The sequence below is a fragment of the Schistocerca piceifrons genome, unplaced genomic scaffold (genome assembly GCF_021461385.2).
Source record: "Schistocerca piceifrons isolate TAMUIC-IGC-003096 unplaced genomic scaffold, iqSchPice1.1 HiC_scaffold_551, whole genome shotgun sequence".
NCBI lineage: Eukaryota > Metazoa > Arthropoda > Insecta > Orthoptera > Acrididae > Schistocerca > Schistocerca piceifrons.
In genome coordinates, this window is record NW_025728790.1 from 1 (window position 1) to 122974 (window position 122974).

The following is a 122974-nucleotide window of genomic DNA, read 5'->3' on the forward strand; positions in this document are numbered from 1 at the left end:
CCAATTCCCTTCGCACCCCCAATCCTCCCATCATCCACAAGAACCAGCTACAAAAGAGTGCCGCCTTTGTCCCCCAGCAGTACCCTAGTCTGGAACACTGTAACCACAACCTTTGTCAGGGCTTTAATTACCTATCAACATGCCCTGAAACAATGAACAGTCTCCCAAGATCCATCCCTCCGAAATTAGTGTTCTGTCACCCACCCAACTACCACAACATCCTAGTCCATCCTTATTCCATTCGCAATCCCAACTTCTTGCCACAGGGATCAAGACAAAGGAGACCACCTTATGGCACAACATACAGCTGAACATAACATGCTCGATTCCAATGGGTGCTTCACTACACAATCTCTATCACCAGCTTCCCTGAACTGCACAGATGGGAGTTATCCTTACAACACATTCTCTGCTCTCTAAATTACCCTGACCTCAACCTACGGTAACCTACTGTCCAAAACACTTCATCCAATCCAACAGTTTCCACGCCATATGTCCTACACCTCCACCCTATTCTCATCTCCAATTTTCTTCGTGTGGTGTCCTCTGCCAACATACCTGCCCATCTTTCCCACCTAACCCCCCCCCCCCCCCCCACTCCTCTCCTTTTTCACTCCTCATTTCCCTCCACTCTCCCCAACCTCCCTGCACCATAGCCTCCCCACACCCCACACTGTGCCTGTTGGCACTCCATTCCCCGAATGCTCTGCCAGATTGTGCTCTTCTCTGCCCCTACCTGTACCCTGCTATCCCTTCCCACTTCATATTGCTGCTTCTGTTCTATGTGACAACTGCATTCTGGTCTGAGCCTACAGAGATGGCCATCATGTGTGTGTGAGGCGTGCCTGATTGTGTGAATGAATGTGTGCGTGTTTTCTTTTCTGATGAAGGCTATGGCCGAGAGCTAATGTGCAAGTGTCTTTTCATTCTGTCTGTCTGCAACTCAATGTGTCATCTTTACAGTGAATAGCAATCTATCTTTTCCTTATACTGGTAATATTATGTCAGCCACACACTAAGTATTAGAGACAACGTACAAGCTCGGATAGGGGAAGGTAACTGTCAATTCACTTTCAAATGAACCACCCTCACCTTGAACTTTAAGTGACTGATGGAAAACCTGGAAACCTAAATCTGGATGGCCGGATAGGGATAAGAACTTACTTCGTCAGTGTTTAGCTATTTCTGCTTATTGACCCAGTATTTATGTTTGGATAGTAACAAAAAGGTGATGTCTTCAGCAGAGGGTACTCATTATAAAAGAAACATATAAAACATGTAGAATATTTAAGCTCAGATGACAGAACTATGTCAGGATTTGAAAATACAATACAATGACATCTACTGTTATTTTTAATTGTACACTAGAAGGGAAACAAAAAAATGGTCTATTTACTGCTCACTTTTGTTTAGTGTTTGTTGCTACACTTCATCACACTAGAGGATTCTTTCTCTATAACACACTTTTTCAGAATTGCAGGGGAAGTCATCTCAGCCCTGACATTTCATATGTTTCTTGGCAGTGGTTATATTAATTTGATAGAGTATTGAGCTTCATTTTCAAAAACATTTAACCTATCTATGAAATATTTAAAATAGGCCTAGTTATATGTTTTCACGTTATGGGGATGAGTTGTGTCACTGGTCTCTACGTTTGTGAGGTCTTGTAGTGCTCTTACAAACAGTTCGAATTTATACATTTCCCAATTCCTCTTACAGACTTGTAGGGATTGGAGAGGGGATTACATCCACACCTCCAGATTTCAGACACTCAGATCGGCACAAAATGTTGTGTGTCGATAAAGTATCAATCGAAACACTGATTTAGTTCGTGCTGTGCGTTTTTGTCCAGTAAAAGATGCTTAAATGATAATTAAAATTAACACCAGAACAACAGAGTATAAAGAAACTATCTGAGAACCGCAAATGTGGAAATATATGGTAGGTGAGTTGGTAGAGCATCAGATCATCATACTAAAGATCTGGAGTTTGAAACCCATTGATGGCAATTTTTTTTAACAGTTGATGTGTAAAATTGTTATTTGTGAGAACAGTTTTCTGAAATGCAAAAGGACGTTTTGGAGTTTGTAGCAATGTTCTTTTGGCAGTCTGCTTTAGCTTCGTTAGCTGAAAGTGGCAAACCTGTATCATGCATTTATATAGATAACACACCCATCTATACAAATGTACTCTACAAGTTTGCTACTTTCAACTAATGAAGTGAAAGCAGACTATCAAAAGAACATTGCTACAAACTCTGAAACATCTTTTTACATGTCAGAAAAATGTTCTCCCCTATAACAAGTTCACACGTTAACTGGTAAAAAGAAAAATTGCAGTTAGTGGGTTTCAAACTCAGGACCTTCAGCACGACAATCTGACGCCCTACCAACTCACCTACCACAGGTCTCCAAAGTTGCACCTCATTGATATGCTTTTTCTATACTACATAGTTCTGGTGTTACTTTTAATTACCATTTATACTTGTCCTAATGGACAACAGCACACAGCACAAACTAAATTGGTGTTTTGGTTGATACTCTATCAACACACAATGTTTGATACTGATCTGAGTGTCTTGATATCTGGAGGTTTGGATGTTAGTAGATGAAGTTTTGACAAGGAACACATGACTGGAAATGCACATCTGGGTAAGTTTGAAGATCAGATCACTTGCAAATCTCTTGCTTTCCAGTACACACACAAACTGAGAAGAGGGCACCATTGTGAGTCCCTGTTGTAATTATGACGTAATATACCATTTTTGTCTACCTATAACAAAGGCTGGGAGAAACTGGTACGTTCACAACTACGAAGGCTGACTGTGGTGCTTCACAAACATGCTGCACACTCAACTTTGAAGAGAACATCCTTCATCATCTAGATGAGAAGCTGGCAAGAAACACCTGAAACATTGCCCTTTGCCATGAGTTCTTGTAGAGCATGCATGTTAAAGCTCATTGTCTCCACTGTGTGCGTATCTTTAAGTGGGAGATTTGAAAGTCATCCTATCTTTAATCTTATTTTAGCCTACATCCAAACAATACATTTCTGGGCATGGGTTTCTTATCAAAACTTTATCTCCTAAGTTCCCTCCATAACCCCTAGGAGTATGTAACAGGAATTGCGAAACACCCCGTAAAGTGACTGAAAGAATACAATATTGAAATCCTTAAAATTAATAAACAATTGTTTTTGACACTTTTTCAACATAATTCAAATGGACATTTTTAAAGCAATTATACTTTTCATACCTATGATTATAAATTCATCTGTACTGTGATTCTGCGATTTACAGTGTACAGATTGTTATATGCACACAGTCGTTCCATTATAAATACTGCTGAGCTTAATTTATTGGAAAAAGTATTAATCTATTGTTTCCATTTTAGCTCATAGTTTAACATTATATCTAGAAATTTAATTGAAACTTTTTATTCTTCTTTTGGAAGTTTCAAACCATGTTAACTACAGTCAAATTTATTTTATTTTATTGTTTATTTTCTGCAGCCACATACTTAATGCTTTTGTTGTACTTCAAATCACTTTAAATCATAAAAGCAATAACTTTATATCCACTGTATTAATGTTTCGGTTAATTGCTTTCTCATTTTTATCATCTTGAGAGTGTTAAAATATTAATGTGGTATTCCTGACACGTGTTATCTTCTTTTAACCATTTATATTTATGTTCACACAATTAATGGGGTAAGTCTGAAAGAAAGTCTGTGGGAATTCTTTCACAGTATCCAGGCTAAACATTTATCACTGCCAGCTGTCCTTTGGTTGTTCCTTGCAGTAGTCTTCAGTCTTATTATCGAGGCAGATGGCGATCTGTTCATTCTAGTGCATCCTATGCAGGTCTCTCGCATTTCTATCTAGCTACTGCAACTTTTGTTGTGCGTTCAAAGCCTTGATTTCTTCCTACAATTTTTAGTATCCTCATTACCTCTATCACCAAATTATTTTTTTTAGTGCTCCAGAATGTGTCCTTTCATCGAAATTGTGCCACTAAGGTCTTTTCTCCATCTAATCTGCTACATACTTCTGAAGCACAGACATTTAAAAAAGATATGAAAGAGTAAGAAAGATTCCACAAACCTTTCCTGTTCTTTTTGTTCCCGTTGTTGGGTGATCTTTTTCATTTCTTTTTCTGTAAGATTAATTCTTTCATTGACTTCCTTTTCAAGATCTGTAAGCTTCTTGTCTTTTGCCAGATTTAATTCCTCCTGCTCTTTACTTTTGTACAATTCTAATTCATTGCGTAGTGATTGGTTTTCCAATTCCTGTAAAGTATGTGTCATTTAGTTCATGCAAGCTGTCATTCTAGATTTCTACAAATAATCATAACACATAAATGAAACAAATCAAAACTGAGTCAAGATGAGGCAATGAGTGCAAAATATCATACTACTTGCAGCTCAAATCCCCACCCCGCCACCCCAACACCTCTCACCCCAGAAACAGAAAATAAATATTGACATTATGTGCTCCATGGGCTATGCTTACCTGAACAAGCACAAAAATGAGAGTAGCTGCCATTATTGCACGTACAATAACTTACTTACTTACTTACTTACTTACTTACTTACTTACTGTCAAGCATCATAACAACACTACTGATAAGTGAGGGCAGGTAGTATGCACATATAAAATGTACTGACCAACTGATCACCACTCATACCTCAGTTTTAACAGCTGCCACTACTTCGGCCTATTCTGCAGCATTAGGGGGAGAGAGTAGCAAGTTTGAAAGCTGAGATAGCGTGTCCAACATTTCCATTTTGCTATCTATCTGCAGTTTAAAAAAATGGCTCTGAGCACTATGGGACTTAACATCTGTGGTCATCAGTCCCCTAGAACTTAGAACTACTTAAACCTAACTAACCTAAGGACAGCACACACATCCATGCCCGAGGCAGGATTCGAACCTGCGACCGTAGCAATCGCGCGGTTCCGGACTGAGTGCCTAGAACCGCGAGACCACCGCGGCCGGCTATCTGCAGTTTAGAGCCTAGTTTAAGCATTATGTGGTTGCCTTCCCTCATGCCATTGTTTAGTTAGTAAGTACTACACAACTGACACCATTGAAAAACAAAGAAAGAAAAGACTGAAGAGCTTATCAGTTCACAACAACAAAGTATGTGTTATGTTTAAAAAGTAATGGATTTTTTTTTTTTTTTTTTTTTTTTTTTTTTTTTTTTTTTTTTTTTGTTGCATGCTGTATTACTCTCATTCATGCGATTATTTTGTTTTTGTTCTATTAAACATTGCTGATACATACCTCTACAGTGTTAACCATGCTTGATATTTAGTCTGTTGTCAGATGTCAAAATTGACATATGTTTTGATAGTAACAGCAATAATTTATTCTGTATAAAAGTTGATGAGAAAACTTTTATTAAGTTTTGTTGTAAGAACACAAACAATGAACAAAGCTTTAGAAATATTGAACATTGCTTTTGGTGAGTCTACTACAAGTAAAACAATGGTTTACATGTGGTACAAACAGTTCGAAGAAGGCCTTCAAGATGTTGAAAATGACTAATACTCTGGACACAACAAAATATTGCCAACCAATGAAATCATGGAAAAAAGTGAAAGAAATTATCACGAACAACCGCCGAATCACAATCAGAAAATTTGCTGATGATTTTGCCACACTCCACTCACGCCACCAAAATTTTTCAGATGTTTTGAATACGAAATGTGTGATACCAAAATTAGTTCAAAAATAGTTGAATTTCGAACAAAAACAACAATGAATGCAAGTTATTCAGGAGTCTCTAGATAAAAATCAACAATAGTGCTGAATCATGTCATAATAGGTGATGAAAAGTGGGTTTACAGATATTATGTTGAAACTAATGCTTGATCATACCAATGGGAGCATTATGGATTGCCACAACCAATTAAAATTTGACAAGTGCAGTCAAACATACAGGTTACACTCCTTGTGTTCTTTTATTTTAACAGTGTAGTGCAACATGAGTTCTTGTTACAGGGTTTAACATTCAGTAACAAGCGCTACTTCCAAGAAGTTTAGTTTATGTGAAGTCATGAGGGGGAGGGGGGGTTGGGGGCGATAGCCCAGAAGATGATGAAACAATCCACAGCTTCTGCAACATGATAACGCAGCTGTGCACACTTCTGTGCTTGGTTTTGGACAAAAACAATAGTGTAATGGTCGGGCAGGCAGGTAAGAAAATTTAAATGGGAAATGAATAGGTTAAAGTTAGATGTAGTGGGAATTAGTGAAGTTCGGTTTCAGGAGGAACAATATTTCTGGTCAGGTGAATATAGGGTTATAAATACAAAATCTGATATAGGTGATGCAGGAGTAGGTTTAATATTGAATTAAAAAAATGGGAGCATGGGTAAGTTACTACAAACAGCATAGTGAACGTATTATTGTAGCCAAGATAGACACGAAGCCCATGCCTAACCAGTAGCAAAACTTTATGTGCTAACTAGCTTTGCAGATGACAAAGAGATTGAAGAAACATATGATGAGATAAAAGAAATTATTCAGATAGTGAAAGGAGATGAAAATTTAATAGTCATGGGGGACTGGAATTCAATAGTAGGAAAAGGAAGAGAAGGAAAAGTACTAGGTGAATATGGAATGGGGGTAAGGAAAGAAAGAGCAAGCTGCCAGGTAGAATTTTGCACAGAGCATAAGTTACTCATAGGCTGTATACGTAGAAGAGACCTGGAGACACTGGGAGGTTTGAGATTGATTATATAATGGTACGAGAGAGATTTAGGAACTAGGTTTTAAATTGCAACACATTTCCAGGGCCAGATGTGGGCTCTGACCACTATCTACTGGTTATGAACAGTAGATTAAAACTGAAGACACTGCAGAAAGGAGATTGACCATGGATAAACTGAAAGAACCAGAGGTTGTAGAGAGTTTCAGAGAGAGAGCGTTATGGAACAATTGACAAGAAAAGGGGAAAGAAATACAATAGAAGAAGAATGGGTAGCTTTGAGAGATGAAATAGTGAAGGCAGCAGAGAATCAAGTAGGTAAAAAGACGAGGGCTAGTAGAAATCCATGGGTAACAGAAGATGAAAGGAGAAAATATAAAAACGCAGTAAATAAAGAAGCCAAAAAGGAACACAAATGTCTCAAAAATGAGATCGACAGGAAGCGCAAAATGGCTAAGCGGAGATGGCTAGAGGACAAATGTAGGGACGTACAGGTATATGTCACTAAGGATAAGATTGATACTGCCTACAGGAAAATTAAAGAGACCTTTGGAGAAAAGAGAACTAAAACCAAACTCAACTACTCCCGAACAGGCCATGAAGGCCCAAAGGTACCGACCAGCCGCTGTGTCATCATCAGCCAAAAGGCGTCACTGGATGCAGATATGGAGGGGCATGTGGTTAGCACACCGCTCTCCCGGCCGTATGTCAGTTTCCGAATCCGGAGCCACTACTTCCTAATCAAGTAGCGCCTCAGTTTGCCTCACAAGGGCTGAGTGCACCCCACTTGCCAACAGCGCTCGGCAGACCGGATGTTCACCCATCCAAGAGCTAGCCCAGCCCGACAGTGCTTAACTTCGGTGATCTGACGGGAACTGGTGTTACCACTGTGGCAAGGCCATTGGCAGAAAAGAGAACTACTTGTGTGAAGATAAAGAGCTCAGATGGAAAACCAGTTCTAAGCAAATAAGGGAAAGCAGAAAGGTGGAATATGTATATAGAGGATCTATACGAGGGTAATGTACTTGAGGGCAATATTAAGGAAATGGAAGAGGATGTAGATGAAGATGAAATGGGAGATATGATACTGCATGAAGAATTTGACAGAGCACTGAAAGACCTAAGTTGAAACAAGGCCCCGGGAGTAGACAACATTCCATTAGAACTACTGATGGCCATGGGACAGCCAGCCCTGTCAATACTCTTCCCCTGGTGAGCAAGATGTACGAGACAGGTGAAGTACCCTTGGACTTCAAGAAGAATGTAATAATTCCAATCCCAAAGAAAGCAGGTGTTGACAAGTGTGAAAATTACCGAACTATCAGTTTAATAAATCACGGCTGCAAAATACTAACACGAATTCATTACAGACGATTGAAATAATTGTAGAAGCTGACCTTCGGGAGGATCATTTGGATTCCATAGAAATGTTGAAAAACATGAGGCAATACTGACCCTCGACGTATGTTAGAAGATAGATTAAGGAAAGGCAAATCTACGTTTCTGGCATTTGTAGACTGTAAGAAGGCTTTTGTCAATGTTGACTGGAATACTCTCAAATTTTGAAGGTGCCAGGGGTCAAATACAGGGAGCAAAAGGCTATTTACAATTTGTACAGAAACCAAATGGCAGTTACGACAGTCAAGGGGCATGAAAGGGAAGCAGTGGTTGGGAAGGGAGTGAGACAGGGTTGTGGCCTATCCCCGAGGTTATTCAATATGGGCATTGAGCATGCAGTAAAGGGAACAAAAGAAAAGTTTGGAGTAGGAATTAAAACCCATGCAGAAGAAATAAAAGCTTTGAGGTTTGTCGACAACATTATAATTCTGTTAGAGACAGCGAAGGTGCTGGATGAGCAGTTGAACGGAATGGACAGTGTCTTGAAAGGAGGGTATATGATGAACATCACCAAAAGAAAAAAAGGCTAATGGAATATAGTCAAATTAAATCAGGTGATGCTGAGGGAATTAGATTAGGAAATGAGACACTTAAAGTAGTAAAGGAGTTTTGCTATTTAGGGAGTAAAATAACTGATGATGGTCGAAGTAGAGAAGATATAAAATGTAGACTGGCAATGGCAAGGAAAGCGTTTCTGAAGAAGAGAAATTTGTTAACATCAAGTATAGATTTAAGTGTCAGCAAGACGTTTCTGAAAGTATTTGTATGGAGTGTAGCCATGTATGGCAGTGAAACATGGACGATAACTAGTTTAGACAAGAAGAGAATAGAAGTTTTTAAAAAGTGGTGCTATAGAAGAATGCTGAATGGGTAGATCACGTAACTAATGAGGAGGTACTGAACAGAACTGGGGAGAAGAGAAATTTATGGCACAACTTGACTAGAAGAAGTGATCGCTTGGTAGGACATGTTCTGAGGCCTCAAGCGATCACCAATTTAGTACTGGAGGCACCATGGAGGGCAAAACTCATAAAGGGAGACCAAGACATGAATACACTACGCAGATTCAGAAGGATGTAGGTTGCAGTAGTTCCTTGGAGATGAAAAAGCGTGTGCAGGACAGAGTAGCATGGAGGACTGCATCAAACCAGTCTCTGGACTGAAGACCACAACAACAACAACAACAACAACAACGATGAAGTCTCAGCCTCTGTATTCAGCAGACATGGCATCACATGGCTTTTTCTGTCCCCAAACACAAAAAGCTTACAGGGTCACTATTTTACAAACATAGATGAAATTAGAGTGCTGAGAGATCTAATGACTATACAGAAGTGCTTTGGGGTTTGTAAAGAGCACGGTCATAAGTGTATAATTTCTAGTGTGGACTATCTTGGAAAGAGTAATAGTAATGTTGATAAACGAGAAGGAAAGAATTGTAGAAAGATGGAAAGAATACTTCTCCGAACTGTGGAATCGCCCAGACCAAGGTGGGATATTACCTGCAAACACTACGGAGGAAAGGAAAGATGAAGAAGAATGGGAAGTTAGCGAAGAAGACGTGAAAATCATAATCAAAGACTAAGAAACAACGAAGCCCCAGGTGAGGACGGAACAACATCAGAATTATTCAAGGAGGGAGGTGAGAGCTTACACTTAGAGATATATAAACTGATCCAGTTGATATGGGAGAAGGAGACACTGCCAGAAGAATGGAAATTGGCTATAATATGCCCCAATATACAAGAAGGGAAGCAGAATGGAATGTGGTAACTACAGAGGAATCAGCTTGTTGAATGTAACGTATAAGGAGCTGTCCATCATTATCCTCAGAAAATTGCAACCATTCATAGAGAACAACATACACGAGTACCAAGCTGGCTTTTGACCAAACTGATCGACAATACATCACATTTTCACACTAAGACAATTGTTCGAAAAACATTGGAAATATGATGAAGATATCTACAGCCTGTTCATCGATTTTCAATGTGCATATGACAGCATCCACAGGAATAGCCTACACAATGCAATGCGGGACTTCAGAATCCCTGAGAAGCTAGTGAGAATGGTGCAAGCTTGTGTGGAAGGGTCAAAGGCAGCTGTACATTTCCGAGGAGCCACATCAGAAACATTTGAGATTGAGACAGGCCTTAGACAAGGGGATGGTCTCTCATGTGTTCTGTTCAATGTCGTCTTAGAGAAAGTAATAAAAAAGTGGAGCCAAAAGGAGTGGGCTGGAATGGAGATGGACGGTAACTTCAATTGTCTCGCATATGCAGATGACGTAGTACTATTACGTGAATTGAAGCACGAGTTGAAAGAAATGTACCTGAAAATGGACAATTATGCACAGAAGGTATGGCTCAAAGTCAATCGAGACAAAACAGAGTTCACGCAATTAGGAATAAGACAAGAGCAGGTATAATTTCTTGAGATAGATGGCAAGAGGTTCAAGAGAGTAGACCAGTTCAAATACTTGGGATCTTGGTTCACCACGGACAACAACATAAAAATGGACATCAAGGAAAGAATAGCAGTAGGAACGAAATGCATGCATTCCCTCAGAGAAATGCTTGGCTCTAAATCTATCTCAGTGAACACTAAGATGAAAATCTACGACACAGTGATATGCTCAGCAGTAATGTACGGTTCAGAAACATGGAGCATGACTAAGCGAGAAAGGGAAAAACTATTAACATTTGAAAGAAGAGTAATGAGGAAGATATGGGGACCAGTTTTAGATAATGGAGAATGGAGGAGGAGGAAAAACAAGGAAATCCACCTTCTGATGCGACAACCAACTATCCTACAGAAGATAAAGAGCAAAGGAATACAATGGATGGGCCATGTAGCCCGTATGCCAGATGGAAGAAAGGCGAAGATAGCACTAGTGGGGAAACCAAACACCAAATGCCCCATTGGACGACCAAGGCAGCGCTGGATGGACAACCTGGCGAAGGACCTAGCAGCCCTGGGAATTGAAGACACCTGGAGAGGCACAAAACACAAAACAGCAAGGAATGGAGGCAGTTTGTGGAAGCAACGCCTGGTCTGCAGGGCCTGTGTTTGCTGAATATCTATCTATCTATCTATCTATCTAACAATTATGTAGACAAACAAAAGAAATTCTTTCCAGAAAACCAAAATTCACATTAGTTTTTCTTTAACATACCATCACACATGTATTTTCTAGTACAGCTGCAACTTGATTTAAATAACTTGCCTTCTCCTTTCGTTCCTTTTCTAAGTTCCTTATATTTTTTAGCAGTTCTTCCTCCTTCTGCTGAAGCTGCATTCTCAGCTCCTCTTCTGCTTCCTTCTCTTTACGTAGTCTAATTTGCTCCCACTCTTCTTCTGCTTTAAGCCGGTTTTTTTCCAAATTCAGTGTGCTATTTGCCAATGTCTCTCGCTTTTCTAGAAGGCTGGCTAAAGCACGACTTCTTTCCTCATACAATTGAAGAGCTGCTGCCTTAGATGAACGATCAAAGGCTGGCTTGTTGTGTGGTGTAAAACTCACATTATCATGTTGCACTGATGGAGCATCCGAAACAACACTGCCACCACCAGCATCAGCGTCACTTGGGGCTGTACTATTACTGTTAGTTGGTCCAGCTATAGCAACATGTGCTGGTTTGGATGAACGATCCACTTTTGGCAGTGATGGTGCAGTATTTGTGACTGAGTCATTTATATCAGGGTATTCTATTGTATCTGAAATAAAGACAAAATAACACATAAAAAAGAAAAACTTGTTTTACAAGTACCAAGCTGGCCAATAGAACGAATACTACAACTCAGTGAAAAGGAAAGTAGATAACAAAATAATCAACATATAAAATGTTGCAATACAAATATATAAACTACTAAAAAGTGATAGTTTAAATTCTTCTCTTCGGAAGGAGATTAAGAAGGAATTCCCCACACCACTGCAGCAATCACAGAATGTTTCCAATTTTTATTTATTTTATCTGAAAGGAAAATTGGGCTAAATTATAGCTAAATGAGAAAATATCACAGTTTTTAAGTATTTTAGCCGGCAACTACATGCCATCACATATGTCTCCATCCAGGATACATTTTCCCTGGAGGCTTGCCTTTACACTTCTATAAATGAAAATCAAATAGTGCTCTATGCTTTACAAGGCACACACACTTGCAATGAAATTACCCTGATAATGCCAGTAACATGTTGTCTTTCATTGTGTAAAGAAAAGTAGATGACTGCTTGTGTTGAGTAAAAAGAACAATACAGAAACTCATTCCAGTTCACCTGGAAACATCTTTCAACTTACATTCTTTATCTATATCCTTCGAGGCATAGTATAATTTGTGACACACACGTTAGACTCTAGGTAATCAGGTCATTCATTTCACATATGGGTGTTGGATTAGTGGAAGTGCTGGATTATTGAGAGTGTCCGAAATTTATTTTAAAAAATGTGGGGGATGTACTTTATTAAATCCAAAGATATAATTCTAAAAACATAGAGGATGTGCTTCACTAAATCCGAACAGACAATTTTAAAAATATAGGAGGATATACTTTATTAAATTCAATGATATATTCATTTCCAAAGGCAACTTTGTCAATGAGTGCGTACATAATTATACAGTAGTATCACACATTATGAAACATGTTCCAAATTTTTAATTGTCCGAATGACAATATGCGATGGCAGCACGCTTTGTCACACAACTAGTTTATTATCATTACATTGGTACTGCAAGTATCTGGTTGCGGCATAATGTACTCCAGGAAGATGTCTGTAGTGTGAGAAATCTTCATGCTCACTCCTTCTCTGTCCCCTTTTTCATCACTTTGAACACTTTCCTGCTTGCTTTTGCTTTTGATTATTTTTTCATCTGTAAAAGTTTGGTCTGTATCACAGGTTTCCTCTTTCAACCACTTAGCAACATCTTCATCATCAATTTCTTCTCCTCCTGGAAGCTTGTGGAACATGTCAGTGTACAAGGTATCAGCAACTGATGACTCTGAATTGGGTGGCTCATCGCTGTCACTCAGTTCTGGATCTAACTCTGCTTCAATGGATGGCAACACTTTTCTCCAGCCTTTTATCATCATAGTGCTTTCCACTTTATCCCACGCTTCAGCTTCTTGGAGAACATCAAGTAAGTTCATTGCTTCGACACCTTCAGCGTTGTCTTGGAAGAGTCATTTTCACATTCATTCAGCAAGGAGGCCAGGTGTGCATGTCGATAATGACATTTAATTGATTCCAAAATTCCCTGGTCCATGAGCTGAATCAGGGCTGTCACAATACATGGAAGAAAAAGTGCTTGTAAACCCCTGGGCTTCAGGGCCACATTGGAAGAATGATTGGGAGCACTTCAGTAATAAGAACAGCTTACAGTCGAAGCTGCTTCTTCTTCTTCTTCTTCTTCTTCAGATCTTTTCTCACTGCTGGTACAAATGTTTCATGGAACCACCGAGAGAATATTTTTCTGTACAGCCACGCTTTCTTCTGAGTGCAATGTTGCACTAGTAGTGTATTTATGTCACTCTGTCGAAAACAAAGTGGATGTTGGTATTTCCCAATCACCGTGAGCAGTAGCTTATGACTTGCATTTGCGTTACAACATTCCATTTATGTTACGCACTGTTTCTCTTGCTTGTACCCACAAGTCTCCTTCTCATGCTTGGCAACTAATGTTTCTGAAGGAAGGATCTTGTAAAAGAGTGCACTTTCATCAGCACTGTATAAGGCATCAGCAGTTTTATCTTCCTTCTTTATTACCTTCCTTAACTTGTTTACAAACTCGTCTGCATATTGTCCATCAGCTGAGTGACTTTCCCCGGCGGCTGTCAGATACTGAACGCCACGTAATTTTTTCCAATAGCCAACCCTCACTTGCTGCAAACAAGTTACTACCACCAAGTTGTTTGTTAAATGCAGCTCCTTTTTCTTTTATTATGGGACCACTATCTGGACTTCCCTTACTGCACTGTTGTATGAACCATCTACAAACATCTACGTCCAGTTCCTCATTCTAACTTTTTCCCATAACCTTCTGTTTTCCCAGCTCACTATCCATTCGGGTTGCATAATGTTGAATAAAATAGTCTTACTTTTTGACATCATAAATAGTTGCTTGTCCAACACTGTACTCAGCAGCAGTGGCTTTCACCTTCCCTAAAATTCTGAATTTCTGCTTGAGCTCTAGCATAACATGTTTCCTTTTAGAAGACATGATACTGAACTGTAAAGATTCCCACAATTTCAAATGTGTGTAGCATTCTTTAACATTGTAATTCACTAACGACACTGTTGCACCTGATGGTTCATTCTTGTGTGTCATTTCGAATGCAAGCTGAATTGTTGAGAGGCCAAACTAGTAAAGGCTGGTTTGGTGAGAGTTTGATGTAGTTTACCAATATTATTCCTTTTCTTCTGCCTTTATCTTGTTCTATAAAGGAATATTACTGATCTGGTTACTATGGGAAATGTACATGGGAGAAAAATAAAATGTTGGTTGCTCAATCTTGTAATGTTCATTCATTGAACTGGACACCACGTCTGTCGTGTAGATTCTCCCTGTGTAATATGTAGGACATTTCAATAAGGCTCTCAACTTGAGTGAACGAAATCATAACAAATCACACAACTTGTCTTAAAAATTTATTATTCGATTAATTCAAGGGTAAGGGTCCCACACTGACAATTTTAGATTCAGCCTGACAAAAGTTTTGTAAACATCTTTTTTGTGGATACTTACACTTCCTTAGTTTTCTGCCAATGAGAATCAGTCTGTTTCCTGGCTTCCCTGCAATTGAATTTATGTGGACATTCCATGTTAAATCATTCTGCATGGTTACCCAATGTATTTGACATACTGACAGGGAGAGATGCCCAGGGGTGGGATTGATAGTTTGAAATGTTTAATGCAATTTATGAAAAATAATTTCCTGTAATGCTTTAGAGACTTAATAGTAGTAGTATTACACAGAACGATTGCTGAGCTTAGTGGTTAAGACATATTCCTGGCATACAGAAAGTTGTGGGTTCAAATCTCAACAAGTGGTTTGATGTTTTTTTATTATTAAGTCTTTATGACTTCGATTATTATTTTTATTTGATTGACTGATTATAATATTTTTTATTTCTTTGTTGCATCATTTCTGTCATCATTTAAATTTTTCATTTGCTTTCATTTTTTCTTCTTATCACTTTTTCTTTCACTTGGAATCTTTGTCCATATGATTTTAATTATTTTTAGTGATTAACTTTAGAGTGATTAACTTTGATTAGAACTTACATGGGGAGAACTGGAAGAGGCATTGGGCAAGATGAAGGGAGGGAAGTCACCAGCTAAGTGTAGAGATGATGAGAGCAGCAGGAGAGGTAGGGATACAATGGCTATATTGAGTAATGAAAATTGTGTGGAGACAGAAGATGATCCCAGATGACCAGAAGAAGAGAATAATTGTCTGATCTTTAACAAGGGAAATAGAAAAGAGTGCAAGGGGATAACATTGATGAGCCATTGTGCAAAGATTTTTGAGAAAATTTTGGAAGGACAAATTCGGGGAAAATTAGAAGGAAGAATGAGAGAAGAGCAACATGGCTTCAGAACAGGAAGGTCCACAGTGGATCTAATTTTTGCTGTAAGACATCTGCAGGAACAGCACTATGAATATGGAATAGGTCTACTAATGACCTTCCTGGACACTGAAAAAAAAAGAGTATGATAGTGTACTTAGAAGCAAAGTGTGGAAAGCCCTGGAGAACAGAGGAGTAGCAAAACAGATTATTTGGAGGATAAGGGAAATGTACCATGGAAGTGTGAGCTGTGTGAAAGTGGAAGGAGAGAGATCAGCTTGGATTAAACAGAAGAATGGCTTGAGGCAGGGAAGTGCACTTTCACCATTACTCTTCATTGTAGTGATGGATGATGTAATGAGTACAGTAGCACAAGTAATTTGTGAAAGGAATATGAAAGCTATGGTGTTTGCAGATGATCTGATGATTTGGGGGAATGAGGAGGAGGAAGTACAAGAGCAGGTGGACATATGGGAATGAACACTACAAGAATATGGGATGAAATTTAGTATATGTAAGAGTGAGATGATTACCACAACAAGAAAGGAGGAGAGAGGATCAATGGCAATAATAATTGGTGGGGAATGATTGAGGAGAGTAGAGAGTTTCAAGTACCTAGGGAGCCTGACACAGGAAGATGGGCGACAGAGAAATAAATGAGCGGGGAGAAAAGCAGAAGCATTTTGGAAGAGTGTCAGAAGCCTGATATGGAGCAAGGATGTACCCCAATTCAGTAAAAAGGTTTTATACCAGTCGTACTATGTCCTGATCCTGACATATTCATAAAAAACCTGGTTTATGAAAGGAACAGAGAAAAGCTATGGAGATGAAATTCTTGAGAAACAGTATTGGAGTAATAAACATAGACAGGTTAAGAAATGATAGGATCAGAGAGTTAATGAAGGTGGAACCATACAGGAGGAGATAGAGAAATCAAAGCTGAGATGGTATGGACACGTTAAGAGAATGGATGAGAAGAGGATACTCGGGAGGATACACGAGATGAAACTGGAAGGAAAGAGACCAAGAGGAAGACCGAGAGACAGACAGCTTTCAGAGGAATGCCTCCAGAAGAAAGGGGAAGACCAGACCAAGGTGAAGACGGAGAGATGGTGGCAAGACAGAAGACGATGGAGAGGCCTATGTTCCATACAGACCTGGCCAGAGAATGGAAATTGAGGAGAGTAGAGAGTTTCAAGTACCTAGGAAGCCTGACACAGGAAGACGGACGATAGATAAATAAATTTTCATCCATGTTATTGCATTCATTACTTCTATTCCTCAGTCTGCTTAAAATTCGTTTTATTTATAATCCCTTCTCTCGTTTAAATCTTCATCTGCTTTATTTTGCCCACAGTGCAACAAGAATTTACGTTTTAAATGTTTGTATGGCGATTACCACAAAAAATGTACAGCTTGTAATGAAAAATAAATTACTGATGCAATTGCATGGCCTATATGATTGATTTATTATCTTATCCTTTTTTTGCACAAATATTCCAAATGAATAAAGAATGATAGGAAGAAAAAATACGAGCAAAGAGAAGGGTCAATACTATGATACTGTGAAATATTAGAAATAAAAAATTACATTTAAACCAATTAAATGAATAAAAATAATTTTGATAAGCATTTAAAATAAAAAAATTCATGGCATGTGACAACATTCGAACTCACAACCTTCTGCACATTAGGAATATATCTTCACCATTAGACTACAGCCATCATTCTGCATAATACTACATATTTAAGCCCCTAGAGCATCTTGGAAAATTTTTTCATTGATTACTTGCAAATGAGAGTCCAATTTCAGGAATGGATCCAGGATGTGATACCTTGGACCATAACCTACACTACCATATAGATGATTTCTTGAAGTTCTTCCCACCCTTTCTTCTCCTTGTGAGCCCACAGACTGATTAGTTGGTTGGTTGATTTGGGAGGAGGGACCACACAGCAAGGTCATCGGTCCCATCAGATGAGGGAAGGAAATTGGCCGTGATCTTCCAAAGGAACAATCCTGGCATTTGCCTAAAGCAATTTACAGAAATTACAGAAAACCTAAATAAGGATGGCAGGACACGGGTTTGAACAGTCATCCTCCTGAATGCGAGTCCTGTATGCTAACCACTGCGCCACCTCAACTGGTGATTGATTAGTGATTGTTCAAACCTAGCCTTTTCATCTATTACATAAACTTTCTGATTGTGGCAGACAACTGACAGTCCCTGCATCAAATGTCAATCACAGGGAAATAATAATGTGGCTTGAAACTTACTTGTAGATTAAAACTGTGTACAGGACAGAGACTTGAACTCAGATCCTGAGTTCGAGTCGCGGTCCAGCACACAGTTTAAATCTGCCAGGAAGTTTCATACCAGTGTACATTCCACTGCGGAGTGAAAATTTCATTCTAATATAGTGGTTTCATTGTATAGAAGTGTATTGTCAGCAAATAATATCAGAGAAATACCAATTTTTATCTACCATGACGAGGAGTATAAAGCGTGTTATTGTCACACAACTTTTCAAATGCATCATAGTTTTGGCATGAAGATGTAGGAGTACAAAATCAGCTGTAGTAGAATTAACAAAAGTAGTACTCGATGCTCATAACAAGGATGAGTGTGTCGCAGAGCATATTCTTAGAACTGTCTGAGGTACCGGGTGATCAAAAAGTCAGTATAAATTTGAAAACTTAGTAAACCACGGAATAATGTAGACAGAGAGGTAAAAATTGACACACATGCTTGGAATGACACGGGGTTTTATTAGAAAAAAAAAAAAACCACCCCATATTGCTAGACGCGTGAAAGATCACTTGCGTGCGTCGTTTGGTGGTGATCAAGTGCTCAGCCACAAGTTTCGTCATGCTTGGCCTCCCAGGTCCCCAAACCTCAGTCCGTGCGATTATTGGCTTTGGGGTTACCTGAAGTCGCAAGTGTATCGTGATCAACCGACATCTCTAGGGATGCTGAAAGACAACACTGACGCCAATGCCTCACCATAACTCTGGACATGCTTTACAGTGCTGTTCACAACATTATTCCTCGACTACAGCTATTGTTGAGGAATGATGGTGGACATATTGAGCATTTCCTGTAAAGAACATCATCTTTGCTTTGTCTTATTTTGTTACGCTAATTATTGCTATTATGATCAGATGAAGCGCCATCTGTCGGACATTTTTTGAACATTTGTGTTTTTTTTGTTCTAATAAAACCCCATGTCATTCCAAGCATGTGTGTCAATTTGTACCTCTCTACATTATTCCGTGATTTATTCAGTTTTCAAATTTATACTGACTTTTTTATCACCTGGTACATGATTGTACTACATAAGCTAGTGTCATCTGGAATAAGAGATGCAGCTAATGGCTGATTCTGATCATACATAGCAATTAGGGTACAAAAAGTGGAGATAACAAAAACCTCAAATAAGGCTAAACTGTGAGTGAAGCACTTATCAGATCCAAACTACATCAATACAGGAGTTCCTACATTACTGTTCCTGATATACTTCACTAAATTACCCAATATTGTTAGTCATGGAAAAAAATCTCTTTACTGATGACACCAATATTTTAGTAAGATAAAAAACAAGGGAGCTACCTGCAGAGAAAGAAAATGAAACCCTAAGGGAAGACTATAATTTGTCTGTATGCAGTAAAGTTAAACTGAACATGAAGAAAATAGATTCATTAATTTTACTTTGAAAAGTGGAAAAAAAGACAGTACCTCTACAGGGTGTTACAAAAAGGTACAGCCAAACTTTCAGGAAACATTCCTCACACACAAAGAAAGAAAATATGTTATGTGGACATGTGTCCGGAAACGCTTACTTTCCATGTTAGAGCTCATTTTATTACTTCTCTTCAAATCACATTAATCATGGAATGGAAACACACAGCAACAGAACGTACCAGCGTGACTTCAAACACTTTGTTACAGGAAATGTTCAAAATGTCCTCCGTTAGCGAGGATACATGCATCCACCCTCCGTCGCATGGAATCCCTGATACGCTGATGCAGCCCTGGAGAATGGCGTATTGTATCACAGCTGTCCACAATACGAGCACGAAGAGTCTCTACATTTGGTACCGGGGTTGCGTAGACAAGAGCTTTCAAATGCCCCCATAAATGAAAGTCAAGAGGGTTGAGGTCAGGAGAGCGTGGAGGCCATGGAATTGGTCCGCCTCTACCAATCCATCGGTCACCGAAACCGTTGTTGAGAAGCGTACGAACACTTCGACTGAAATGTGCAGGAGCTCCATCGCACATGAACCACATGTTGTGTCGTACTTGTAAAGGCACATGTTCTAGCAGCACAGGTAGAGTATCCTGTATGAAATCATGATAACGTGCTCCATTGAGCGCAGGTGGACGAAACTAAAATGAGCTCTAACATGGAAATCAAGCATTTCCGGACACATGTCCACATAACGTCTTTTCTTTATTTGTGTGTGAGGAATGTTTCCCGAAAGTTTGGCCATACCTTTTTGTAACACCCTGTATATTAGGTAGCAAACACAATGTTTTTAGAAAAGAATACCGATTCTCAGTTTAAGTGGTATGAACACTCAAAATGCTTGCAAAGAGAATATCACCAGCATACTATGCTCTTAGAGCCTTTTAGTTACATACTGCTCATGTGTACACTCAGTTCGTAGCTATGGAATTCTTTCCTGGGGAACAAATGAATAAATGTGGTTCAAATGGCTCTAAGCACTATGGGACTTAATATCTGAGGTCATCAGTCCACTACACTTGGAACTACGTAAACCTAACTAACCTAAGGACATCACACACATCCATGTCCGAGGCAAGATTCGAACTTGCGACCATAGCAGCCACGTGGTTCCAGACTGATGCGCCTAGAACTGCTCGACCACAGTGGCCGGCAACAAATGAATAAAATATGAACATAGTTTCTTCAGGACCACAAGCATAATAATAACCACAAATAGTAATCACTCTGGTTTAACAATCTGCTCAAAATATTGAAGATTCTAAATTCGTTATGCAAGTACATTTACAATCAGTTATACACTTAATAAATAACCTTGATAATTACTGCAAAACCAGCTATGCCCATGACAATGGAACAGTGTAAACTCTTACTTATATTTATATATAAAAACAAAGATGAGGTGACTTACTGAACGAAAGCGCTGGCAGGTCGATAGACACACAAACAAACACAAACATACACACAAAATTCAAGCTTTCGCAACAAACTGTTGCCTCATCAGGAAAGAGGGAAGGAGAGGGGAAGACAAAAGGAAGTGGGTTTTAAGGGAGAGGGTAAGGAGTCATTCCAATCCCGGGAGCGGAAAGACTTACCTTAGGGGGAAAAAAGGACAGGTATACACTCGCACACATGCACATATCCATCCACACATACAGACACAAGCAGACATACTTATATTTACAAAGAATTACTAAACAGGAACCTCAACTAGCATTTTCTACCAAGGAAATAAATTTTTATGGATGACAGACTTTATGTTTTCAAATGATAATTGTTAAGAGAGATCACAAAAGCAAACTTATTTAAAAAGACTATTAAAAAATAAATATGTGGTGAAGGATTACTTAGATAATATAGAGTAGGATCTTGGTAAAAAGTGTAACACAAGTAATTAATAACAACACACCCCTGTAAATTTCACAACACACTTTCACATTTTGCAGTAGCTAACACTATTGTCTTATCCTCTTTCTGAACTCAACATCTCATTATGGAGACTCAGCATCTCTGCTATATGGTGAGTAGCTACTTTCCTTCTCATAATATTGTTGAATTCCATCCTGGATTTTCCATTGTTGGATTATTGTATATATGATTTTTTTACTAATACTAGGACATATCCAACACCCTTGTAAAAACCATCCACCACTGAATAATACAACACCAACTATGAAATCAAGTAGCAAATGGTATTCTCTATCAAATTTCTTGTTTTATAAATATTATGGATAAGTTCTGATAGAACGTAAATAATTTAGAAGTAAAGGAGACCATTCACTTACAGCCGAAGTGTTGAGTCATCAACACACAGAGGAGAAAGAAAACCTACTAGCTTCCAAAATAATTGCAGTTCAGCAGTTAGAACAGACTGGGTACAGGATGTGTAGGTGCAGTTGCAGGTTAGAAATATGGGAGGGAGAGGTGGCAGGTGCATCAGCTAGGCACGTGATGCGTGAGTGTGGGAGCCGGTGTGGAGTGGGGCACAATGAAGGCAGCATGAAGTCGTGAATTGGGAGGGGGTGAAAGGAAAGACGAACGGAAATTTACAATTAAGTGATACTGGGTGGCAAAAGGGGCACTTCTTTGTAGCTGATTCATGGGGGGAGGGGGATTAGGGATGTGTGAGAATATAGCCCATGAAATCTGTTTGTGAACTAAGTTTGGGGGATAGTGCCGACCTATGAAGACCCTCATAAGTTCTTCTGCATACTGAGAGGGGGGGGGGGGGGGGTTGTTACTGCAGATACAGTGTCCACGGGTGGTCTGGCTGTATGGGAGAACTTTTTGATGTGAAAGGAATGACACCCGTCAAAATGCAGCTATTGTTGGTGGTTAATGTGTTTAATATGGACATAGGTGCAGATGGAGCCATCTGTGAGATTTCAACATCCAGGAAGATGGCACACTGGGGTGAGGGGGAACCAGGTGAGGTGGAAGGAAGTCCTGGCACTCAATCCAGTTCATCAAGATAACACAATGAATCTGAACTAGACAAGTGGTTTATGGTTTTGGGAGGCTAGGAGAGTGCCATGCAGGTGCCCATAGCTGTGCAAAGGATTTGTTTATATACCCTCCCCTCAAAGGAGAAGTACTTGTAAGTTACGATACACTTAGTAAGGTGTAGGAGCAATGAGTTGGTATGTTTGGAGTCTGAAGGACGTTGGGAGAGGTGGTGTTCAATAGTAGAAAGGCCATGGGCATCAGGATGTTAATGTACAGAGAGCTGGCACCCCGTCCAGCAACATTAATAATGCTCTCCAAAATCTATAAACCCAGTAATCCTCGACACTCCACTGGTACTGGTTATTGAGCTCCTACTGAAAGAATTTCCGCCCTTGTTGATCAGTACCTCCAACCAATTGCCTGAAACCTAGCCTCTTGCATCAAATATACTAACCACTTCCTTCAACAACTCTCCACCATTCTCCCCCTTTCACCTCCCGCATCCCTATTCACTACTGTTGATGCCACTTCACATACCCCATCATCGCACCACACCCCTCTCGGGTACAAAGGAGCACCCTCCTCAGCACCCAATATCATCCTGGACTGGAACAACTGAACCATATCCTTCGCCATGGCTTTGATTGGCTACCATCATGCCCTGAAATGAAGGACATCCTACCCAAGATCTTACTCATCCATTCTAAAGTGGTATTCTGTCACCCATCCAACCTACACAACATCCTAGTCCACCCCTATGCAACTCACACTCCCAAACCCTTAACCACAGCACACAGTTCACCTGCCGAAATGCAATGCTGGGACTGTGCATCCTGTCAGAATTACGTGGTCCAGCTTGAGAAAGGATTTATTTTGAAATCTCTTGCTTTGTGTAGCACACAATTAAGAAAATAATTAATATGAAATGTTTTCATTTACAGAAGAAAGCAAAGGAAATACGCTGCAATCAGAACAGACGGTAGTGCATGGAAGTTAAACCCTCTAGTTGTTAGTTACATGGTGTATTTTGTTTACACAGTACAGCACAGCACAGAAACACAGGTGGTAATTAAGTTAATAATGGAATGAAGGGAAATGAAAATTTTCATATATAATGTGCTAAATACTGAATTTTCACGACTTCTCACTTCAATACGATGAACAGAAACCACATGGTTCCAAACACAAATTCTGCAGAAAATTTAACAATTATATAAACTTTTTTGACTGTGCCCCTTCCTTGTGGTACATCCCTTGTAACAATGTGGCTTAGCGACTCAGCAAGGAAGTATCAGACCAGAAATCCAAAAGTCTGGGGCCAAATGCCAGTAGGTTCAAGGAGTTTTCTGACACTCATTGCTCCTCTCACCTCCAAAATAACTTGTGCGTGTTCAAAAATGATATAATGGACTGTGATTCATAGTCTATGTTAAACTGTAGTTCCCTTACAAGTTGCTGGATAAGTCAGTTTAAAGGTAGGTGAAGAGAAGAGCCATACTTGCTAAAATAAGGTGGGGTATTTACTTGCACAAATTGTGTATTTTTTTCTTATAGTCAAATCAACAACTGTCAACATGAGGGACCATAATCCCTTTGATCAATGAATATGGTCTACTTTAAAAACAGAGTTTTGCAGGAGTATGGTGAAAAAACTGAATAAGTACATTAATCTCCGAAGTTGACATCTTGTTTATTCCTACTATTAATGCAGTATTTGGTATTTTAGGTCTGAAGTTCGTCCTTGGAGCACAAGTGATAGTGAATGGTAAGCTGAAGGAAACAGAACATAATACCTGCTAAGGTGGACACATGCATTTAATTAAAACTTTCATTTCAAATTTACTCATGCACGACATCAATGTTAGTTTCTGCCACAAAGTTCCATGGAACACTTAGTCCAATATTTAACTGTTTACATGCTTGATGTCTTCAACAGTATTGATCAATTTTTACTATACTGTGTTTAAATGAAGCCACATATCCACATTTCTGTAAGTGTGGTCCTATCACTGCACTGCTGTGCCTTCTGTTATGTGTGTATCGAAGGTAAGGCTTGCACTTTTCATTCTGCCTCTAATCTAACCTAATCTAATCCAATCCAATCTGCCTCTACTATTGTACTTTATTTTCGTTCTTTAAGGGTTTTCTTACTACTTCATATATATAGGTAATACCCCTCCCGTTTAGCACAGCCTTGACGCATGCTTATTCTACAGTATAACAATAAACATAACCTTTCTTTCTAATGGTTTGTAGATGCTTCTTTAATATTTTTATTTCAAGCTATGCACGACATGACCACAATTGCAACCAGCACTTTATTTTTAAAAAATAAGGTTCCGGTATAGAGACCTTCTGGAGGTGTGTTTCTGAAATTTGAACTTCTTAAAATGTTATTGTAACACCTTTCTGTGCATTTTAAAAGTGTGAAAACAACATTTGTATTGATAAAAAAATTAATTTCTATTTTACCACATCTCAAAATCTGCAGTTATGATTTTTCTACTGTCAGAGGTATCAGTACGGAATACTGGTGCATACCATCACAAATCAAGCACTGCCTGTGATTATTTATTTTATCCTTTCTTGTTCATTTGTAGAAATTCTGATGATGTCCTAAGACGAAACACATCATTAAACAATAATTACTGCAACCAAGACTGTTTTTCTTCAAAATAGTATTTATATGTTTGCTGTACCAGGCAACCTGAAGGAGAGGGAAAAGTTTTATAAGTTTCGTAAGAACCCTCCATGAATAGTCGTTGCTGCTTCCCTCTCATGCAAAAATCTGTAGTAAGATTCAGCTGCTGTCATATTCAAATTACATAGACACAATATTTGAGTGGCTTGTTAAAAATTTGTATTTTAAAGTTGCTTGAATAAACAACTATTCATTAAAATATTTTGTACCATGGGATGGACTTGATCAGCCAAAATGGTCAAATAAATTTGAAACAGTGTGAAACAAGACTCATCCGACCAAATGAATTTCTTCCAATGGTCCATAGCCCACGTTTTTCGGCTTTGGCACCAATTTTTCTTTTATGACATCTGCACAACTCACGAGTGGTTTTGGAATTCCAACTAGCCTTGCAATTGTTTGCTCATGAAGCTCCCTTAATGTCGCTTTTATGCTGACAAGCTTCATGAGAGCAGCGTTCAGCTCTACAGTGATTTTTGCAGCTGCCGTCCTCTTATTTCTCATCACAATCCTCTTCAATGAACGACTCTCACAAAAACTTGGCACACGCTTTCATCCACATTGTGACTTAGCAGACGATACTTTTCTGCTTTCCCTGTATGCGACATAGATCTTCACTATGGTGTCTGCTGAAACACCGAACACTTCAGCTTCCTTGGTTACAGTAGCACCAACCACGTGAGCACCAAAAATTTTTTCACATTTGAATTCACTTAGCTCTCACATAATGCACTCACTACTACACAAACACTGTTCTGACCATGATTCCACTTGCAACTTATTAAGGACATTGCACAGGAGTCATTCATGGGCAAATACAACAGTGCAACCTGCAGTCTTGGCTAGATGTGCATTTATGTTCAAGTATGCATTTCTCGTGATATTTCTATATTTTTGTCTAGCCCCTTTATCTGTTGGACAGGTGTAAATGTAATGAATATTACACAAGCTGTTACCAGAGAAATTTGCTTAGTCAAGGAAAAGGAATGTTTTTGTGGAATGAGTAATAATTAATACAAACTTTCAGAGTCCTTCTGCAGAAGAAAAAAATTTTTGTTTTCAGGAAAAAGATAGATGAATTTTTATTATTGTTATCATTTTATAGATAAACTATTAAAATTTCTGTTATCTTACGTCATGATTTCCTTCTTACTGTGAAGTGACAATGCACACAGGGTTTAAGCCATGAGTGAACTGAACATAAATGTGTGACTTCAGTGAAGTGTTAGTATGTTCAGAATTTTTATAACTCTTCCTCCTGTATGTAGTCTTCTTTTAATCAAATTACCTGGTTGATGATCACCTTCCAATACTACATAATACAAAAGAATGTGTCTTCCTTAATATATGGCTAACAGCACAAAAGTTCCTAGAATATGGAAGTATCCTACTGGGACATTTCTCTCTGTACACACAATATGCTTCTTCAGCTTTGACCCTTTGCCATATCATGGTTTGTTTTACATGTCAGTGGAGCTAACTAAATACAAGAATATGTTATGCTCACACAGAAGTGTAAGAATGTCATGTTAACTCACTGACAATCACTGAACAGTATTCCCCTATTCCCAAAGTTATAAATCTATTCTGCCCTCTTTCGCAACTGAAACCTGAAGTATATTTTGTAATTAGTTTTTTTGTTTTAGGAAAAAGGATGGATTATCTGTTATTAGTGTTATTATTTCACACATAAATTATTCATATTTCCCTTATCCTATCTTGTCACTCGTAAATTTATCGACAATGTGCAGGAGGTTTTAAGCTGAACAATCAGAAGAAGTCAAAACATTCATCTATACGCCCATAAACTAAAAATATAGCTTTACTGTTAACTAAAAACAAAATAATAACCAAAATACTGTCAGTGTGAAAGAGTACAGGTTTGTGTATATGCGACACCAAAATCTGCTGTCTCACCCATACTCTACTGCTTCACCCTGTGCATTGTAAAATGCTTGTAACCTTGCTGGTATTCTGTCTACAAGGTGGGTGAGATATTGCCACTATTTTATAATGGACTTCCTGAGGTCATCTGGTGCGCAAGGTGGATTCCTGCAATGTTGCAATGCAAGTTGCAACTGGTCCCAAGTATGCTAATGGAGTTAATGTCAACAAATGCCACAAACCATTCTTTTCAGTTGATTCCTGTCTCATGGAGAACATCGTTCATGAGGTGCGCATGTGCATCATTGTCATCCACAAAGATGAACCCACACCAAAATGTTGAGTGTAGTGCTGGAAAATACTTCGGGGGATCATACTCTAATATATCACAGTCCTCAAATTACCTTTAACAGAGGTTTCTGACATCAGTAACAGGTACTTGTCCAAAACAGAACTGATTCAAGCAGGTACAGACAAATCCTGCATTCAGCCAGTGTAGACGACATGACTTCACTGACCTAGAATCCATTCCAGGTGTTCTCCTGTTCATCTCTTTCATTCATCATGGTGCTTGGAAAGGGGGGGGGGGGGGGGGGGTGTTAATACTGTTGTTTGTAATGAATACCGAAAGTACAAACTGAACAATGGAAATTCCGGGTAGGAATACTAACAATTTAGGAAAAGACAGATTGCTACTTAATGTAAAGAAGAAATATCAAGTTGCAGACAGACACAACTGAAAGACACTTACATGAAGCTTTCGACTACAGCCTTCTTCAGTAAAAGAGAGACACACACCATTCACACACACATAAGCAAGCACACCTCACACACACATGACCACCAACTCCAGCGTCTTGGGCCACAATGCAACTGTCACATGGGATGCAAGCAGCAATCTGGAGGGAGTGGGAAAGGGGAAGAGATAGTAGTGTACAGGTGGGGAGAGAGATGAACGCTCTCTGGTGGAGTGTGCAGGGACTAGACTGCCAACAGGCAGAGCGTCAAGAGGTTGTGGGGCAGGGAGTGGGGAAAAAAGGAGAGGAGTGGGGAAAGACGGGCGGATGCATTGGCAGAGGGCTGCAAATAAAGAGGGTGGGAGGTGATAATGGGGAGGAGATGACAGGACAGAGGTGTTGGAAACTGTTGGATGCAGAATGAGGTAGATTGAGACCGGGATAATTACAGGATAACTCATATCGGTGCAGTTCAGAAAAAGCTGGGAGTGCAGGGAACGATCCATTTGGCTCGGGTAGTGATGAAGCCACTGAAATTAAGTGCATTATGTTCCGTTGCATGTTGTGCCACAGGATGGCCTACGATGCTCTTGGTCACAGTTTGGCACTAGCTGTTCACCCTGGGTGACATCTGGTTGGTAGTCATACAAAGGCCACTGTCAAACTGTGGGCAAGAGCAAAATAGATCACCCTGTGGCACAACAGGCCGCTGAACATAACATACTTGATATCAATGGCAGCTTCACTACCCAAGCCATTTGGATCCTTCCCTCCAACACCAACTTTTCTCAACTGCACAGATGGGTGTTATCCTTACAACACATTCTCTGCTCCCATAATTATCCCAGCTTGAACCTACAGTAACATAACACCCCCACACCGTCCACCCAACAGTTTCCATCCCCTCTGCCCTATTATCTCCTCCCCATTCTCATTTCCTACTCTGTTGATTTGCAGCCCTCTGCCAATACATCTGTCCATCTTTGCCCATTCCTCCCCTTTTTTGCTCCTTTTTCCCCCACCTCCCTGACCCACAACCTCCTGACGCTGTGCCTGTTGGCTGTCTAGACCCTGCACATTCCACCAGACAGTGTTCGTCTCTCTTCCCACCAATACACTACTAACCCTTCCCCTCCCCTCTCTGGCCCCTCCAGACTGCTCCTTGCATCCCACGTGATAGCTGCATTGCGACCCAAGATGCTACAGTTGGAGGTCATGTGTGCGTGAGGCATGTTTTCTTGTGTGTGTGAATGGTGATGAAGGGTGTGGCCAAAAGCTTTATGTATGTGTCTTTTAATTGTGCCTGTCTGCAACTTGATGTGTCTCCTTTATGGTAAGTAGCAATCTGCCTTTCCTAAATTGTCGAAAGTTCAAACTGATTGTATGGAGACAGTTGCATATTGTTTGGGTCAATACAGACCTCCCAGCAGTTTGCAAAAAGGCAGTATGCATTTCTGTAGAATTCTCCTTACAGTACCCAATTTGTAGGCTGCAGTGAACAGCTGGCATTGTTGAACAGAGGTGACCACTATGAGGCAAATGTTAAATGGTATGTGTTACAGAGTAGTAGTTGAATGTTTGAATAATGTTACTGCAGTGCACCCTAATATGGCAGGCAAGTTCCCATGTTGGCAACTCTTCTTATTGTGAAGTGGCAGCGTGCATGTGGTCTAAACTTGAAATGACCTTTCAAGGCCCGTCGACAAACTGAACAGTGTACGCAAGCCGGGACAGTGTGCACTGCCGAAATGCACTGCATTACAGAGGTGGATGCACATAGTGATTTCCTGTCATCATGTCATTTCTGCACTAACGAAATGAATAAAAGCTGGCACTGTAGCTGTGATGGAAGGACAGAAGACTGAAATTAATATTTTGGCCTTCACTATAACATTTTCTGTGTCAAAGGCAGTATGATCTAGAAGTGACTGAATACATGATTTTGGTCTGGTAGGTGACTTTACAAGGAATCAAAATATCCCAGCTTTTTTAAATATTCTTAAAAATTCAACAAATGCTGCTCACATAATTGCCCTTTTGGTTATTTTAACTTCAGTCAGCTTTTGTATTATGACTTCCTACAAGTTAGATTCTTTTGCTTTTGTAGCAACTTTTAATCATGGTGGATCCTCTCCACGCTTCATTATCTGCACAAAACATACTCTTTCTGTGTGCCTCACAATAGTCTTAACTTCAGCTAGCAGTTCTGATATGCTTGCTGCTAGAGGTTCTAAGATATTAGTATTGCAAATGGAATGCTTAACTGTTCAAAATACTTTTTATTCAATAATTCCGTACAATATCACTTGAAGCATCACTGTTCTTTCCAAGTGGATTAAATTCATGTCCCTTTCAGTTCACTGCTAGCAAACTGAAATCACCTACTGAAATCAGCTATTGTTACAGTATTACGGGGGAAGTTGTTGAATCTTTCTCAGAAGCATTTGTCCTTGTCAGTACATTAAGCTGAAATTATTTTTAAAAAAACTTTGTAAAAACATCTAGCAGGTTCACAATTTTAACAAACTGCCACTAAAAATATACGAGACACATTTGCAGATTTTTAAAATATTATGTTTTCAAACTAGAGATAAGTTACCTTACCCAATAGTTCAAACAAATCATTGGGATTAGCAGACACTGGTGCAACAACATGGCTGTTTGTTGTATACATAGGATATCTGTCCAACCAGTCACTGTATCCTCCTTCCAGTATGACAGGTTCATGTTTGTACTTTGTATCTGGATCCCACTAAATAAAAAAAATTAAACAAGAACTCAGCAGATACTTATTTTTCATTCACATGAACAAATAGTATTTATGGATAAAAATAAGTATAAATAAGTCATGCTGAAGCTTCTATACCCCAAAGCTAACTACTTCAAGGAGTTGTGGTAACATTTCAATAATAGCCTCCCATCAGATGCAATAAGCTCAACTCCACATGTACAAGTATGAGTCATTGAAGAGAAACCTCTTTCTTGCCCACAGGGCAATTTTCATATCATATATTCTTTCTCCCCCTCCTCTTGTTTAAATGATGACATCCAGATATCGAACAGACTCCTCACAATATTTTGATTTCTACTTTGCAGTAAGTTTTTAACTGTACTGTGATACACACAGTCACAATTCAAGACACAAAAATAATTTCCACGTAGACTTATCCTTGTCCAGGGTTCAGAATGGAATTATGTACTCTGGTGGTAAGCTGTCCAACAAGCTCCCGTCTAACATAAAGCAAGAAATGGGAATCCCTATCAGTTCAAAAGAAAATTGAAAAAATATCTCATTAAATACTCTTTCTACAAATTATCTGAGTATCCTGAGTCAAGGATTTATAATTTCTGTTATTTTCATACCAAGTAACAGTGTCTGTTATAAAGCTGTATGAGATGTAATAATGTAATGTAAATAGGATTCAGTATTTATAGATGCAAAAATATTTTCCCCACAAAATACCATTGTAATCTAGTAGATATTAAGCTACTAATAGCAGTTAAATTGAACCTATAAGAAAAACTGAGGAGGGTGCAGGTTTTTTCATAGTAGTACCTTTCTTACCAATTTACTCGATTAAATTTAGATGGTAGAAAAGTTGCAGTGACCGAGCTTCAGTTCTCTAGCAGAGTAGTGCAGTGTGGTGTCAAGTTGTCATATGTCCATGAATGTATATGCACAAAAATCATTATGGCATAGCTGTCAATTGGCTTTCTGTGTCAGCTGCCAGGGGTGCTGGTATCAAAGGTGGATTATTCCAAGCTGTCAGAGTGTTTTTATGATTTTTATACGTGTTCTTGTATTGTTATTTTTCTTATCAACAAGAAACAGTCTTAGTTCAGATACATTTTATCTACACTAACATTGTGTGTCATCAAGCCACGAGCTTGTTATTTCCTTGTAAAGAGTTGTGAACATAGTAAAGAGAAGGTTCGCATACACAGTTATGTCGTTTCACACACCTACAGGCTAGATAATGAATCAGTTGACGATGAATCTAGCAGTACAATCACAGTGGTGACGCCAATTTGATCTAGCCTGTGACACAGGAGGTGCGACCACACCAGATCTGATATGGAAGATTCATCGGAAGTGAGAATTCTGTCAGTTTCACAATTAGCAGTGCATTTGCCTCAATTCTGGCCACACAACCCAGTGCTATGGTTCACGCAGGTGGAAGCCAGTTTGCTCTATGCGGGTATTATGGCAGACTCCACTAAATTGACAAAGGTCATGTGTCAGCTGAAGCATCATTACACTGCTAAAGTGGAAGACATGATCATCGCACCACCCGGAGCCCATGCGTGTGAAAAGTTAAAATCAGAATTGATACGTCAGATTTCCATGTCACAAGAAGAATGCCTCCAGCAAGTGTAAACACAAGAGGATATAGGAGACTGAAAACCTTCACAACTTTTATGGCAATTGCGAAGCACACTGGATCCAAGCCAGACAACCTTTTGTGAACGTTATGGAGCAGCTGCTTGGCACCACGGTTGAAAGCCACAATAGCATCACATACAAAGATGCCTTTGAATGCAGTGGCCAACTAGGCCAACAGGATAGTGCCCACTACAGTTCCTGCATCAACTGGTGCATCAGTCGCTATGTATAACAAGGTGCCAACAATGTCAAATAATCCAGTACCGTCAACTATGTTCTCCACCCTGTATGGTTCACCACCTGTGACATATCAAGGCCTATGATATCTGGTAGCTGAGGTCAAGGACCTCACTAAGCAGATCAACAAGCTGCTATCTCGGTGAACAGCAGCAGCAATAGAGACCGATACAGCAGGGTGTCTGGAAGTTGTTCTTCCACTACCTTGTCGACATCCAGACAAGAACAGCTCTCAGTCTGCTGGTATGACAGATGATTTAGTGACCAGGCACACAAGCTCTTATCACCATGCACGTACCCAAATGCTGGTGGCTTCAGACGTAGGTGCTGCCTCTGACTGCCAAGTGCCATTTCAGCTCCTTTTTATCAATGATGGGAAGTTGGGCAACAAATATCTAGTGGATACTGGCTCAATTTTATATTTTTTCCTGGAGACTCCTATGTTGTCATAGACCAGAAACCTTATTCCGTCTGTCCTCAGTGAACGGCCCAGTGACTTTGGGCTTCCATTGCTGCGCAGTGGTGCACTCACCCAAAGTTGTGCATGTGAATGTTGGGGAGTACGCATGTCTACTACAATGGTTCCCAGCCTTGACATGACCCCCAGGAGCACTGAAAGCGGTATGTCATGATTCTGTACATCATATCAAGACCACAGAGAGCCCGCCAGTTTCTTGCTGACCACAATGTACAGTCCCAGACTGGTTAATGATCAGGCAGAATTTAACATCATGCAGAGAGAGAATTATATGGACATCCAAGAGTCCATGGTTCTCTCCATTGTATCTTGAGCCAAAGAAAGATAGTCCATGGTGTTTGTGTGGGCATTACAGTGCCCTAAGTGCTCAGCTGGTTCCAGATCAGTATTCTGTTCCTCTACTGTGGAATTAGACTATGTCTTATGCGCTGTGACAATTTTTAGTGTACTGGAGAGTGCTACGGTGATACCTGTAGTGGAGAAAAACAATCCAAAAACCACAATCACCACCCTATTTTGATTGTTCGAGAGTCTGTATACCGTATTTACTCGAATCTAAGCCGCACTCGAATCTAAGCTGCACCTGAAAAATGAGACTCAAAATCAAGGAAAAAAAATTTTCCCGAATCTAAGCCGTAACTGAAATTTGAGACTCTAAATTCAAGGGGAGAGAAAAGTTTTAGGCCGCATCTCCAAATCGAAACAAAGTTGGTCCATTGTAATATGAGACACAATTTAGGTCGAATGAATGACAATACAGCTACAGTAGTTTGGTTCGAGTCGTAATCTTAGCAGTTAAACTTTACCAGGTAGCCACTGCTATGCGTCAGGCGCTCCGCCCGTATTTATGCGGGTACCCTCCCTTTTTCACGTGCTTCGTCTGGTTTGAATTGATTGCTTATTTTTCTTTGATCTGATAAGCGCCGTTTTCTTTGTTATATGTGTTTACGTCACTCTTAAGCTGAAAATGCATTACTGTACTGTGTCATGCATTGTTTGTCGCATTCTGATAGTGCGTGTTTACAGCATGTCGCCGCTCGTGGCATGGCAAAAAAAAAAAAAGGAGAGAAGAACCATCTCATTAGCGAAACAATGGCAAGAGACTGCTATTTGTTGTTACTTACACTGCTGTTTTCTTTGATAAGATCAACAAGAACCAAATAATACACTGCATATGATAGAAGATGTTCTGAACGAGAGTTTAGCGAAAATTTTTCTCCATTTGAAAATCTTTGCAGGCGCCTCTTTAGTACATTACATTCTGCACAGAAATTAGAGTCATCTTAGATTTAAAAATCTAGTCAATTGCTGTGCTTCATTTCTGACTGTATCACTATTAGGCATAAGAATAATACGAATATAAACATGACATGACATGTATATTCTTCCGCGTTTGCTGTTGTCTCACTCTAGTTTCGTAGTTTATTAGGCAGACAGGATTTAAATGAGATAGCAGCAAACACGTAACAATACATGGCAAAATGTTTATATTCGTATTATTCTTATGGTGAAGAAAATACTGCATGTGATTCACAATTCATATAAGTTCCTATTAGCAACCATCTCTTCTCACAGGTAGGAAAAAATTCAGAACGTAGAGTTGGCCATGTTGACAAACATCCCAAACAGTCTTGCCAGTCGGATTTTCGTAGTACCTTGAAATGCTGCTACATTCGAAGATGAACAATACGGAATTTATATTTACTTCATTGTATAATGTATGAAAATGCAGTGGTCGAAACTCGAGGCAGAGAGAAAAGCTCGTCTTCCACCTTTTTTTAAATTTATTTACTGACGCAGAGGATTTGGTGCCAGTATTTATCTTTGTGCCTACAAAGCATGCCTGTGTAGCGCTACATATATTCGACGGCAGAAGTTAGTTGTGGTGGCACCCACCAACATTTTTCAGAACTTCCGCTTGGTTTGCACTCGATTCTAAGACGCAGGCGGTTTTTTGGATTAGAAAAACCGGAAAAAAAGTGCGGCTTAGATTCGAGTAAATACGGTATATCATTTGGCTTGTGAAATGCCGCACAAACATGGCAGCAGTTTACTGTTGATGTGCTGCTACAGGGCTACCCTTCTGTTTCGCATACTGAAGACGACATTCTCATCTTCTTGTCAACTGTAGAGCAACATGAGCAACACCTGATACAAGTCCTGGAACAGTTAAACAAATATGGCATGGTACTGAACACAGCCAAGTGTGTTTTTTGGACAACCACAGATCGATTTTTTAAGGGTACCAAGTTTCATACTAGGGCTCACTTCCCCCACCTGAAAAGGTAGAAGCCATTTGGCAGATCATGCCCCCGTGCACAGTACATGTGTTACAACTTTTTCTCAGCATGATGAATTTCTACTGCCGACACGTGCCACACTCAGTGGCATAACAAGAACATCTTACAACAGCACTCACCACAGTGAAAACCAAGGACACTTCACCCATTCAGTGGACTTATGCCACGAGTTCAGCCTTTGAAGCAGCGAAGTGTAGCACAGCAGAATGCAGCACTCCTGACTCATCCAGAATTAGAAGCACCCCTTGCACTGGTGGTCGATGGATGTCAAACAAAAATCAGGGTCGCTCTACAGCAGTTATATGAGGGCAAGTGTGAATCTTCAGTCTTCTACTTCCATAAGCTGTTGTCATCTCAGCAGCAGTTGAGCATTTATGATTGGGAACCCCTCACACTATATGAGGCAATAAAATACTTACGCCCACAACTGGAAGCTAGGAAGTTCATAATTTTTACAGACCACAATTCACTGACATATGCATTCCAGCAGAACAAATAACTGCTCACCTCACCAGAATGACAACTCAGTTTCATAACGCTATTAAAACAGGTGTTAGATGGAAGTCGGGTATTGAAAATGCGGTGACCGATTGCCTGTCTCACATCTATAGAATTCTGAACAGCTCAAGCACTATGGATTTCGTCCGACTCACTGAGGCACAGAAATCTAATCAAGAGCTTCAAAACTACCTTCTTTCAATGGACAACTATACATCCTTGTCATGGTTGATCATCTTACATGCTAGCCTGAAACAACCATGGTGGACAACATATCCTCAGAAACATTGGCATCTGCCTTCACATCAAGTTGGATTTCTCACTTTGGTTGTCCACTGCACATGACGAACGACCTCGGTCGCCAATTTAAGTCAGACCTGTTCTCCCTACTAACAAAGTTCTGCAGCACAGCGCACTATAGGACCACCAGTTACTACCTAGCCAGTAATGGTCTGATTGAGTATTGGCATCACTCGCTCTATGCAGCAATCATTAACCAACAGTTAGATTGGACGACAGCATTGGTAAATGATATTACTAGGCTTCCGGATGACACATAAACCTGATTTAGATATGTCAACAGCAGAACTTGTTTAGTGCAAAACCCTGCGCCTAGCTCGAGAGGTTGCAGAAGCGCAACCATTGCAGTTACCTGGTCTCTATCACAGTGACTTCATATGCCAACTAAGGGAGCATGTCACCCAATTATGCCCACACCAAGCTTCAAGGCATGGCATCCCTGCTATCCACGTGAATTAGGAGCTACTGAACTGCACTCAAATCATGCTTCTCACAGGCGCCGTCAGACCTTCACTGGCCCCCACAGGGTATTGCAACAAAGCAAACATAAGTTCAAGATATTGGTAAATGACAAGCCTACTACAGCCTCAACAGACCGGGTAAAGCCAGTGTACATTTCACATGATAATCAACAATCCAATGGCCCATGACCACACTTGCCAGTATCAATGCCAGCACCAGCATCAACATCATCTCACCACCCATCACAGAAACACTGTTGACACACACAACAAGATCTGGACGGCGAGTACACTTCCTGGTGTGCTATCGGGATGGTGCAGCAATAGAGCTTCAATTCTCTCGCAGTATAGTGCAGGACAGCATCGAGTTGTGTCTTGTGCGCGAATGTGTACATACAAGTGTTGTTACAGCACAACTGACAGTTGGCTTTCCGTGTCAGCCGCCAAGAGTGCTGGTATCGACAATGAATTATTCCAAACTGACAGAGTGTTTTTGTGATTTTTTCATGCGTTCTTGTGGTTTACTTTTCCTTAGTGACGAGAAATAGTTTTAGTTCAGATATACAAATTAAATTTAATGATTTCTTTGTCTCTTGTTAATACCCTGATTCGTTACACATCCCTAAAGCTTCACCTTCTCGGTAACATTGATGGAACACGATGAATGCATGAATAAATGGTCTTGACTATTCTAAATGATTTCTGTGAATAGGTGTGCTGTCTCAATATATTCTTCTTTTATCTTCAGTTTGACTTTTTATTGTATATGTTTGATAAACCTTACAACATTCATGTGATACAGCTTCTCATGATATGCTGCTCATAATGTCTTTATAATGAGCCACTTCTTAGGAGAGTGACACTATTTTTAGACTAGTTTGAATAATATAACAATGAAGCTCTCCACAGCTGAGTGACAAGTCCAGTGCAGAGCAATATTTCAGTTTTAAGTTACCTATTTCCTCACCATTATACTTCCAGCTCCCTCACTCTTAAGGCAAAGTGCAAATATGCATTTTAGTAAATTTTGGGTTCAAACATACCAGTACAGAATGCATCTTTAAGTTAGAAAACTTCTATTCAAAGATATTTGCATAAGTGTAGGCAGTCATCACACCGAAAGAACTACATAATCACAACAACTGGGTTCCAAGCAATTCACAAATAAATAGAATCCAAGCATGATGAACAAAGTTCAACAACATTCTTTTAAAATCGATTAGCAGGTGTTGTAAATATAAAAATTTGCAATTTTCCTTCTTAATCACCAAAAATTAATGCAACATGAACCACAGACATGGGCTGTATTAATTGGTAACACCCACCCACTATTTTTGGTAGTGCTGTTGTGGCCAGCACATTTAGGGACACATAGTTTCAAGTTAGTCTTGGAAGGATAACTTAGACTGTGTATAATTTTTGTGCCACAAATGTGAATTAGTAAGCATAGATGCTAGGCGTTACACTACACAAGTGGATTCCAGTGATCTACTGAAGTTCATTTTTTGTGTAAAAAATAGAAACATTATGTCAGTTTAAAAATACTGTGCAGACCAGCACCGTCTTCACATAGCAGAGATTCTTTGACGAAGACTGTTCAAACCTCTTATTTGACATATTCAAAGAAGCCAATAACAGCTACACCATTAAATATAATAACCTTCAACCAGACAGACTTTACAGGGTCTTTCTACATTCCATATGGTAGAATGTACAATCTCACTAGTTCTGTGAGTAAGTGAGAGACTGAAACTCCAAATATACAAAAACTCCAGCAAATAATTTCAAAGAGATGTAACCTGTGAAAAAATTTCTATTAATAATGTTGTGGTGTATTTGAGTTGGATGCTACTGGACAATTTTATTGCATAAGAAGCTACGTCACACACCTTCAATCAGGAAATGGAACTGTTTGCAGCACTACAAGTATCTGTACTGAAAGTGTGAAGAAAAATGAAGCACTGTGGACTGTCAGCAGAGCAACCATAACCGCAGATTCTATTGACATGTCCATACAAAGAGGTACGAGGTGTGGCTAGAAAGAAACCGGACTAGTACTGGTGAAACAATAAAACGAATGCAATAAGGCTGAAAGTCGCATAGCCTGTCACGTGACTCTCGCTCCGCCTACTGCTCGAGTTTCATCTGCCTCCTGCACTCAGTCTGCCCGTGGCGTCTGTTTTAAGTAGTTGACGTTTTGTCTGTGCGTCGGAAAATGTTGAGTGTACAGAAAGAACAGCGTGTTAACATCAAATTTTGTTTCAAACTAGGAAAATCTGCAAGTGAAACGTTTGTAATGTTACAACAAGTGTACGGCGATGATTGTTTATCGCGAACACAAGTGTTTGAGTGGTTTAAATGATTTAAAGATGGCCGCGAAGACACCAGTGATGACACTCGCACTGGCAGACCATTGTCAGCAAAAACTGATGCAAACATTGAAAAAATTGGTAAACTTGTTCGACAAGATCGCCGTTTAACAATCAGAGCAGTGCCTGAGTTAACAGGAGTTGACAAGGAACAAGTTTACCAATTTTTTCAATGTTTGCATCAGTTTTTGCTGACAATGGTCGGCCAGTGCGAGTGTCATCACTGGTGTCTTCGTGGCCATCTTTAAATCGTTTAAACCACTCAAACACTTGTGTTCACGATAAACAATCATCGCCGTACACTTGTTGTAACATTACAAACGTTTCACTTGCAGATTTTCCTAGTTTGAAACAAAATTTGATGTTAATACGCTGCTCTTTCTGTACACTCAACATTTTCCGACGCACAGACAAAACGTCAACTACTTAAAACAGACGCCACGGGCAGACTGAGTGCAGGAGGCAGATGAAACTCGAGCAGTAGGCGGAGCGAGAGTCACGTGACAGGCCACGCGACTTTCAGCCTTATTGCATTCGTTTTATTGTTTCACCAGTACTAGTCCGGTTTTTTTCTAGCCACACCTCGTATATCAAGGACGTACCTGGGGAGAACAAATATTCCACGACTGTATGTGATATGGGTCCAGAACAAGTCCTGATGGTACAGGGAACCATTGGGAATACAACATGATTGTGTAGCCATTGGGTATTCAACACGATCATACAGCTGTTAATTTGGACAGCATCATTACATTTCTGACACATTAAGACTGGTGGCTGGTCTCTATCTTTTACAAGTCTTTGACACTATCTTTAAACATGATAAAGCAACACCTCAACTCACTCATGGTGACCTGCCTAACTCACATGGTGTCCTGCCTAACTCAATACAGAGGGTGTTCTATTGCTGCCCTGGCCAGCATGTTATCCAGACTTCTCACCCACTGAAAACATCTGCTCTGCTCTTGTCTTAGCTGAATACTGGCATACCACAAATCGCCAGCTATTAGGATTGATGAGCTTTGGCATAGGGGTTGAAGCAGCATGGAATGACATACCTGTATCATTCAAGCAAGCTCAGTTTGACTCTGGGCTCAGCCATGTTACAATCATTGTTGCTGCCAGAAGTGGCATTTCTGAGTATTAAATTTCGCAGCCTGTACACCCCTGAGTTGCCTGCAAATTTTACCACATATTCTTCCTACTATATTTTACAGGTACAGTAAGTAAAATTTCATTATTTACTATCTTTTTTGGTGTTTCAATATTAATGATTAGCATTTTTCTTTATAGCAGGATGTGACTTTTGTTTGTGGAAAAAATTATGTCTGGTTGGTGGTTCCTCCAATGTCATGCACAATGTTCAGTGGTGCAACAATGGACAGTGTTCTAGTTGTTGAGGCAACTCCTAACAAAACACAGATTTTCTCACAGACCGATGCCACATCCTGCAGTTAATTAAATTACGTGTGGACAAGTAGTACCCATTAAGTCCTTCATAAATGTAATGATTTAAACTTGAAAGGCAAAAGGATATAAAACAAACAAAGTGCAAAGTTTCAACTTTCTCAACTACATAATAAATTTGAGGCAACTGTCACGTCACTTCAGTTTGTATGAGGGTAAGTCAATTATTATCTGCAATTTAGTTATATTTTTGTTTATTTTGGTAGTACTGTCATTTTACTTTGATGATGCATGCTTTGTTTATTTGTTGTTATATCTTTGCAATTTTCAAGCTGCTGGGTTAGTTGGAGGGTATAAGATGAACATCAACAAAAGCAAAACGAGGATAATGGAATGTAGTCGAATTAAGTCAGGTGATGCTGAGGGAATTAGATTAGGAAATGAGACACTTAAAGTAGTAAAGGAGTTTTGCTATTTGGGGAGCAAAACAACTGATGATGGTCGAAGTAGATAGGATATAAAATGTAGACTGGCAACGGCAAGGAAAGCATTTCTGAAGAAGAAAAATTTGTTAACATCGAGTATAGATTTAAATGTCAGGAAGTCGTTTCTGAAAGTATTTGTATGGAGTGTAGCCATGTACGGAAGTGAAATGTGGATGATAAATAGTTTAGACAAGAAGAGAATAGAAGCTTTCGAAATGTGGTGCTACAGCAGAATGCTGAAGATTAGATGGGTAGATCACATAACTAATAAGGAGGTATTGAATAGAATTGGGGAGAAGAGGAGCTTGAGGCACAACTTGACTAGAAGAAGGGATCGGTTGGTAGGACACGTTCTGAGACATCGAGGGACTTTCAGGGCATTTACAGGAGCTGAATGTAAATGATCAGTATTTAAACAAAATATAACTTCAAAGCTAAGATATCTCAACTCTGTATGAGCAAACATTTAAATAAACTTCCCCTTAAGATGAAAACCCTAGCAAAACAAGCAGTTTAACCTTTCCATTAGAAACACTACAGTTGTTTACTCAGTGATACAGAATTTATAGAGCATATAGTTGTGACATAGCATACAGTAACTTCCACACTGTGTTTAAAGCAATGTAACACTGTACCCTTTAACAACACAGATAACTGTAACTTTAATTTTAATTGAATATGGAATGTCGTATCTATGACAGAGGTATGTGCATTTTTTGAGCACTATAATATTCCTATGACAAATATTAATTTGGATCAGTCAGAAAATTTATTTTGATCTCTCTCTCTCTCTCTCTCTCTCTCTCTCTCTCTCTCTCTCTCTCTCTCTCTCTCTCCCCCCCCCCCCCCACACACACACACACACACACAAACACAGATATATATGCACAGCTACACTGTTGCACAATGGTCTTAAAATGAATTTCTAAATTCGGTACAAATAAAGCAAAATAAGTACTTTCTTTCCTGCAGACAGTGTGCTAAAATTTCTATTACAATTTTGTTGAATCATGAATTCATGCAAAAAAGTGACACTGCATAAATTAACATTTTCATACCTTTATCAATGTGTCTTTCAGGATCTTCAACTTACTGTCCTCGTTGAGAGCTGAATGTTTTGACGTCCAATCCATGAGAATTATTAAGTCAACTTTTCCACGTTTTGACCACAATTCTTTAGACTTTGGGGGTAACAACTTTTCCAGTGTAGCTGCACTTTGCCTAAAATACGTAATATAATTTGTAATGAACATAGTAAATTAGGGTCACGCATTAAATCCTGTTCATTAAAATTCATCTATTAACACTGCTATGGAAAACTGAAAGAAAGTAAATGCTTTAGTGCAGGAAGGGATGCAAACTCCACTACACGAAGTGTCTCAAGATATAAAAAGACCACAATATACAAAACTGATGGCTGCTTAAATATTCAATGAAATCAATTAGTTTTTAAATAACTGCCAATCTTATGTAACTAGTTTACATCATCTTCCTGAACAAGGGGCCTTGTCAAGACGGGGTGGCTTTTGTGTATCAATGATATAGATAGCTGTACCAGAGGCACAACCGCAATGGAGGGGTATCTGTGGAGGGGCCAGACCAACTTATGATACTTGAAGAGGGCATCAGCCTTTTCAATGGTTGCAGGGGAAACAGTCTTGATGATTGATCTAACCCATTACTGCCAAGCCATCTAAATAAAAAGCTACTTTTTTTTTTGGTGGCAAAATTATGTTTTCAACAATGCAAGAACAGTCAGTCGAATATGTGAGACAGTAGTGCTAGTACTTGTATTTTAAACATTATTTATCTGAGCCAATTCAACATTTACAATATTTTCCACAGGACCTATACATGCATCAGATTGTTCATGGTCCTTTTTTAGTTCAGTGATCAAATTATTGAGGCCTGTAATCTCTTTTCTCACACAGGTATTAATGGTACTGCAAACAGCTCAATGCAAGGGGAAACTACAGCTGTTATTTTCCCCAATTTTCTCCAATGTCATAATGCTCTGTTGTATGGCTTAGTGATGATGGCAGTCTTTTGGCTACAGTAGGCTGGCTAGGGAATTTAAAAACAGAAATATATAGGCCACTAAATATAGTGGTAATTGGTGAAGGGAAGTGGCAGGATTAAGAGGATTTCTGGTTAGGACAGTGCAGGATTATTAACACAATATCAAATAGGGATGTGTAGGAGTAGGTCTCATAATGAATAAGAGAATAAAAATGAGGGTAAGCTGAGGGTAAGCTGCTACAGATACCATAGTGAACACATTATTGTACCCAAGAAGTCTTGAAGTCAACACCCTCCACAGGAGTAATAGATTATATGTCAAATAGCTCAGCAGGAGATGACAAGATTGAAAGAATGTATGAAATAAAAGAAATTATTTAGATAGCTACCAGAATAGGCCAACTCTTAATGAAAATCACGATTCCTGGACAACTGAACTGTTTGATATCGCTTTGTGATGTATACAAAGTAGGAAAACTCTTGGGCACAAGTAAGAGAACTCTTGGGCACATATTGTAACCATGCTGAGTAGCTGATTTAACTTTTGTCTGCATACTTAAGACATAATTATGGTGATCTGTAATTAAAATGTGGTGAAACATACTATTTTCAAAACTATGCACGGAAAGTGTAAACAAAACTCAAACGTCATATTTATAGAATCTATACACTAAGGCCAGTTAGTAATTACTGTACAATTTAATAAAAATACCTGGGACATATGTTAGCAATAACATCCAATCTGTAACTAAAAAGTTATTAGCTACATTTTGTACATTAAGTATTACTGTAAAAAGGTGTCTTAAATGTTTTGGCGATAACAACTGTTTTATTTTGCATATTTATTATTGTGAAGTAATTTTCATGATTTATAAATCCAAACACTGTAACTCTTTACAGAATACTATTCAACTTTTAATGGTAAAGTATGAAACAAACACTTGTGCTCAGATTTCCATTACTGTAAAGTACATAAGGTCTGGAACCAATATCTGCAGATAGTCAGTGTTCCATCATCATTTAGGCACGAAACTTGTGTAGCTCTGTGATGCGAACAAACAACAATTCTACAGTAATTAATTGTTTGGCCATATCATTTTCTAGAATTGATTAATCAGGACAAGAAGATACTGAAACTACAGTGAACCCAGACTTACTTACAGGTGGAGATACTTGCAGTGAAGACATGCACCCAATCTTCAATATCAAGAATATAAGTTTAGTATTAACATTCATAGACTAACAAAGTGTTTACGTTATACGATGAAAATTTAACTTTGATAAGAGACAGGAATTTGAAAGTAAGAAAAGGAAGAAAAGGGAAGAAGATGCACTTGTCGATCATTCAGTCCATTCATTAACTTATAGTGTTTCAACTCTCAATCTTTGGACAATAGGACATTATTATAACACTTAGATGAATTTATTCACTCATTTGTGAAGGGCCTATTTTTTGATAGTAGACGCACCTTTTTGTCCCCCCTACTGGCATACACTGGAAACAAATCGTGCAAGACTTGTTCGCAAACAAACAGACAGTTTTCATTCATATATTGTGCTTGTCTTTCTTAATATGGTATAGGGAACAAAATCTATATTAATAAATTACTAACCCAGTTGATGGTTCAGAGTCCTAGTTGTAGTTATCCTATCTAAAAGCTCTCAGAGTAACAAAAATTTTAAAAGGTGTAACACAGTGAGAGAAATATTATAGCTAGAAACCGTGTATATGTCTTGAGGCAGCATAACTCACTGCAAGCAAATTAGCCAGAATTCATTCACCCAGTATTTGTGAATGAGTGCATTCAGTAACGTGCAACATACTTTATACACAATTTGAAACCTTTAGAAAACTTTTTCTCACTAACGTGCCCCCCCACCCCCAGAAAAAAAAAAATTACTTACTGCATTTTTGCTGCTCAGGCAATAAAACTGCTCCATTAGGCATGATGTTTTAAATTATTATTCTTTATTACTAAGTCTTAAAGTACTAGATGAGAGTGTCAAAAGTCAAAGTAGTAGATGAGTTTTGCTATTTGGGGAGCAAAATAACTGATGATGGTCAAAGTAGAGAGGATATAAAATGCAGACTGGGGATGGCAAGGAAAGCGTTTTTGAAGAAGAGAAATTTGTTAACACTGATTATAGATTTAAGTGTCAGCAAGTCGTTTCTGAAAGTATTTGTATAGAGTATAACCACATATGGAAGTGAAACAAGAACAAAGAATAGTTTAGACAAGAAGAGAATAGAACCTTTCAAAATGTGGTGCTACAGAAGTATGCTGAAGATTAGATGGGTAGATCATGTAACTAATGAGAAGGTACTGAATAGCATTGGGGAGAAGAGGAATTTGTGGCACAACTTGATTAGAAGGAGGGATCGGTTGGAAGGACATGTTCTGAGGCATCAAGGGATCACCGATTTAGTATTGGAGGGCAGCGTGGAGGGTAAAAATTGTAGAGGGAGACCAAGAGATGAATATACTAAGCAGATTCAGAAAGATGTAGGTTGCAGTAGGTGATAAAGAAGCTTGCACACGATAGATTAGCAAGGAGAGTTGCATCAAACCAGTCTCTGGACTGAAGACCACAACAACAACAACAACAACAACACATTTTGCAGGCTGTATCCACATACAACTGCAAAATTATATCACTGTACAACACACAGTTCATGACATATGACATCATAAACATTGTGATGCATGGAAAACTATCTTTTGCCTAAAACAGAGTGCAAATTATCTCAATATATTCATTGAGCTCTTAATGACTTCCAACAAACTTTAAATACAATTTCAATCCTTTTCCAAACTTTTTCTCGATTACATGCTTAACATCACAGTTTTAACACTTTAGCCCATTTGTAAAGTAATCAGAAGTTTGAAGCTATTTTCTACATGGCAGGTCTATTCTTTAAAGAATACGAGGTTTAGTGGTGATGTACTAATCACGTACTATTCCTCTCATCAGTTTGCTTAACTGTGCTTAATATACATTGTATAATATTCAAAGATTGTATTTTAACCTTATGGGAAAAGGCTGAATTTTTGTACTAGAAGCTGATCGAACAGTAATTAAACCAAGGGTAACTGACACATGCCTACTAAAGGTAATTCCTGAATGTCCGGACCACAATCAGCTTGGATATAACTATGTCGACAAAAAACTTTTTTGTGTGACTTGTTGCTTCAATGAATTTGTTTTTCATAACTTTAATTTAAGCCTACTGTCATCAATGGCATTAGCATGTCACTTACCCCTTGTTAATGATTTCTTCTGGAACATTGGCAATACAGTTTCCGAGTTTTATGTGGGACTTCACAAAACATGTAGTACGACGAGCATCAAATATTACTATTTCCAGTTTGTGGTCCATGAGAAGTTCAAAGAGCTTCTCACTAGTGATACTGGACTCTGAAAAAAGTAAAGTGCCCAAGGTACGAAGTTATAACACTTTGCTAGAGCCATACATAGTTAGTACTAAAATGAACTATAAACAATCACATTAATTAAAGGAATGGCAATGAAGTTACTGTGTTTGTCAATAGCAAATTACCAAGAATCTACTAAACTGCATCTGCTCTATTACAATCTTCCCTATCACAACGTAACAAACAGAAATATCTCACATGGATTACAGAAGAGATTGTATACAATTACTTCTGTACAATCTCTGTGTGTGAATCTATGATTTTTCTGTGAGATGCCAGGCTTTTGGTTGTGAGTACATAATAAACAAATACAGGTTCTTAACTGATTTAAAATTCCTTAACAATAACAGCTGTTTCAGCACAGATTAGAATATCATATAATTTTTACAGTGATAAAATATTTAGTAAGAATGGTCTCCAAAGCATCAGTCCCTTGGAATTAAATATTTAGCAGTAAAAATAACAACTTACTGAGTGTTTGAAAGTCTCATAAACAAGATTGAGAACTTTGTGCCTCCCCTCCCCCCAACTCATACACACCTGTATGGCTATAATGTGCTGGCTGAATACACCATGCTGGAGTGCTGGAACTGCAGTCCTGCCGCTTGACTGGGGTGATGTGTTGTTTTCAGTGGGTTTGGGTGAGGGGAGAAATGATCAGGAACAAGACGGAGGGTTGTGGAAGGATGCCTGACAGCTGGGAAGGAGATGCAGTTGGTGCATGGGAAAGGAATACAGGAGGGAGATGCAGCAGGCACACAAGATATTAATGTGACACAGGCACTAAGATTGGTGAATTCGTGCAGTGTACAGTCACAATAATGAGGAGGAGTAGATTGGGAGGAGGAGACACAACACAGTAATAGGAGACTTCAGGGAAGATAATGGGAGTGCAGTATTAGTGAAATTAAGCTCTTGGGTCAGGGAGGAGTTGGGTGTAGGACAGAGGGTTGGCAGTGAATGAGGCCATAAGGTTTATTACAGCAGAGTTGGTATATGACATGACTGCTTTCACAGGTGACCCCAACTCTGAGGGGATAGGATAAACCTGTGACAGCACTCAAGTCAAATATGGTGTGTGATGTATCTGACAATTCTTACACCTGGGTCTTCCATAGATATTTGACCCAAGTGGCAAGGAGTTGGAAGTGGGTGTCAAAGTACTATCCTGACACCCATTATGCAATATCCAGTCCATCCCTATGCCACACCTACTACCAATTCCTTGCCACTCTAGGATTTATCTGAAAGCTAGAAAGTTCTCATTCTTGTTTATGTGCCTTATCACAACTCAATGCCTTTAATATTCAGAGTTCTTACCATTACTCCTAAATATTTGCACTCCAGCATGACTTTCCAATGCCACATTTTGATATTACACAGTTTTCCTACATCATAGTCCTACATATGGAGCTTTTGACAAACAAGAATGGTTTCATATCACACATGAAATTTACAGCTTAGAATCAAAACTTTGAGAATAGTAAGCCCTCTGTACCTCTATGAGGGACACAGCCTTGTTAAAGACCTAACCGTGTGGGCGGGGAGTTATTCTCATGTGAAGTGGAGAGCTATACAATTGTAGCATGGCCACTGTAAGGGGCGAACAGACCTTAGCAGATGAACCACACATAGAGTGCCCCACAATGCTATATCTCTCCTATATTCACTCCCTAAGTCCTTCCCCAGTTCCCCGGATAGCCAACACAAGGTATGATGCGACCCATGTTGAGGGGTGCATCCTCTGGAATACTGTGCAACATCCCTATGTAATTAGTCTTGCATCGCAAGGGGTTTCACTGTGTCGACTGAATAAATCCCCTATTCTTTGTGGATTGAAATGGAGAACATGGAACAAAACTAAAACTAAAACTAAAGAATGGCTTCCTAAACATAAATAGAGGGAACTAAAAGGTCTTTAACCTGAGACGTCCAAAAAAGTACGTCTCAGAGTGAAGGGGGTACTCAGACCTCTTCTACCTCTAAGACAGGGAACAGAGAACAAGGGAGCAGTCTAATGTTCCCACTTGCCAGGATACATGGATCCATAGAAACCTGAGTAAAAAGAAAAATAGGAGAAACAGGCCTACAGCACAACAGCCTTGGTTTTGAGGATGGTGGTTTTCCAACAGGGATATCATGTGGTCAACATAATCTCGCAACTTGTTCAGATGGCTGTCTTTGAGAAGATTGGGGAGGATGCTAGTCCAGGTCCCAAACTCAGATGGTTCTATCTGGACAAAGGTGCTCTTTGTCAGCAAGGGGATGGGAACAGTACCTTGGATTAGAGAGGTGGTGCCCAAGACATCTCTAAGGTATGAGGCAAAGCTGCTGGTCAAGACAGCAGCTGAGCTCTTCAAGACTGCAAAGATATCAATTTGGGTACTCAAATTCCTCCAGGATACTCCTCCAAAGACTTTGTTTGAGAAAGTACAGGTGCAGAACCAGAACATCTTGACAGGGGACAGGAGGGTAAACAAATGAAAGCTTGTATCAGGCGGGCTCAGAGTTCTCACAAGTTGCCATCGGGATAACCACACGCATCAGAAGTAACTATGGCAGCAAGTTGGATGCTGCAAGTGTTGCAGATAAACCTATGGCACAGTAAAAAGCAACTACCACCCTGAGTCGTCTTCTGGGAAGACAGGAGATTTATGTGCCCCTGATCCAGGAACCCTATCTACATTGCGCAACGGAATTAAAAAATCAGTCTTTCAAAACTATAACTGTCTCCCGTTCCAATGAATCAGTTTGAACCTTGGCTCAAAGGTGCCTAAAACCTTCTTCTGTAATGGTGCAAAAGTGTGGCACCCTGCAACATCACACTTGGCCATGACGATGCTTCAAACAGCAAGGTGTCGACACATGTGAGAACAAGGCCATAACTATAAGTTCATGTTATGTGCAAAGAGGGTTCATAATGCCACATTGGTACCAAATTTCACTACAAATCTGGCTAAAGCCACCATGGAAATGTCACTCAATGGGACGGTCATCATAGACCCTCTTACTAACATTTCAGTCCTTCTCTTGGGACCTCTGCAATGGATGTCAGAACTATGATTCCCAGTGTTAAAATCACAAGGTTTTCTTATGAGTGGCCGAGCAAAACATTTCAGACACACTGCCACTCAGAATCAAAACAAAAAGGCCTCAGAGGATAGCATAAAGGACATACTTGAAATAATCCCTCTCTGTGACATGTTGATTCCCACACAATTCACAGTAAAAAATGACTGTTCGCAGAGTGATGAGCAACAGGAAAACATTTTTGACAACCTCCTGGTCGACTCAACCCTTCTTGACAGACATCACATGGCTGCATCCCCACTGAACATGATTTCACACCTTTGGAGTGTTGTGCAACCACAGTTTTGCTCTGTTGCACAGGTAGTAACCATTTGAGACCATTAAAACCCATCTGATGAAATCTGAACATGATCTGAAACAGCAAAGGGTCCTTATGCCCCTTCTGTCCTACAGTTTCATGCCCTCCTAGGGCAGATGCCAAATTGATGTGTGTGAATAAAATAGCAAGGCGTGCCTATTAGACCCTCACCAGTTTGGCAAATCCCTCTGTGGCACTTACCCAAATTTATTAAGTACTTTAAAACTGTACATTTATAAAGAAAACCCGTGAAATACTCCTAGGCACCCAATGACTAGCAACTGGCCTTGGAGGTGTGTCAAGTGCTTGCCTACCTGCAGGTGCCTCGGGCTACTTTGCAGATTTTCTCTGTAAAGGTACATTTTTAAAATTCTCAATAATGTGGGCAGGTGCCACCAAGGGATGTGCCAAACTGGGGAGGGTCTAACAGGATTCCTTTGCTGTTTTATTCACGCATGTAAATACTGCACACCTCTGTGATAACACCACAGAGGAGCATGAAACTGGAGAACTGAAAAAGTATGAGCCCTTTGCTGCTTCAGATCATGTTCAAATTTTGTCAAATGGTTTTGAATGGTCCTCAGTGATTCCACCCTGTACATCAGAGCATAAATTGTGGTCACACTGCACTCAAAGGGTGAGATCATGTTCAATGTTGTTGTAGCCCCATGATGTCTGTTGAGAAGGGCTGAGTTGTCCAGAAGGTGTCAACAGTGACAAAGGTTGCCCAAAACATCTTCCTGTTGCTTGTTGCATTGTGAACTGTCACTTTCGACTGCAAAATCTGTGGGAATCAATGTCCCAAGGAAAGAGGCAATTTCATTGACGCCCTTTATACCATACCCAGAGGCCTTTCCATTTCGATTCTGAACAGTGGTGTGTCTGAAATATTTTCCTCCGCCATCCATAAGAAAACTGTGTGATTTCAATGCTGGGCATTGCCATTCTGACCTCCATTGCAGAGGTGTCAAACAAAAGGGCGAAATGATTAGAGGGCTGTGGACAACCTTCCCACTGTGTGACACAACCATGGTGGCATTGGGCAGAATTTTGGTGAAATTTGATGCCAATGTGACATCATTAACCCGCTTGACACATCACATGAACTTCTGAGTGCTGGCCCTTTTTATGTGTTGACATCTTGCTGTTTGAAGCGTCGCCGAGCCCGGGGGTGGCATCTCTGGCACCACGCTTTTGTACCATTACAGAGGAAGGTTGTAGACATGCTTGAATCAAATTTCAAACTTGTTAGTCAGAATAGGAGACAATTACAGGATTTTGAAACAGTGATCCTCTGATTCTGTTCCACAATGTATAAAATGGGAGCATTTCAGACCATGGAGGAACTGGAGGTAAGTTGATTTATACCAGAAATCTAAATAAATCCAGAACATGTATTTATGTTAAAAATGGAATTTCATTTATGCCAGAGGTGGACTTCTGTTTGAAGGACTTAGTGACCACCAGGATGAAACAATGTGAGGAACGAAGCACAGGGGAAAATGCATTAGCCTCAGCTTAGCTTCTGTACCAGGACAGTACTACTCCTTCCCAGGAAGTGGGAAGACTGATACACAGGTGTTCACAGCAGAATGGACGACAACTGGTTGGTTATGATGCCAATGCCCGTAACACGGTGTGGGGAAGCAGTGACACCAATAGCAGAGGTCAGCACCTACTCGATTACCTACTAGACAGCAATTTGAAAATCTTGAGTAGGGGTAGGGAACCTACCTTCAAGACCAGAAGAAGGGAAGAACTAATACGTGAAATAAGGGAAAGACAACAAATCACCTGAAGCAGATCAATGCATGAAGCACAGAGACATGTATCAGAAAACAGTAGTCACACTAGGTTTCAAGCACTAGCTCTTTTTCTATCAATAGCACACACATTCGCACACACATTCACAGACACACACACCCCCCACACCCCACAGGCAACCAAATGCACACTCTCATAGCCACAGCAAGACTAATTACTGATACCCGATTATGAGAAGCAGGTGCTTGAGCTGATGGTAGTGGGGAGGGGGTACGGAAGCATGCAAGGAGATGGTAGTAGGAAAGAGGCAGGTCTTTGGCCATATGACTTCACAGCCACATAACACGACAAAAAGAGTACAGAGGATACAGCAGAAATAGATAAATAGATGTGTGTGTGTGTGTGGGGGGGGGGGGGGGGAGGGGGTGGAGATGAAGATGAAGACATAGAAACTGAGGGGAGGGAGAAGGAAGACGTATAAAAGCAGTCATTTTACATGCCAGCTATGCTGCAATTACTATACTGCATTCTATGTAGGCATGATATGTAACCAACATGAATAGCCGTCGCCAAACTGTGTCAAACCACAAACTTGACTAGCACCTAACTGTCAAACATGCGGCACACAACAAATCCTGCACTCTCACAATTCCTCTGCCCTGAAGCTCCGCTAATCCCCCCCTCCCCCGCCCCCCTTTTTCCTTTTTCAACCCACCTTCATTCTCTCTCCCCTTCCTTTCTCCCCCTCCCCGCCCCCCATTTTTTTCCCTGTAACCTCTGTACTCCTTTCATCTTGATGTGTGGCTATGGAATCATCTACCCAAAGACATGCCTCTTTCCTGCTACCACCTTCTTGCATACCTACTTACTCCCTGCCCATTTCCATCAGCTCAGGCAACTGCTTTCAATAATCGTATAGCAATAATTACTCTTGCCATGATATGGGAGTGTGCATTTGGGTGTCATTGAGGTAGTATGTGGGCATGTGTGCGCTATTGCTAGAAAAAGAGCTAGTCCTCAAAAGCTAGTGTGAATGCTGTTTTCTGTTATGTGTCTCTGTGCTCCACGCATTGATCCACTATAGGTGAGCAGTTGCCTTTCTCTTATTTTACGTATTGCTCCATCCAGAAGGGAAGAAGTAGTAATGACATAACTTTTGGGTCCACTCTAAAAACAATGGCATGTGGTGATGGAGCCATTCTTAGCTGACCACATGTATCTTAAGTTTGAGGTTGAAATAGGACTAAACAAACCATGGCCTACAGGAATCCTGGGAAGACAGACTGAGACTCATGTAGGGTATACTTAAGCTCACACTTACCTGAAGTCAGAGCTTTGATAAGCAACACAGTAGATTTTGAGGCAATGCAGTGATATCTGCCATTACCAGATCATATCTAGAAAACAGCAAGTGCAAGTGCACATACAGAAAATGTACCTTCGTGGAATAACAATCAAGAACTGCAAATGAAGCAAATAAGAAGACTGTTAAACCTTGCAAGAAAGAAAGGAATGTGGGCAAAATACTGGGAGGTCCAATGACAGTAAGGAATATATATATTGACAGGCCAATGTCAAAGTACCCAGACTAGTGAACAGGGGTCGACAAGAGGTTCGTGAACTTACATAACTTATTGCCCGAACCGCCTGTTTGTGAGCCAAAACTATCATTTTAGAATGGGAAGAGTTATCCCAAAATACAGGGTGTGCATAAAGTCCAGGAATACTTTCAATTATTTATTGCACAAGAACTAAACATTATACAGATGTCATACATATTGCATTTTGAAGAGAAACTGAAAGTTTTTTTTTACAAACATTTGATATGCGAACCATGAGTGACTCGGAAGATATCAATATGGTAATCGAATTCTTGCCATACCTGTCCCAGCATGGCATTGTCGACTGTGGTAGTCGTTTCCCATATTCTCTCCCAGAGGTCTGCTACATCACGTGGTAGAGGTGGTACAGACACCATATCTTTAGTGTGTCCCTACAGAAAAAAGTCACACGGAGTGAGATCTGATGATTGGGGAGGCCATTTCACGAAAAAGCTGTCCCCTTCTGTACCGTGGCCGATCCATCGATGCGGCAGCTCCCTGTTCAGGTACCCACGAACTTCACGATGAATATGGGGTGGAGCCCAAGAAAGAAGAACGGAGAGTCCAATTGCATTTGAGGCATCAGCCATTGCTGCAACATGACGAAGTAGGAATATCCAGTGACAGTGCTCTTGGCAAAGAAGAATGGCCCGTACAGTTTTTGATATGACAAAGCACAACCAACCCATCGTAACGAATTTGTTGTGCCAGTGGTAAGTGGCCTTACTTGTTGGTGACCTCTTACCGTACTTGGTTCTAAACATCTGCTGAACAGCTGTAGCACACCTGTTTTTGTCTAACTCCAACACACAGCAAGCTCGCTCAGCACCTACACTCACCATGTTTGCGACTAGTGCTGACTATCACCAAATTACCAAACTACGCTGTGGCAGTATACATGAAAAAAAACTTTCAGGGTTTCTCTTCATAATGACATGTGTATGATATCTGTACAATTCTTGGTTCTTGCGCAATAAATAATTGAAAGTGTTCTCAACCTTTACGTACACCATGTATAATACCACACGACATAAGCGAATGAAAATAAGCAAAGTATACTAATTTTCACGTTGAACGGTCACGTACTTCAGATATCATTCGAATAGTAAAAATGGCAGCATTAAGTTTTTGAAGAAGATCCTGAACGTGGGCTTTCCATGACAGTTTATTATCTATCCGAACACCTAGAAATCTGAACTGTTCATTTTTACTAATCATATGTCAATTCTTTGAAATTAAAACATCGTGTTTTGTTGAATTGTGTGCTAGAAACTGTAAAAACTGAGTCTTACTGTTATTTAGTTTTAGTTTATTTTCTACAAGCCATGAACTTGTCATGAACTGCCTTATTTGAAACCATGCCAATGTTGCACACAACAGCCTTAACTACCAAGCTAGTGTCATCAGGAAACAGAAAAACTGTCGCACAAGAAGCTGAGTAGCAATGTGGTGTAGTGGTTATGATACCAAACTGTGGCATGGAGGGTCGTGAGTTCAAAACTCACCTGGACTGTACAATTTTAATTTCTATATTCAGTTCGCGTACATTCTAGAAGTATCCACAAATGTCAAGAATCATTGTACTGGAATGTCCTGTAGCTGTATATATACTACGTGTGTTCTGGCAGGAGGCAGTTTGCTCCGTGCTCTTGTATGTGCAAGTGCAGAATAAACCTTCGTTAAGTGAAGTTAGTGTTCGTCAACCATCTAATTACACTTTCTTCTACATGACATTATTCTGGTGGAGGCACCTGGTATTGGAACTTGTGATAGCGGACATTATCGATGACACAGTGGCTCCCATCAGGCCACGACAGAGCCATCGTTTATGTGGCGAGAAACCCGAGTTCGAACCATATTCACCAGATCGCAATCTATTGGAAACAGAAGAAGAGGAGGACGTTACGATGACAGCAACTGTGTGCCACCACATGAAACATCCTTCCAGGTTCTCTGGTGACGATAGCCAAGATCCAAACAAGTGACTGAAGACATATGACCATATAGCCAAATTTAACAAATAGGATGATACCATGTGTTTCGCTAACGGATTTCTCTACTTGGAGGGCACTGCCAAGCAATGGTATGAGAACAACGAGGAGAAGTTCACAAGCTGGGAAGTATTCCAGGCGGAACTGCGCACGTATTTCAGCGACACACAACGACAAAAGTGCAGGGCTGAAGATAAATTAAAGTACAGGGCACAGCGTCCATGAGAAACTACTGCATCCTACATTCAAGAAGTCTTGGAGCTGTGTAAAATAGTGGATCCTAGAATGAAGGAGGAAGATAAGGTAGCACATCTCATGAAGGGTGTTGCTGAGGACATGTATCAAGCCCTACTCCTAAAGGAGGTTTCAACAGCAGACGACTTCATAAAATGGTGCCAGTATATCGAGACAATGCATCAAAAAAAGAATTACATGCAAGAAGTTTGAACAGCTTCCAAACGGTGTTCATCAGATAGTGAGAGCGGAAATCCAGAAGGCACTTGGATTGCACAGCGAGCAAAAAACCGAGACGCTTCAAGAGGTCATAAGTGAGGAAGTGGAACAGGCACTGAACCCAATACCCCGTCCTTCATTTCCCTTTCAAATGGTGAAAAAGTCGAGACCCAGGTGGAGCTATGTTCCTACAATGCTGCATGAGGAACCTGTCTGCGCACCATGGAAGAGTGACGTCTGGAGGGCCCAGGATAACCAACCAGTATGTTTCCACTGCGGTCAACCAGGACACGTGGTGTGCTATTGTCGAGAAAGGTAGTGGATATTTGTTGACACCGGCGCCAGAAGACAGCAGACTGATCTTAGCCGACACCAACTCCTGGGCAACGAAGATGAACAAGAAGATGTGGATGCAGGACGACACAGGTCACCATCGCTGCAAGCTAGTGCTGGAGAGGATGCTCCCCAACACGCCGATCAAGTTCTCCATCACCGCTTAGAAGCTCCAGCCTATCACCTACCTGCTGCAACCTGGAAAACAAAGGGTGTGACCTTCCTTGGAGGTGAGGCTACCGCCCTCCATCGATCACTACAAAAATGATAGGAAACTACATAGATATCCTCCTGGATGGCCGACCAGCCCAAGCTCTTGTGGACTCTGGAGCAACATATTCAGTCATTTCGGAGAAGTACCGTCGCCAGTTGCAGAAAACCGTATTCATCGACAACAAAACATCTCTGCTGAAGGTGGCTAATGGGAAATATGTAAAACCTACACGAAGATGTACCTTTCTTGTGGGTATAAGTGGCCATACACAGCCCTTAGAATTCATCATGTTACAAGAGTGTAGTCGTGATGTCATTCTCAGATGGAACTTTTTGAAAGCTCCTCAGGCAATTATAGATTGTGGTCACTCGAAGATAAGGGACAGGAAGATGCGAATCCAAGTGTGTGGAGACTGTGTGCTGAATGAAGTGATCATTCCTGCAGTCAGCGCTAGAAAGGTAATTGTCGCATGTCGTGCCATGCATCAACCCATGGATCTTGTAGTGGAATGTAAGAGAAACCACTGAAGAATAACTTTGTCATCCCAGCCTCTGTCATCTCATTTAAGAATGAATTTGGTGAAGTGTGGATAGTTAACTGTCACAGAGAATTGCAGATCCTTCCAAGACACATGTGCATAGTAATTGCTAAGCCATTAATTGAAGAACAGCTGAGCATCATAGAAACCTTCTATGCCAAATCTGTGGGCAAAATTAGTGCTACCACTACGAGACAAGATCTTCTAGCCCGACTATCACCAGATCACACTAAGGAACAACAGAAGAAGCTACTTGTCATTCTTCAAGAGTTCTCTGAATGCTTCAATCCACATGTGAAGAGCCACTTAGACAAATCGGCAGTGAAGCACCGGATTAGCACTGGAGACCATCAACCAGTAAGCCAGAGAGCATGCCGTGTTTCAGCAACAGAATGTCGAATAATTTGCGACAAAGTAGAGAAAATGATGAAGAACGACATCATTCAGCCTTCACAGAGCCCATGGTCGTCACCAGTGGTTCTCGTCAAGAAGAAAGATGGCAGTTGGCACTTATTGTGTTGATTACAGGAAGCTTAATAAGGTAACTAAAAAGTGCATTTACCCTCTTCTATGAATTGATGATACACTAGATTGTCTGAAGGGAGCTAAGTTTTTCTCAACCATGGACATGTTCTTGGGATACTGGCAAATTGAAGTAGATGTGGCTGATCGTGAGAAAACAGCATTCATCACCCCTGTGGGCCTGTATGAGTTTAAAGTAATGTCATTTGGTTGGTGTAATGCATGAGCAACTTTTGAACGGATGATGGATAATCTTCCAAGGCAACTGAAGTAAACAATGTGTCTTTGTTATTTAGATGAGATTATGGAGTTCTCAGAGACATTTGATGAACATATAAAAAGACTGAGGGTCGTTCTTAAGTGTCTCCAACAAGGTGGACTGGAACTTTAAGTGTCTCTTTGGAGCAAAAGAAATCAAAATATTTGGACACCTTGCGTCAAACGAAGGTGTGCGGCCAGACCCAGAAAAGGTGAGATCTATAATGGAACTTCCTTTTCCTAAAAGTATTAGAGATGTGAGAAGCTTCCTCAGATTATGTTCTTATTACAGTCATTTTATCAAAGACTTTTCTATCAAACCCAGGCCATTCCAAGAGATGTTAAAAGCTGATCCTAAATTTGTCTGGGGTGCTGCTCAACAAGATTCTTTCAATGTGCTGCAAAAAGATGACGACTGACCCTGTACTTGGTCTATATGATGAGAGAGCACCTAAAGAACTACACACAGATGGCAGCGGGTATGGGATTGGTGCTATTCTGGCGCAAATTTCGAATGGAAAAGAGAAGGTTATAGCCTATGCTTCTAAGACACTTAGAAAAGCTGAGAGAAACTACTCAACTACAAAAGAGGATATCTTGCTGTGATCTGGGCCATGTGCAGATTTCGACAGTATCTCTATGGAAGGCCATTCAAAGTTGTTACAGACCATCACTCACTTTGTTGGCTGACAGGTCTTAAGGATCCAACAGGACGACTCACCAGGTGGGCACTATGTCTTCAAAAGTATCATATTACCATAGTGTACAAAAGTGGAAGAAAACACCAAGATGCCGACTGTCTCTCAAGAAACCCTGTGCAAGACCATCAAGACTTTGATGAAGATAGTGACTGTCTCGCTGCACTCCAGGATCTCTCTGCTGAGCAGAAGAAGGATGCCAAGATATCTCAAATTATGCTTGCCTTATATCAGTCAAAGGATGTGAAAGGACAATTTAAGATAGTTAATGGATTACTTTGCAAGAAAAACTTTGATCTGTTTAGAAAGAGGTGGCTACCAGTGATTCCTAAACACATGCGCTTAGATGGTCTACAGAAATTCCATGACATACCTGAGGCCGGACATTTAGGATTTATTAAGACATACGATAGGATCCGCTAGAGATTTTTCTGGTCAGGTTTATTTAGAAGTGTCCGTCACCATGCATAGCACTGTCGAGAGTGCCAGAGGAGAAAGGCAGTTCCTCAGAAACCGCCTGGCCGACTCATACCAATCCCAATAGATGAAATGCCTTTCCAGCATGTTGGGATTGACCTCCTCAGATGATTTCCAACATCTTCTAGTGACAATAGATGGATTATTGTTTGCACTGATTATCTGACATGGTATGCCATTACGAAAGCTGTGAAAAGAGCCAAAGCATCCGAGGTAGCCAAATTCATCATGGAAGACATTGTATTGAAACATGGTGCCCCAAGGTCGTTAATTACGGATCGAGGAAAGTTTTTCAATCGAATCTTGTGACAGAGATAAGTCGTTGATGCAACATTACTCATCACATGACGACTGTCTACCATCCACAAACTAACGGGCTTACTGAAAGTCTTAATAAGACCTTGGACGACATGCTATCAATGTTCGTCAATGTTGAGCAGAGCAACTGGGATGAGGTGCTACCTTTTGTGATGTTTGCCTACAACACCGCCAAACAAGACACCACAGGATTTACGCCATTTTTCCTGGTGCATGGCCATGAGGCGACTACGATGATGGATACTGTGTTTCCGTTACATCCTGATGACGTGGATGACGACTACATCAGCCAGGTGTTAACCAGAGCTGAGGAAGCTCGGCAGTTAGCTCAACTCTGCATGCTGCAGGCTCAAGAAATCAATCGCAGAACATATGATACGAGCCACCGCCCTGTTGTCTACCACCTGGGTGGCCTCATCTGGATCTTCACTCCTGTTCGGAAGGTTGGTCTCACTGAGAACCTCCTCAGGCGCTACTTTGGACCTTATAAGGTCGTAAGACAGTTGTCTGATGTTACTTATAAAGTTGAAGATTTTGACACTGACATTAGATGACGAAACATCGGAGATACAGTCCACATCCTTTGAATGAAGCCCTATAAGGATCCTGTAAGCCAGGGTAAATTCAAAACTCCAGCTACAGGCAACAAGCAGAAAGGTGACGAAGAGCGTAGCGACAAAAGAAGTTCTAAGAAAATCATTGCCAGGGCGAGAATCAGTCACCAGGAGTTGGAGTACGCAGGACCGATGACTTGTTCCCGGACTAGGAGACGCTGTTCTCTTAAGGAAGGAGCAATGTCACAGAAGAAGCTGAGTAGCACCGTGGTGTAGTGGTTATGATACTACACTGTTGCATGAAGGGTCGTGAGTTCAAAACTCACCTGGACTGCACAATTTTAATTTCTATATTTGGTTCGAGCACATTTTAGAAGTATCCACAAATGCCAAGAATCATCGTACTGGCATGTTCTGTAGCTGTATATATACCGTATGTGTTCTGGCCAGAGGCAGTTCGCTCCGCGCTCTTGTATGTGTAAGTGCTGAATAAACCTTCATTAAGCAAAGTTAGTGTTCGTCATTCATCTAATTACACCTTCTTCTACGTGACATTATTTCAAGTTACCCGAAATACTAGAGGGCATATCATTTATATAAATAAGAAACAGGAGTGGCCCCAACACTGATCCCTGGGGCAGACACCCTCCCCATTTTACTATTTTACTGTACCCCACTCAGACCCCACATCACAGCCATTCTCAACACTATGAATAATGACGTTTTGCTGTCTGTCGCTAAAGTAAGAGGTGAACCAATTGTGAGCTACTCTCTGTATTCCATAATGGTCCAACTTCTGGAGTAATATTTTGTGATTGACACAATCAAACACCTTAGTTAAATCAAAAAATACGCCTAGCATTTGAAACCTTTTGTTTATCACATGCAGTACCTCGCAGAGAAAAGAGAATATAGCATTTTCAGTCAATTTTTAAAGATGAACTGTATATTTGATAGCAATTTGTGTGATATAAAATGATCAGTTATCCTTACATACACAGCCTTTTCAATAAGTTAAGCAAACATTGATGACACAGAAATAGGTCTGAAATTGTCTACATTATCTCTTTCTCCCTTTTTATAAAGCGGCTTTACTTCTGAGTACTTTAATCATTGAGGAAACTGACCATTCATAAAAGAAAAATTACAAATATGGCTAAATACAGGGCTAACATATGCAGCACAGTACTTTAATATTCTGCTAGGCACTCCATCATATTGATAAGAGTCCTTAGTCTTCAGTGGTTTAATTATTGACTCAATCTCCCCCTTATCTGTATCACAGAGGAGTATTTCAGTTATCAATCTCGGAATGGCATTTGCCAAGAGTGTTATATGATTCCCTGTAGAGACTAAATTTTTATTTAATTCACCAGCAATGCTACTTATACCTTCTGTTAATGCTTCAGGTGCTGAATGTTTATGTCTGAATTCAGGATACAAGAGAACTCAGACAGGATTTCTGCTGGGTGCGATGAATGGCAGCTAGCTCTAAATATAAAAATTAGCAATATTGTGAAAAGGATATCCTTTTCATAATATTATTGATAATATGGCTAATACTGTTGATATTCCAATCTGAACTTCCCGTTATTTGAACAGATAAATTAATGCACAAGAGTGGTAGAAACAGTATTAGTAGTGCGTTGCTTGAGACAGTTATGGCAATTAAATATCTAAGTGTCACAGTGGAAAGCAAAATGAAATGGCCAAGCATGTAAGGTTGGTAGTAGGGAAGGCAAATAATCAGCTTTAAGTTGTTGGGAGAATTCTGGGAAGTGTAGCTCATCTATAAAGGAGATTGCATACAGAACACTGTGTGACACATTCCCAAGTCTCAAATGTTTGATATCACCACCAAGTCAGGTTAAAGGAAGACATCGAAGCAGTTCAGATATGTGCTGCTAAATTTGTTACCAGAAGGTTCAAGCAACATGCAAGTATTATAGAAATTCTCTGTGATCTCATATGGGAATTCATTGATGGAAGATGATGTTCTTTTCATTCTTATAGAAATTCTCTGTGATCTCATATGGGAATCCATGGATGGAAGATGATGTTCTTTTCATGAAACACACTTGAGATAAATTAGAGAAATGGCAATTGTGACTGACTGCAGAGCAATTCTACTGCCACAGACATACATCTCACGCAAGAACTGCGGAGACTAGAAAAAAGAAAATAGGGCTCTTACAGAGGTATACAGTCATTTTTCCCTCACTCCTTTTCTGAGTTGAACATGAAAGGGAAGAACTAAGAGTTGTACAAGATACCCTCAGCCATGTATAATATGGTGGCTTATGGAGTATGTATATAGATGTAGAATATTCTGAATATGATACATGGAAGGAATACATCATGCTTTCCATAAAACAATTGCAGTATGACATCAGTAGTAATTAAGAGAAACCATGAAAAACAACTTCTGTGGATTGAGCATGGAGTATATCAGATGAAAGTTGTACAACTGCCCATTTATTGCCAAAAATAAGCTATAAACAGATGAGTACATAAACGTCTAATTACACTTGCAAAATGTGCTCACTGAATAACAGTCAATATTAAACAAGAACGAAAAATGCTCTTATCATAGCACAAAAAAAGGTGAATATGTCCTGGGCAGAGTTAGGGATGTAAAAGAAGGGAACTAACTTTTTGACTTATCTGGTAACTTCAAAGACATTTAAATCAAAACATCTTGACATATTTGTGCTTTTTTACTTGTTAATATTAGTATCCATGTTATGTTAGTATTAGTATCCATGTGACAAGTAAAGTCACATTGTACATGATGTCATGTAGTATAATGTGACACATTCCACCATGTCATCCAACATGACATCTGTCATGTCTGCAGTATGACACAATATGTCATTAAAGTTTAGGATGCAATCAACCCCCACTCCTGGATACTTTGGATTCTAGAAGCATCCCACTCTCTACCGAGCGAGGTGGCACAGTGGTTAGCACACTGGACCCGCATTTGGGAGGACAATGGTCCAATTCCGCGTCCAGCCATCCTCATTTAGGTTTTCCATGATTTCCTTAAATCGCTTTAGGCAAATGCCAGGATGGTTCCTTTGACAGGGCACTGCCTACTCCCTTCCTCATCTTTTCCTTATCCGATGAGACTGATGACCTTACTGTTTGGTCTCTTCCCCCAAATCAACCCCAACCTAACCCACTCTCTAGCAGCACATTAATCTGTGTCTATTTGTTCTTACACCCCTCACCATACAAGTAACAAGGGGTGGGTTTGGGGAAGAAATGGTCCCCTTAGGAAAAGAATGTACCACCATTCAGAAATCACAAAAAATGTTTTAGTGTCCCCTCCCAGAAAAAGGTTTTTAGATATTTCATATATGCTCTTCAGCCACACATTATATATTTTGTTTTCTAAGGCTGGTGAATCTTCTGGATTTTGGACACAGGATCAGGGACTTTAGTCTGTAAATTGCAAGTCACAGGTGTGCCAACATCTTGCAGATAAGAAATCTCACTGCACTGGGGTACCAGGATTAACTCATAAATGGTGCAACTTTGTCAAGATGTTTTGATTCAAATGTTTTCGAAGTGGCCAAATAAACCGGAAAGCCAGTTCCCTTCTCTACATCTCTAACTCTGCCCAGAACATATTCACCTTTTTTGGATCCTATGACAGAAGCATTTTTCATTCTGGTTCCAACTTTTATTCTACCATAACTTTGACATAGCTTGGCAATTGACTCTAGCGACAACTGATCTGGTACAATTTTTTTTATTTTCTTTCATACCACATTTCTTATATCATGGCAACAGATAAAGCTTTCAAAAACAACAGGATGACCATCAATTATGTATATCCATTGGCTGCTGTTGTGGTCTTCAGTCCTAAGACTGGCTCGATGCAGCTCTTCATACTACTCAATCCTGTGCGAGCCTCTTCATCTCCAAATAACTACTTCAACCTACATCCCAGTGAATCTGCTTACTGTGTTCATGTATTGATCTACCGCTATGATTTTTAACCCACACACTTCCCTCCAATACTAAATTCATGATTCCCTGATGTCTCAAAATGTGTTCTATCAAGTGATCCCTTCTTTTGGTCAAATTGTGCCACAAATTTCTTGTCCCCAAAATTCTTTTCAGAACCTCCTCATTAGTTACACGATATATCCATCTACTCTTCAACATTCTTTGGCAGCACCACATTTCAAACGCTTGTATTCTCTTTTTGTCTAAACTGTTTATTGCCCATGTTTCACTTCCATACATGGCAACACACCAAATACTTTCAGAAAAGGCTTCCTAACACTTAAATCTATACTCTATTTTAACAAATTTCTCTTCTTCATATCTGCTTTCTTGCCATTGCCAGTCTACATTCTATGTCCTCCCTACTTCAACCATCATCAGTTATTTTACTGCCCAAATAGTGAAACTCATCTACTACTTTAAGTGTCTCGTTTCCTCATCTAATTCCCTTAGCATTACCTCACTTAATTTCATTCCATTCCATTATCCTTTTTCAGTTTTTGTTGATATTATCTTCTATCCTCCTTTCAAGGCAATGTCCATTCTGTTCGACTCCTCTTTCAAGTCCATTGTTGTCTCTGACAGACTTACAATGTTATCATTCCCTGAACTTTAATTCCTACTGCAAATTTTTCTTTGGTTTCCTTTACTGTTTGTTCAGTGCACAGATAGAATAACATCAGGGACAGGCTACGATCCTCTCTGAATCCTTCTCTACCAGTGCTTCCCTTTCATGCCCCTCAACTCTTGTAACTGCTGTCCGGTTTCAGTACAAGCTGTAAATAGCCTTTCGCTCCCTTGCTACCTTCAGAATTCCAAAGAGAGTCAGTCTGTCTACCTTCTTACAAAATTTGGACCGATTTGCACAAGTCTGAAACACAGAAATGGTGTGCAAAAGTGTTTTTTGCAAGTGCAAGTGTTACATTTAGATCAACTTTAAACCACCCTATTCGACAATGGAGAAATATTATTGGTTAAAAAAATTTTGTTTTGACTTTATCCATTTATCTACCCTTGTGCATAGTTTGAACCAATTCGTACAAACTCTCAGTATAGAAGTGGCGTTCACCAAAAATCTCCCTGACAATTTTTTTTCCCCTCCACTTAAAATCCAAACAACACAATTTTTTTTTCCAACAGTTAAAACTTATCTTAAACCAAGGTCCAATATACTGGAGGACTAAATGTGTGCCATTAGTCTTGCTCCGGTCTGAAATTATTTAAGGGCGACTGTTTTTACTTTTTTTGCATGTAAAATCTGAACAGTGCACATACAAACAGTGCCATTAGCTGTGTGTTAATTTCAGTCCAATTGAAATCTTTTGCAGAAGGAACAATTTCATCTACTCACCATCAACCAATTCATCACTGGATTTGGAATAACACTACTAACAATAATCCAATGACGACAAGATGTAGTTCATGAGGGAACATACCAAGGACTCCATACAGGATTTGCATCCAATACAAAAGGTGTAACAAATTTAATCTATGAGGGTTATCTGGAAACTAAGGTTACAAGGCATGTAGCTACAGCACTGAATGTCCATGGGGGAAGTTGGCACCACTGCCATGTAGTGGGAAGCCAGAGGAAGATTCAAGCATTCCCAACAATCAATAGCTCATCAATTAGTGTTGTGGTGACTGTTAGAAATGAGCATTCTCACTCCGGCTCCCATCAGATGTGAAGTGCATGCTGTAATTTGCTACCTAAATGCTACGGGCATGAACGCTGCTGCGATGCATCATGAAATTGTTTCAGTTTATGGCGAGGACATAATGTCAATGCAGCTTGTGACAAAATGGATACAGAATTTCAATTTTGGAAGGATTGAAAGTCACAATGACAGAAATGGAAAGCCATCTGTTGTGAATGACGATGTGGTGCAGAAAATTGAAGATCATCATCTCTCTGATCACCGTTCGACATCTGATGACCTGCATGCAGTTCGTCCAAACATTTCACAAACTGTTGCTCATGAAATTATAACTAATCAACTAAATTATCGCTAGTTGTGTGTGCGATGGGTGTCCAAGATGCTTACTGAAGCACACAAAACAAATAAGAGTCAGTGCCGCTCGCGAATTACTTGATTGTTTTGAGAATAAAGGTGAGGCTTTTCTCAACTCTATAATAACAGGAGATGGAACTTTGGCTTATCATCATACTCCAGAGAGCAAACGACAATCAATGCAGTTACGCCATACTCATTCTCCCTCAGCCAAAAAATTCAAAAATCAGTAAACAGTGAGGAAAATCATGGTGATAGTGTTTTAGGACAGAAAAGGGGTTCTGCTCATTGATTTGAGGTGAAACAATAAACGCTGCAAGATACTGTTAGGTCACAAAGAAACTTCACACAGCCATACAAAACAAATGTTGCAGGATGCTGACAGCAGGAGTCTGTCTTCTTCATGACAATGCGAATCCGTATATCGCTCATACAACGCAAGAGTTTCCGACTTCTTTTGGTTGGAATGTTTTAAGCCACCACTCTCACATCCACAATCTTGCACCTGGTGGCTATCATCTGTTCACTAAATTGAAGGAACACCTTCATGGAAAACACTTTTCCGGCGATGACGAGGTGAAAATCGAAATGAAGAACTGGTTGAAAAAGGTGGCAGGAGATGCCTATCACACAGGAATGAAAAAACTCATCCCATGTATGACAAAATGTATTGAGGTAAATGGTGATTATGTGGAAAAGTAACATAAGACCTATACTACAATGCATGTAAATTTTATTAAAATTATTATTATTATTATTTTTTTTTTTTTTTTTAGTTCAAAAAATTCTTGTAACCTTACTTTCTGGATTAGCCTCATACATTAACGAATTTAATTTAATATTTCGTAAGCCACTTACATTACTAGTCTGTTATAATATAAAAAATCAATTCTAAAAAATATACAAAGACAATAAATACAATAAAATTATTTCTATTAAATGATGAAAATGTTGAGGGAAGAAGGATAGATTTACTCCAATAAATATAATTGTGAAATGGATTTTTAATCCTGTACTGTTTACAGTTAAGCCTTTAAATAATTGATTCCCACACTTTTCCTGGGTGTCAACTCTGGTTTGTCATTCAAAACTTGCTTAATATACTGTAATTTAGCTACAGTATGACATGTTCAAATGACTATACAAATAGCTGCTGGTACAGCCTAAACCAAAAACTATTTATCCCATGTTCCCAGCTCAACTGAGTACCAAGACCCCCCACAAACTGCAAAATTCTACACACGGTGATTTTCATACACGTTTGTTACGGTGCTTCTCTGCTGTAACAATACAATATAAGATTATTATGAGTGCGCGTTCAATAAGTACCCGATATCCTGTTTTGTCAATAACTTCTCATCACACATGTACCGCTTCCTGCACAGTGCATCCTTCATTGGGCTAAACAGATGGAAGGTGCGAGATCCGGGCTGTAGGGAGGATGAGGAAGAACAGTCCGATGAGGTTTTGTGAGCTCCCCTCACAGGTGCAGACTTGTGCGAGGCCCTGCATCGTCACAGAGAAAGGGAAGTTCATTTGCATTTTTGTGGCGACAAACACGCTCGAGTCATTTCTTCAATTTCCTGAGAGTAGTACAATACACTTCAGATATGATCGTTGCACCATTAGGGAGGACATCAAACACAATAACTCTTCCAGAGTCCCACAAGACCCCGCTGAAGTCAGTTCTTCAATTTCCTGAGAGTAGCACAATAAACTTCAAGTTTTTCTTTTGAGGTGAGACTTCATGGCGGCACTCCATAGATTTCCATTTCATTTCTGGTTTCAAGTTATGAACCCAGGTTTCACTACCTGTGACGATGTTTGACAAAAACTTGTCACGATCAGCCTTGTAGCATGCAAGTAACTCCACACATATAGTCTTTTATTGCTCTTTATGGTCTTCTGTTAGGTGGTGAGGAGCGAAACGGGCAGACACCACTAAATACCCCAAATGGTGGACGAATGCATCGCACAACCGACAGAGATGTCCCGTTGAGCAGCAAGGTGTTTGACTGCGATCCGTCAGTCACCTCAAATGACACTGTTTGCACATTCCGACACAGCAGGAGTCACTTTGCGCAGCCAGCCAGCATACAAAAGATCGGACAGGTTTGTGCAACCTTGTTGCAATGATGAAAGACATCTCACCCGACGACTCAATGTGCGTTTGTTCACTGCCATGTCTGCAGAGACGTTCTGCAAGCGCCTATGAGCATCTGAGATGCTCTGGTTTTCTGCCTTCTGGCAGCTCTCTGCTCGGAATGTACCTCCGTTACAGAGGCCATTCGTGAAGGCTGTGTACGGTGCTGCCCCCTATCGAAAGTCGTTAAACTAAAATTGCCTGAGAAAAAAAAATATATTGCATTGTTTACTGCATTATTTACTGACAGCATCTCATATATTTTTGATTAAAAAGTGCCTTAAATGGTCATCACTATGATGACGCACAAGCTGTTATTTCCACAGTTAATAAGTGATTAGTGGAACTTAACATGTTTAAGTTTGGTTACACAGATGGCTATTTGCATCACTATTTTCAGTTTATAAAGAATATTTCAATTTTTCTTCACGGATAGCTTCACAGAATTCTTCATAAAATGTTTATGGACTTACTTCTGCAGTATTGTGTGATGTGTCATATTATCAGCACTCGAATAGAGAGATTATGTATTACTGACAGGTACATGTGAGAGATTGGTTTCAATTGAGACTGGGGTGACTTTCACAACTATTAGTTGATAATCAGCATCAGCAGTTTAATTACGTATTTAATTAAGCACCTGTTTGTTCATCTGCAAGACATTTACTAATTAAATATCTTATTAACCGTAAAACTACGGGCTTTGGGTAACATCTGAGTGTAAGACAATCACTATGAGAGAGAAAAAAATAATTCTGTTTTGACTAAGGACACACTTGGTCAGAGACAAGTTAAAGATGACAGCATAACAGTTCATATAAATTTAAGGAGTATATGTAACAACTCACTAGAGAGCTGAGGCACCAACAGGAATGTAAACAAAACTGAGAATGTTTTCAGCCTCAGTGGTATATACGAGGGCTGACTGAAAAGTAACGCCTCCACCTTCGTACTTCTTCAACATTTGGCAGCATATGTATGTGGCAGGTACTGGCTTGTTCCATAGCCTTTTCTCTACAGCTCCAGTTGGTGGGAAGCCTTAGCATTGAACGGTTGTGTTATTACAGTGTAATGTATGGAACCCTGTGCGTACGGTCGGTCAATGTGATTTAAGCAATGTGCAGTCATTGAATTCTTGACAGCAGAAGGTGTCACCCCAAAGGAGATTCATCAGAGAATGAAAGCAGTTTATGGTGATTTTATTGATGTGAGTACTGGGCATCTTCATTCTCGTAACACGAGAGGAGTTCCTGGCAAATTTCAAGCCTGTGCACTTTCACTTCAGGAGTCAGCATCCGGTGTACCCATCGTGCACAGATCTTCCGATAGCCAAGCAAAGCAATAATGTGATCCACACGTCCTTGTGAAATGCCGATTGTGCTTTCAATTTCTCTCTGAGTGATACGACGATCATCCTGAATCAATCTGTCAACATTTTGCTTGTGAAACTCTGTGGTTGCTGTCACAGGACGTCTATCTCTTTGTTTGTCATGCAGGTCAGATGTCCCCCCCAACATCTTTAGACTTACTCACCCTACGATGCACAGTACTACTCACATCAACACAATCACCATAAACTGCTTTCAGTCTCTGATGAATCTCCTTTGGGGTGACACCTTCTGATGTCAAGAATTCAATGGCTGCTCGTTGCTTAAATCGTACTGATCGACCATCTGCGCAGGTTTCCATACTTTACTCTGTAACAACGCAGCCATTCAGTGCTAAGGCCTCTCGTCAACTGGAGCTGTAGAGAAGAGGCTATGGAACAAGCCAGTACCAGCCGCATACCAATGTTGCCAACTGTTGAAGAGTTACGAAGGTGGAAGCATTACTTTTCAGTCAACCCTCGTAGTTCACATACACCATCATGGCTACACACTGTACCATGTGAATACATTGTTTCTTGCACTGAAATCAAGCACAATGTAGTCAGCTGTGACAATATAGTTATACAGTCCTGTTTATGTGCTTATGAGCTCTTCAGTAAGTTGTTCCCTTTACTCCTTAAATTATATATATTCCAAGAAGGAATTTCCAACCAGTTTTACTGTTAATAATTAAATGTAAATATAGCATAAATAAAACATTTTCAAGGTCATGAAAGGTAAGGGATGGATGGACAGAAAAACATACGGCACCTGGTAAGCCATTATAAAATGGTTCTTCCTTCTTTTTAGGCTCATTAATTTTTGGAACTTCCTTCTGTAATTCATCTGATGAGCCTTTTTCTTCAGCCTTTGGCACAATACGTTGCTTTTCTTGGTCTTGTAGAGCCTTGTATCTTTTAAAAGAAGAAAAGAGCATTAAAAAAGTTATGAATGTCTGAAACTAAAACAACAATATGGAAAGGATAAAGGGGGCTTTGAATAAGACAACCACAACAAAAAAGAATGCTAAAAATATTCAGCTTTTGGAGAAGTCCTTCATCAGAAGTAGACAGCTTGCACACAATCACAACTCGTACACACATGGCCACTGTCATCTCCATGGGCTACGCCTTCATTGCCTGTATATATCTTGTGTGACAAGCCCACAATCTACAATATTTCAACTGGGTTTGCTCTTTAGATTCATGGTAATGGCCCTAACTACATTTCAGTAATTACGAATTCTGTCTCCATTTGTTCTGGTCAACTCATCAAACAAGATAACCTTGCATATCTGACTAACATGACCTCCAAAACTAAATTCACTACAATATGGCATACATATAAATTAATGTGACTTTTCCAAGTAGTCTGCTGAATTGTTGTTTCCAACGTACATTATTTTGACAACTGACCCACTCATCTTCTACAGGTGCTGCAAGTTTTGCTGTTGTGTGTGTTCATTGCCTGGACTCCAATCAGGCTATGAACTATGGTTGGTCTCGTGCTGCTATTTATAGTTGAGTTAAGACTGCTGACACCCACTATGCCATTTGATGCCCTTTCGTTTTTCAGAGCTCACACCCACTGATATTCCATGAAACACAAATTCTCTCAGCGTTTTTCACTTCTGGTGGATGTGGTGGCCAGCAATACTTTAATAAAATGAGTGCCGCAACAAGAGTTATTTAAATCGAAACTGCCGTCCCAGTTCATTATGTTTTCTGACATTATTTCATGATTACATTCAAGGCAGTGCTTAGCAATAGTGGAGTTGCTTGATTGTTTTAGTCAAACATGTCACTGATGCTCTTTCATCTCTCCTCAACTGACCTGATAGACTGCTCCATGTAAGACATGCCACGTACCATCAACCACAAAGAAATTCAGTGCTAAAGACTCTGATCCACAGAGCTTGACAACTTTCACACAAGGTGAGCATTGCCAAAGAATTACAGCAGCTACCAACAGTGTTCCAAAGGAGTGAGTATTCAAGATCATGAAACTGAATGGGTGACGCAGTCAAGAGGTTAAGATTGAGACCGAGGATGACATGCAAAAAAATCACTAAACTCGTAGCACCTGAAGAAAGCTGGTCGGTCATCAAAATATTGGGCACAGATGGAAGTAACAACTCAGCAGAGCACCTAGATGCACACAATTTATCAACTCTGCTGAGAAAACCTGAGAGATTACAAGCAAACTGTTGCCACAAAGTAAGTTTCTCAATTAACATGGACTTGCCTACGTTCATATCACCAAATAAATACAGTTGAGGCTTACAAACCTTGCATGAATGAAAGTTTACATTATATCAGTCTATCACCACCTTCCCCCAACCAGAATACAATAAATCACATCTACTTAGGGGTGTAACCTTCCTCATGTGTTGTTGATAGGATCATACACATTTCTCAGTGAAACGTAGACAGTTACAATTGTTAATGAGGAAGAGATCAGTGTAAACCACCTTCATAGTACACTTTACCCACATACATAACATAACAATAAACATAAATTACAATTTAGCTACAATATAGCAGGTCAGCAACTGGAGGCAGTTAATTCCATAAATTATCTGGGAGTACGCATTAGGAGTGATTTAAAATGGAATGATCATATAAAGTTTATCGTCGGTAAGGCAGGTGCCAGACTGAGATTCATTGGAAGAATCCTGAGGAAATGCAATCCGAAAACAAAGGAAGTAGGTTACAGTACGCTTGTTCGCCCACTGCTTGAACACTGCTCAGTAGTGTGGGATCTGTACCAGATAGGGTAGATAGAAGAGATATGGAAGATCCAATGGAGAGCAGCGCACTTCGTTACAGGATCATTTAGTAATCGCAAAAGTGTTATGGAGATGATAGATGAACTCTGGTGGAAGACTCTGCAGGAGAGACGCTCAGTAGCTCGGTACGGGCTTTTTTTCAAGTTTTGAGAACATATCTCCACCGAGGAGTCAAGCAGTATATTGCTCCCTCCTATGTATAGCTCGCGAAGAGACCATGAGCATAAAATCAGAGAGATTAGAGCCCACACAGAGGCATACTGACAATCCTTTCCACGAACAATACGAGACTGGAATAGCAGGGAGAACCGCTAGAGGTACTCAAGGTACCCTCCGCCACACACAGTCAGGTGGCTTGTAAAGTATGGATGTAGATGTAGATGTAGATTTAACTGAGCACTACTCATTGGCAGCAGTGTTCCACACGCCTCCAGAACCACCTGCTCCATGCCAACAGCCCCTACTGTGACAAAAGAAATGCCATCAATTTATTTTATGTTATTTTAGTTCTAAGATTGTATTCACTCCTCAACCACTTACAATATGTAATACTCTTTTTTACAGACTCATTATTCATTCCTCAACCACTTCCAATATGTAATAATCTTGTGTACAGAGTAAAAAATCGTCTGATGACAGTTTGATAAAAGACCGAAACAAGTCATGAAACTAAATATTCTTACAACTTCTGCACCACTTGTTAGCAGCAGACACAATGGCTGCACCAAAGACTGAGACGGCGTGGAGTTTTACAATTATTTATTGAACTTTCTTTACAATTTCTTCCCCGTTGTCGCTGCCCAGGCCTGTGGATCCCTCCGCCTGGCTGCTGCTGTGTAGACTCTCCGACAATGCGCGCAACGTGCGCCGCTGATCGCACTCGGGAGCCTCAGGCCAGCAGTGCTCTGCTGAAGCCAGGATGCCCTGTGGTTGAGATGAACTCGTCGTCACTCAGTGCCCCAGTACGGCACGCCCACAGAATTGTGTCGCTGTGAGGTCAGCTGCCAATGCCTGCTGCACCGGCGGCTGGGAACCAGTCAGTCGCGATGTCCGTGAGGTCCCGTCATGGACGGACCACGCGCCGTGGGGCCGGGTTGCCGTGAAGTCCAGGTGTCAGTCCCCGGCGGTGCCTGTGACCAAGACCGCGCTGTGGCTGGTCCTGCTGGAAGTTCTCACTGTAGTTAGTCAGCCATGGTGCCGACAGAACTCGGGCCGACCTCCAGCGCTGAAGTTGACATCTGGCAGCGAACAGATGACTCCTGTGAGCTGGAACAGACTTCCGGAATCATCACCTACGAAGATTGAAAATTCGGACATGGACCACATCCGTCCTCAGATCCGTACTGCTTCCTAATGGCTTCTGTCTGTTGCTGCCTGCGCTCCACTATTTATATCCGGCAGGAGGACGTTTTTTACCCTCGGTGGTAGCTTTTTGTTATTACTCCCACAGTATATTGCAGCGTAACTTAGCGTGCTGGCCTCACTTCCCCTTACTCAGCACTCTCCAGGCTTCACTCGGCGCTCGGTCTGTGTGCGTCCTTGTATCAGTCTGTTGATAGACTGCTGCTGTCAGCAAGGCTATCTGTGCCTGCCTACTTTGCAACACCTCGGTCGCTGGCGTGCCTCTGTTTTGCCATTCTCCACTCTGCGAAGCAACACTTACTACATGTGGTCGCAACACTGCCTCCTCCTAAAAATTAAATTCGTCCCCAAATTTACCCAATACGTTAACTCTAGTTCTATCCTATATTCTACTTCTTCCCTATACACATCCAGGTTGCCCTGACTCATGCCCTACTGGTAATCCATTCTACAGGAATCTCATGGAGCAGTCTTGGATTAACACGCTGAATTACACCACACCAATAAGTACAATCAACACGGTAATAGTACTGGTTGAAATACCAATGGTCACTATTCTACGATTCCGCCTGGTACCGTACTCTTCCACATGCCTTAATAATTGCTGCATTGAAATTTGAGCTTTCTCCGAATCTACTAGTTTATCTATCGTTTGCAATAGTGTAGCATCCATGGTGTTGTTAATATACGTCAAATTTTCTCCTGCAGTGATGCTGAATGACGCATCTGGCCAGTACAACATCAGATGAGTATCTGTAACCTTGGTGACTCCCGTGACTGTCGCTGAGAAGCTGAAACGATCCACTACTATTTCACAATTTGTCCTGTTGATTAGCAAACTACTGTCCCGTAATTCCATCTCCATGGTTGCTGTCCAATTCCCAGTGTCATAACACTTGGCTGATATCATCTCCCAACCTGCTGAAAATGTGGTGTAGGCTTCACTATTATTCTCCGACACTCTGAAGCTTCTGCTTCTGCCCTAAATAACTGGATCTGACACGACCTCTTGCCCGTGAAAACAACCCGTGATGGAAAAATGGAAACTGACTCCATTAGACATCTACTAAACTCTAAACTCGACACAGTAGCACGACTATCCCCCTCCTCAGAAATTAATAAAACCTCCTGTGTCCTGAACTGTATGCCCTTCCCCATGCGCTCCCATCTGACCAGATAAGGATGCACTGTGTAACAGTGATACTGTCTCCCCACACTAGTTACTGTAAATCTAATCTCTATATACATCTTAACTAGAGCCGTTGTTACCTTAATCCTAGACATCCTTAATCCTAGACATACGATAAAAAAGTGACAAACTCGCTTCAATTAACGGCACTACGTGCTCTACCCCTTCCGGAAACTCTCCCTCTGCCTGCTTCAGACTCGTCTGAATTTTTCTGGTGACATCAACGTCACACTCACCTGCCCGTGCAATGCGTGATGTACTGCCTCTTGCCATTCATCCATCCTCACTGATGCATCACCAATGCTGTTAACCAGTTCCTGCAGCAATTTAGCCATTTCCAGCTTCCTTATATATCCAATCGCGCTTGTACCTATTCCAGATCCGTATTCAATCATTTCTGTGTTTGTTCTATATATGCTCATAACTCTGTAGTCATACCACACACCACGCACGTCACATTCAACAACTCTGTACCTAATCCCCGTATCTCTGTTGTGGTATATCCACTAACTTCCCTATGCTTTCCTCCCTGTCGCGAATAACTGTTAAAGAATTGTTCAAACCTTCAATATCGTCTATCTGCTGTTCCAAAAATTGTTTTCAGTAACTTCCCACCTGCATTCAACCAACCCCCTCTTTACTCTCTTTCTCCTCCCTAGAATCGTGCTCACGACTTGGCGCAGTTGTTCCCTTATCTCCTTACATGACCTATCCAAAGCCTCGTACTCTTCTTGCATGTCCCGTAATATTCCGTTCTTAGATGCAAGTGTTTCCACACTCGATACCACCTCCTGTAGCTGCCGCATCTCGTTCCTTGCCTGCAGGATGCTGAGTGCCAGTCGAAGCGTCCATTCGTGACTCGTGAGGACCACATCCGCTTGTTTCCCGAACAACACCCCACTTCGCAACGGCATATCCTGTACCTGGCCAGCTTGTGTCAGCTGCCTGCGGACTACGCCCCATACTATCCACTTGAACCCCATCCTGCGTCACCTACAGAATGGAGAGAGAAGGAAAAAACTCCCATCACTACCCCTTAATACCAATAAAATAACCCTAGTCCGTGCACAAAAATAATACACACATGATAATTACTGCTAACTATACATCCCTTGAACGCAACTTATACTTAATACCCAGTTTACTGTCTGCTTCTGGCGCTTCTTTTCACTATCTGCCAGAAGAAGTAGTACATATACACGGATCTACTACCCCTGCAACGGCTTAACTCTACTAACGTGAACCACCGTTATCTTGGTAGGCAATTGTAATTTTATACTGACAGGTGATGTCATTTCCACTACCTGGTACAGTCCCTGGAACTTGTTTGTGAACTTCTTGGTTCTCTCTTTTCGAACATACGGATTATCTAGTAGCACCCATTGGCCTACTCTGTACTGTGGTAACTTCCTCATTGTACCTCCCATCCGTTCTTGTCGTTCCAATGCTTTTGTGTTAGCTCGTACAACTCTCTGCCATAGTTCCATAATGGTTTTCGCAAATTGCCTTACATGCTCGCCCTCTGCTCTCAGCCTTGGACAAAGCGTGTCAAAAGGTGATGGCATCTTCCGCCCATACACCACTTCGTACGGCGACAATCCTGTCGACGTACGTACCTTACTATTACATGCACTGGTTACAAATTACAAGTAGACATCCCAGTCAGTGTGTTGACAATTTACGTAGTGACTCAACATCTTAGCGATCATGCGATGAACTCACTCTGTTCGTCCATTTGCTTGCGGATGGAATGGACTAGTCCGTAGTTTCTTTACCTTCAGTAACTTACACAGTTGCTTCATCAGATCAGACGTGAAATTAGTACCTTGATCCAATATTAAGGACTGAGGTATCCCATATCTGAGTAGCCAATTATTAACTAAAGCTTGTGCCACCGTACTTGCTTTCTGATCTGGTAATGCGACCACGTCTAATTACCTACAAAAGTGGTCAATCACTGTTAACACACACTTATTCCCTGCTGCACTCCTATTAAATGGGCCTAATACATCAATTCAGATTTGTTGGAAATGTCTGTCTGCCTCTGGTAATCTTTGAAGCTGAATCTTTTGATGGCACAACTCCGCACGCTGTGCGCATGGCACACAATTCCTGACATACTCGTCCACGTCTTGACGTCATGTTCTCCACCAAAACTTCTCCGCTATCCGCATATCCGTGGCTCTTCTCCCACCATGTCCTGAAAGAAAATGGTCATGCACCTGTTGAAAAACTTCAGATCTTAATGCTGCTGGTACTACAACGCGCGGGCCGCATTTCGTCGACCTGCAAAGTAACCCGTCCTGTACTAAGAACTGCGGTTGCTTTCTGAACAATTGGCAATCACTATCCACGGCTTGTGCCCTTTTCCATTCCTCTTCCGTCACCCCTGTTACTTGTAATACTGCCACTTTCCTGCTCAATGTGTCAGCATTGGCATGTTTCACACCTGGCTTGTGTATTACCTCATAATCGAACTCACTGAGTTTCAGCGCCCATCTCACTAGCCTACTCGCTGGGTCTTTCAGACCTAATAACCATTTCAGCGCTGAATGATCCATCACAACCTCAAAACTTCTACCGTACAGATAAAATTGAAAGTACGAAATCCCGTATATATTACTGCTAACAATTCCTTCTCTGCCATGGAGTAATTTTGTTCCGCCTTGTTAAGTTGACGAGACACGAACACAATCGGATATTATATTCTTTGCCGTCAATGTCTTGACCAAGTACAACCCCATGAGTAAGATTAAATGCATCACATTGTAGTATAAACTCTTTCGAAAAGTCTGCAAACTTCAATACTGGATCTGATGTCACTATCCGTTTAAACTCTTGAAATGCTTTCTCGCATTCTGACGTCCACTGGAAGGTAACACCTTTTCTTAGCAACTTAGTAAGTGGCCTCACTATTTCTGCGAACCCCTGTATGAATTTTCTATAATAGCTCACAAGACCAATGTACGATTGCAGTTGTTTAACCATTTGCGGAACCAGAAAGTCTCGTACTGCAGAAGTGAGATAAGGATCTGTTCGTACCCCATCCTGACTGATAACATTCCCCGGGATAATTTACTTGCGCTTGCACAAAATGGCATTTGTCCAAACTTAATGTTAGCCATGCTGCCTCTAATCTTTTAAATACCACCTCTAACCATTCCACATGCTGCTCTATATCTCTTGAAAAAACTATAATGTCATCCAGATACACCATGCATTTTTTCGGTTTCAACCCATGAAGGACTCCATCCAACAACCTCTTAAATGTTGCTGGAGTGTTTTTTAGTCCAAACAGCATTCTTTTATAATACTTCAATCTGGTGATAACCGCTTCTCAAATCCATAGTGAAGAAAAATTTACACTGCGCTAGGTTGTCTAACGTTTCTGTGATATTCGGAATGGGATATACATCCGCCACTGTCCGTTCATTCAAATGTCTGTAATCGCAACAAAAGCGAAATTTTTTCGACCCGTCCAGTGTCTTCTTCGGAACTAGGACCACACTACTAGACCAAGGACTATTACTGTGCTGGATTATCTCATCTTCCAGTTGTTGCTCTATTAATTGCTCTACTACTGGTTGTAATTGTTTCGGTAGTCTGTATGGCTTAGAATACACCGGAGTGTGATTCCCTGTCGGAATACGATGCTGTGTTATCGGTGTAGCAGGTAACGTACCCTGTGCTTCAGACAATGTTTTATACTTTTGTAATAATGCTTCCATACCCGAACAATCATTTCCTCTCAAATGGTTTACCTTGTCACGAAGTGCAGACGTGCTGACGGTTTGCTTTACATCATAGTCTAGTCTCGAACTATCGATGTCTTCTTCATCCATTAACTCTACTGTGGCTATTACTAATCCCTTCGGCAGATCAACATCATCCTGCCCGAAGTTATCTAAACTCACCGGAACCATAAACTGCCCGTTTATGTCTGTTACCCATGATACACTCCTACGAATAAAGCAATGCTTTTCGTCGAAAACCTCATTACTCAGTAGTGGCTCTACCAAGAATAACCCCTGCTGTGGCACATCGACATCCACTGATACCCAGATCAACTTCCATGTACCTGTTCGTACTTTGTCATATGAAATCACCTTTAATGCACTTGTATGCAGTTTAGTTGGTATCACCTTAGCTATCGGCGCACCTTGAACTCTGAAACATTTGCAACGGCTGTACCCATTGAGAACAAGTTCCCACCGAGTTCCAGCGTATGTTGCGAAAGGTCAATTTTGATGTGATGTTTAATCATAAAGCCCAACCCAAGTATCGCTGACAATCCCTGTCCCACAGTTGACAACACCTCCATTTGCTACCGGAACCACACGTTCCCTATCTTAAACATGAGCTGTGCTGCCCCTAGTGCATCTAATTTTTTATCACCTACTGCGCGCAGTCTGTATCTCGGAACTTCCAATCCTTTCCTGCCCACGAGGTCCACACTGACAACTGATACGTGCGCTCCAGTACCCACAAAAACTCTCGAGACTTATCTTTTATCCAAACCATCAAACTACAATCCGCCTCTTCGTGCACTCTCTGAGTACCTCTTTTTACTGGGAATGCTTCCCAACGGCAGGAACACTCCCTTTTTCATTTAACAGTTTTTTACCTGCTGTATCATTAACCCGTTTCTTGGCTTTACACTGCCGTGCCTTATGCCCTATTTTCTGACAACTGAAACACTGTGGTTCCCGACATTGTCCCTTAAAATGACCTTGCTTCCCACAACGGTAACACTCTTTGGAAGACAAAAAAATTTTCTTGTCATTGTGACTTCTAGTGGCACTATCCACTTCCTCCAAATGTGTAACTACGCGCAATGCTGCTGCTAAGTCACTTGGACTTTCCATCCGTATCCGGCGTCAAAAATCTGGTGAGACTCCTCGCAAAAATGCGTCTAAAGCTCTATTCTCTGCTTCTTTCAATAGAACTTCATTTGCACTTGGATCTTGCGTTAACTCATACGTGTACCCATTCGTTCTCCTAATTCTGTCTGAAAATTCTTCTACCGTTTCACCCATTTTTTGCATCATCCTCCCCAATTTTTCTCTAAAAAATCTGGCACTGTTTTGTTTCCTTAACCTTAGCAATAATCCCTCAGCCAACTCTGTGAACATAGTAGTATCCTTTAACCCTTCGTGGTATGCCACATAAGTCTTTGCGTCACCTACTAACCGTAACATCGCCATTTGCAAACACATTTCATCTGACCAGCCACACAGTCTAGTTGTACTACGTACGTAACCAATGAAAACATTCACATCCTCTGATGTTTTACCCGAGAAGGAAGCTATCAAATTAGCCGCTGAACAATCTGCCACACCGGAAAAGACAGTACCCTTGCATTCTACAATATCGCTTCCCGAGCCTGATTGAGTATTTTGCAACAATTGTTGCTCCATCCTCTGCATGTGCTGCTTTTGCAACTTTTTACTTCAATCAGTTTCTTAACTTGCTCTGTCAACGCGACTACAGCGTCACTTGTCCTGGTTGCACATGTCTCTGGCATTTTCCGTGTGGTATACCTCGCCTCACAAAAATAAAATTGTATTACCCAGAAGCAAGTTAACTCCTAGCATGTCTAATGGCAAGCCATCTAGACTTACCACACTGTCCCGTTACATGACCTTAGAAGCCACACACATCACAAGTGCTTGGTACAAATTTATCGCAAGGAGCAAAGTGACCTGTTAATCCACACACTACGCATTTAGATGGTACTAAGTTAATGTGACTATCATTCCCACAAAACTGTGATATGTCTATAGGACTTCTAGGCCTTTGAAATGACACTCTCACATCCCTTAACGTTACCCTCGACATGTCTAGCTACACAGAAAACATAGAGAGAAGGCAGTTTCTGGACTCACCCTATTCAGTGTTTCTCGGTTGCTCCGCACAGTGCTCATCAAAGTCATGGCGTGGGTGCGCCTGACACCACTTGTTATAACTTCTGCACTGCTTGTTAGCAGCAGACACAGTGGCTGTGCCAAAGACTGAGACGGTGTGGAGTTTTACAATTATTTATTGAACTTTCTTTACAATTTCTCCCCCGTCGTTGCCGCCCAGCCATGCGGATCCCTCCGCCTGACTGCTGCTGTGTAGACTCTCCGACAATGCGCGCAACGTGCGCCGCTAATCGCACTTGGGAGCCTCAGGCCAGCAGTGCTCCGCTGAAGCCAGGACGCCCTTTGGTTGAGATGAACTCGTCGCCGCTCGGTGCCCCAGTATGGCATGCCCACGGAGCTGCGTCACCGTGAAATCAACTGCCGACGCCTGCTGCACCGGCAGCTGGGAAGCCATCAGTCGCGATGTCCGCGAGGTCCTGTCATGGACGGACCACGCGCCGTGAGGCCAGGTTGCCGTGAAGTTCGGGCGTCAGTCCCTGGCGGTGCCTGTGACCAAAACCGCACTGTGGCCGGTCCTGCTAGAAGTTCTCGCTGTAATTAGTCAGCCATGGTGCCGACCGAACTCGGGCCGACCTCCAGAGCTGAAGTTGACATCTGGTGGCGAACGGATGACTTCTGCGAGCTGGAACAGACTTCCGGAATCGTCACCTACGAAGATTGAACATTCACACACAGACCACGTCCGTCCTCAGATCCAAACTGCTTCCTAATGGCTTCTATCTGTTGCTGCCTGCACTCCACTATTTATATCCGGCAGGAGGACTTTTTTACCCTCGGTGGTAGCTTTTTGTTATTACTCCCGCAGTATATTGCAGGATAACTTAGCGAGCTGACCTCACTTCCCAATACTCAGCACTCTCCAGGCTTTGATCGGCACTTGGTCTGCATGCGTCTTTGTGTCAGTCTGTTGATAGACTGCTGCTGTCAGCAAGGCTATCTGTTCCTTCCTACTTCGCAACGCCTCAGTCACCAGTGTGCCTCTGTTTTGCCATTCTCCACTGCGTGAAGCAATGCTTACTACATGTGGCTGCAACAATATACACAACTTACATGTGATCTAGACTGTTTTACTGAAATAATTTTAATATAATTTCAGCAATCACTGTTTTCCTATGGACAATGTTCCAAAAACTTCATCTATGTGGTGGGGAACAATCTATCCTTTCCATAGTTGCTTTCCATCCTGGATTTTTCATTGTTTGAAACTAATGTAAAACTGAAGAGAAACATATCCAAGCTAGCAATTATAGGGGCGGTGAAGATGAATATGGGAATCAAAAAGGAAAAGACAGAAGACAGAAAGAGCAAGTATTTAGATTGTTGGGGGAAGTGGAGGGAGGATCACTCTAAATTCTGAACACAATACAAAGGAAAAAAATTCAAAGTACCATTAACAGATACAGGGGTTGGACAAAACTCCTCCAAACTAATATTAGTAATCAACATATGCATGTATATGAAGGACATAGTCTGTCTTTATAGCACTGTGCACGACAGCATTTATAGCACAACAAGTGCTTGCTTGAACATAAATACAGATGCCAGCCAAGACCGCAGGTTGCACTGTTGTATCTGACCACATATGCCACCTGTGCAATGTCCTTGATATTCTGCACATGTCAGTCACGTTCAGAACAGGGTTCCATGTAGCTGTCAGAGCATTATGTTAGAGTTAAGTGAATTCGAACATGGGAAAATTGTTGGAGCTCATATGGCACCGTGCTTGCATAACCATAGTAGATGAAGTGTTTGGTGTTTCAAGAGGCATCGTATCAAAGATTTATACCAAATACAGGGAATGCAGTAAATCATCATCCACTAAGTAACAACACAACGAAAGTGTATGTTGAGTGATCATGGTTGTCAATGACTAAAAAGGACTGTGACAACAAATAAGAGGATTACAGCAGGAGAACTGAGTGTTGCACTCGTGAACTCTGGCAGCATCAAAACAACACGAAGGAAGCTTCATAAGGAGTGAATCTCAGGGTGAGCTGGAATTCCAAAATCACATATGAGGTATGCAAATGCTCGTAGCAGGAAATGGGGTGCTGAAGCCATAAAACCTGGACTACAGAGCAAAGGAAGAACGTCATTTGGTCAGATGAGTCTTGATTCACACTGTTTCCAATTTCTGGCTGAGTTTATGTCCCATGAGTACATACTGAGGAGTTTGATGATGATTTGGGCTGCCATTTCACGGTATTCCACAAGCCCCATGGTTACTCTACAAGGATTATGTGACCATTTTGGCTGATCAGGTTTATCACGTGGTACAATGTTAGCTCTCAATTGACGCTGTGTTCTGAAATGACAGGGCCCTGTTCACACAGCTTACATCATCCAGAACTGGTTTTCTGAGCACAAGGATGAATTGCCGCATCTCTCATGACCACCACAGTCACCAGATCTAAATATTATCGAGCCACTGTGATCTACTTTGCAGAGAAAGGTGCATGATTGCTATCGGCCTCCAATATGTTTACCTGAACTTACCACTACTTCACAGAAGAATGGTATAAGATTCCCTTGAAAACCATACAGGACCTGTATTTATCCATTCTGAGATGACTGGAAGCTGTTTTGAATGTCGGCAGTTTTCCTACACTATATTAGGAATTGTAATGTATTCTCTTTTTGAAAATTCTATATTTTGAGCCACTATCTCTACGTATTGTTCATTTTAGCTATGATCTGTCTTCCCTTTCTCTTTACGTCGAAGTGTAATTCAGAATAAATTTTCAGTTTGTGTTGACTATTTTGCTGTTCCACTCCAGGTACTCTTCTTCTTTCTCATTAGATAAATGGTCTGTTGCTAATGTATAAATATTGTGAAAACTTGTAACTCGTATCAAATATTTACTGTAAATAAATCCTATTGAGGACAAAAATATTTCACTTCTGTAGAACAGTTAACATTTTGTTAATATCCTGTGCTAGGATAAATTTAATATTTTCGTTGATATAAATTTTAAACGATTTCCAATAAAATGACAACTCAGGTTTTTAAATTTGAAAATGGCTTTAACACTAACTACATGCAACCACACTAATTTGATTAACGATGTATGACCCAAAGCATTATAAAGTATCCTGTCAGCAACTGCTTTGCTACTGTACAACATTTTGACGAATTCCATACGTTTCAACTGTCTTAAGGCTGATGGATAGAACATCAATGACAATGAACATAGCATTCATTAATACATCACAAGACAACTTTGTCAAACGACAAGAGTATGACAGAAATTTTACTCAAATATTATAATACTTGGTTACGAACTGCAGTTAATGATTACAAATAATGTGGAGTAATGGTAATATCTCATAGAACAGTTGCGATGCTGAGTTACCAACAGGCATATAAACAAAACAAGACCTGCTCTTATAGCCACATATGCAGTATGTTACTTCAGGATTTGGGAAGGCATGGCAGCCCTGGATAGAACAAGGGCTGGTGTGTCGATCAGCTCAGATGTTATTTTAGGAGATGGTTCAAATGGCTCTGAGCACTATGGGACTCAACTGCTGAGGTCATTAGTCCCCTAGAACTTAGAACTAGTTAAACCTAACTAACCTAAGGACATCACAAACATCCATGCCCGAGGCAGGATTCGAACCTGCGACCGTAGCGGTCTTGCGGTTCCAGACTGCAGCGCCTTTAACCACACGGCCACTTCGGCCGGCCTATTTTAGGAGAGTTACCACATCTGACTAGGTGACTGCCAGGCTGGTACCCATATCCCATCTCAGTTACACAATTCTCAAACATTTCAGAAATGTTCTCATGCTTCCACATAGGTTAACACTATACATAGACAGATAGGGTACACAAGTTCTGTCCCAGGGGGAAGGAGGGATACGGGAAGGGTGGCAACTGGAAGGGCATCTGCCAGCCATTTACCATTAACATTGGCAATTCCAGATTAACATGCTGAACCTATGAAGAAATGAAATAAGACCAGGAAAAAGCAGGATTTTATATGGCATGACCACCAACCAGCTGTCAACCCAAATGAATGCCCACTGCCAGACAGAGGCCAAGAGCAGAGTTGACCATCTGCTGTCAGAACATGCTGCTGAGCGCAACATGGTCAATCTCAATGGCTGCTTCAGAACCCATGCTATCTGGATAATCTACTATGAATTACATAGATGGGAAATGCCCTTCAATCCCGTAGTTCTCTTGGCCTCGATCTCTGCAAACCCCAGACCCATACTCATCCCCATCTTCTCCTCGGCCCCATCTTCATTCATCCTGCACTCACACGCTTCTTGCTACAGTCTTCTTCTTCTTCTTCTTCTTCTTCCTCCTCCTACCCTCCCCCTCTGTTCTATCCAACCCCACAAATCTAGTCCTCCTCATCACTGGGCACCACACACAGCTCCTCCTGTCTGTGGCCAGAACAAGCTCAAGGATCCCACATTCCTGTCGTAGATGAGATACTGGCAGAAGTAAAGCTGTGAGTATCGGGCATGAGTCGTGCTTCGGTAGCTCAGATGGTAGAGCACTTGCCCGTGAAAGGCAAAGGTCCCGAGTTCGAGTCTCAGTCGGGCACACAGTTTTAATCTGCCAGGAAGTTTCATATCAGCGCACATTCCACTGCAGAGTGAAAATCTCATTCTGGAAACATCCCCCAGGCTGTGGCTAAGCCTTGTCTCCACTGTATCCTTTCTTTCAGGAGTGCTAGTTCTGCTAGGTTCGCAGGAGAGCTTCTGTAAAGTTTGGAAGGTAGGAGACGAGATACTGGCAGAAGTGAGGCTGTGAGTACCGGGCGTGAATTGTGCTTCGGTAGCTCAGATGGTAGAGCACTTGCCCGCGAAAGGCAAAGGTCCCGAATTCGAGTCTCGGTCGGGCACACAGTTTTAATCTGCCAGGAAGTTTCAATTTTATCTAGTATTCTTGGTCTGAATGGTGCCCTGAGATTTAGTCTGGGTAATTGCACTTTACTGAGCAAGTCACTGGCCCATGTACGAGTGCAGCCTTTGCACTACAGCATTCCACTATCATGAAAACTGCTATCATAAACCAGTTTATAACTGAAGATGAACTTCAGCAGCAGAATGGTTTGAGTAAACTGCCGTACAGCATTCATGACAGTCTACACTAGCTTAAAAAAAAAAAATAAATAAAAAAAAAGGACAGATAATGCAATTAAAGTGTGGTACATGACTTGTAAGTGGAGTTAGACTCTTAGTATCATAGAGGACCACCGGATGTGACCACCTACGAGGGTTCAGAATGGTCGAGTGGAGGGGTGTTGGTGAGAACCTGTCACACACCCGAGGCAGTGATGAGACAGCGTTAAATTAACATCCATTTATTGCTGAGAGTTTTAGTGATTCAGTCCACTCGTTGTTGTGATGGTCAGAAGGTAGAAATCCCAACAGTGACATGGAGGACAACCCAAGAAGCGGTCTCAGTGTACAGCCAGTAACGCAGTACACACAAGCCAAGGAGAGGCGGCACCAGGTGCCCCGCTCCCAAGTTGTTCAGCTTATAGTCTGTTGCGTCCTTGCCAATGGATGCAATCGGCACTGGCACTCAGACATTTCCCGACTGGTGCCGTGGGTGGCACTTTGAAATTTGCCACTAACCACAAGCGCAGTCCAATTAGGAATCTCCACACCACCACCAATGAGATGGACTTCCACATTGTGATAAGAGGTGGCCACAGGCAGCAGCATGTTTGACATGGAGGACAACCCAAGAAGCGGTCTCAGTGTACAGCCAGTAACACAGTACACACGAGCCAAGGTGAGGCACCACCAGGTGCCCTGTTCCCATGGTGTTGGCATATGACAGTTCTAGTACGAAGTTCCAGGGTTGCAGTTTGCAGCTACAGCTTGTAGTGCAGAACAGCCTGCGAGACTTAGTCTACAAGTGGAGTCACCTATAGCCTTTGCTTAGGGACAAGTGTTTACTACAGTGATTGAAATGTGGTGGAACAGTCTTGTTGACACTGTATCCAAACTGCACACCTTAACAGGCCTCTGCTAATTGTATCTGTCCGGAAGCACATCCAATGAGTTGCTGTACAACTTAAGTATCGCAGCACAATAAAGTGTACATTTGTGTGTCACTAATGTGTTTGCACTGTCACAGTTCCTCCAGCTATCTCGAAGCACCTAAACTTAATACGACGTGTGTGACCCATTCTACCCAGAATATCCGCACACACCATCTGGCGACGAGGATTCTGAACTCACTGTGCTGCATCATATGTTGTGTTACTCTGCTATTCCTTGGAGGCTTGTTCGGTAACTTTGGTGCTTGTGGAAATTTTCTGTCAAACCCACCAATCCAAATCTCTCATTTGCCTGCCTTACAATTAGCAGTACGACAAATGTAAATGCCTGGGGCACCACTACTCAGTCTAAACCAGTATCTTCAGTTACGGATGCAGTCAATGAACCAGTTTAGGGAACTCGTGAAGGGGTTCATCCAAACACAGATGGCAGCAACTAAAATATGGAATCAGATCGTCATTACCCACTGCACTGCCACAAGCAACACAACCTTCATTGCTGCCTCCATTTCAACAATTTGAAGAAAAAAGGAAGATTAGTCAGAATATTTGCCACAATTTGAAACACACTTGGCTGCTCACCAAATTCAATATACTGTGAAGTGCTCTTTCTTTCTGTCCATTGTTGGTATCTCCATTAACTGCATTTGTGTAAAGTTATTCCCTACAACAAGACCACAACTAGTTAGCTATGATGAGCTTATTCAAGCATCGAACAAATATTACGACGATAAGATCAATGTGGCAGCTGCCAGATCTAAAGTCTTTGGGCTCAAGAAATACCCAGGCCAAATAGGCAATGTGTGACAAATTTGCAGGGACTCACAAGACAGTGCAAATTTAAGTGTTAATGTGGAAAATACTGTAGTGGCTTGATGATTCATGATGCTATTACTCAAAACATGGCAGATAGTAGCATCTATGAACAAATGTTACAATACTCTGACTCCACACTGCAACAAGTTTTGCAGATTATTGAGTTTCAAGATTCATATGCAGTTGATAATTTTCAAGCAGGGAACATTTGTGCCATAGCCCAAAGGGATAACACTGAGCGGCAATGTAAGCAGCCTACTTTAAAGGCAAACACACTGTATCACCACACAGTGTTTTAATTGCTGCACCCACCACGGTTGCCGGTGCCTACTCCACCCACTCAGGCAATGTATAAAGCAAATCAACAAATTTTGTTCAGATTGTACAGCTGATCGAAAACCTGGGAGCATGGCAGTATTGTAAAATCATTAGGTAGATCCATGTTTCTTGTACACGGTTCACGAGGTTTGCAGCATTGGAACTGAGATCAACTTCGCCCTTGTATTTTATGTGATCCTGCCTCCAAGTCTTTGTTTACAGATTTGTTGCCTTCCCAGGCAATGCAGGCTGCACTTCATCCAACTACCTGGGGTCCTGCATTGCCGCTACCAGGCCCTGAACCCATGAACCAGGACCCAATGCCTCAGCCAGCACTGAGTGGACAACAGATATCTTCGGGGATTGTCCACTCCACGCCATGACCAAGAGGCCGCCGTACCAAATCACAGCACCATTGGAGGTCATCACCATGAAGATTGCACTCCATTGTTGGATGCGCGAGTGTGCCTTCCGCCTCGTTTCGCAGCTCCCGTTCTGCGGTGGTCGCAAGGGAAATGCTGGCACACCAGTGGCGGCTCAGCACCAGCTACAAACTTAACTCCCATTCCCTCATCACTTGCTGCATCCTTCACACCTCTCCCTCACCTTTGTAGCAGCAACTGACACTACATGATGACAGTGAGGAGTGTTGTATCCTTGCCAATGGATGCAACCAGAGCTGGCACTCTGAGACAGTTTCAGACTGGTGCCACAGGCAGCGCTCTGAAGTTTGCTGCCCACCACGAGCGCAATCTGTGGACAGTCCATGTTCGGTATTGGCACACGTCAGTTCTAGTATGGAGATCCAGGGTAGCAGTTTGTATATTCGATAATTTTGTAGATCCATACCAAAAAAACCTTCTCCATTTGTGATTTTCCCAACATTCAATATTTCATGTTAAAAAAAAAAAGGTTTAGACTGTGCATCAGGCAAAGAGAATGACCATAACAATGTAGAAGCCTGACAGATTCTGCCCACATCTTTTTCCATGCCGTGTTTGAGTTGTGATGCTCAGGCAGAGCTCTGCTCCTTACATTGTTCAATGCAGTTTTCATGTTTTCTGTTGCAGAAATTATGTTACAAGTTTTCTGAAAGGCACTGCTGTTGTCAGTCTCTCCACTGTACTGTAATCCAATGTGCTTCAGTGTTGGTTAAAGGTACTAATGTTTTACTGGAGAAATTATGCTTCGGTTGAAGGGATGAGTTTAGAAGAAAAAAGTGATCACTCATATTAAATAATTAGGATTAGGTTATGTTTCTGTTTAATGCCTGGTGCTTCACTATCACTTTATGTCATTAGACAAAATGAGCATAAGTACAGATTGAACAAGATCATTTCAAAGTAAGCATCCAGACACCTGCCTTATGCAATTTAGGGAAACCATGGAAACCAAATTTGGAAGGGAAAATCGGGAACTGAACCTCATCCTCCCAAATGCCAGATCAGTGTCTTAACCACTCCACAGTTTGCTTGTTTTCATGATCCAGGAGCAAACAGACCCCACTGTGAGACTCCCTCTGATCTTCATTTCCAACAATCAGATAATAAGCACTTGCTCCACTTTGCAGCCACACTTGCTCTCACACAGTGTTTCTTTTCTCTAGTTTGGACATAATAAAATTTGCAAATAATGTCACAAATACCATTGGTAAGATGTGCATGTAATTATACCTTAATCTTAAATTTGAACTATGGCACACTGTTCAACATTTACAGCAAAAGATGAAAACTGATACAAATTATAGAAACCAAAAATGTTTTGTGTCACCATTTAAAATTTATATTGTCAGTTCATCAGTCACTAAAATCAAATGTGACATTTCTTATGTCTTTACCTATGAACAAAAGGTGTGTATCACCTGATTATGTTTCAAAACCTCCTCAGTGGTATGTAACACACAGCTCTGAATCCTATTTATAAATCTAATCTAATAATAAAAAAAAAAAAACCTTTGTGAGGTATGTTTCTCTCTTACAAAGGAGAAACAAGAGCTACAGGAGGTAAATATAATGTAACCTAAAATGCTCCAAAGTTACATTTAGACATTTACTGTGTCTAATTCCATTCATTCATTGCGGGCTACTGGGGATTCTTTGAAAATACACTCCTGGAAATGGAAAAAAGAACACATTGACACCGGTGTGTCAGACCCACCATACTTGCTCTGGACACTGCGAGAGGGCTGTACAAGCAATGATCACACGCACGGCACAGCGGACACACCAGGAACCGCGGTGTTGGCCGTCGAATGGCGCTAGCTGCGCAGCATTTGTGCACCGCCGCCGTCAGTGTCAGCCAGTTTGCCGTGGCATACGGAGCTCCATCGCAGTCTTTAACACTGGTAGCATGCCGCGACAGCGTGGACGTGAACCGTATGTGCAGTTGACGGACTTTGAGTGAGGGCGTATAGTGGGCATGCGGGAGGCCGGCTGGACCTACCGCCGAATTGCTCAACACGTGGGGCGTGAGATCTCCACAGTACATCGATGTTGTCGCCAGTGGTCGGCGGAAGGTGCACGTGCCCGTCGACCTGGGACCGGACCGCAGCGACGCACGGATGCACGCCAAGACCGTAGGATCCTATGCAGTGCCGTAGGGGACCGCACCGCCACTTCCCAGCAAATGAGGGACACTGTTGCTCCTGGGGTATCGGCGAGGACCATTCGCAACCGTCTCCATGAAGCTGGGCTACGGTCCCGCACACCGTTAGGCCGTCTTCCGCTCACGCCCCAACATCGTGCAGCCCGCCTCCAGTGGTGTCGCGACAGGCGTGAATGGAGGGACGAATGGAGACGTGTCGTCTTCAGCGATGAGAGTCGCTTCTGCCTTGGTGCCAATGATGGTCGTATGCGTGTTTGGCGCCGTGCAGGTGAGCGCCACAATCAGGACTGCATACGACCGAGGCACACAGGACCAACACCCGGCATCATGGTGTGGGGAGCGATCTCCTACACTGGCCGTACACCACTGGTGATCGTCGAGGGGACACTGAATAGTGCACGGTACATCCAAACTGTCATCGAACCCATCGTTCTACCATTCCTAGACTGGCAAGGGAACTTGCTGTTCCAACAGGACAATGCACGTCTGCATGTATCCCGTGCCACCCAACGTGCTCTAGAAGGTGTAAGTCAACTACCCTGGCCAGCAAGATCTCCGGATCTGTCCCCCATTGAGCATGTTTGGGAGTGGATGAAGCGTCATCTCACGCGGTCTGCACGTCCAGCACAAACGCTGGTCCAACTAAGGCGCCAGGTGGAAATGGCATGGCAAGCCGTTCCACAGGACTACATCCAGCATCTCTACGATCGTCTCCATGGGAGAATAGCAGCCTGCATTGCTGCGAAAGGTGGATATACACTGTACTAGTGCCGACATTGTGCATGCTCTGTTGCCTGTGTCTATGTGCGTGTGGTTCTGTCAGTGTGATCATGTGATGTATCTGACCCCAGGAATGTGTCAATAAAGTTTCCCCTTCCTGGGACAATGAATTCATGGTGTTCTTATTTCAATTTCCAGGAGTGTACATGAAGCAAAGCAAATCTAGTTATTATTTAAACCTTTTGCTTAACCAGTAACATGGATCTTATATTTATCACGGCAAAACACTATTCAGTTACAAGAGCTGCAGAATTGTTAGTACTCTGGATACAGGATCTTTCATCCCTTTATCCTCAAACAAGAATGTGGCTGCCAAATTTCATTAATTTTAAAAAGTAATAATAAACCAACGTAAGCACTGAAATGTATTTAACCTTTTACATTTGTCAGTCTCAATGTATCTAAATAAAGTGAGTCTCCAAAGCATGATAGGTAAGATGTCCTGTTAATATAAGCACACAGCTCATCTCACACTCTTTTTATAAGGTTTGGTCTTTTGATTAAAGTACATATTTTGACATCTTAATATAAGGTTGAATCAAATATAAATCAGATTTTTTAAATTTTATTTAGACTTCAGAAAAATTCATAAACAAGAATTTTTCTGCATAGTCTCCTGAATGGGAAACACATTTTTCCCACTGGACAGCCATTTTCTTGATCCCATTTTCATAAAATGCAAGTGGCTGTGACAGCAGCCAGTTGCACACTAGCATTTTAGGTGTGCCATTCTGTCAAGCCTATGTCCTCTGACTGCTTTCTTTAGTGGTCCAAACAAATGAAAATCACAGGATGATAATACTCTGTGTAGGGAGGATGTTCTAGTGTGGTCCAGAACAATTGCTGGATTTTTTTTTTTTTTTTTTTTTTTTTTTTTTGTGGCAGCTGTGGTGGGAATTGAGCACTGTCATGAAGCACGATCACATCCTGGATTGGAATGTGCACCTTTTCAGATGATATGCACATTTTGTTTGGTCCAAACCTTGGCAACAGCCTGCAGTGTTCACAGTACCTTTGTTTAGAAAATCGATGAGAAGAGCTCCTTTAAAACCAAAAACGACTGGTGTAAGAACCTTGTCCACAGAGAGACAGGTTTTGCCTTTTACAAGAACTAGTTTGTCCTTTTTCCACCATTCCATGCTGGTTCTGCATCCCCCACCTGGTTCTGGGGTGTAGCAGTGCACCCATGTTTCATCACAGGTCACAATTCAGTTTAAAAAATGTTCCCCTGCAGTTTGATAGTGTGACAATAGACATTTGCGTACCTCGACACAATGAAATTTGTGTTCTGTCATGAGAAGATGAGGCATCCACTTTGTGGACACTTTCTGAAATCCCAGGTTGTCAATAATGATCGTCTGAGCACTACCATAGCTTACGCCAACCTCAGTAGGAATTTCAGAGCTGTTATTCAGCGATTGTCTCCAACAAGGTGGCTAACAACACGAATATTCTCCTCAATCATGCTGGTCCTCGAGCAGTGTCAGTTAGCTACATTCTCAACTGTTTCTCATCCTCATAAAAATTGTTTGTGCCACGCGTACCTTTGAGTTTTTCTCATGGTGTTGTCCCCAACTGTGCAAAAATCCTTTTCAAAATTTTCGAGAAACTTGATTATGATGCATTGCACAACAGATGACCGCGCCTCTTGGGCTGGCACTGTGAGTCTGACTAAAGAAATAGTACAAAAACATTCTAGTTGTGGAGAGCAATCAACGGAAACAAAAGCAAAAATGAGCATCGATCACAACACTCTCCATTTACAAAAATGTGCGTAAAACAAAAATTCCTGTTTACACATGATTCACCTTTGTATATTAATTACTTTGCATATGGTCTATGAATCATGGACCTTGCCGTTGGTGGGGAGGCTAGCTTGCCTCAGCAATACAGACAACCATACCATATGTGTAACCAGAATGGAGGGGTATCTGTTGAGAGGCCACACAAATGTGAGGTTCCTGAAGAGGGGCAGCAACCTTTTCAGTAGTTGCAGGGGCAACAGTCTGGATGATTGACTGATTTGGCCTTTTAACACCAACCAAAATGGCCTTGCTGTGCTGGTACTGCGAACCGCTGAAAGCAAGGAGAAACTACAGCCGTAATTTTTTCCAAGGACATGCAGCTTTACTGTATGGTTAAATGACAATGATGCCCTCTTGGGTAAAATATTCTGGAGGTAAAATAGTCCTCCATTTGGATCTCAGGGCGGGGCCTACTCAGGAGAATATCTTCATCAAGAGAAACAAAACTGGCGTTCTATGGATCGGAGGGTGGAATGTCAGGTCCCTTAATCAGGAAGGTAGGTTAGAACATTTAAAAGGGGAAATGGATAGGTTAAAGTTAGATATAGTGGGAATTAGTAAAGTTTGGTGGCAGGAGGAACAAGACTTCTGGCTAGGTGCATACAGGGCTATAAATACAAAATCAAATAGAGGTAATGCTGGAGTAGGTTTAATATGAATGAAAAATAGGGGCGTGGGTAAGCTACTAAGAACAGCACAGTGAAAGCATTATTATAGCCAAGATAGACACGAAAGCCCATGCCTACCACAGCAGTACAAGTTTATATGCCAACTAGCTCCGCAAATGACAAAGAGGTTGAAGAAATGTACGATGAGATAAAAGAAATTATTCAGGTAGTGAAAGGAGACGAAAATTTAATAGTCACAGAGGACGGGAATTCGAGAGCAGGAAAATGGAGAGAAGGAAAAGTAGTAGGTGAATATGGAATGGAGGTAAGGAATGAATGAGGAAGCCAAGTGGAAGAATTTCACACAGACCATGACTTGACTTGGTTAAAGAGTCATGAAAGAAGGTTGTATACATGGAAGAGGCCTGGAGACACTGGAAGATTTCAGATAGATTATATAATGGTAAGCCAGAGATTTAGGAACCAGGTTTTAAATTGTAAGACATTTCCAAGGGCAGATGTGGATTCTGAACACAATCTTTTGGTTATGAACTGTAGATTAACACTGAAGAAACTGTAAAAAGGGGGGAATTTAATGAGATAGGATCTGGATAAACTGAAAGAACCAGAGGTTGTAGAGAGTTTCAGAAAGAGCATTAGGGAACAATTGACAAGAAAAGTGGAAAGAAATACAACAGAAGAAGAATGGATAGCTCTGAGAGATGAAATAGTGAAGGCTGCAGAGGATCAAGTAGGTAAAATGATGAGGGCTAGTACAAATCCGTGGATAACAGAAGGGATACTGAATTTAATTGATGAAAGGAGAAAATATAAAAAACCAGTAAATGAAGCAGGCAGAAAGGAATACAAATGTCTCAAAAATGAGATCAACAGGAAGTGCAAATTGGCTAAGCAGGGAAGGCTAGAGGGCAAACGTAAGGATGTAGAGGCATATGTCACTAGGGGTAAGACACATACTACCTACAGGAAAATTAAAAGAGACCTTTGGAGGAAAGAGAGTCACTTGTATGAATATCAAGATCTCAGACGAAAAACCAGTTCTATGCAAAAAAGGGAAAGCAGAAAGGTGGAAGGAGTATATGGAAGGTCTATACAAGGGTAATGTACCTGAGGGCAATATTATGGAAATGGAAGAGGACGTAGATGAAGATGAAAAGGGAGATATGATAGTGCGTGAAGAATTTGACAGAGCACTGAAAGACCTAAGTTGAAACAAGGCCCCGGGAGTAGACTGCATTCCATTAGAACTACTTATAGCCTTGGGATAGCCAGCCCTGACAATACTCTTCCATCTGGTGAGCAGGATGTATGAGACAGGCAAAATACCCTCAGACTTCAAGAAGAATATAATAATTCCAATCCCAAAGGAAGCAGGCATTGACATATGTGAAAATTACTGAACTATCAGTTTAATAAGGCACGGCTGCAAAATACTGACAAATTCCTTACAAACGAATGGAAAAACTGGTAGAAGCTGACCTTGGGGAAGATCAGTTTGGATTTCATAGAAATGTTGAAACACATGAGGCAATACTGACCCTTGACTTATGTTGAAAGACAGATTAAGTAAAGGCAAACCTACCTTTCTAGCATTTGTAGACTTAGAGAAAGCTTTTGACAGTGTTGACTGGAACACTTTCTTTCAAATTCTGAAGGTGGCAGGGGTCAAATACAAGGAGCGAAAGGCTATTTACAATTTGTACAGAAACCAGATGGCAGTTATAAGATTCAAGGGGCATGAAAGGGAAGCAGTGGTTGGGAAGGGGGTGAGACAGGGTTGTAGCCTATCCCCAATGTTATTCAATCATACTATTAAACAAAGCAACTGGAAAATTACAGAAAAATCATCAGTGCAAATTAAGCCTTTATAATCTGCATACTCCTAGATAAAATGTGGATTATCTATGAGTACATGACAGAGATTTAACCAACAACTTGGAACAGTCTAAAATGAGTAATACAACAGACTAAATTCTGGAGATACAGCTTCTACATGAAAGCACCCCTCATTTATTCACTTGAATAATACACCAAGATGGACATATCCCAATGGAATATTTTATAAGCAAATGCCCGCAACAGACAATGTGGTTATAATTAAAGGCAGCTATTCACAGAGGTCCAGTGAGGGCTGTAATTATTGTATGGAAGCAAGACTTAGTGGATACTCTAATGCATTAATGCACAGCCAACTTAGGATGGGAAAAAAAATAATTCCAATTTTGGCCATTAGGTGCTAATCTCGTGCTGTAAATGCAAGAAAAGCGTATAGAAATGTTTCCATATGTAATGGGGCATGGGCAGAAAAAAAAAAAAATCAAACAACTGAGAAAGGATTCTTCTTATGGGACAGCCACAACTATATAAGTCCATTTTGTAAAATGAAGAAAATGCACAACAGAATTTGTTTAATCAATAATCTTTTATAGTACACATGACCAGTTTTGGAAAACAAAGTTTCACCATCCGGTGTAAAAAATAAAATCACTTAATCATCTGAGGTCATCCTCACCCCAATGTTGTCATGCAACCAAACATTCCAAGTCAAAACGATAAAAAGGGGGACATAAATTTGATAAAACCGTTCCCTCATGCTGTGCAACTAGCCATGTAAACAGGAAAACTGTAATAGTACCTCTTGTTTTAGTATTACATAGTTTTCCTGTTTTTGTTCCTGATTGCACAGCATGGTAGAAAATGTCCTAACTTGTATGCTTTTGTCTTGGAATTTTTGTTTCGATGACATCACTGGGGTGGTGATGACCTCAAATGATAAAGTGATTTTATTTTTTACACCAGATGATGGAACTCTAAGTGTTCTGAAACCAACTGTAAATACAACAAAAGATTGTTGATTAAGCAACTGTTATGCGTTTTCTTCATTTTTGCAAAACTGAGAAAGGCACAATGTTGATTTTATCATTAATTGCTGCTCACACAATTTGTTCTCTATGAGCACCAGAGATGTCCATGAAAAGAGGTGATCAACATTTGCTTGCAGCAGTTCCGGTGGAATCTGAGCAAGGTGTTCCAGTATACTGGCCTTCAGATCAGGTAAGGACTGAAAGTGTTCCTGATAAACACACTCTTTTTAAATATCCCCAAAGCCAAAAGACAATTGGACTCAGAGCACGTAATCTTGTATCTGGAAAACCTCTGGAGATAACATGTTCATGAAAGGCTGCATTATGCAGATCTTTCACTAGGTGAGCAACATGAGGTGCTGCCCAATATTGCATGAAAACAGAGGTTCCCATAGCTGCACTCTTCAAAACCAGGAATCACATGCTGCACAAGGAGGTCTCAATGAAATGTCTGGATCTTGTACAGGTGTAAAATAACCGCAAAACTTCCCGTCCTCTTGACTGTGAGATGGACAATTCTCATGACACTGCACAAGCACTTGGATTACCCTGAGCACATGCTGCGTGGTAAGTTACAGTAACAGCAACCTCATCAATAACTTCCACTGCGAACGGATGTCTTCCTCTTACATGTGTCACACAAAGCTCACTCATGTTTTCAAATTTCATTATCACCTTCTTTCAACCATTTAATGACATCGGGCCTGTACTCAGACCTTACAGTTAGCGATAGTCTCACATCTCTCAATGCAGCACTGTAATTGCTGCCATCCACAAACAACAATTTTACTAATAGTGTATGGTCCCTCTTTTCAACAGCCACATTGTTCATTATGGCTTGTCGAACAACAGGGTACCATCATAAAAACAGTGTACAACAGCAAAGTTGCAACTAATTTTCTTCCAGTGTAAATTGGTTCCGCATTAATGCATTAGCATATATACCAAGTTTCACAGTCATACAATAATTACAGCTCACACTAGACACCTATGAGCAGCTGCATGTTAATTATAACCACCCATTATATACTGTTTCTCACCTAACTGCTTATCGCATCAGGATGTGTCTCTTAGTGCAAATGTACTTTTAGTGGATTGTAATCACAATTGAATAAAATAAGCCAACTACCTTTTATAAGGACTGTAGGGATCAGTATATGACTCTACAGTGATGAGTGAAACAGCTGATGGCAACCCAGGATGGAGAACCATCTTTCCATCTGGACATGGGCTACAGGTTGGTGACAACTGTACTTGCAATGCTATGTGTGAGTAAAACATCCCTGATTATAATGCTTTATTCATGCCAATTATGAGGATGGAGTCATAGTAGCAGGTAAGGCCAACACCCGCACTGGCATGGAGTTCTGACAGGCAACGAGTGTGGAAGCTGTCACTCCTCATGCCCATACTGCCTTCAAGTCCTGACACAAGTGCCACCCCATCAGTGAGGGAAGGCTGTGGCCGCAGCTACGGCACACTGGAATACGTGGTGTTAAATTGTAGTACGCAGCACATTCAAAGGCAAAGACATATGCCTGCACTGGGTAGTGATCAACAATAAGGGCCCACAAGGTACAGTGAACAGCAACAGTGTAACCTGGCAGCACCCAGCCCAGGCTCAAACATGCGACCCACAAGGAGGTGATTGCCAGCAGAAGGAAGTCACCCAGCATATGACCCAGTCATGTAATAACACCAAGTTGTCTACACACAAACTCCAGCTCTGGTGGAAGCCCACAGTTACTAGAATCAAAGTACGTGGAATGTGGCTGGTTGTTTCACATGGCACTTTAGCAGTCCTTGTCTCACTGTCAATGGGTGGTGTAAACTGTGATGTTCAGTATCATATAAACACCTGTATACTGCTAGAGAACATCTGAGCATCAAAGTACGAAGATCTGATTTTGGGGTGGGGGGTGTATATATTTGAACTAGCTTGTTAGTGTTTCTCCAACAGCAGCACTTCCACTCCGGAACTCTTAGCAGATTGGGGTAGCAGTGTGTCACCACTGGGTGGCGATGACTTCATGTGCTCTGATTTTCTTGTTTGGTCAGCTCCGCCAGATCCCAGTCAGAACTTAAAGATTCCCCAACTTTGCCTTTCAGAGACATTGGTCAGTACATCCTGCAGTGTCAGCTTCTCAAATGAGTGCTCTCATACTCTAAATACATCTTCTCTAAAAACTATGGCTTGACTTCAGGCTGATGACTGCTTTCTCCTCTATAACATTATTCTGCTGAGTGTCACAGGAACAGTATATTGCCCCTGGTGAAGCCATGGTGCAACAGGGCTATCAAACATGTTTAACATAAGTTTTACCATTCTCACATACGCTGTACAGCAAATACTTTTTCCCCAATTTTGTGAAGTATATTAACAGGAAAATTGTGGTAAGAGTCTCCAATACACAGTTGGTACAGTCACCAAGAATGTGTGCAGTGACCACTTGGTAAGGCTAACAGCAGGATCTTAGTTTGGCAATACATCATGTCAGCTTAAAACCCAAATCATCATTACACTTTTAATACTTGATATTGATTCAAAACTTTATTTTCCTCCTTTTAGTTTAATTCATTTTATCATGTTTTCAGGGAGAGATGCAATGCCTATGTGCATTTGGGGTAGCCTTCATTCAGAGTCTTCTCATTGGACTTATAATGTTTTCCATTCACAGCAGCCTTAGATGTACAAATAAGTGGAAGTCACAGGGGACTAAATCTAGTAAATTAGGCAGATGTTGCAACAAATTGTATGTCAAGCATCAGCTTTCCCACTGCCAAGTCATCTGTGTGAGCAGTTGCATTATCCTAAGAAAAATTGATTCTTTTGCAATCAAGGACTCTACTCATTTTTCCTATACAGACTGTCCAGAACACATTCATAGTATTCACCAGTTATAGTTTTTCCCTTAAGTAAGTAATTAATATAAAGAATAACTTTCAAATCCTAATAATAATAATAATAATAATAATAATGGGATGGTGGTAGTGATTTTCAGGTGCTCAGTGACATAGTTATCAGCACCCTTTGTAACTGTGAATGAAGGCATGTCATTCTCCACAACTATCTCTCAGCGATGATAAGCCATGAACATATCAGCAGCTTTTGAGAGCAACAATATTCAGAAGGCCAAGGAACTCTGCCCTTCAGCCCAGGACAATGGAGAGAGCCAAAGCCATGCCCCACCAACACCAACATTTGTAAGGGGATGGGATTGCTCCACACCACTCTCTTTCATCAATGAGAAACTAAAACTGACAGAAAAGTTATGAATGATGATGAGCAATAAAATAGAGTATGATGCTATGAGAAGGGAAAATAATTAAACTGTGCTTGTTTAAGTGGGATGAATAAGTAAGTTATCTTCATCAGACTTTAAAAAAAGTGCAAACCGTACGAAGCATTCATGTCTGGTCACTCCCAAGATCAGATTAAAATCTCGATGTTAAGAAAGTTTGACTGTATGTTCGTACATGTGATTATACGCATTCAATACAATTCATAGTAAAAGATATAATGCTAAGAAACAATTAAAGATAGATAAAATTGTACTACAGATTATAGTGACTGACAAATCACTTGATAAGAAACGGGCCAGCTAGTCAATTTGTTAACATTAGAATTTCCTACCTAATTGTTTGAGGAGGTGGACCAACTCCACGTAAAATTTTAAAACTTCTGCAACATATGTGCTGTCATCAGATAAAAAAGATGTCACATTCCCAGGAAATACAAAAGCTGCCCTAATGTTAGCTCGTAAAACGCAGATAGTTAAAATATTGCATAGCAGCATCATTACATTAAAAGCATAGCACACTGGTGGTTCCTCTAGCCTAAAGAGATACCAGTGAGCCATGGGGAAATACCCTATTCTGAGTCTGGTGAGTATTACTTCTTTCCAGCTCTACGGTTGGGAAGATGGGCTCCATAGTCCAATGACGAGCTTTAATGGTTCCAGCTTTTTGTTCATTACTTGCAACCACTTTTCTTTCCATTGAGTCATTATTTCTCCTCACTGCATCATAAGAACAGACAAAGGGACAAAATTATCTTATTCAGTGTTGTCTCTACAGGTGTCTTTGGCTGATGCATTCACAATATCATTATGCCGCATTCCGACATTCCCTCACACCCAACAGAGAAATATTTCCTTCCCTTTGTCCTGGATGCTCCGGACAGAGACATACTTGTTCTGAATCATTCTTTATGTTAGTTACATTTGTACGATTGACTGGAGGACACTGACAAAAGTCAGAGGACAATAGAAATTTCCTGTTAGGATGGCTCTCATCCTATCAAGTGCTTTTCAAATAGCATGCTGTTCTAGTCCCCCAAGGGAACACCATATAATGACTGATACAACAAACTTCATGAATCTAGATAGTTGCTGCTCACCATATAACAGAGATGCTGAGTCGCAGATGGGCACAACATAAAGGCTGTCGGAAAGTTAGCTTTCAACCAACAAGGCCTTTGTCGAACACACGCATACGCATACACACACGCACACGCACCACACACCACAGTCTGTGGCAGCTGGAGAGAGAGAGAGAGAGAGAGAGAGAGAGAGAGAGAGAGAGAGAGTGTGTGTGTGTGTGTGTGTGTGTGTGTGTGTGTGTGTGTGTGTGTGTGTGTGTGTGTGGACGCGCGCGCGCGCGCGCCCACACACGCACGCACGCCTTCTATGTTCGACAAAGGCCTTGCTGGCCGGAAGCTCATTTTCCAACAGTCTTATTGTTGTGCCTATCAGCGACTCATTATAATGCTTACCCTGGCCACTGAGTGGCTCACGTAACAGTCCAATAACACAAATGCATCTACATCTACATGATTACTCTGTTATTCACAATAAAGTGCCTGGCAGAGGGCTCACTGAACCACCTTCAAGCTGTCTCTCTACCATTCCACTCTCAACCGGCGCATGGGAAAAACGAGCACTTATATTTTTCTGTGGGAGCCCTGATTTCTCTTATTTTATTGTGAAGATCATTTCTCCCTATGCAGATGGGTGCCAACAGAATGTTTTTGCAATCGGAGGAGAAAACTGGCGATTGAAATTTTATGAGAAGATCCCATTGCAACGAAAAATTCTTTTGTTTTAATTATTGCCACTCCAATTCATGTATCATGTCTGGGGCACTATCTCCCCTATTTTGTGATAATATAAAACGAGCCACTTCTCTTTGAACTTTTTTGATGTCATCCGACAGTCCCGCCTGATGTGGATCCCACACCACACAGCAATACTCCACAATAGGGCGGACGAGTGAGGTGTACGGAGTCTCTTTAGTATATCTGTTGCACCTTCTAGGTGTTCTGCCAATGAGTCACAGTCTTTGGTTTGCTCTACCCACAACATTATCTATGTGACCATTCCAATTTAGGTTATTTGTAATTGTAATCCCTAAGTATTTAGTTGATTTTACAGCCTTCAGATTTGTGTGACTTCTCGTGTAATTGAAATTCAGCAGATTTCTTTTAGTACTCATGTGAATAACTTCACACTTTTCTTTATTCAGGGTCAATTGCCAATTTTGGCACCATACAGATGTTGTTGTTGTTGTTGTGGTCTTCAGTCCTGAGACTGGTTTGATGCAGCTCTCCATGCTACTCTATCCTGTGCAAGCTTTTTCATCTCCCAGTACCTACTGCAACCTACATCCTTCTGAATCTGCTTAGTGTATTCATCTCTTGGTCTCCCCCTACGATTTTTACCCTCCACGCTGCCCTCCAATACTAAATTGGTGATCCCTTGATGTCTCAGAACATGTCCTACCAACCGATCCCTTCTTCTGGTCAAGTTGTGCCACAAACTTCTCTTCTCCTCAATCCTATTCAATACTTCCTCATTAGTTATGTGATCTACCCATCTAATCTTCAGCATTCTTCTGTAGCACCACATTTCGAAAGCTTCTATTCTCTTCTTGTCCAAACTATTTATCGTCCATGTTTCACTTCCATACATGGCTACACTCCATACGAATACTTTCAGAAATGACTTCCTGACACTTAAATCAATACTGGATGTTAACAAATTTCTCTTCTTCAGAAACGCTTTCCTTGCCATTGCCAGCCTACATTTTATATCCTCTCTACTTCGACCATCATCAGTTATTTTGCTCCCCAAATAGCAAAACTCCTTTACTACTGTAAGTGCCTCATTTCCTAATCTAATTCCCTCAGCATCACCCGACTTAATTAGACTACATTCCATTATCCTTGTTTTGCTTTTGTTGATGTTCATCTTATATCCTCCTTTCAAGACACTGTCCATTCCATTCAACTGCTCTTCCAAGTCCTTTGCTGTCTCTGACAGAATTACAATGTCATCGGCGAACCTCAAAGTTTTTATTTCTTCTCCATGAATTTTAATACCTACTCCGAATTTTTCTTTTGTTTCCTTTACTGCTTGTTCAATATACAGATTGAACAACATCGGGGACAGGCTACAACCCTGTCTTACTCCCTTCCCAACCACGGCTTCCCTTTCATGTCCCTCGACTCTTATAACTGCCATCTGGTTTCTGTACAAATTGTAAATAGCCTTTCGCTCCCTGTATTTTACCCCTGCCACCTTTAGAATTTGAAAGAGAGTATTCCAGTCAACATTGTCAAAAGCTTTCTCTAAGTCTACAAATGCTAGAAACGTAGGTTTGCCTTTCCTTAATCTTTCTTCTAAGATAAGTCGTAAGGTCAGTATTGCCTCACGTGTTCCAGTGTTTCTACGGAATCCAAACTGATCTTCCCCGAGGTTGGCTTCTACTAGTTTTTCCATTCGTCTGTAAAGAATTCGTGTTAGTATTTTGCAGCTGTGACTTATTAAGCTGATAGTTCGGTAATTTTCACATATGTCAACACCTGCTTTCTTTGGGATTAGAATTATTATATTCTTCTTGAAGTCTGAGGGTATTTCGCCTGTTTCATACATCTTGCTCACCAGATGGTAGAGTTTTGTCAGGACTGGCTCTCCCACGGCCGTCAGTAGTTCCAATGGAATATTGTCTACTCCGGGGGCCTTGTTTCGACTAAGGTCTTTCAGTGCTCTGTCAAACTCTTCACGCAGTATCGTATCTCCCATTTCATCTTCATACAGATATCTTATCTAAATCATTTTGTAGTTTGTTTTGGTCATCTGATTACTTTACAAGATACAAGTTGGTAAATGACAGCATCAACTGCAAACAATCTAATAGGGCTACTCAGATTGTATCCTATGTCGTTAATATAGATCAGGAACAATAGAGGGCCTATAACACTTCCTTGGGGAATACCAGATATTGCTTCTGTTTTACTAGATGACTTTCCACCTATTACTATGAACTGCGACCTTTCTGACAGGAAATCACAAATCCAGTCGCACAACTGAGGTGATATTCCATAGGTTCACAGTTTGGTTAGAAGATGCTTGTGAGAATGGTGTCGAAAGCCTTCTGGAATCCAAAAACATGGAATCAATTTGACAATCAATTTGACATTCCCTGTCGATGGCACTCATTACTTCATGAGTGTAAAAAGCTACTTGTGTTTCACAAGAACGTTGTTTTCTGAATCCATACGGACTATGTGTCGATAAATAATTTTCTTTCAGGTAATTCATTATGTTCGAACGCAGTATATGTTCCATAACCGTACCGCTTATCAACATTAGTGACATGGGCCTGTAATTCAGCGGATTACTCCTATTTCCCTTTTTGGGTATTGATGTGACCTGAGCAATTTTCCAGTCTTTAGATACAGAACTTTCTGTGAGCAAGTGGTTGTATAAAATTGCTAAGTATGGAGCTGTTGCATCAGCATACTCTGAAAGGAACCTGACTGGTATGCAATCTGGACCAGAGGCCTTGCCTTTATTAAGTGATTTAAGCTGCTTTGCTACACCGAGGATAGCTACTTCTATGTTTCTCAGATAAACATGTGGCCGAGCCCATCTCTAAAATCTGATGGTCGGCTGGTAGAATGTGTGGATGAGAGGCTACATGTGCATCCACGAGTGGCGGCCTTTTACGGTTGCCTAACTTCTGGCTTTGTCTGCTGTCTTCTGTGGCACCTCTTACTACTGTGCAACCAGATCTCAGATGTGAATCTATGTGGGTTACTACACACTCCTCCCTTGGGGAGGAGAGGGGCAGAGTGTTGCTGAGCTATGGGGTGACTTGTCAACGGCCACAGTATGGAGATAGCATCCGCATCAGTGGAGGCCCTGGAGGCAAGAGGATTGAGCAACTCCCAGTCACTGGATACTTGGGGATACAAGCAAAAGTAGCCCGCGTGAGGAGAGCCTAGACACCCTTTCCATTCTCCTTGGAGCACAAGATGACAGAAACGGTAACAGGAAAATCGAAATTGGGGTCCATGGCAATGTACAGCAGAGTATGGAAGGTGGAGGTGACACGGCTGCAGGTTGAGGCTGCTTCTGTGACATCTAACCAGTGAGGGGTAGGCACTCTGGCTGGAGCGCCACTGGAGCTACTGCCGGAGACTGTGAAGACATAAGCTCTTTGGATGGAGGTGCTGCTGCAGCTGGAAGAGGAAACTGCAGTGCACATGGGTAAGTGGCACCCAGCAACTAGGATACCGCTGAAAGTGGTATTGCGACCAAGGGGGAAAGAGAGGTGCTCACCCGGACACGAAGCTGATTTCGATGGTACTGGACCTCCTGATCTCATTCACAGGGCACAGACCACAGCCATCCTGGTGCAAGATGACTACCAGCATCCAGTGGCAGTGATAACCAAAACCAAGCACTCAGACTGCCAACCCAACATAAAACACAATGTGTTGGAACGTGATGGCGGCCAAGATCCATGGTGGAGGAGATGAAGCGGCGCCCCTCACTGGTGCCTGTGAAGATGTTCCACTGGGCTACAGGAACCAACAAGAGTCATCCATGATAAAAAAGTTTAATGCCTCTTTGGCAGGGAACTCTTGCAGATACTTTTTGATTTGGGTCTTAAAGTTGTGAACCGTGTGCTTGGCCTTGGATGAAAGGGAGGGGAGCGAACATGGCGAATGCCCGACCGCACACAGAAATAATAAAATGCTTGAGACAGGCAGTGGGGTCCACTGTCAAAAATGAGGGTAAGTGGAAGACAGTACACAGAAAAATTTTTGGGGAGAGCTTAAACAATGATCTTGGTAGTGGCCGAGCAGTACCAACCAGTCCATGTGTGGAGAACACAAAAATGACAATTAGCTAAATAACATTCAGAAATTCAAAATCAATATGGATGAGTTTCTGAGGCTGGGCTGCTGGAGGCCATGGAGAGAACAATGATCCAGGAGCCATATGTTGCCTAGCACACTGGGGACATGCAGCAACCAATGTTCAAGCTCTCAGTCAATGCCAGTAAACTTGTCAACAAGCCAAGGATTTGGTGCAGGAAGCACATCCAAATGAAAACACACAAGCTCTTCCCGATCAAACCTGGGGTCTGGACCAATGGGCAGCTGGGACAAGGTATCCACCCCGTGGGGTGAAAATGAATGTCATAGTTGTGTTTGGAGGGGAACAAGGCCCACTGCTGCAACCTGTGAGCTGCCGTGTCAGGGACCCAGGTGGATGGTTGTGCCCTGTAATTAGTTGGTGCCACACAAGAAAACATATAAAATCTGTTGACCACCTACAAGATGGCCAGAGCCTCCAGCTTGACCTGAGAGTACTGGACCTATACTGGACTGAGAGTCTAGGATGCAAACAACAGTGGCTGCCCTGAGCCAGCTGCATTCCAATGGGTGAGGACTGCCCCCATACTGTGCTGCAAGGTGCTGTACCCAAAACTAACGGTTTGTTGGAATCAGAGGTAGACAGACACAGTGTCACCTGGAGGCATTCCTTCAGCATGGTGAAGGCAGAGAAACTCTGCAAATGGTTGGAAAAATTTGCATATTGCAAAGCAGACCCACGGCCTGGAGTTCTTGCAAAGGCACCAGATGTCGTACAGGTGGTCCCTCACAGTACATCCTGTAACAACAATGTCATCAAGGTAGTTGAAAAAGTACAGAATATTGGATGTTACCCATTCCAAATAGCGCTGAAAAACTGCTGGTGCACTTGTCACCCCAAATATCAACCACTGGTACCGATAGAGGCCGAATTGTGTGTTAATGACCATAATATCTTGAACTTATCATCCATGAGTAACTGGTGATATGCTTCAGACATATCAAGTTTGGAGAAGAACTGACCATCTGCTAAGTGTGTAAACAGTTTGTTAGAACGTGGCAATAGGCACATGTCAACAACAGACTTTGAACACACATTGGCCTTAAAATCACCGCAAAAGCACAATTTACCAGAGCATTTCTTAACAATGACAAGATGTGTGGCCCATTCAATTGAAGAATTGGGAACTGAAACCCTGAGGGAGGCGAGCTGGTCCAGCTCTGCCTTGACTTGGGAGTGGAGGGCCAGGGGATTCTGCCTAACATGGAAAAAACTAGGACGAGCTGACTGCTTCATGGATTGTGGGATTGAAAGCCTATGATGCATCTTATGCCTACCATAAAAATGTTCTAAAATTCTGAGCACAGAGGTTTCAAACACTGCTAGGGAACCTGGACAGATGCCAACTGCATGGAGTCTCTGACCGTAAAGCCAAAGGCCTGAAAGGCATCAAAACCAAAAAGGTTTGCTGAACTAGTGTTTGTAGATGAACATTGGTCAAGTCACTGATTTATAGGTAATTCCGGCCATGAATTCGCCAAGCAAGGGGATTTGCTGTTTACCATATCTCCTGAAGTGCCTGTTTACTGGCGACAACTGGAGAGAATCAAGATCTGAATATGTGTGGGCATTAAACAAGGAAACTGCTGCACCTGTGTCTACCAACAGATGCAGCTGTCACAAGAACCAAAACCACAATAAAAAGCTTGCTGTAATCATAATCAGGAACCAGCCCTGACAATGACACTTTCCCAATATCCATGGTCTCTGATGCTACATTCTGTGCAGCTGAATGGCAGGACTATTGCAATGTGGCCTTTTTTCCGTCACTTGCAACAGACGGCGAAATGATGGAGACACACTGACCTGTCATTTTTGGAGTAACACAATGCACATGGCGGTAACAGGGAGCAGCGACTAGAGCACTGTATGTGCACTGTGTGGGAGCTGCTGGATCGGTCAGCTTGCACTGCCGCAGGCTTCTAGTTGCTGACCAGTGGCTTTTGAGACCTCATACAACTGGGCGATTGACAAAGCTTCTTCGAGGAAGGTGTCCTCTAACTGAAGGGCTCATTGTCAGACTTCCGTATCCAGAGTGGAGTGGATGATAACATCACAAACCATGAAATCCACATTTTGACTTGTCTGTGACAAAACTGCACTTGAGACTCAGGTCAAGGAGGGTCACAGCTCAGGAGCAATAAGACGATGGGGCTGCTTCTTGCACTGGTAAAATTCAACCCTAGCGGTCACAACGTGTGTGTGGTGGCGATAAGTTGAAGACAACAACGAACATAAGGTATCAAACAAAACAAGGAGGGTTACTGCAATGGGGCCAACTGCAGCAACATCTGATATAAGGTGGGAGAAATGCAGGAAAACAATAGTGCATGACAAACCTCTGCATCTGTAAAAAGGAAGGCGTGAAAATGCTGCTGTAGGCAGTGTTCATACACCTCCTTATCTCCTGCCACCTCATCAAAAGGCAGGAACTGAGGAAGAAAAGGAGTAGGAGATGAATTTTTGGAGAGTAATGCCAGCAAAACCTGTTGCACGACCATGATGAGCTCTCTACATTGCTGCACCAATGTTGGAATCAGAGACTCCATGTCATGGCAAAATGCAAAAGGCAACTAAACAATGAAAAACACATGAAGATCTGACCCTACATATCACAAATGTGTTCTAATGCCACAAGAGACCACCACATGATGACTGAGAAAACAAACATTATTAAGTCTAGAAAAAGACTTAATACAATGGGTACAGTAGCCATGGAGTGGCTCACAACAACAGTCTGATAACACGTGTGTGGAGGGAAACGTGACTGAGTTAGAGCTGGCCGGGCCCATCTCTAAAAGCTGTCAGCCATCTGGTAGAGTGGGTGGACAAGAGTCTGTGCACACATCCGTGAGTGGCAGTCTCTGAAAGATGTCAAACTTCTCGCTGCATTTGCCGACTTCTGTGGCGCATCTTGTGACTGTGTGCCTGGAGATTGGCTGTGGATCTATGTGGGTCACTATACATACAGTTCTATGTCATAAGACACCACATTTGTTACAGGTACAGAACTTGAAGACCTCCTATCGGACAATAATGATGCCACCTAGAGTACTCATCTTTGCGGAACCATCAGTACATGTACAATAAAATCATGAAGTTCATTTAAAATACAATTAAAAACATTGTTTCCTGTGTTATGTTATTTTTATTTCATTTATTTTTAAAATTCAGACTGAGCATTTTAATTAACCAGCGTAATGACCTACTCAACCCTTGACAGTGAATCTTAGCATCTGTTCCTTCTAATGTCGGAACGCATTCTCATGCTCTGACCCTGAATGGTTTTGTTGTGTTTCATATGTTAATTAACGGCTGTTCAAAAGGTAAGTTAGTGCTTTCATTGAATGTCAATGATCGCAGCTGTGACAGAACCTCTCTCTCTCTCTTTCTTTCTCTTTCTCTCTCTCCTCTCTTTTCCTTCCATCTGCTTTCAGTCTTCTAAAAGGAATAATGATTATTACAGTGAGGAAGAGCAGTGGGAAGGCACCCCTGTTTCGGAATCTAGTGATAACTATTTTGAACTTTCATCAAATGAGGAAGAATGTGAGGAAGACACAGATACAGACTGGTCTCATCTGAGAGTGTTGTATGTTGTTGATAAAATACTGATTGTGCTACACCAAGATTTCCATTCACTTATAATCCCAACTGTATGACTCCTTTTGCCAATGACGAACTTGAAATATTTCAACACTTTTTTGAGAGAGATTTGATGGAAATTATACTGGTGGAAACAGGAAAATATATCAGTCAAAGCATTTCAACCACCGGATGTAGTGTTTTGCTGACATGATGTGAAGAACTTCACATTTCCCTTGCTCTAACCCAGTTTGCAAAAAGTTGTTCAAAAATCTGAAATGCAGATGTACTGGTCACAGCAGGCGAGCCTCTCAACCTCCATTTCTCAGTGACGTAATGTCCTACAAAAGGTTTTCCCAAATTACAAAGTATCTTAATTTTTCTGATAACAGAATGTATGATGCTGCAAATCACCCAAATCCTAAGCTGAACAAAATTTGGCCAGTTTAGCAGCACCTTGAAAATAAAGTAAAAACTTTTTATGGTCTTCAAAGGACACTAAGGTGGATGAATGTCTACTTTCGTACAACAGCCAACCGGGTTGGGTACAGTATATCCAGATGAAAAGGGCAAGATTTGGAATAAAATTCTACATGCTGTGTGAATCAGCTAGCAGATTATTTATATGGGGAAAGGGACAAAACTGGATGCACATTTTATGGATTTTCCAATGTTGTCAGAAACTGACACTTGTAGAACAGCTCCAGAAGCAAGGTTACTGTCTAATGACATAACTTTCACACATTCCCCACAGTTAACAGACTTCCTAGTTTTGAAGCCCACTGATAGTTACAGAACATTAAAAACTGCCCAGAAAGAGATGCCATGATCTCTCAGAAATAAAAAAAATTCTGTATAGAGGAAATTGCAGCTGAAGGATGAGTAAAACTTCTAGCATTGCATTGGAAAAACAAGAAATGCGTGGTACTTCTTTCATGTATCCACACTATGGATATGGTGCAGACTGAAAAAAGGCCAAGGAAAGTAATGAAGCCAAAGCTTGTGCTTGACTACAATAACACAATGGGAGGAGTAGATCGAGCTGATCAAAGAATGGCATCATATCCAATACAAAGAAAGCAAAGCAAGAAGTATCACACGAAAATCTTTACCCGTTTGCTGGATATTTCTGTGTGGAATTCGTTTATTTTGTATGGCAAATCTGGAGGGAAAGAGGACTTACTGGGATTCATATCAACCCTCTCAGAAAAAATAGTTGTAATGTACAAAGGGAGCATCATTTCTCCTAATCAAGGCCAACTAGGACAAATACCCCTCCCTCTTCGGTTGACAGGAAGACATTTCCCTGAAGTCGTCGAGCCAACACAGAAGAAATGCAATCTGACATGAGTGTTCACAGTTTGTTCCAAGAAGCAGGACACATGCGAGAGGAGCGTCCAGAGAGAAACATGATACTACTGCCCATGGTGTCAGATCCCTTGGTGCGTCACACCACACTTCAGAACCTATCATACACAAACAGATTTTTAATACTTATCTTGTCTGCCATCTTATTTGTATATTTAAATCAAAAATTTTCATCCTCGTAATAAACAACATGTTGTAACAACTACTTGCCGATAACAATATTATGAAAAGGAAAGTTGCCACTCCGCATATAGCAGAGATTCTGAGTCGCAGATAGGCACAACAAAAAGACTGTTACAAACAAAGCTTACAGTTGGTTGGTTGGTTTAAAAGAGGGGGGGATGGGACCAAACTATGAGGTCATCGGTCCCTTGTTCCTAATAAAACAATGCCACAAGTGTGAGAATAACACAGAGGAGACATATAACACAAAACAGGAAAGAAGGAAAAACCACAAGGACGAAGAAAAGGCAACAAACACTAAAAGGAACAATAGAGGACAAGAAAACAACAGAGAGGCACTAGAAACAGAAGAGAGTAAAACAAGAAAGCAGATTACAGTGGCTGGCCGACCACGAGAATAAAAAGGAAAAGCCAGCCACTCTGCAACACATTAAAAATTCCACCCTAAAAGCGCTAGCGTGGAGGGCACAGAGGGACAAAGGACATGCGATAAAACTTAGATCAAATGATAAAACCCACCCTCATCAATAAAACGTAAAACTAAATCAGCCAATAAAGCATTGTCAGATAAAATGAGCGGCAAAGAGTCTGGTAACCCAATATTTCATCATTGGGCAGTCAAAGTAGGACAGTGCATCAGAATATTGGCGAGAGGCTCGCATGGAAGACTTCCACACATTCGTAGTCTCCTTAATGACATGCAATTTGTTGTGCATACTGTTATGCCATTCCATCTCCCACAGCTGAAAAACCCTGTGGTATAAGTCAGAATGCAGGTCAGTTCAGAGATGCCCATCTCCAGAAGCTGTTTCCGCATAGCCTGTTTGGCCAGCCTGTCAGCAAATTCATTGCTTGGGATGCGGACGTGTCCTGGGGTCCACACAAACACCACTGACTGACTGGACCGGTCCCGGGCATAGATGGACTCCTGGATGGACACCACCAAAGGATGGCAAGGTTAGCACTGGTCGATAGCTTGTAGGCTGCTCAAGGAGTCAGTACACAGAAGAAATGATTCCTCGGAGAAAGAACGGATATACTGAAGTGCACAAAATATGCTACCAGCTCTGCAGTGAATACACTGCAGCCATTGGGCAAGGAATGCTGTTCAATATGGCCTCTGTGGACAAAGGCAAAGCCAACATTGCCAACATTACCATCAGCCATCAAGCCGTCGGTGTAAACCACTTCAGAGCCCCGGAACACTTCAAGAATACAGAGTAAGTGACAGTTGGGAGTCACAGGGTTAACAGAGTCCTTATGGCCATGCGAAATGTCCAGGCAAAGCTTCGAGCCACAGCTACACCACGGAGGTGTACAAGAATGGACCTCGAGGAGAGGTGGTGAAGGGAAGGACTACAGTTCAGATAGAAGCTATCGCACATGAACCACAATCGTTAGCCCTGACCTGGGCTGCCTATATGGGAGGTGAACTGCCATGGTTGGGAAAAGAAGACAGTAATTAGGATGTTCAGGAGAGCTATGAATGTGTGCAACGTAACTAGCGAGCAGTTGTGCACATCTGATCTTCAATGGAGGGACTCCAGCCTCCACCAGTATGCTTGTCACCAGACCCGTTTTAAAATCTCCTGTCGCTAGTCGAACTCCGCAATGATGCAATGGGTCGAGCGAACACAATGCTAAGGACGCTGCCGAACCATAAACCAGACTCTGATATTCAATGCAGTATTGAACAAGGGCTCTGTAGAGCTGCAGCAGCGTGGAGCGATCTGCATCCCAGTTGGTGTTGCTCAGGCAGAGGAGTGCATTGAGGTGCTGCCAACACTTCCATTTAAGCTGATGAAGATGGGGAAGCCAAGACAAAAGAACATCGAAAATCATACCTAAGAACTGATATGTCTCCACTACAGTGAGTGGATCACGATTACGGTAAAGTGCTGGTTCCGGATGAATGGTACAACGCCGACAGAAATGCATGACACACATCTTCATGGCGGATCCCACTCATACAATGTGGCAAGGATATTATGTCACCAGGTCATGCTATATGCTTTATGTAAGTCAAAAAAGACAGCAACCAGGTGCTGGCATCTGGAAAAGGCTGTTCGGATGGCAGATTCAGGGACACACGATTATCAGTGGTAGAGCGACCATGGCAGAAGCCGCCCTGATATGGAGTCAGTAGGCCACATGACTCCAGGACCTGACCCAACCCAACCGCTGACACACCATACGTTCCAGCAGCTTACTAAGAACGTTGGGAGGCTGATGGGCTGATAGCTATTTGCATCAAGTGGGTTTTTACCAGGTTTGAGCACCGGAATGATGGTGCTCTCCTGCCATTGAGATGGAAAGACGCCATCACACCAGATCCAATTGCAGATGACGAGGATACGTCGCTTGTAGTCAGATGAGAGATGTTTAATCATCTTACTGTGGATCTGACCAGGCCCAGGAGCTGTGTCGGGGCAATGTGCAAGGGCACTGAGGAGCTCCCACTCTGTAAATGGGGCATTATAGGATACACTGTGACATGCAGTGCATGAGAGGACTGTGACATGCAGTGCATGAGAGGACTTCCCTTCCACCCGCTGTTTGACAGTGCGGAAGGCTGGAGGTAATTCTCTGATGCCGAGGCTCGAGCAAAGTGCTTGGCAATCGCTTTTGCGTCGGTAGATAACTCTCCATTTATGGTCACACCGGGAACACCTGTTGGGGTCTAGTAGCCGGAAAGACATTTGATCTTTGCCCAGACTTGGGAAGGTGACATTTGGCACCCAATGGTCGAGACGTATCTTTCCCAACACTCCTACTTCCATTATTTGGTACATTGGCAAACGCAGGCACGGAGCCGTTTAAATGCTACGGGGTGCTCCAGGAAAGGGTGCTCCTTAAGCTGCTGTAGAGCTCGCCGACGCTCCTTAATTGCTTCACAACTTCTGGTGACCACCAAGTGACTGCCTTACACCGGGGGCACCCTAAAGAGCTAGGGATCGCATTTTCTGCCGCAGAAACAAATACTGTAGTCACCTGCTCAACCATCACATTGATGGTACCATGTGGGGGAAATTCAACGGTGACAGTAGAGGTGAAAGTTTCCCAGTCCACCTTGTTTAAAGCCCATCTGGGCAGGCGTCCGTGGGCCTGATGCCGGGGCAGTAACAGGAAGATGGGGAAGTGGTCACTACCACACAGGTCATCATGTGCTCTCCAGTGGATAGATAGGAGAAGTCTTGGGCTTCAAATTGATAAATCAATGGCCGAGTAACTACCATGAGCCACACTGAAATGTGTGGCAGCCCCAGTATTTAAGAGGTAGAGGTCGAACTGAGACAGTAAAGTTTCATTTCTGCCTCGGCCAGTAAGCACGGTGCCACCCCATAAGGGGTTATGGGTGTTAATATCTCCCAAAAGTAGGAAAGGTTTACGGAGTTGATCAGTCAGTGCAGCTAATACATTCAGGGATACTCCAGCATCTGGAGGAAGACATACATTGCAGGCAGTTATTTCCTGTGTTGTCCTTATTCTGACAGCCACAGCTTCAATAGGAGTTTAAGGGGCAAAGTGTAACTACAAACTGAGTTTAAGACACAGACACAAACTCCAAATGACACTCGTTTAGTCACTACGGTTCCTGTAATATCCCTTACAGCCACAGAGGGCAGGGTCCACATCCCTGGGAATCACGTTTCCTGGAGGGCAATGCAGATAGCAGGTGTAAAGCTTAGTAGTTGCTGTAGCTCAGCCAGGCAGTGGAAAAAACTGCCACAATTCCACTGGAGGATGACGTCATCGCGAGACTGGGAAGGCATGGAACATTCAATGAGGCAGTTTACGCCTCAGGGTCACCTGCTGTCATCGACTTATTGCCTGAGCAGTCTATATCCATTGTGTTTGAGGGTGTGATGAGAACCAGGTCCTCAGCAGACGCAAGAATCTCCACCCCATCCTCAGAAGCAGAGCTTGTAGGTAGCAGCGGTGTGGGTGCCACCACAATTTCCTTGGTCTTAGGGGTCTTCTTCTTGGATTTCTCCCGCTACTCCTTGGGTTTCCCTGGCTGAGAGGACTTCACTGGCTCAGTCTCCGGGACTGAGGATGAGCATGAAGCCCTATGACCAGCTGCTTTTGAGCTCTTCAGCCACTGGCGGGTGTCATCTGTCCCACTAGCAGAAACCTGGGAAGGGAGTGACGCAAGAAACCCCTTCCTAGCAAGAGAAGCTGAAGAAGGCTTACGCTTCTCCAGCTTAGAAGTGGGCACGGACTTCCTCGATGGTTGGGGGGGGGGGGGGGGGGTGATGCTATCGAAGTAGGTGGTGCGGGAGCAACAGGGAGGGAAATGTCTCCCACCATCAACGGTGCAGGTGTAGTCTTCCAGCTATGAGAGGTGACTGGGGTTGGCGGAGCTGATGGTGCCAGAACTGTTGTAGCGGCAGCGTAAGACGATGTCATATGTAACAGGATGCAGGCATCCAAATTTTCTCTTAACCTCAGTGTAGATCTGTCAGTCCAGGGTCTTGTACTAAATGATTTTCCTTTCTTTCTGGAGAATCATGTATTTTGGCTAGCAAGGTGAATGGTGCTCTCTGCAGTCGACACAGATAGGAGGTGGGGCACATGGAGTAGTGGGATACGATGGGCGTCCGCAATCTCGACATGTTATGCTGGAAGTACAGCAGGAAGACATATGGCCAAACATCCAGCATTGGGGGAGGGATACAGGGGTTTACATCACAGCGGTAGACCATCACCTTGACCTTCTCGGGCAATGTATCACCCTCAAAGGTCAAGATGAAGGCACCGGTGGCAACATGATTATCCCTCAGACCCCAGTGGACACACCGGATGAAATGTACACCTCGCCGCTCTAAATTGGAGCGCAGCTCATTGTCAGACTGCAGAAGACGTTCCCTGTGAAATATGATACCCTGGACCATATTTAAGCTCTTATGGGGCGTGATGGTTACACAAACTTCCCCTAGCTTGTCACAAGCGAGTAACATCCGTGAGTGGGCAGAGGTTGCTGTTCTGATCAAAACTGACCCAGATCTCATTTTGGACAATCCCTCCACCTCCCCAAACTTGTCCCTTAAATGCTCAACAAAAAACTGAGGCTTCATAGTCACGAAATATTCCCCATCAGCTCTCGAACATACAAGGTACCAGGGTGAACAAGATCCGCTGCCATCCTTAGCCTGACGTTCCTCCCATGGTGTGGCCAGGGAGGGGAATGATTGGGGGTCGTACTTCTGTGTGCTGAATTGAGCTCATGAATGCTTAGATGCTGCTGGTGTTTCACCACCAGCAAGAGATGATGGACTACGCTTCATCGCGTGTCATCTGCCCTGATGCCACCCACTCTGTCCAGGGGCCCTCCCCACAGGCGCCACCCAGCCGCAGCAAAGACCACCTGGCAGGATGGCCATTGCCGGGAGTCCCAATGACCCAGGGGGATGGGCATCTACCCCTTGGCATACATGGGGAGATAACGGTGACGGCATCAGGAGAGTGATCCCTGTGCGGTCAGGCACCTACAAATAACATGGTACATGGTGGCCCCACCACAACAGACTGGCTACTGTGCTGGATATCAGGTGCAAAGAAATCCATTGTCATCGTCGGCACAGAAAGTGACACTGAAAAGTGCATAGTGGAAAATGGACCCAGGAAGGTGTCCTCGCCCAAGAGATGGAGAATGGGCAGGACTGCAATCCAACGTCGAGAAAGTGGGCTAAAGATGTCAATGCATGATGGACACGATGCACCATATAAGGCGCCCTTCCCCAATTGGCTCGCTCTTTGGGAAAATTTTGAAAAATGGAAGTCAGACCACCACATAAAGGCCGAAACGTGCGAGACCCCTTTTAGTCACCTCTTACGACAGGCAGGAATACCTTGGGCCAGCAGGAGAGCAAAGCTTAAGTCCTGTGAGGCCTTCATCAACTATAGATGACACACACACACTCTGCAGTGTGTGTGTGTGTGTGTGTGTGTGTGTGTGTGTGTGTGTGTGTGTGTGACCTATTGTTGATGACGGCATTACAGACCGAAAGCTTTATTTATAATAGTCTCTTTGTTGTGCCTATCTACTATTCAGCATCTCCACTATATGGTGAGTGGCAACTTTCCTTTTCATAACATTGTTACATTCCATCCTGGATTTTCTATTGTTTGCGATTTGCAGATAATTTTCAAGAGCCTGAGTTATCTTAGGATAATGCGGTGGCAGAATCTTCTCACAAAATTCAAGTCACCGACTTTCTCCTCCAAATGCAAAAATATTTTGTTGACAATGACCTACATAGGGAGAAATGATCACCACGATAAAACAAGGGAAATCAGAGCTCGTACCAAAAGATATAGGTGTTTGTTCTTCCTGCGTGCTATACGAGGTTGGAATAATAGAGAATTGTGAAGGTGGTTTGATGATCCCTCTGCCAGGCACTTAAATGTGATTTGCAGAGTGTGCGTGTAGATGTAGATACCTTTCATCTACTTCCACCTGCATCACCTCCTTAGATTTTCAAGATAAATGTAGGAATGGATTGCCCAAGCAATATATTTTCAAAAAAATGTAAAATTATGTAAAAAATAGGTAAGGCTTTAAATGTTTTGTGGTAGGAACAGAAACATTAGGAGGTTAACACTGTCTCCCTACAATAGTTGGTATAGAGCCCGTCAGACCAAATTTAATTGAAAGCAGCAAGCATGGTTTCTTCTGAGCACAAACTGTCATGTTTAGAAACACTGAATCTTGTCTGGCTCAGGTGAGCTATCATGAGCCACTGACACAGCCAGTTCCAGTTCCCACATAACGAATGCTTGGTTCTACACCTTTGTATTGTTTGACATAAAGTGTAGCCACTGTTTATAAGGATACGCGTCTTGTATCAAAGAAGCCCATTTCCTTACTCCACGTGCATAACATGGCTGCATGATTCTGCAAAACTGAGGACAATAAGTTTGTCCCAGGAGGTGCTAGTTCCACAGGAATACTGAGATCCTGCATGGCACTGAGTATGGCCCTCTTGAATCCACTGATTACATATTTACATGTTAGTAACGAAATCCCAACCTGCATGAGCAGCAATATTGAGGAACAATAAAACGCAGTCCCAATAGGCCACAATAATGTCACTATCAAATTCTGACATCCTAGTAACATCTCTCCTATTACAGAAGACACAACATGATCTTCTCAAAAATGACTAACATTCAAATATAATTTCAGAATGATAAACCCATCACATAATTCTTCCTTATATACTACATGCAGATGGCATTACCCCTATATCTGTAATATGCCCGGCGGTTACACTTACTAAGCACTGGTGATGCTTGTCAATTCCCAGTTTGAGTCCACAGGACTGCCTGGCTCATACTCAAGCCTTTATTTGCTATACTCCTGAGAGAATAGACTTGTTGCATGGAAAGAGCAGTAGTGCCGCAAGAGCTTAAGCTCATCTGTTCATCAATCACTTGCAAAAGGGGTATGGAAGGAGAAGGTGATACCCAATTACAGTATTCTTTCAAATAAGCTATACGGTTCCAGAGGCCTTTTCAAGTCTCAGACATCTATGATCTATATATGCGGACTGAATCAACAAATGAAAAGTTATACCAAGGCTGGGATTCAAACTTTGATCTCCTATTCACTACGCGGATGTGCTAACCACTATGCCTTCTGGCACAGTAGCTTTGCACAACTACAAGAACTATCCTAGCACGCCTTCCTCCTCAACCCAATTACCAATTATGCCGATAGCATAGCAGAGGCTCTCCAACTGTACTGGAATAGCACTTCAGCATCAAATGGAGGTTCCTGCTTGAAATCCTGGCACAGGTGCTTTAATGAAAAAGAGTTCGAGTTTAGGGGGAATACCAAGTGGGCTGAGCTGTCAAAGGGAATTTAAACTGAGGTGGGAGGCATGCTAGGGTAGTCCATGTAGTTGTATAAAGCCACTATACCAGGATAGCATAGTGGTTAGTGTGTTTGCCTAGTGAGCAGGAGACATGCGTTCGAATTGCAGCCTTGGTTCAAATTTTCATTTGTTGCCTCAGTCTGTGAGTATTCATCACAGATGTTTGAGATTTGAAAAGGTCTATGGAATGAAGCATTTGATTGAAGCACCTATGACTGTGTTTCAGGTAGGATCCTCCATTTTGTTCGATGCTGAGGTGCCATTCCAACACAGCTGGAGAGCCTTTGCAATGCTGTTCGATTTTGGAGGGAATACCGAGTGAGCTGAGATGTGAAAGAGAATTTGGATTGAGGAGGGAGGCATGCTAGGGTAGTCGGTGCAGTTGTGTAAAGGGATTGTGCCAGGGTGGCATAGTGGTTAGCATGTTTGCCCAGTGAGCAAGAGACCCAGGTTCGAATCTCGGCCTTGATACAAATTTTCATTTGTTTCTTAGGTCTGCATACATACATTATTTTGTATTATGTACAAATATAATATGAAAAAAAATTCATTGAGCTTGAAACTATTTCTGTGGTTGGTCAGGAAATTTTCCTTTCCCAAATATTCTTAACATAAGAACTAATCTTCAAGTAAGTGGATGCAGATGCAAGGCTCAGTAGTTTCGCTTTTTTATCATTATGACTCACTACAGCTGACTTGACACCTTTTGAGTACTTGAACCATGCCCGATACTTTCAACTTGAATTCATTGCAAAATAAGGTCCTTTCAATGAATTAGTTACAGAAATTAACACTACTGCACAATTCAAAATGACCCAAATTGCAGTTCCCATACTTCATCTTCTGGAGTAAGAGACAAGGAAATAAGAAAGAAAATTAGGGTTAATGTCCTGTCACTAAACAGCGACCACAAGCTCGGACAGGAAGGAAACAGCACATTCCAACAGAACCATCCCTTTTCGAGGAACCCATGGAACACCCACATATGGATTGTTAGACAATAACTTGAATCCCACTACTCTATGCTACCCTATTGAGGGAGTGAAACACACATGGTATGGACATGTCAGAAGTGAACATGTACATAAGAAAACTTAACAGTTTTATCTTCATGTCAGTGGAAAATAAGCAATTCGAAGCAATGCTGATTCCGCTAGTGCTCATGTAATACATCATACAGTACATATTTTTTATCACCATATTTATGAAACAAGAAATTATAACAGTAAAATTGGAAATTTATGCCTCAATCATTTGCACAGGTCAGATACTTACCGTTTTTCAAGACTTCGAGACAGTTTTTCAGCAGCTATTACGCTTTCTTTTAATGCATCTCTTAATGAATCAGCTTTTCTATTACTCTTGGGTTCTTCTCTCTTGAGAACATACATCATTGTTTCTATGTATCTCATATGTAAAACATAACTCTTCTCCTCATCCCCGTCTTTGAGGGATTGTTGAGCTTCTAGAAGTATTTTTGCAGCAGATTTCCGTAATCTGGAAAACAAGGTCATCCACTACTGACAAATTGGTATGCATGTTCACAATGAAATAAAAAATGACTTACATTCTATCCATAGTTTGGAAGTTTTGATGACATGGCATAGCACCATTTAACATTCACAAGGAAAACATGAATAATGATAGAAACAGACATACACCCTGGAAAGATTTACCATTTACACACGGCATTAAATACAACTTGAGCCTTACTCATAAAATTTTGGGAAGAAGAAGAAACATAAGAAGGAACAGCATTTCTGGACATCTGACAATGAAACATGCAAGTTACACAAAGTGCAGCCAAGAAGAGTCTCTTAGATATATGGAGGAGAGTTGATAGAGTTGGATATTGTGGAGTAACAGCAAGGCAAGAAAGAAAAAATAAGGGCCAGATAACATCAGATCAAAAACACAAAATAAATGAAAACTGAAGAAAGATACTAAACAAAAATGGCATAAAGCAGACAGTAGATTAATAAATGGCAACCAACAGCAATGATGATGAAACTCCTGGCAGGTTGGAACTGTGCGCTGAACCAAGACTCTAACTTGGGACCTTTTGCAATTCATGGGAAAATGCTCTACCAGTTGTGCTACCCTGCATAACTCACAATCTGTCCTCACAGCTTTACTTCTGGCAGTTCCTCACCTCCCACCTTCCAAATTGGTAAATGGGGAACTGGCGACAGTAAAGCAGTTCATGGGTTTTGCTTAGGCAGATTAGTTGGCAGAGCACTTGCTCATGAAAGACAATAGTCCCAAGGTTGATTTTCAGTCCAGCACACAGTTCTAGTCTTCCTGGCAGTTTCATGTCAGTTCACACACTGCTGAAGACTGAAAATTCATTCTAACAACACTAATAACAAAATGTTACTATGAAGTTCAGTACTTAAAGCAAAAAGAAGAAAGAACAATTATGGGAGCACAAAGTAGGTCAGCAAGAGGGGAGGAGGAGGAGGACATACAGAAAGAAGGTGAGGATATTGTGATTAAGTATCTTGAAAAGGTATCTGGGGGGATAGGAGATGGAGTGAATGAGGAATGAAATTCTCATTTGCTATTGAGGAAATCATGTATAAAAACCCTGTATTTTGGGTTCTTCCCACCTTGAATCTACTGTATAAATGTCATGTTTGTAAATCTTAAGCTGCACTACTGATTATATATTATTTACCAAACCAGTAAATGCACAGCCAATTTTCAGTGGTATCTAATACAGGGAACAAGAAAACAAACATTACTTAGTTAACCAACTACCTCAGCACATCAATGATACAACTGTTCAACATGAAACAACTGGGTGACATGTTTCAGCATGTATATCTTCATCAGTGTCATCCAGTATGTCTCACATTGTATCACAATCCTCTTACCTCTTACAAGAAATATATTGATTCATACAAAGGTGGCATCTGTGCAAAAAGTTTTAAAGCTGACAATTTCACGCCACTGACGTAAATGTTCATACTTACGTTAGACATTCAAATTATTTTAAGTTGAATAGTTGTGTACTGGTAGTGTTTTACAGTGTACTGATTTAACTGGTTAAATGAAAGTTTATTTTCCAATTCTTGTATTAAATATCACTGAAGACAAGTCTTGCTTAGTTACAGTTTGTTATAGAATCGTTACTGGAGCTATAAGTGTATCACCAAGTTGTCATCTATATATCATGTGCTAAATTATCCATTCTTATCAGAATAATAAAGATAAAGAATGTTAAATGGGTGAGAAGTTCCACCATTAAAACTTCAACTACTTACATTCACTATGATCATTCCAATGTAAATAGAACCACCACTTATGCTAAAAACTTTTACCAATTTGACTGTCAATATTTAATCTAATTACTGAGTGTATTTAAAATATTGTTATAATCAATTCATTAAGGTATATGTTACAGATTTAATACATTAAAATAAGTATTATAGTTACAAACTGTGTATATGTCTTGAGTCAACAGAACTCACTGTGTGCAAATAGAATCCAGTATTTGAGAATGAGAGCACTTAGTGATTTCCAACAAACTTTACAAATAATTTCAAACCTTCATGAAACTTTTTCTCACTGGCAAAACTCCGCAAAATCACGCAAGGAAAAGAGCTTATCATTTACTACATTTTAGCTGTTCATGCAGTAAAACCTTAGCATCAGGCCTGACTTTTTTACAACTAAGTCTATTCACAACACATTCTCAGACAGTATCCACATGTAACAACATACTGAATGCATCTGCAAAATTATAGCATTGTTCAATACACATTTCAGGAGATGTAACGTCATAAACATTGAGAAGCATGAAAAACTAGCTTTTTCTTAAAACAGAGCATGTGGTAACCTGACTATACTGATTCAGTGTTTGATAGGGCACTTAGCAAGTTCCAACAAACTTTAAACATAATTTCAGACTTTTTCTCACTTACATGCTTAATGACACATTAGCACATTAACTCATATGTAAAGTAAGTAGAATTATGTAGTTGTTTTGTGCATAGGAGTTTGACTCTTTAAAGAATTGCGTGTTTACTGTTGAAGTACTAGTTCCTTCTCTTCCCACCTCCCAGCCTCCATCCCTTACAATACTCTCCTAAAAGCAATTTCTCTAATCTATAGAATACTTCAATACCAAACATTTTTTACTGCCATTACTCAATACTACATAAATTCTGTCTAGACCTAGGACTTTCAGATCACTCAGCCTTATTTGTCTCACTGCTAAAAACTGATAAACATAATATAAGAAAAACATATATCAAAAGAAGTTTCAATAAAACAAATACTGAAACATTTTAAGAGAAACTAAGTAGTTGTCATCACCAGACAGATCCCATGTGGAGGATACAGGGCTGGACCTACTCATGATGATGGCTGAGGTGATGGTAGCAATGGGCCCTGTGGAGGTGGCCCGACTGGAACAGCAGGCTGTGGCAATGGACCCGAGGCCGGAGGTAGATCAGCACCTGCTGCCAGGAAGCTGGACCGCAGGGCACCACACGTGGAGGAGGCAGCGAATGGGATGGGGGTGCCTCCACAGCAGACGATGACTGGTTTGAAGCAAAGGGGGCACACACCCATGAACTGGTAGCTTCCAGGGGCACAACTGATCAAAGTGGTGCGCCAACAGAGTGTCGGCTGTACGCACATCATAAAGACAGCATCCTTGGTGGGCAACAGTGGCTGATATCCACTTGGGCTGGCAACCAAACCCTCATGCAACACCAGTGATCCTGCTACAAAGTGATTGGATGAACTTGACCGTGACAGGTGTGGCGCAGGCCACAGAAAGTGGAGGAGAGTGTGTGGCTCCCGGCTAAGGAGTAACTCATCCGGGCTCTGCTGCCCCCATGGATGTGAAGCGATAGGTGCTCAGAAAATGGAGAAGGCATTGTCCAGCAAAGAATTCTGCCATTTGATT

General features: G+C 41.4%; 1 protein-coding gene across 1 annotated transcript; it reads right to left on the minus strand.

The window, feature by feature from the left end:
* Positions 1-4101: 4101 nt before the first annotated feature.
* On the minus strand, positions 4102-119553 carry LOC124757567 (ubiquitin carboxyl-terminal hydrolase 8-like; the record flags this gene model as incomplete). Its single annotated transcript, XM_047249068.1, has 7 exons — positions 4102-4286; positions 11338-11825; positions 30293-30440; positions 41666-41828; positions 45887-46043; positions 69480-69622; positions 119332-119553. Coding segments are annotated over 7 exons (1506 nt in total), but the record flags the coding sequence as incomplete, so codon positions are not given.
* Between the last annotated feature and the right edge of the window lie 3421 nt (positions 119554-122974).